General features: G+C 38.4%; 1 protein-coding gene across 1 annotated transcript; it reads right to left on the reverse strand.

Annotated features, from left to right (window-relative positions):
- Positions 1 to 2,988: 2,988 nt before the first annotated feature.
- ptprdb (protein tyrosine phosphatase receptor type Db) lies at positions 2,989 to 68,984 on the reverse strand. Its single transcript, XM_066649298.1, has 34 exons — positions 68,699 to 68,984; positions 50,192 to 50,335; positions 47,662 to 47,807; positions 46,962 to 47,103; positions 44,076 to 44,261; positions 40,573 to 40,683; positions 39,098 to 39,367; positions 38,275 to 38,856; positions 37,377 to 37,519; positions 35,591 to 35,732; positions 33,300 to 33,605; positions 32,685 to 32,878; positions 31,904 to 31,927; positions 31,429 to 31,546; positions 28,516 to 29,145; positions 27,762 to 27,859; positions 27,311 to 27,567; positions 26,803 to 26,896; positions 26,353 to 26,562; positions 25,970 to 26,130; positions 25,521 to 25,532; positions 25,286 to 25,401; positions 23,943 to 24,040; positions 17,543 to 17,666; positions 16,562 to 16,737; positions 14,277 to 14,396; positions 13,012 to 13,166; positions 11,220 to 11,505; positions 9,542 to 9,720; positions 9,219 to 9,345; positions 8,969 to 9,094; positions 8,391 to 8,545; positions 7,560 to 7,695; positions 2,989 to 6,027 (listed from the first exon to the last, which is right to left on the reverse strand). The coding sequence occupies exons 2-34, from the start codon at positions 50,277 to 50,279 to the stop codon at positions 5,959 to 5,961; spliced, it is 5,781 nt and encodes a 1,926-aa protein (XP_066505395.1). The 5' UTR covers positions 50,280 to 50,335; positions 68,699 to 68,984; the 3' UTR covers positions 2,989 to 5,958.
- Between the last annotated feature and the right edge of the window lie 75,195 nt (positions 68,985 to 144,179).

Consider the following 144,179-nt stretch of genomic DNA (forward strand, 5'->3'; position numbering starts at 1 on the left):
GCGGGAATCGAACCCATAACCTCCAGGCCCCTGGAGCTGTGTGACTGCGAAACTACCTGCTGACGACAGGCATGTGAATATAAAATGTATTAAAGGAGCATCCACCCAAGGCAGAACCTCGCCAGCACAGGCCATAGCTCTTTGTGCTAAACTTCATCACAGAATTGTCCCACACTTTAAGAACATTTAACAATTCAATGTTACAAAAATGTAGGTCTTTCTCCATCAAAAACATGTAAAACTTATGAAAGGTTCAAGAAATCTCTAGAGCACAGTTGAAGAAAACTGTGTGTCAAGGCTGGATACTACTGTTGAATGAGTGACCTTCAAGTATTCAGACTGCACTGTATTAAAAAGCATCATACTACAGTACTTCAGAAATCTGTTGGTAACAAATGTAAACTTAAACTACTGCAAAAGGAGAATGCTATATTTTATTTCTAAGCAGAAATGGTGTTTCATTTTCTTGGACACAGGCTTCACATATTTGAGGGTCCAAAATACAGTGGAAATTTGTGCTGTGTTCAGATGTGTTCATGTTTAGCTTGTTTTGGGGAAAAACTGAACCAGTTTTCTGTGCCAGAACTTAAAGGGCCACACTTGAATCAGGGAACGGTGTTAAAGACTGTACATCAGGGTGCAAAACATGGTTAGCTTGCGAAGACAATGCTAGGCCTAATTCTGCACAGATCTGTTTCCATCAGAAGAAATACCACACAAAATCAACCAGTCTTGAGCAGCTGAAATCTTTTATCAATCAAGTATGGTCAAACATTCCACTAATAAAACTGCAACAATTAATATCCCCAGATCCCAAATGATTAAAAATTTTAACTGAAGATAAACAGTGGGGAAACTTGCCTGTCACAACTGCTTTTGAATGTGTCGCAGGCATCAAACTGCTTTTGAATGTGTCGCAGGCATCAAACTGTCACGCCCTCGTCCTGTCTTGTCTGTTTTCCCTGCCATGTGCTCTTGCACATGGCTGTTTGTTATTGTTCATGTCTCTGCCCTAGTCCCACCTTTGTTCTTCCTCCTCTCAGTGTCTCATTTGTAATCCTGCCCCCTCATTATGTTTCAGATGTCCCTTGTCTGTGTTGTGCGACTCCTTCTGGGACATTCCACCTTCGTTTGGTGATCTCTGTCTTGTCTTGTTTTTCATGCCCTCCAAGTCTGTCTTTGTATCTCGTCTCACGTTTGTCTGTGTCCAAGTTTAGTCTGTTTAGCTGTCCATGTTCAAGTTCTTCTGTTTAGCTTTCTTTGTCTGTTTAGTTTTCCGCCTCTGTCAGTCCACTCAGTCCAGACACAAACGTTAATTTGTTTATGTTTAAAAAGTGTTGTCAAGTTGGTTAATGAAAACATTGGAACTATTTCATTTGTACTTCAATCAGTAAAAATAATATTATTAATAGTATTATTAATTTGAACTTGGTCACTTTTGGTCTGTGGGATAGTGTTACTCTTATTGAAACCCCTAGCTCTTTGGCCAAAAAAAATATAAATTAAAATATTTCTCTAAGTACTTGCTTTGAGTTGCCTCTGCTGTGTTCTATTTAGGTAGTATTCTCAACTATTTATCTATTTTAATTAAGCCATGTAAATATCCATATTATTCAGTGAAATATCAACCATCTTATCTTAAACCTGAGCAACAATGCTTGATTGAGAAATTATTCATTCATTCACTGTCTGTAACCACTTATCCAGTTTAAGGTCATGGTAGGTTTTGAGCCTACCTGGAATCACTGGACACAAGGCAGGAAATCCTGTCCAAACACACACACACCTACCAATGTGCACACCCAGGTAAAGCACACCAAACTCCTCAGTCACCTGAGGAGATATTTGAACTCTCTACCACTGTTCCAGGGTCCTGTAGACGTGACTCTCTAGGTTGTGGCATGGTGCTGTCCTATAGTGAAGTTAATTAAAATAGTGTCACATATTTAAAGCAGCAATCTGTAAGATATTTACTGTACTAAGTCATAAAATGTCCAGGGTGTGATCATAGATTAAGGAATAGTCTAAACTGTCATATCAACAAGGTGGAGCTTTGCGTCTGGAGAGTAGAGGGAGGAGGCAGACAGACCTATCCATTGTTGTAAAAATCTATTGTAGTTATTTGTCATGTATGTCATATGTATGTCATTTTAAATGCTTGGTGTCAGTATTACTGATTGCTCCTTTAAAATTTTTTTTTTTCATGTTCCATACTCTAACAAGTTTAGGTGTGCAGTTTTATAAACTTTTGACCATATATTTAATCATCTATTGCTTGTGCTTTACCCATTCCTGATCACATTTATAGTGTTTTTGATAGATGGATTCCACAAAGACAAAGAAAGACCCACACAAAGTAATTTTTGCTGTGAGAACACTTTGCATTACAGTTAACTAAAGGAAACAACAGTCAATTTTCTACCATTTTACTTGCAATTACTGTACCTTGCAGTGTTTCTGCCTTGCACTGAAGTGTCCACACACAGACCCTATCACTGTCAGCATTATTCATTCTTTTTCTGTAACTGCGTTATCCTGTTCAGGGTCATTGTTGGTCCAAAGCCTAGCCAAAATTACTGGATGCAAGGTGGAAACGCAACCTGGAGAGGGTGCCAGTCCATCACGGGGCATGTGCTATTCCTGTAATGAAAGCATTTCATTCAGCACTTGCATAAATATTTTCATAATTTTACACTGGACTCACTTGTAATGCTTCATTCACCAGAAAATGTTAACATCCGTTGAAAAAGCACCTCTTTGAAGCGATCTAAGCAAAATAACTAGGAAAAAAGAGTAAGTTATTTAAACATGTAACAGTAACTGCTCTCAACTCATTCAGAGATAATGACATATCTAAAGATATATTAGGACAATAACTATTAGTTTTAACTTCATTACAAATTAATTAACAATATTTTATATTTTTTTGAACAGCTATGTGATAAGAGCACCCTCCAAAATGAAGAACAAACTAATTTCTTACACATTTCTTACCAGTTTATTTGTAACAAATAAAAGAGTTCCACGAATACCCCTGTATTCTCACACAACTCTGTCCTCACAACAAAAGTAGGAAAATAAAAAAAGCATAAGATTAATTCTCTAATATATATTTACATTTACTACAAAATCAGAGGTAAATGATCATTGACAGGCCTCACTTTTTGTTCACATTAACAGACAAGTAAGACTGCAGAAACTCTCACAACATTTAACATGAAAAATGGCAATTAAATGAATATTTGGTCATTATCACATGATGAAACATACTTCCATGATGATTCTACATAAAGCATCATAATTTCACACACTGATGTGTATACAGATTTGTTGAAGAATATAAATTTCAAACAAATAATCAATAAACAAAAGTAGTATATTAAAAGTCAATGGGAAAATAAAAAACTGAAAGTTGTATAATGAAGCCAGGTGAATTACTACTCCTTGATATTTGCATGATTTTAAATACACATTGTAAGAGTTTTTGCAGTTCTTAACTTGAATCATGAAAAACTTATTTCAACTGCAGATAACGAAAAACACAACAAATGCAGAAAGAACAAAGCGCAAGGGAGGACACTGATGTCACATTTTGCAGGGGAGCCGAACAGAACTTTTAAATTAAATCAACTGAACATTTGGCTCCTGGTAAAAGGCTGTTTCCTTGAGAATCTCAGCATGTCCTCTCTTTCAGTTTACCACACTCCTGACAGAGGACTAAAAAAGAGAACTACGATCACGCCATCTTGTCTTCTTTAAAACATTTAATGCTAACACTACAAGTGTATATTCTCTTTAATCTTTGACACCAAAAAGATATTAATTTATATCTTAACATGCACACACTGTGAGCAATACAGTGATATTCTTCTCAGACGGCATCAGTAACATTCCGTGTTGAAGAATTAATAAGGGTTAGTGCATAGAACAAGAGTGCAGTCATTTTCAAAACGCCAAGAGGCTGTTCCTTAGTGTAGATAACACCACGGCTGCTGTCGAGAACAGAGACACTAAGAGCAATTTCACATTTCTTTAACTGAACAGGTTCCTGGGGTGCTTGGTGCCCTAAATTGTAACCACCTGTGTGAAACTGGGTCACAACCTGATCTCTGTGGCCTGGTCACAGATTACTGATTTAGATTTGTATTTCCATGGCATTACTTAAAATGTTTAAACACTCAAGTGTATGACTTGTCCAGGGAGAAGGGTCATAAATATGTATCATACAAAACATTTTTGTACGTGGACTATCAATCAAACTTGCAAGTGTTCCATTTTAAACAACTTATGTTTTTGCATTTGTGTAGTGCAAAGTACATACAACACTTACATAAGCCCCAGGAACCAATTTAAACCATCCAACTTCTTATGTGAAAATGCCCAAAGAAATGTCCAAAACAAAAGAATAAAGCAGCACCTTGCTGTTTTCAGACACTGCACTCTCCCCAAAAGGCAAAAATATAGGACAATTTCAATTTTCAGAAAAAAGATGACAAGACAATGTACTAATCTGACGTAACTGCTTCTGATTAATCATTGTGTTGTTGTACGTTTTTAGGAACCGGAAAAAATATATTACATGTTGCAACATGAAATAGAAATGATTTCTTTTAAATTTATGGATAGGGGCGAATATGAAATTTTTCCAAAAAATGCATGCATATACTGTTAATAGTAAGAATTCCTAAAGACCTTGGCAGCATAAATTTACGTTGATCAATATGGCTTTGTAAAAAAAAATATTCATTATAGTGTGTGTCAAGGAGAGACATAATGCTAAACTTATCAAAGCAATATTAAAACTTCCTGTGGCACATGTAATTATATTTTATCAAAGTTGAAGTGTTGTTTGGAAATTAATATGTAGATAAACATACAAAGAAGTGAATCAACACTTGAATCATTTCAAAGGTTTAAAACTATGATAAGGCACTACTACAATTGAACGATCATTTTGTGTTATAGTATTGAACATGTCACCATTATAGGTTTTGATAAGGTGAACTTCAAAACTTAGTGTCTCTGTTTGGTAAAGTGTAGTGAAAAATCTTTCTTTTTTTCCCGTCAATGCTTCTCTTTGATATTTGTGCACAAAATCAGTGCCTCACTTAACATTTCAGTTAAACACCACCCAAAACAATACATTTTCATGTGATAATATATGAATAAAGTTTATATAGTTATATTAATTATTATAATTCTGTATAATATAAGATTCAACAGACAATATAATTACACTGTGGATTAACCTATCTGGGTGCTTTCCATTATAATTCAAGGTGCACTCCTTCAGTATTGCACATCATTTCAGATAACTAATGACTGCCAATCCGCTCCTTTTTTATCTACACATCTGTGTGTATTGTGCTATCCACAGGCTGAAACAGAAGCTGCATGAATCACAAAACTTTAATAATTAGGTATTAGCCCTAATCTCTTTGCAGTCACAGACACAAGTGACTTAGTGTTGCCCACTTTACAATTGGTGACATAAATCAGTGGCAAAATTAATTAAAAAATATTTAGCCTTGTTAATCAAAACTGTTTTTAAATTGTAATGTAAAAACTTTCCTAATTATTTGACCACATGTCTCCCAGGTGCTTTGTCCACAGTGTCTGTAACCTACACAGAATATTTTCAAATTAACACTAGGACACTGTCTAATAAACTTTTATGCATTTTTATCCACTGTAATTGCTCTCTGAACTCAAAGACTTGCTCCAAAGCTGGTGCCATTGGTTACTTTATAGGTAAGTCTAAGGCAGTCCTAAGTTTGATATTTGGTTTAACTTACTGCAGCCTTAACTTAATCCAGTATGGTTACTAACCCAAGAATACAGCTTTATTGCCCAGGTATCACTGCCCAGACAGTGTAAAGACAGTGGCATTGGGAGACAGTGTTTTAATACTGATTAGAAGAGAGGAAATGGCCTGTTGGTCCAAAAGAACTGGAGAGCTTATGTTGCATAGTGATCAAAACTGCCCAGGTACTCTAGGGCTGCACGGTAGCAAAACTGGTACTGCTCCTATAGAAAAGAAAAAGAACAAAGATGGATGAACAACCCAATATACAGTGAGAAGACATGTTGTACACTGAATCTGTTAACATCCACTACATCTAAAATGTTTGGAAATCTGGTTTATTAGATTTAGATGTATTGTAAATTTTAAAATGTAATTATCTATTTTTGTCAGTCTTTGTTTGTCAAGTTATCTGCCTTAAATTTGGATTTTAAAATATCATTAATCATGAAGCATTATTATCAGTAAATAACAGGAATGCAACAATTTTTTTCGGCTGATACCATAACCGATAATTAGCACATAGGAGTAGCCAATACAGATACAAATAACCGATATGTTTTTTCTTTATGTAATTAAAGTAAATTCACTTTGCATTAAAGAAAAATTCTCTTTTATCGTGGGTTGTCAAAGCACATGCCTTTACTTCAATGTTTGTACATGTCTGTGCTTTTTAATGCTATCTTTTAAGTATATTAGTTGTAGTTCATTTTTGTGTGAGGGGGAGACTAACTCACTCACTCTATATCTATTTTCATGTGTTTTTTAAGGGCTCCTGCACTGTGGTGGTTGTGAGTGTCTTTCTGTCATTTAACCTGTCTGTGTGTTTACATCGCTTTCTGTGTGTGCGTGTACTGGGCATCGCTAATACTTTAAATTTAATATCACCATGGAAAAATTTAATCCCAGAAACTGTGAAAACCTTCCACACAGCAGACATAACTGTGTATTTATAGGTGTCAGTGCATATGCTCAAGCACAAAATTGGGGCCAATTTATCGGGTGTAATATTGGCTAAATATCCAAAATCAGACAGATAGTAACAAAACAAAAAATCCACATATCTGTAAATAATATATGGGACGCTGATATATCGTGCATCACTAGTAATTAAGCATTAGTATAACCTCATCCTTATTACAGCTTCCTAGACTTTTGCAAATTATATAAAAACTATGAAATTGCCCAAGATTATTTCTCATGCAGTGGCATCTGAGGTCTCAAACCTCATTAAACAGCACTATTATTTTTCCAGTGTCATAATTTTTTGGAGTGTGTTGCAGGAAATCAAACTGTCAGTGAAAAAAACTGGAAATCTATTCTTTGCACTTTATTCAGTTAAATAAAAATTAAGAATTTGGTTTGTAAAATGCGGTGGCGCAGCAGGTAGTGTCGCAGTCACACGGCTCCAGGGACCTGGAGGTTGTGGGTTCGATTCCCGCTCCGGGTGACTGTCTGTGAGGAGTTGGTGTGTTCTCCCCGTGTCTGCGTGGGTTTCCTCCGGGTGCTCCGGTTTCCTCCCACAGTCCAAAAACACATGTTGCAGGTGGATTGGCGACTCGAAAGTGTCCGTAGGTGTGAGTGAATGTGTGTGTGTGTGTGTTGCCCTGTGAAGGACTGGCGTCCCCTCCAGGGTGTATTCCCGCCTTGCGCCTGATGATTCCAGGTAGGCTCTGGACCCCCCGCGACCCTAAATTGGATAAGCGGTTACAGATAATGGATGGATGGATGGTTTGTGAAATGGAAGTGTGTTTACCTCTGTCTGAACCATGGCTGGTCTTTGTGTTCGCAGCATTTTGACAGTTTGGAAAATGTCAACAACTCCTTCATAACGCATCCTCTCCAATACTATACTCAAAGTGATGAACACACCTGTCCTCCCAACACCAGCACTGTCATGTACACAAACACAAAGACAAACACACAATTTCTCAATCAGTTAACCATGTTTAATCTGCACTAATTAATAATCCATACAGCACATTATTAAAGTACATAGAAGAAGTAAACCTTTAGTTAATTTGAAAATGAAATTATAAATTATTTCTTAATTTTATATATTCATTACTTTTATGCCAAACTTTTAGATGCTAAGGGGGACAGAAAAACAAGAAAAACTGACCACTCTTGCACCTATTGTTGACATCATCATCATCATCATCACTATTTGTATTATTGTTAATTTATTATTAAAACCTCCAACAAACCTGTAAGCATAGGACCAGTGCACATTAATCAAACTTATTGAAACACTTAGCAATATAATTTAAGCTTTTTTAAACTGTCCACAAAGAGACAATTCCAGTGAAGGAGACTGAAATGGGAGAGAACCTTCAAACAACAACAATCACACGAGATTGGGAGTGTATTTGTCATATGACCCAGCAACATTATGAATGTCAGAATTCTCAAAAATATCCAAACATACATCTACTTTATGGTTCTAATTGTTACAAGTATACAATGGCACCATTTGCAGATCGGAATTTGAAGTGTATATTACCTGGCTCAGCTGCCTAAAATTAAAAACTATTTCAATAACTTGCTATAACTATAAAAGGTCAATTCAAGCAGGATAGCCTTTTACCTGCAATGTACTGTGATGGGTCCATCTTGACCAAATTGTTCTTTTGTTTTATGTACTTGACCAATAAAATCAATGAAGCCTTCTCCAGATTTTGGCACACCCTGCTCTGGCCAATCCGTGAACTGGAACTGCCGAACAGTTCGAGACTGGCCGTCCTGAGAAGAGAAACATAGACTGAGGCTTTTGCAAAATATATTTCAGCGTGTTTGTGTAAGTGAGGAAATAGCCAGACTGTTCCAAGAAAAGAGGTCAGTACATACTGAGTTAGAGCTGTGTGACTCAGAGAGTGTGTGTGTGATAGAAATAGAATAGGATAGAAATAAATGGTAATGTTTTCCTATCTGGAACTTAACTTGTCCTGGTAAATTAGATTAATGCACAAAGTACTTTACATAACCTTTACATCACAGGAAATCTTCATTGTCTGAATCAGGAAAATTCAGCTTGCACCATATTTTGGTTACTAAATGAACATTGGGTTTGGAATTGTGTGTCATCACTGCAGTATTTTGGCCACTGTTCCACAAACCCTTATAACAAATGTAATGTGTATGTGTGTGTGTCACTTAATAACTTACTCTGGCATCAGTCACTTTAAACTCTCTCAGAATGTACTGGGGCATGTTGTACTCCGCCATGGGATCCACCACAAAGTACTGATAGCGTGCTGACCTCTCTGATGGCCAGTATTGGTGGCACTTTTCCTAGAAAAACAAACAAACAAAAAACATTTAGTTTTTAACTGAAAATTAAATGAACATAGGGTGGTGTGTCATTTCCACATTTTATTTTAAAGAAAGCAAGAGAGTATGATTTCATGTAACTAACCCTTCCCATCTCTCTGAGTTTAGTGAGCATGACTACAATAGTGGAGTTGTGTTCCCAGAGCATCCTCCAGTAATCTTCAGCAGTCTCAGCTAGAGGACCCTGTGTTGCTATATATGCCCTCTGCTGCCTGCAGGGGGCAGAAGCATAACAGGAATATAGAAAGAAATTCTGCATGATAAAACTGGCAACAATGAACATCCATTGAGCATTAATTTCTTTGTTTGAGTAGGAAATATAAACAATATAAATTGTAAATTATACACTTTTCAAACAACTGTTGTTGATTAATTATATATATATATATATATATATAAAAAACATACCTATATCCATCTATAAAGCTGGCGTTGACATAGTCTGAGCCTTCAACTCCTCGAATCGGCTGCAGACTCACCCGTGTTGTCTCATAGGGCATGATATTGACCAGTCTGTTTTTGAATTTATTGCAGGGCAGGTTGGCACTCACAAATCGAGAGTTGTGTGCCCTCGCATTGGCTAATCTCTGAACCAGATCAAAATAGAAGCAGGAAAATGTTAACTCCTGAGAGTTAAGGTTCGATTTTTATGCATGAACAAAACGCACATCGAGTTTTGAACACAAACATGTGTATTAATGGTATCCTTCACACTAAGTCGGAAAAACTGACTGACTGCAACGCTGTGTCAGATTTTTGCATTAAAAATCCGGCCGAACAATCAGAGTGCCGTTACAGACAAATCATGTTTACAGACAAAAAATAATATAGAACAACAATGCAAAAAAGAGAAAAATCTAAGCTTTAATTCAAGTGCCTTTATTTGGTGGGAAAAAACTCACACATTAAGAAATAAATTTTTGAATGAAATCATGTATGCCACAATTATTGGCACCCCTGGAAGTAGTACTTTGTACAACCTCCTTTTGCCAACAAGACAGCACTTAATCTTCTCCTATAACTCTTCAGAAGATGGGAGAATACAAAAAGAAGGATATTCGAACATTCCTCTTTGCACAACCTCTCTAAATCATCCAGAGTCCTGGGTCTACACCTATGCACTCTCTTCTTCAGCTTACCCCACAGGTTTACTATTGGGCTGAGGTCTGGGGACTGAGATGGCCATGAGAGGAGCTTGATTTTGTGCCTTGTGAACCATTTTTGAGTAGATTTGGCCACATTTTTAGGATCATTATCTTGCTGAAAGACCCAGTGACGACATATCTTCAGCTTTCGGGCAGAGGCCACTAGATTCTGACTCAAAATGTCCTGGTAGTTCAAAAAGTTCATGATTCCATGTATCCTTACAAGGTTTCCAGGTCCTTTGGAGAAGAAACAGGCCCACAGCATCACCGATCCTCCCCCATACTTAACAGTGGGTATGAGGTGTTTTTCTGCGTACTCATCCTTGGTGTTATGCTAGACCCACTTAGAGTATTTGTTGCCAAAAAGCTCTATCTTGGGCTCATCTGACCAAAGCACACGGTCCCCGTTAGTATCCAAGTACCGCTTGGCAAATTTCACCTGATTTATGAAGGTCGACACACATCTGCTTTAATTGAATGGTGTGTTCTCTTGTCTTTCCCATGTTTAAGAATGAGTAAGAGAAATAGACCTCAATGTAATGCTATATTTATACTCCAGGGAAACAGGAAGTGCTGAATTACTAATTAAAGGTTCCTAGATACTTTGATCCACTTTATACACTGCATTAGAAATGACATAAATTGTTCAAATACATTTATTTCCAGGAAATTGTTAAGGGGTGTCAATAATTGTGGAACAGGTCATTTTATTGGAAATTATTTTTTAGTCAGGATTCTTTCTTTATTTTTTCTTTTTCACTTGAGTTTAAGGTTGCTTTTTTCTAAATTTTTTCAAAGTGAGATTATGCTTCTGCAATAAAAAAAGTAATTTTTAACACATTTTAACTAGGGATGCCAATAATTATGGAATCCAATTATAGGATAAATGGATTCTAAAGCTCTAAGATCAAGACCATAAAGCACTGAGATACATCACTCACCTTAAACTCCTGTTCCATGCCACTGATGTTGTCAGGAGGTTCAGCTTGTGTGAGCCTCTGGATGTAGGCATATAGATTCCGTGCAGGAACCTCTGTGTTGCCACAGGTGACTGCCTCCAGCAGTGCATCGTAAATGAATATGTATTGCTCCTCTGTCTGAACCATGTAATTCCGCTGCGAGCGCATCAGGGTAACATGGCCATAGACATCAATCGCCTTCTCTTGCTTTACTCGTTCCAACATAGCATCAATCACAATGAAACAGCCTGTACGGCCTACTCCAGCACTGAGAAAACAAGGAAAATGAGCATTTTTAAATATATAACAAGCACTAAATCTGGGGTGTTGGACTTGGACCACATTTATCCCACCCTGCAGTAACTTGTAATCAATTCTGACAAGGCCAATCACACTAATTTGTATCCAATACCTATTGACACAGGGAATGACCTTTGAACAGTTTCAATTACCCAGAGGAGAATAATAATAATCAACTGTATCTCTTAGATGACATTAGATACTTAACTGGTGATTCTTTTAAAAAATACAGGACATACAGGATAGACAAAGGACCAAACTCATCTTGGAAAAGATCTTATCTTGGCAAATCTCAGTGCAATATATTACTCACAGGAAGCAAAAGTCAAGTGTCTCTTGTGGCTGAAATATTTTTTGCTATTTCTCTCCTATGTGTAGAAAATGTAGATAAAATGTTGATGAAATATTCTCCATTTCTCCTCCTATGACCAGTACACACATAAATAAGTCTGCAATTATATTTTCCCTCAACCGCCCATGTATAAAAATAAAAAAAGCTATAAAGTAATCTGAATATGGCTGCTTTAAATGCCAAAAAATTTGCACGTGTTTTGTTTTTTGTCTGAAAAGCAATACATATAAATAACTCTGAATAAGAAAATACTGGGATAACATCGCTGTTACAGTTCATCGCAGCAAAGTTTTATAATACAAAAACCATAGTGTAAAAATGTCACTTAATAACATCATCCCACACTTTACACCCACTCTTCAGCCTCCTGGCTTCAGGAAGAAGGTATCAGAGCCTCCAAGCCCATTCCACAAGACTGCTGAACACTTTCATCCATCAGGCTGTCAGGAAGCTGAGCTCTGTCCACTATGCACCCCCTCTGCCCCCTACCACTAAACATTGAAAAACATTCATGTTCACATACCAACTCTAACTCAAGCTCTTTTTGCACACAAGACTCAAAACTATGCTTCTTTTACATCTGCTCTAACTGCTTATTTACAGCTATTGCACTACACTGCTACTATATGCACCACTGTTGTAATCTGCTGCTGTTAAGTGATTTGCACTGTTGCACTACCTATGTTTTGGTCAGAATGTATGGATGAGTATATGTTGCATGTATAGAAGTACATGTATCTATAAGTCACGTATGGATGTGTGTGGGTATATGTATATACACATATAAATATCTATTATTCACCTTGTTTGTATATTAGTGTATTTTTCATTAATTTAATATATTTACCTTTTTCTTTTCTATATATTTTTTGTTTATATATTTTTGTTTTTCTGGTGAGAGAGAAACAATATCTTGATTCTTCTATGTTCTAGACATAAAATTGACAATAAAGTATCCATGAAATTTGAAGAATGTTACTAATATAATGATTAAACAAATATTTAACCCCTGAAACCTAGAGTGTACGTTGTCCAGTCAATCTGTTTAAGACTAGGAAGAAGGATTTTCATCATAACTCACAAAAGCAACTGTTTTTTTCTAGGTTAGATTTACAGATTTACCTGCAGTGGACCACAATGGGTCCAGCATCAGGAGGGTTGCAAGCTTTGATCCTGCGGAGGAAGGCCAGGAAAGGGGTGGGATGCTCAGGTACGCCATGGTCTGGCCAAGCTGTAAACTGAAACTGACGAACCTCACGCCTTTCACTGCTGCCACTCTGCTTAGCACACATAGAAAATATACTGAAACACTGGCTTTATATATATGAGATTACAAAAGTTAATATTCTTTGTGTGTAAGAGAATACAATGAACAAAAAGAAAAAATAAAAGAAAGGTGAAAAAAAGGGTGGGGGTGAAAGAGTGAGAGAAGGCAAAAATAACAGAGAAATGTGGAAGCATGAAATGAAGGTGAAAGTGAGAGAGGATGTGAGAGAATGTGAGAGAAGTGAGAGTAAGAGGGAGAGATAGAGAGTCAAAAAAGTGCAAAAAACTGAGACTGTGAGATTGTATTGTGACATGTCACACCTTAGTGCAGAGCAAGTGAAGAATCTGTTCTGCAAGTGCTTCAGGAGGGAATAATACATTTTGGGTAGTCATAGTCAAAGCAAGATTTTACCTGCCTGTCATGCTTGAGCATGGCCAAATATAGTTAAAAATCGGGGCATATGTAAAGCACTGTGCAGAAGTCAGGGGCCATATTTCATTTATTTAATTTACAGTCAAAACCAGACATTATTTATTTTTTAGCATCAGGATAAAATCAGTCCATACAAGCATGTTTCCATGCTTGTGAGATGATTTTTTTTTTTCTACTGACAATCTCAGTAATCCTTCAGACTACTATAACCCATAATCCATATAACTTACTCTCAGACATCCAGTTTGGTGTTCTATTGCATTTTTTAAGGCATCACTGGGGATCAAACTAGTGATCTCTCAATTATATGTTCAAAGTTCTACCCATCTCTGTGTGTCTATGCAGTTGTGCTGTTAGACAATTCACTATATATGGATGTAGTTTAATTTGTAACACAGATTTAAATGTCTGTTCCATCATACAGATGACTAAAAAATGCTTCAGAAATACTTTTGGTGCAAACTGGCCTTGAAAAAAGAGGCACAGGATGATGGTGTGAGTGAGAGACAAAAGTGTGTGAGCGTGAATGTAACGGAGGAATCTAGCGAGCAAGGGCATGCTGTTAGAAAAAGACGAGAGAGAAAAATAAAAGAAAACCAGAGATCAAGATAGAGAAGGCAGTTAGAGAAAGAGAAAATGGAGGGAGAGTAGAGAGTGTGGGTGTATGTATGTGTGTGTGTGTGTTCACCTTAAACAGAGCAAAAGTCCTGACGCAATATGTGGCGAGCTCCACAGTGTCCAGCACAGAAACCTGCATGAGGCCATACGTCTCTGAGCCTCTGCTGGGCCAGTATTGATCGCACTTGTTCTGCACACAGAGCAGCACATAGTCACTAAACTGCTGCAACACACACAGCACTGCAGCAGCAAAACTTCACTAACCCATAAAGCAGCTTTACATCAACACTGCAAGAAACAGCACCTCGGCATCACCTTACTGCTTTATAATAGGGATGCCAGATTCGATTCACTTTTTGGCTCCCATTTACAATCCATGAAAAATTAAGAAAGCATCTGATCGTATAGTTGTGTAGAGATTTCATGTAAGCTAACAAAAGATTCAGAATGCTATTTTAAACTGTGCATAATGTTTTTATACACTGCTTTTTAGAAATCACCATCATGAATATGCCGCTTTTTCAATTCACTCTACCATGCATAAAGTTGCCTATAAAATTAGACAAACACTATTGTAGCTTAACTGCACATTCATATTTTACACAAAAATATTGGATTCTACTGTAAGTAGGAAATACGGGAGTAAAAAATGAATAAGCTTAATAATTTGACTGTATTCCATTACGTCCTTTAAATATCTTGATAGGTACTGATGCCAGTGGGAATCTGGACATCCCAACTATAAATAGCAGATCAGAAGTGAATACCTTACTATAAGATGGCTCTGTAAGGCCTGTATTTAGTCACAGTTTAACACTTAATACCATTCGGCATGTAGAATAATAACTACTGGGTGAGAGTTTCAGTCCTGATCCTTAAACAAAGAAAGTAAAATTTTATGCCAGTTACATGCAGTGATCAGATGACTAGCTGTTTGAAATGACTACATATTAACCTTAGATTTATGGGTGTGCAGAAAGAGAGACAGAAGGAGACATTAGATAGTGAAGAAGTGAAGGGTGAAGAGGCAAACATGTAGGAGAGCTAGTGGTAAGGAAAGAGTGAGAGTGAAAGAGCAACAAAGGAATCTGAAGGAGACATCTTGCCTTGGAGAAGAAATAGGAAGGCATCTGGAGAACAACAGACAAACACATCAAGCTTTGATCTACTTAGCGACATGGTACAAATGTCTAATTGCTAGAGGAAGAATTACTAATGAGACTGTATATTTCATTAGTGACCATATATTAGTAAAGAGGGGCATAAATGTGTATACTAGAGTATTTGGGGATTATCTGTTACTAGAGGTGGGGAAATATGATCATGAATTATGAAGATTTTTTAAAATTAATTAATTAATTAATTAATTATTTTTTCCCCCTCAAATTAAGAGAATCAAAAGCACTTCTAGAATATTAAACAGCTGCATAAACATAAAAATTTTTCATCAATTACAAGGTCTGTAAATATTACCAAACATTAATTATAACTGCTAAATGTCAGTCCATTGTGCAATTCATAAATATTATTTTATGCCTAAATCTTTATATTTAATTAGTTATTTAAATATTTAAATTAACATTTTAAATGTAATAACCTGGTTCCAGTCTCTGTTCCAGGAACCACACATACAATATTGCATTCTTCAAGGAATGTCGCACTTTTGATAATTATTTTCATCCCACAAAACCTTTGAGTACTTAACAATCACATTTCCACATGCCTGTTTTATCTGCTTTTTAAAAAGCCGTTAAAACATTTCCAGTGCCTCTGAAGATAGATAGCAGGGCAAGTAGAAATGAAATATAAGAAACCAAATATTCTTGGGATCTTTTTGGAGCAGTCTTAAGTTTTATTTATATTAAGTTAACAATTTTTATTAAACAAATGAGAGATCAAATCTATCAAATATGACATTGCTCTATGTTTCTTAGTTCTTGAGAGTGAGCGAGTTTCAAAATGTACTGAGAGATTAAAAATTCTGGCTATAAAGGAGGCTTTAGTTTGTAAATTTTTATCATTTCCATCTATCGCCATTTTAGCAGTAGTGTGGGGAATGCTCTCTTACAACCTCCAATGCAGATAAAATTAAATATTTATGTTTTTAACATGTACATTTCACATGCTACACAATGTAGTGCTTAACTTTATATAAGGTACATAAATAGCATTTGCTTGGTTAATAATTAACTGATTAGTTTCATGTGACACATGACAATGTAAATTTATTCTGCTAAATTCTTCAGCTAAAAACCACTGGTTAAAACACGTCAATAGGTTCATTTTTATGACCTTGTGCATGTGTGTGTGTGGGTGTGCATCTGTGGGTGGTGTGTGCATATGTATCATGCTCACCCTTGATTTTTCCTCTAGCTTCGTTATCATGATTATGTTTGCTGTGTGCTGTTCCCAGACCATCCTCCAGAAGTCACTGATCGTCTCGGGCATCGGCCCCTGTGTTGCTATATATGCACCCTGCCGGCGGTAACCATCAATAAAGTTGGCATTGATGTAGTCGCTGCCTGGCTGACCTGAACACCCAGAACAAAAGAGAGACATGGAAAGACAGGAGCTTTAGCTTTACAGACTTTTAAAGTCTAACGTTTATAAACAAAACAAAACAAAAAAGTGTATACACACATACAAATAAATACATAAAAGGACTCTTAAAATCTTCATGGCAAACAAGTACTGAATACATTAATACTGATCTCTGTTGAAATACATATATAGTCAGAAATAAGACAGTCTATATCATTAAAGAAACAATTTTGCCTCTCTCAAATGGAGCTGATAAACCAAATAAACTTAAACACTCAAGTCACACAAAGTTGTTGGGTTTACTTATCCCAGTTCAGGGATTGCAGTAGGTCCAAAGCCTACCTGTAATCACAGGGCCCAAGGCTGGATGAAGTGCCATTGAATCACAGGGCAACACACATTCATTCACATACTTGCACACTATGGACAATTTAGCTTGACCAATCACCCTACCAACACATGTATCCACGCAAATTCAGGAAGAACACATCAAGCTCCTTACAGACAGCCACCTGAAGCAGGGCTCAGAACCACAAACCCAGGACCCTGGAGCTGTGTGACAGAGACACTACTTGTTGCACTACTATGCCAGCCTGACATGAAGTTTGGTAGGCTATATATTTCCATTACTTGCTTGCTATATTAGCCTCAAAATTCTCATTAGGTATAAGATGAACCTCAACTCATTGTGAATTTTCACTGAACTCCTACCTGTCTCTCTATCAGACATACTGTACATTAAAAAAACAATTACTCGATGCTTGCAAACCCACAAATCTCCACACTGTCTCTTACCATCATTGTTGGAGAGCACCACTCTGGTGTGGTCGTAGGCGATGACATTAGCATAACGGTTCTTTGGTTTGTTAATCTCCAGGTTTGAGTGCTCCCATGAGAACTGCTGCCCGGGGTCAATAGACTGCATGGAGAGAAATGTCAGGTTTTACAATCATTATTCAACACTTACTGTGTAATTATACTCTCAGTGACAGCCTTCATATAGTACCTGATTTGCACTACTGTGTTTTTCAGTGTGCATATTTGTTGTTTACTAATTAACTACACCTACATATTTTGCTTCTACATTTCAACACGTACATCAATTATACAGATGCACTTCGTAGGTATACAGTTTGACTGTAGCTCATATTTTGCTGCACAAAGGGACCACAAGAGGACCATCAGTACACCAGATTTCCCAAAGCAGTACATGTGTGAAACCATACACACATTTTTATCAGTGAATTAAACGGTAGTCAACTTCATAACAACAACATGTATAATTTCGAGCGAAAACCGTTTATGATAGAACGACATACTCTGGTTCAGTTCCTCAGTTCCAAGGTTGCCATGCCCTAGGCCAAGCTTCAAATAGAGGGGTATAAATCCCCAGTACTTGACTGTCTTGCAGTGGAAAAGCACTTCTACAAATCACTCTGAATAAGAATGTATGTTAAAGCTATAAAAGCAAATGGAAATAGAAATCTGTGAAGGAAATTTTCTCCACCTCTTAAATTAGTACCTGACCTAAATAAAAAATCTCTTGTGGCAAAATACAACCAAATCTTCAAGCAAATATCCAATGACTTGCTGAAATATTAGAGGCTCATATATTGGACAGTAATGAAGTAAATGTAATTTGTTACTGTACTTAAGTAGTTTTTTGTGTATCTTAAACAAGTATTTCGATTTTGGGTGACTTTTTATTTTTACTCCACTACATTATGAAAATCTGCTGTTCCTTTTGGTTTATCCATCCATCCATTCCATCCATTATCCACCGCTTATCCGGGTCCGGGTCGCGGGGGAAGCAGTCGGAGCAAGGAAACCCAGACCTCCCTCTCCCCAGCCACCGACTCTAGCTCCTCCGGGGGTATACCGAGGCGTTCCCAGGCCAGTCGAGACATATAGTCTCTCCAGCGTGTTCTTGGTCTGCCCCGGGGCCTCCTCCCCGTTGGACATGCCCGGAACACCTCTCCAGGAAGGCGTCCAGGAGGCATCCGAACCAGATGCCCGAACCATCTCAGCTGGCTCCTCTCGACGTGGAGGAGCAGCGGCTCCACTCCGAGTCTCTCCCAGATGTCCGAGCTCCTAACCCTGTCTCTAAGGGAGAGTCCAGACATCCTGCGGAGAAAACTCATTTCAGCCGCTTGTACCCGCGATCTCGTTCTTTCGGTCACTACCCAAAGCTCGTGACCATAGGTGAGGGTTGGGACGTAGATTGAACGGTAAATCGAGAGCTTTGCTTTTCTGCTCAGCTCTCTCTTCACCACAACGGACCGGTACAGAGCCCGCATTACTGCTGACGCTGCACCGATCCGCCTGTCAATCTCACGCTCCATCTTTCCCTCACTCATGAACAAGACCCCGAGGTATTTAAACTCCTCCACTTGAGGCAGGATCTCACTTCCAACCTGGAGAGAGCACTCCACCCTTTTCCGGCTGAGTACCATGGACTCGGACTTGGAGGTGCTGATCCTCATCCCTACCGCTTCACACTCGGCTGCAAACTGGTCCAGCAAGAGCTGGAGGTCCCGGCTCGATGAAGCCAACAAGACCACATCATCTGCAAAAAGCAGACATGGAATCCTGAGACCACCAAACCGGACACCCTCCGCCACTTGGCTAGGCCGAGAAATTCTGTCCATAAAAATTATGAACAGAACCGGTGACAACGGGCAGCCCTGACGGAGTCCAACTCTGACTGGAAACCAGTCAGATTTACTGCCAGCCATACGAACCAGACTCCTGCTCTGTTTGTACAGGGACTGGATAGCTCGTAACAAAGAGCCCAGTACCCCATACTCCCTGAGCACCCCCCACAGAATACCCCGAGGGACACGGTCGAATGCCTTCTCCAGATCCACAAAACACATGTAGACTGGTTGAGCAAACTCCCATGCACCCTCCAGGATCCTAGCGAGGGTAAAGAGCTGGTCCTGTGTTCCACGACCGGAGCGGAATCCGCATTGTTCCTCCTGGATCCGAGGTTCAACTATCAGTCGGACTCTGTTCTCCAGTACCCCCGCATAGACCTTACCGGGGAGGCTGAGGAGTGTGATCCCCCTATAGTTGGAACACACCCTCCGATCCCCCTTTTTGAAAAGGGGAACCACCACCCCAGTCTGCCAGTCCAGAGGCACTGCCCCCGATGTCCACGCGATGTTGCAAAGACGTGTCAACCAGGACAGCCCCACAACATCCAGAGCCTTGAGGAACCCGGGGTGAACCTCATCCACCCCCGGGGCCCTACCGCCAAGGAGTTTCCCTACCACCTTGGCCACTTTAGCCCCAGTGATAGACGAGCCCCCCCCGGGGTCCCCAAGCTCTGCTTCCTCTGCGGAAGATGTGCTGGTGGGATTGAGAAGATCCTCGAAATATTCCTTCCACCGTCTGATGACGTCCCCAGTCGAGGTCAACAGTTCCCCACCCCCACCATATACAGTGTTGGTGGAAAACTGCTTTCCCCTCCTGAGTCGCCTGACGGTTTGCCAGAAACTTCTTGGAGCCGACCGAAAGTCGTTTTCCATGTTCTTACCGAGCTCCTCCCACACCCGAGTTTTTGCCTCAGCGACTGCCGAGGCCGCAAGCCGCTTGGCTCCCCGGTACCTGTCGGCTGCCTCCGGAGTCCCCTGAGCCAACCAGGCTTGATAGGACTCTTTCTTTAGCTTGATAGCCCCCCTCACCCGGGGTGTCCACCACCGAGTGCGGGGATTGCCACCCCGACAGGCACCGACAACCTTGCAGCCACAGCTCCGTTCAGCCGCCTCAACAATGGAGGTCCGGAACATGGCCCACTCGGACTCAATGTCACCAGCCTCCCCCGGGATGCAGTCGAAGCTCTGCCGGATGTGGGAGTTGAAGATCTTTCTGACAGGTTCCTCTGCCAAACGTTCCCAGCAAACCCTCAGCACACGTTTGGGCCTGCCAGGTCTGTCCGGCATCCTCCCCCGCCATCTGATCCAACTCACCACAAGGTGGTGATCAGTTGACAGCTCAGCGCCTCTCTTCACCCGAGTGTCCAGAACATATGGCCGCAGGTCAGATGATACGACTATAAAGTCGATCATCGAAATGCGGCCTAGGGTGTCCTGATGCCAGGTGTACTTGTGGACACCCTTATGTTCGAACATGGTGTTCGTAATGGACAAACTGTGACGAGCACAGAAATCCAATAACTGAACACCACTCGGGTTCAGATCAGCGGGGCCGTTCCTCCCAATCACGCCCCTCCAGGTCTCACTGTCATTACCCACGTGAGCGTTGAAGTCCCCCAGCAGAACAATGGAGTCCCCAGAATGAGTGTTCTTCAGCACTCCCTCTAGGGTCCCCAAGAAGGCATGGTACTCTGAACTGCTGTTCGGTGCATAAGCACAAACAACAGTCAGAGCCCTTTCCCCAACCCGAAGGCGCAGGGAAATTACCCTCTCGTCCACTGGGGTAAACCCCAACATACAGGCGCTAAGCTGGGGGGCTATGAGTAAGCCCACACCTGCCTTACGCCTCTCACCCTGGGCAACTCCAGAGTGAAAGAGCATCCAGCCCCTCTCAAGGAGATTGGTTCCAGAGCCCATACTGTGTGTCGAGGTGAGCCCAACTATATCTAGCCGGTACCTCTCAACCTCGCGCACCAGCTCAGGCTCTTTTCCCACCAGAGAGGTTACGTTCCATGTTCCAAAAGCCAGTTTCAGTAACCGAGGATCAGAACGCCAGGGCCCCCGACCCCGACCGCCACCCGATCCACAATGCACCAGACCCGGATTACTACCTCTCCCACAGGTGGTGGGCCCATGGGAGAGTGGACCCATGTATTTCCTTCGGGCTAAGCCCGGCCGGACCCCATAGGTGAAAGTCCGGCCACCAGGCGCTCGCCAAGGAGCCCCTCCCCCAGGCCTGGCTCCAGGGTGAGGCCCCGGTAACCCTGCTCCGGGCAAGGGAGGCTGTGTCCTCGTTGTTATCTTATTCATCCATGTCTTTATGGATCACTCTTTGTCTGGCCCATCACCTAGGACCAATTTGCCTTGGGAGACCCTACCAGGGGCTATTGCCCCCGACAACATAGCTCCTAGGCTCACGCAGGCACGCAAACCCCTCCACCACGTTAAGGTGGTGATCCAAGGAGGAGGTTTATATGTAAGTAAAATTTTTGGTTTATATGTAAGTAAAATCGTATCTAGTGATCGACCAATATATCGGCCGGCCGATGCATGCCGTCTCATCAGAGAAAACGGTATGAATTATTTTCTCTTCTTCAGCTCTCACTATTTGTTACTGGCTGCTCCTTGTACCATACACTCAATAACTCTCGCCTTTTAACACGCCAGTCATTTAAAGGAACACTGTACTTGGTGACAAACAAGTGTAAGTATCAAAAATAAACTTAGTACATCAGAATAAAACACACAATTACTAATGGTTTTTACTGTTTGGTGAGGGATAAGTGGCCACTTGGTGAGGGACAAGAGACGAGTTTCTCATAGAACATTAAGAAAAAAACTAAGATGTTGACATTAGGTCTAGACAAGATATATATCCTTATGGAGAGCTTGGGGTCTAAAGAGACACTTGGAGAGGCCATCTGTCCACTGTCTGCTCCAGCTTGAATAACTTCAAATAGGTATGAGATATCAACTCCAAATGTTACCTGATGAAAGTAGACCCCTGGAGACAAGTTTAAAAAGGAAAAAGTAATGGGATTCATGAACTCTTCAGTTTATAGTCACTAACATTTTCTTTTTCAAAATAAGATAAGCACCTTTTTGTGCTTGGTTTGTATGGTTTGTATGTACTGTTAAGTTAGAATCAGTGGTTAGGAGTGATTTATGACAACTACAGATCCGTAAACCATGTAATATGATTTACGGATCTGTCAATGTCCTTAATCACTCCTAACAGAGGATGTGAATCAGTTACATGTATATTTAACACGGTTTAACAATTAACAGTATAAATTAACACAAAACTTGAAGCAAGGTCAAAACCAGAAATATTCCAAAACCTGAAAATCGGTACAGCAAGATAAACAGTATCAGGCAAAAAGTCAGAAAAATTAAAAGGTATTTGAGAAACAGATGGCTCAGAATTGCAGAAATAGCTAAATAAATAGGCCTACTTTGCAACTATGAAGACAAAACGGAAAGCTTAAAATAACTCAAAATAAAAATTTTTTTACCTTAAATTTACAGCTTTAAAACTTTTGTGATGTTTTTCTGAGTTGTAATAGGGAGAATAGAGCGTGTGAATGCTAATATTGGCTCAGCACAGCAGGAACTGCTTTTTTGGAGGAGGGTAGGCACAATTTTTCGTTCCACGTGTTTCCAGTCCACGTTGCAAGCTTTTTTCCCCGAGATGTCTGCATTTTTCCTTTGTTTAATCTTATTCTACATTCTGTGACGTCTAAACCAATGTCTGAGGAAATAACCAGCAGTGCATTTGCTGCTGTCTGCAGTCCCTGTAATGTGGAGAAGTTCATATTTTTAGACTTCCTCAGTTCAACTTGACCCATGTTCGTCTGACTGTGGACTAATCACAGTCATTGCGGTCTGCGTCAATGCCCCAGGTAGTTAGTTATATTTCTGAAGACATGCGAGTCAGGCTACAGCGTAGGGTTTGGTTCGATGTGTGCCCTATGGCATAGGTTTCGATGTAGAATCATAAATTTGGCTTAATCCTCAGGAGACAACAACCTCTGTCGGCTTGGAGGGGAAATACCTTGGGTGTATGTGACAGTTAATATAACAACTTTGGCAATTTCTATCGTGTTCATCAATGTCAGACTAATTAATAACATTCTTTTAAAATACCAGTGAACCAAGAGTCATACAAGAGCCTTTTCACCTATAATGCATTGATTATGCATGTTTCAAAAATGGTAATAGGACATTAGAACCATATTAATTCATGGTACATTTACTTTGGATACTTAAATACATTTGAAGGTAAATACTTTTTTACTTTTACTCAAGTGGAGATCTAAATCGAGGACTTTTACTTGAGTAACATTTTACATTGAGTATCTGTACTTTTACATGTTTTGTATAATTTGTCCACCACTGCAAACAACAATATGATATTTCTGACTCCTGATGCTGGTGAAAACGATTTATTGGTGAAAATATTGCACCTGTTTGATAATAACATAACTGAGTTTCAAACTCACAAATACCCAATGACAGGGAAATTATCTTGTGCTTACCTCATATTCTTGAGAAAATCTTAAATTCTCATTAGCCTTCATCCTCTCGATGTAATTTGGCAGTTCTGAGATAGCAACTGGTGGATGACTGGCCATACCTGGCAATCAGACAATAAGAGTCAGACAATAAGAGGCTAAAACAGTCATGCAGAGGCCATGCAGTACCAGAAGAGGTTATGGCTTAATTCAGTGAGGAGTTCTAAGAAAAAAATAAAGATTACATTTTTATACTGAGAGCGAAAGCAAAAGCAAGCAGAGACTGTCTGGCAGGTTGTCAAGTCCTGTCAATGCTACCCTTTTCTTTGGTCTTGAGTTAATATTAGAATTCTTTCATTATTAGCATTTGAACAAAATTCTGCATTGAACAGAATGAATTAAGCCTCTTTCACACCAATACTGGAATTTGATGTAACTGACTATGAAGAGTTAGAACTGATCATGAGCTGGAGACAAAAGATTAATGTGTTGATCTTACTGCACAAAACAGTACAATTTTCACAAAATTGCTTAGAAAATACATGTGAACTGAAACCAATACCTTACTTTGTAGGTTGAATTATGTGTGAGCTTCATGTTTTTACAGTTGAGTTTTCAGTTTTTGCTTGTGGAAGTCATTTTGTGTATTTCGAAGTGTATTTCACATGATTATAGTCCTTTTAAAGACCTGCTCTCTGAGACAGGTCTTTAAAAACTGTTCATTTGTAAAACTTCTGCTCAAGAACTCCTGCATAGGAAGTCACACAAATTTAACAGGAGATTCATAGAATATGTGAACACATGGATCCTGGCAATTTTTTGTTTAAGGGCTGCAAGTGTGAATTGTGCAAAGCCCAGACATTAGAGATAAAATGTCATTTAGTTCCAAAGTTCTCAGTAAAAAACGGCCTTACATGACAGTAATTAATGATATTTATTTATGAAATGTTAGTGTGTATGAATGGGAATGTATATTTAAGACTAAAGTTATCATGATGGTTTAACTGAGGTTATGCTTAGTGGAAAGTTAGAAAGTAAATTTAGTCAGAATGTTAATATTCAGAGTAACAACCAAAACTAACTTGGTAACCGACGATAACCAGATGGACGCAAACCTATAAAGGAGAGAGCAAAAATGTAATGCTGTTTGTAAGTGGCTGTATATGTGGGTCTTTGAATTTGTGTCACAGAGCAAGAGCAAACGGACACAACAGAATTGGTCAGTTGCTTTGTGCACATTGACAGACTACTCAGCATCATACTGCATACCACTGTGTGTGTATGAGCTTGTGTTTTGTAATGTGTTTGTGCAATGTGTTTTCTAGTTTTGTTTTTGCTACCAGCTTAATGAAGTCTGAGAACATTACCAGGTGTTGGGAAGTTAATTCTGCGGAGCTCCACGGGGTCAGAGGGATGCTGGGAGCTCATAGCTTTACTGCTACTGGGGAAGCTGCACTTCCTGCCCTCTAAGTCTGCCCGCTTCCTGTGACATTGCAGATATACAACAACTATTTTATTCCAGAAATATTTAGTTCCATTCAAGACGATTCAATGCCATGATTTTAAAAGTATTTTTCTGTGACATTTAAAAATACAACCTACCTGTCTGGCTTGCTGTTTTACATCCATTAGAAAGCGGAAAAATAGAAAGATATAAATAAGGCATCAGAGACAGAATCAGTCATGCACTGTGTTCTTAGCACCTTCTTCACTTTTTTTCATAGTTATCTTCTTTTCTTTTCCTTCATAACCCATTTTTTTCTTTTCTGAACTTAATAGTTCTTACCCCCCCAACCCAAACAATAAAAATAAATAAATAAAATAAAGGTTCTGGTTCTGGTAACCAACTATTATTTTCAAATGTTTAGATTTTCAAACTGACATGAGTGAGTAGCTTTCCTGATTTCCGTTTAAGCATTTTGGTTTAAACCAAAGAGGTACAAAAATCTTCCATTGCAGTTCTATAGTATGCACATTGTTTCATTATATTTTTGTTTGAGCCACTTGTGTCTTTCTAATCAGGATATTTTTATTTTTCTTCTTCAAGTTACCTCTTAAAGAGGAGGATGAGGATGACAATGCTGATGATAAAGATGACTGCCAACACTGGTCCAACCACCCAAAGCAGACCTTCCTCCTCATCTACAATTGGCTGTGGCTCAACGTCCGAGAATACCACAGGGTCAGAGAATGGACTGGTTGAGCAGATGGTCTGTCAAACATTAACCAACCAATTGCAAATAAAAATCACAATAGAGTAAAAGACTAAAAGACTGTTGTGAAGGATGATTACAGCAAAACAATACATGTCCTTTTAAAGACGAAGCTGCTCACCTATCTAAATATTCATCAATCACAATAACCTAATCAAAATTACAGCTAAATCAAGGTGAGAGTGAGAGGGAGAGAGACAGAGACAGAGAAAGATACTCACATTCTGTCCTAGTTCCAAGATAGCCAGCACAAAGCAGACATACTCCTGTCCATTTAGCAGCTGTCGGTTCAGGAATGCTCCATACACACGTCCATCGCCCAGCTTAAACTCAGACGGAAGGTTTTGGAAGTGAGCTGTGATATATGGTTTCAGCTCAGCCTGCCTCCTCAGACGTACTGATCGGCCTGTACCATTAATCTCTTTCAACAGCTGATTGGGAGAATAAATTAAAAAGCAAATACATATTATACAGAATTTCTAAAGAAACTGAAGAAGACAAAGAATGAAATTAACAATAAATATGACATCAAATGATCAAACTGCTTTTATTTGAATTTTACTTGAAGATTTATACAAAATATAAAGTCATCATCAAAAGTCATTATTACAACTAACTGGTACTGACAATCAATTATTTGTATGTAGATTTAAAAAAGGAAAACAAAGTACCTCATCCATATTCATTTCATCTGGATCAGTCCAAGGATTCTGGAAGTTTCCTCCTCTTTGCCTTTTTAATGGGACAACAATAATATAGAAACCCCTAACAAATAAAAGAAATAAATTATTATATAAACTGACAGTCATTTTACTAACATCACTGTCCAAATTCTCACTTTAAGGTTTATACCATTAATTTGCTAGTACGGACCATGCCCATAGAGGCTTTTTTTTTTTTAAACAGGAGGCTCGGTGAGTTTGATAATGAAATTTGATATCAGTTTTGTATATAACATTCATATGTATAATAATTTTGACATGTCTACGGTTTAGAACCTCCATTAAACAATAGTGAGTTTCTTACTGAAATCTTCCATTCCACCTTAAATGCATCGGTTATGTTACATTCAGTGAAATTGTATGGTGTAATTTTTTTCTTTTTTTTTCTGGTAAGGGACAAATGGAGTGCTTGTAATAATGGAGTGTTAAAAATGGAGAGTTTCAGAATAAAACTGACCTGACACTAGCTTGGCCCTGTATACTTGGCAGTTGCAGCGTGGCTGTGCTCTGAGTGCTAGTCTTTTCCAGGAGCTGAGGCTTGGAGGGCAGCAAATTTGAAGCAGTCATAGCGTCTGCACGGTGCTGGAGGCCTCCAGTGCCATCAGCTTTGTTGGTTAAGAGGAAGGTGTATAGTGACTGGGGCTTCAGCTTAGGTACTAGCTTCTGTCCACTTCTACCGTCCACCTCTATGGTCTGGCCATCCCCATAAGTGATCTGAAAAGGCATACAGAGTTAATATGACTAAAACTGACAAATAAATCTAATTAAGAAATTTCAGAACTCTTTATCATTTTTTTCTCCTATGTTTAAGCCAAATCTTTACACATATTACAGATAATCTTAATGTAACCCCTATACATCTGAATGCATATATAAGCAAACACATCCATCCACTGTGTAAAACTTACAATAAAAGTTTGGGGTTTATTCTGGGATGTTCTTGGCTCCCAGGCTAGCAGGGCTGAACTCTTCATAGCGACTTTCACACGAAAGTTTACAGCAAACACTGAAACAAAATAATAAAAAAACAAAGCCCTTACACATGTCAACATTCTTCAGTCATATTTTTTTGGCTACAGGAGAAACTACATTATTAATGGCATTAAGAAATGCATTATATGTGGCATATTCACCACCAGCTAATTCTTTGAACATGTGACTGGAAGCTTTGTCCATAATATTCACAGTGTTTATGTTAATGCAGTGATCCAGTACTGTACACTATACAACCTATACTGAAGAGAATAATTTCGTAGTAAGTCATATTATACAGGTAACCATGTAGAAAGAATCTGTTATAAATTGTGAATAAAGCAGAATGGAGGCTTATTTATACTTAAGAAAAAAAAAAACAATAATGACTTTAGTGAGGTATAGTGACTCTATACCTCTATTTCCATAATTAGCTGATGCATATTATTTAGATTCCTCTACATTTCATTGCCTTCACTTTGAAATATGACTTTAGTGAACCTATCCAAACGCAAGTAAACAAATTAAAGAAATAATGAAATACAAAATCACAGAGATTAAAAAGATAAGAAACAGACACACAGACTGAGCAACAGACAGGGTGACAAGACATATAGACTGAACTCCAAAGACATGAAAGGGAAGAGTAAATGCTTTGTGTGTGTGTGTGTGTGTGTGTGTGTGTCCTACCTTCATCAAGTGGCTGTGTTCTAGTGTATAATGGGGGACTATAGGGCCCTGGGCCATCTTCATTTACCACACATACTCTGATCACATACTCAGTATCTGCTTTCAGCCCTGTCAGAACCACAGCTGGTTCCAGCACGTCAGTTTCCATGGCAAAGTCTGTCCCATTACTGTAAGTAAGTGCGTACCACACATGATAACCCTGAACTGGGCCAATATTTTTAGGCTCTTCCCAGCGTAGACTGAGGGACGTAGAGCCTACGGTGTCAGCTGTTATGTTAAGCACAAAACTAAAAGTGTTTGCTGATTCAGAGGTCATATCGAAAATCCCTGTGGTAGTGGACATGATCTCAGGGGTCATCAGAGTAACCTCAGAGGATGGGCCATAACCCCAGGCTCCACGAGCGAAGAGACGGAAAACATAGAGGAATCCAGCACTCAGAGATGTGGCTGTGTAGTTCTGTTCATCTGCCTCAAGTTCTACTGTTATGAAGTAGTCAGAAATGTTCTCAGCCTGCCCATAAGAGAGCTGGTATCCAAGGACTGGTGAGAGGCCAGGAGGGTGCCTTTGCCAACTTAAATGCACAGTGCTGTATGAAACGGCACTGACTGTCAACACCGGCGCATCTGGCACTGTGGAGAAAATACATGGGAAATACTTTAAGAACACTGATATAGTGACATTAGTGAAGTACCTGTATTAAAAAAGAAATACTGCTTTATTATGTTTTGTGTTACATTACACACTGTAAAAAGAAAATAGTTGATCCAACTTAATTGAATTGCTTCAATTGGTAACAAGTAATTCAATTAATTTTATCCAACTTAATTTTTTACGGTTTTTTAAGGTTAACCTTAAAAAATTAAGTTGGATAAACTTAATTGAATTACTTGTTACCAATTGAAGCAATTCAATTAAGTTGGATCAACTATTTTCTTTTTACAGTGAAGTATACCACCATGGGTAATCAAGAGTTTTGGATAACCATAAACATGGTGTTTCTTAACTTTAATCCTGGGGACCCACTGGCCGGTTTCATTACTACTTTTCTATGACTAAACAGCTTACTTTCTGATTATCAAGCGTTTAATAATCTAGATCAGGTGGGTTAGGCAAGTAGCAGGTCAAAATGCAGGTTAACGCTAAACCCCTCTCAAACATGCAAGGTAACCCAAAAGTTTTGTGGACATTACCTGGAAGAGCTGCATGTGTGAATGCAAATGTTTGAATCATTTGTACCAGACATTATCTGGACTTTATCCTGCCAACCCCCAGTATAAAGTTTGGATAACAGAGTGTGCCCATGTGTGAATAGATAATATTCAGAAAACTGGTAGTGAATTCATGTTGTTCCACCTGCACACACTACGCCGGCGCTGCCCCATGCCTAAACCATGCAGAAAATTTCCTGAGATGATACTGAACTGACATGAAATTTCTCAGGTTGTATGCTAGATGTTTGAAAGGTCAAAGAGTTGAAGAGGTTGCCCTTTCACACATCTATGTAGGTTTATATGTGAAAATGGCTTATTACAACACTGCATATGACGTCTTTACATTATAAATATAAAGTAATAACTAGGAACACTGACTTGGATGGCCATGAATCCTGCTCACCTGCATAGTGAGCAATTTATAAACCCATCTAAACAGGCCAACAAACCATTTGGATAATAACAAATTTACACATGCACTGCTCAAAACTACTTTATCCTCAATATGAAATAAAAATGCATTAAATCTGGATAATTATTTCCACTCCCAGGGTTGTTTAAAATCTTCTTTTACAAATACCTTCACTGCCATAAGAAATTTCATAAACATATTCAGTATCTTTATGCAAGGCATATTCACTATTACTGTTAATACAAAGGAGCATAATGTATTTACTGCAGTTTTTTTATTGTTATTTTTAATGCATTTTTTTATATTCATGGTGTAGAATTTCAGTGATCATTAGATTTAACAACTCTTTTATTGCCATTGCACAACGAGACCTTTTCTGTTAGTAGGTGCATATTAATGTTGTGGAAGTAGTTAATGAAGAACAACTTACAATGAAGTATTTATTAATGAATTTGCAAGACCATAACTAAAGTGCAACTTATTCACCTTTTATAAACACTGACATACCCTTAGGAAGTGCTTATTAAGGCTATAGTTCATAGCAAAAATACAATAATGCACCTGCATACCAACCTGGTCACTGTAAATTTATTGCTGGTTCAAAGTGATTTCTGATCAAGAGGACACCCGAATATGTAGTAATCAGACCAAGTCTGGATTTAAATATTTTTAACCAGTTTATATTCTAAGCTCAGCAATGACATGACATTTGAGTTCTACTTGCAACTTATTTTGGACAATAATAAATAAAGAGTTTATACATTTTGTAAAGAATCTTAAAAATACATTATATAAATACATTATATTTTATACATTTATACATGCTTACAACTGATATGCTACTGTAAGTAATTATTGCTTGTTAATAGTTATATTTATAAAGTTTAGTGAATGCTGTTGTAATTATTATTTTGCTATTTGTTTAATAGACACTATTGTCGTCATAATGTAGCATTACTCATATCTTTATTGTAATATTCAACATAGTTTCTAACATATTTTACAATTATGCTGTCCAGCCTTATGTAAATTTATGGTAATATAGGTGACAGTTAATATTAATGATTATAGTATGCAGGTTTGATATTATGTAATTAGGCACACAAGGAAATATAGAAGTACAAACAAATGAAAAAGTAAGGCATTGAACGAAATATGAACTAAAATATTAATTATATATATATATATATATATATATATATATATATATATATATATATATATATAATGAATATATATTGAATTATAGTGAATATGAACTATAAAATATGTATCTGTACTATACATACATGCTGGTTTTGTTCTGATGACAATGGCCTTGCTACGAGCTCCATCTCCTTTGGAGGTGAACGCAGCCACTGCCAAAGAGTACTCAGTGTTTGGCCACAGATCTGAGAGAATTAGTTCCTGAATGTGCACACACATAAAACACACAGATGCCCACAATTGTTTCTTTTGCATGATGTAATTAATAGCAACATTGCCATGAGAACTCCTGAGAACAGTCACAGTGCCTGTGTGCTGTTGTTGCATTTTAAAATTTTAATAATACATACTAGTACCATAAACATAATAAATAAATTGTTTTTATTTTTTGAGCTGGCATATAAATTTAAGCTGAATGAATGCACATTTCAGATTTTATCATAACAATGATAAGTAGGAGTATGGAACATAAGATTTGCAAAATATTTTAAAAAAAATTAATTAATAAATAAAGTATAATGGAGAATATGGTAGTATTAAAGAAGCAAATGTACTCACATACTGAGCTGAATCATTTTGCAGCTAGATTTAAAATAAAAAAGGAGAAATACTTAAGAACCAACCAGGCACCTTTAATTATATATTTGAATCTTGTTATGCAAAAGACTTTTGCTTTACTACTAATTACGCTTATTGTACGCTAATTGTAATTGTAAAAAAAGGCAAGATTTCATTGACATCTCTTTTTCCAAACCGTATTATCATTATCTCTATCACATAAGAAGGCAAATGGAGCAAGAAGAGGCTAATAAAGTTTAATGCTGATCTTATCCAAAAGTTCAAAGTACATTTAACAGCCATTAGCTGGGTAAAGACTCTCTCCAGTTGCAATCACAAATGAACATAAAAAGTGTTTTAAAATAAATATTATATTCACCATGTTTTTTATTGTACACATATTGGTTATAATAAATTTTGCTGTTTCTAAGAGCACTTTATTTAAGAGCTTGAAAAAATTTAGTAATTTCATTTTGCTACTGATTACGTACTGTCACTTTGCTATCTAATTTGATATTATAAGTATAATGTACTGTTTCTGTAATTTGTATCATCTACTTTAACATTTACAATATATGTTATACATGGTCATACACTTTTGAGGTTTTTGGTAATTCAGCTCTGTTCTTTTGATACGGGTGGATACAGAAGGTCAGCCCTATATATTTGAAATTGATTGATTTGTATACTTCAGGGCTGGGGTCAGCTGTGTCATCCTCAGTGTCACTCTATGTATTCTGATGTGTGAATGTTTGCTTGTGGAAAAAGTGTGTTTTTGTACCTGTGAATCTCTCAGCAGTAGCTCCTTGATTCTTGGAGAACCCATTCTCTCCCCAGATGCTCGTCTCATGTATATCACCTGGTATCCACGGATTTTTCCGTGCTGTCGCTCAGTAACGGGAGGTTTCCATGACACTCTAGCAGATGTGGAATTTTGGACCACCACATCAACACCTCTTGGTGGAGCACTGGGCACTGAGGGAGCAGTGTGGGGACACAGGTCATGAGGACATATCACACCTTCCAGGTGACCAAAGGGAAGGTTGAGGAAAGGCAGAGGTCTTGAAATGGGTTCAGGTTCAAAAAACATTTCGTCTTCTTTTTTTTTTTTTTTTACCCCAAAATGATGTAGGAGGATGGAAGAAAAAGGGAAATACAAGCGCATGTTTCTCTGTCTACATGACTTGTGGCAAAAGACAAAAAAAATTAAAAATTACAAAATTTCAGCAGGTTAAAAAAGAGAAATCCACAGAGTGGGGGAAAAACTGCTTCCATTAGAGTAGTATGTCATGCTGCATGTGAAACGTTTAAAGGGAAAACTTAGGATTCAGATGTGTGGTCAAAGGTGAAAGGTTGCTTTGTCACTCAAAGCTGGGGATTTCAGTCCTTGACATACCATCCTCCTGTGTACGGACCAATAAGGGCAGGCTCTCAGGTCCTTGGCCCGTCTCTGTGTGTGCAGCGATGGTCACTGTGTAGAGAGTCCACTTCCGTAAGCCTTCTATCCGATAGCGGAAGCAGTCTGGTGGGATGTTCGTTATGTGCTGCACCTGATGTTTGTCGCGTTCCGTGGCAGCGTATTGGATGGAATAACCTGTTATGATTCCATTACCCCCATCCACGGGGGGTGAGGACCAGGTTATCAACAAGCTGTTGGGGGAGGGGCTTGTGCATGTAACGTCCTGGGGAGGGGGTATGGGTTCTGATTGGACGGTTAGCAGGGTGGCAAGTTTTAATTGTGTTTTGAGGCATTAGTGGTTAGTTTTTTAAAAGTGAGAGCAGGATGATGTAAGGACATGAAATCGGATAAAAGAAAGACAAGAAAGACAAAACGAACAATGAAAAAAATCAGAACACAATGCTTCATGATGCTTGCACAGACATGTCAGTGTGCAATTCAAAAACAGATATTTAACACTGAACACTGAGTTTGTCAAGACTATCAATGGATACATGTCTGTGCATAGTAAACATAAATAGACAAACACATACATTTAACATTAAACTCACCTTTATCACTTTCTGCCTCTCTCCATCTCTTCCAATTGATCTATTCTGCATGTATCTATCAGAATCTCTTATTTCATATTGTAACTGACTTAATCAGCCCAACTTATCACAATCAGCTGCTCCATATATATGTACCATGTGCATTCTTTTTTTTCCTCTAACATGACAAAGCACACAGGAAAGGACATTGTTATGACAGATGCTGCAGAAGGCAAAAGAGGACCCAGAACACTCCCTGGCTACCTACTCTGGAAAACAATTCTGATTGGTTTTCTGTTCTCATCTGAGCCTTCACGCATAACCTTTGTGACTCACTAGCCCTGTGAGGATTTTGACATAAAACACTGATAAAAACGGATGAAAAACTTTCAAAAAGTCTGAATGTGTTCTTAACAAGGGTTATTACTCTGCACTGTTATTATACTGGGTTGTAAGTAAATCAGTTCAGTTAGCCTGTATGACCTAGGGTGATGTGAAAAAGTGAAAGGTTTTGTCTTTTTGACACTTCAGCTATATGGATATTTGATACATTTGGTACCTGTATTTTTTTTTTTTAAACACAAAATTGAGACAAAATTGTACCATTTTCACCTACATGGACCATAACAATTTATTTATACATCATTCCATCTGTTTTCCTGATCCTAAAAAGTGAACAGGACATTTTTCCCCGCACAGTGTTGTACTATGACATGAATAAATTGGTTCACATAACATTAAATGCATTTTCAGGTAGTTTAAAATATAATAAAGACATATCTTCACAACAACCCTATTAAAGGTTAATCACATTAGCCTTGAGGTTTCTCCCTATGTTACATTAGTTTTTGATGGTTTCAATCTTGAACTTTTCCAATTCATGTCATTACCAACAAGACAACTGGTTAATTTTACTGAAATGAGGAAAGTATACAATAAAGCTTCTACAAACCATAACATTTAATTTTCAATTAACGTTTAAATTGAACTACCTCCTGCTCTGCTGATGTCTCTGACAGACATGAGCAACTCTGTCTAGTTTGATTTTAACTTGGGCAGACAGCCAGATCAATATAGAGCTTGAAAGCCCCAAGGAGAGTGTGTCTGGGAATAGTTACAATGAAATTTCAACGATCTGTCTTCAAAGATTAATCTAGCAGGAAAAGACAATCCTCCTCCAAAATTTAGCTTATGCAGTGACCGAAAGACGCTCAAAGAAGTGTTTAAGAAAGCCAGGTGAGAGATTAATACATATATCTGTCTGCTATCAATGTCACTGTACATGTTTCAAGTTTCAAAAAATTCAGGAAGAAAGAGTCGCTCTGGCTCTCAGAAAAAAAAAACAAAGATGCAACAAAGGTTGAAGATGAGATGGCAGGAGAACAAGAGGGCCCTAACAATATACTATACTCATATTATAAGCAACACTATGGGATATTACAGTGAAAACTATATAATCTGCTAAGTGTAATGGTGCTGTTTTCAGATTAGGTTAATGTTCAAATATTCACATATCCAAATGTGTTCAAAAAGACAAATAAATTCATATGTGTACTAGCACTATTAGTTATGTACTGGATGTGGCTGCACACTGGCCACCTTTATTCGTTAGTTGAACAATGCACCACGTAGTTAGACTAAGAGCACATAGACAGTTTAATTTCATTCAAGTCAGGTGTAAAATAAACCTGTACATACGTGTTTGAGGAGTTTGTATGGTGATCTCGCCAGTGAAAGCCCCCACGCCATGTTTACTACGTGCTGCTAACTGGAAAGTGTATGAGGAGAAGGGCTTCAGATTCTTCAGTAGGTAACTGGAGCTTGGCTCAAACGAGATTTTCTGCAGAAGTAAGAGATCAAGGGGAAGATTTAATTAAATATGTGCTATTACTGATAGCTTACCAACACCTTGAACTTGTGGTAGGTTCAGTGTTTTTTTTGTGGAATTCTCTGTAAGTAAAAAACTTTTATTTTATTGCACTAGTATGCTTTTGAAACTAATACAATATTTTTCAGTGCTTTCTTCATATTGCCAGGTATATTGTTACCACATATATACACTGAAATATAGTGACTTTATTGCCCACCCCTAGTTCTGACATTAATACTTTTATACCCAAGGCTTTTGAAGAATTTTTTCCAAATCATTAGTTATTGCCAATTCCAGCCAATTAAATAGGAATAACTTAATCACACAAATTACCACCAACATGGGGGGTGAAGTAAAGCATGTGCTGACTCTTAGACTATGCCAGCCACAAATTCCTTTGAATGTGCTGCCAGTGCAATGCCACATGACAAAGCCCCATGTGCAAGAGAAAAGCGCTAAATGCCCTGATCTGTCACATCAGCTGAAAGACTCCAGTGATGGCTAGCAGAATGGATGAGCAGTATCCATATTGTTCATAACAACATACCAGGGGGGTGCATGTGCACTGTTGGGCTGCGGGCATATCTGTGAGTGTGTGTAGAGTAAAGGCTTGACCACAGCCCAACACTGCACAACAATACGTGTTGATGATAAACACCCGTTTCTAAGAGAGCAAATTTCAGAAATGTTCGAAATTAAGTGAAATTAGACAGACTCTACACAGTTTAGAAGCATAGCTCGCCAGCTAACAGGCACCTGAGGTTCAGCACACCACAGCAGATGGTTTTCCAGTGAACTCCAGCTCAAAACACACATTTAATCCAACTCCATGCTAAACTCACAACTGCAGTCGGCTACTGGGCTTGTTCCCCACCACCCTAGCTCTTTTCCGACTGTGACATCAGTCAGTGAGCTCCCCCAGCAGCCCATCCCTGTGGCTCTCTTAAATGCACATGAATGAACAGAATGAATGAGATACCATCCACATTTTTACATACTGTGTTATACGTTATTACCTTTATATCACCCAACCCTAGCTAGCAGGGCACACAATGTAATAAAAGAAAACGCTAACATCTTAACCACCTAAAGTGCAAAGTCAACTGTGCTCTCTTGCATTACTGACCTAGGATAGATGAGGTACCACAGGGGACTGAACTGAACTCCTTATGACCTTCGGGAATTCACTACAGTAGATATTTTGCAGCATCAAACCAACTAAGCTAGCTTTTGCTCCCCGGGTGTTTCACTGAACCTTGGGTGCCTACTTTTTTCTGGGGTTCACCTGCTGTCCTTCCTTAGACCACTTTTGCTAGGTACTGCCCATTGCATACAATAACTCCTAATAAGTCTAGCTGTTTTGGAAATGTTTTGACTTAGCTGTCTTAGCCATCACAACTGGTCTCTGTCAAAACTGCTCAGATCCTTATGCTTGCCTATTTATCCTCCTGCCAAAACATCAACTTCAAGAATTGTTTATTTACCGCCTAATATAGCTGAGGCCTTGACAGCCAACACAAGATAATCAATGTTTTTCACTTCACCTGTCAGTGCTTTTAGCATGCAGCTAATCTGTGAATATGCTGTATATAAATTAAGATATGTACAGTTTACCTGTTCTGGCTGATCTCCTAGTCTGTATATGAGTTCATATCCAGTGATAGCATCAGTGCCGCTGTGAGCTGGGGGCAACCAGGAGAGCAGAACACTCGTCTCTGACTTCACCTCCGCCTTCAGCTCAGTGGGTTGGGAAGGTACTGTGAAGAACAGAAGGGCAGAAAAATTATCCTACATGCTGAAGGAAAGGCACTGCCTACAATAGATACCACATAATCCATTTAATGTCTTCAGATAAAGCCTGTAACAGCTTAGTATATCCTCTCACAAACCCACACATTCCTCTCAGGCCAGCAGTTCTAACTAAAACAATTTATGTTTTGATGGTTTTGAATATATAAGCATTTTCTGAAACAATGTCAATGTACAATCCAAGACAGTATAAAAAATGTATCTGCTCAATTAAGTACGGAGTTGGAGGAATGATGAATGTAAATGGATTTTGATTTCTATAAATATATAGAATATAAATGTAATAACCACAAAATGTTATAAGCTGGATCCCATACTAAAAAGGTAATAAATTGACAATGTATTATATTTACATTTTTTTATTTTATAACGTAACGGTCTCAAACATACATGCTAAGTAATCTGACAGACAAGCACAAGACTTGTTGTAAAAATGTTTCTCTACAATATAATTAATTTTTTTATTTTGAAAAAAAAAAAAAAAAAAAAGAAAATAGAAAAATATTGCAACCCTTTATTTACAAATTGCACATCCAATGACTCTAAAAAGATTACATCTGGGAACTATTGCGCACAAACAAGATTTTTGTGATACAGGTCATGAGATTATGAGCACTGAAGTGCCACAACCGAGATGAAGAAAAATCTTGCAGGGGATTATCTTCATACCCACACAAACACACAGGCACACATACACACACACCTCCTGTTTTGGCAATGATGTGCAGGTCACTGGAGAGAGGCCCATCTCCTACAGCAGTAAAAGCAAGCACTCTGATGTAGTAGGTCTTGTTTGGCGTCAAATCTTGTACAGTTAAGAAATTCGCCCCACGGACCATCTCTTTCTCCCACTGGTTAACAGGCAACGATGAATCAGATGTGTAATACACCCTGTAGCCCACCACTTGCCCATTTGCCTCCTCTGGTTCCTCCCACTGCACCATTGCTGTGGACACACTTAGCATGCGACCTCTGACCCTGCGTGGTGGGGAGCTAGGAGCTTGCTCGGCTGTCCGAGCCTCCACCGTTGGGCTGGGAGGTCCACGCCCAATTGAATTCACCGCTATTACCCGGAACTGATAATGTGAATAAGGGCTGAGCCCACCAACACTGTAGCGAGTTGTAGCAACGGCATCAATCTCTTTAAATGGGTCACGGGAAGAGGCAGGCCGATGTTGAATTACGTAATACGAAACAGGAAGTGGATTTCCACTGTCCCACATCAGGGTTATACTGGTAGCTGAGCGCTCCATTACAACTGGAGCTCCTGGAGGGTTTGGTAGAGCTGGAGGGAATAGAAAGATATATTGTAACCAGAATGTTTGTGAAGATTTACACCAAGAACATTTTAAAATTGTATTTATTTATTTATTTATTACACATTTTATAATTCTGTTTTATATTTTTAAATGTTTTAAATTACTCTTAAAATAATAATAATAATCACATCAATATCAGACACCTTCCCAAAAAAAGAAAAAAGTGCCAGGTGGTATTCTCAAGATATGTCCAATTTGAACACTTGCCTTTTACAGTGATCTGTGCAACAGTTTCAATAACCCCAAGAGTAGACATGGCAACGCAGGTGTAGTTGGCTGACTGACGAACGTCTGTGAGCTCAAGAACATTTTTTCCTATGGGCATGTCATCCTCCGGGGTTAAATCTTCAGTTCCCAGCATCCACTTCACATAAGGCATGGGCACACCTACTGCCTGGCATGTGATATTCACGCCTCCACCTGGCATGATTTCATGATCCATAGGTGGAACAGAGAAGCGGGGAGGCACTCGCCTCACTGAGAAAACAAAAAAAAGATTCATTATTATCTCCACAACAGACATGCTCATTATTATACTAACATGGAATTACATCCAAGGTAAGTCACATCAGAAATGTAAACACATTCACACAAAGATACAACAGCTGATAAGAAGTAGGGCCAGGATTTGTAGGATTTGTGCTTGATTTAATATCAATAAGCATATTATTTATACATGAAATATGAAAACATTATATTATGCATTTATGGAAAATAAATAAATAAAAAAAAAATTGTACATTGACAAATGTCTTACACACACAGACACACACACCCTCAGACTTGCTGTTCTATGTGCAGTAGTAAATTTGGGCTATGACCCGATATGGGACTATATACTGTTATAAATGACTGGCATTAAATTGAAAAGAATAAAGTGCTAAGTGGAAGGAGCACTTACCATCTCTCAACTCTGATGAAAAGGAACAGAAGTGGAAGAAAGGGACATCAGAGATAAGATAACATCAAGAGGAAGAGAAAAAATAACTCAGATTAGAAAGCACAATCTACAGGTGAGAAGGGGGACACGATAGTAGGAACACTAAAAGGAAAAGTAAAGAAAGACTACTGTTGCTATTGTTCTGTATATCATAGAATCAGAGATTTCAACTATTCAATCTCTCATCAAAGTTCAAGAAATCTCATTTTAAACTAGATTTTTATATGCAAATGTGCTTGATTCCAACACTATTAATTCTAACAAAAGACCAAAATGTCTGCACTCCACCGGAGGGTCTATAATAGCCAACATCTTTTGTTTAGTCATGTTTTATTAATTGTATCATATTAATCTAAAGAAATAAGAACAGTAAAACTACTGCAGCTAGCTAAAAGCTACTGCTTCACTAGCAAAAGTCAAGTAGCAGACAAAGAGTACAAAAAACTACTCTACTTATTAAACTACCTGAATTGAACAGGTCAGATATTTAACTAAACATTTTCACTCTTAAATAGTTTAGGTGAAATCACAACGTTGCTAACAAACCAAGCTGAGTTGAAAATGAACAGACCTTTCATTGTAAAATCACTGGGACTGGTTTTGCATTTAATATAGTAAAATAACAGTAAAATGCCAACTCCCTAGTTGCTGTCTCTTAACATGTTGCACTTTTTTGAAAAATATTATGAAAAATCAAATATCACGTCAATGAAATCTCTGCACAGATTGTTCTTGAACACACCTCTGACATAGAGATTGGCAGGTGTTGAGTATCGCGTTCCATCGCTGTTTGTGGCAACACATTCATATTTCCCTTGGTCAGTTTCTTCACTTTGATCAATCTGTAGTGCACCTGAACGTGCGCACAAATACACACACACACACACACACACACACACACACACACACACACACACACACACACACACACACACACACACACACACACACACATACACACAGATACAAAAAAACATAGGAGAAACATTCTTTCAAAATACACTCAATGGTGTAATCAATAGCAATTCATCCTTGTCTATCAGGCATATGTGTTCTTGCCCTGTTCCTCACACCTCCTCTTGCTTCATACTGGCATGAATACAGGTAAGGGTGCTTTATCAGACTGACTGGCAGATCAATACAACATTAATGCTACAGAATGGGAAAATGTGTGTTCTGCAGTTCCATTAGAACTCTCTGAGGGATTTCATCTGAGGTGGACTTTCACAAATGACAACTCAGCAAGACAAATCCAACAAAAGCCTGGCCTTGCAAATTAAAAAAACAAGTGCCAAAGAAAAGAGCTGGCATTAAAAGAAGCATATTAAAAAGAAACCCTGTCAATTAGAGTCAGATATTTCCACAGATTTACTCAAAGAGGCCAGAACTTATGAAAATGCTAATAAAATGAAAATAATTGTCAGAAAAAGGCACAAACAGTGAGAGTGAGAAAAAACTTCCATGAAGATTCGCAGGCAACCAATATATATGCACACCTTCCTAAGTTAAAGATTCAAAAAAAGATACTTAATTAGACTGTCCAAGACGGAATTTGCTGAAAAATGAAATGTGATTTCATTAGAGAACATAAGAGATGGACAGATCCACGGAGGGATCAGGAGAGTGGCAAAAAAAACAGATAAAAAGAAGAAAACAGTCTTGTGATCTGAGATGTGAATTCATTTTTTAAAATATTAAACATTGTCATTTCATAATATCAAAACCAGACTAAGCTAAAAATTAAATTTCAATGCAGAATAAACTGTTTAAATTTAGATTTATTTTAATTGCTTTTTTGTTTTTGACTAACCTTGATATTCAGCTTCCAAAACATTCAAACAAACTTAATATATAAATAAAGAAGATAATTAATCAAATAAATGCCAAATTTAAATGTTTAAAAACAACATTTTCACACACAAAATCATTGTGTGAACATATCTTCAAGTATAAGAAGGAAGTAGATTTATCATGATGAGACAGCCATGGCTGGCATGATAAATATAATCCCTAGAAATGACAGGGTTAATCATTGGAAAATAAGTGTCATGAGCAGATGAGGAGGAGAGAACGAGGCAAAGAAAAGAGACAGAGGAGGAAAGAGAGAAGTTGTGTGTGCATGAATTGTGATGGGCAGGTTGAATGGCATGGTTAGCTTTAGACTCTTACCTCTGATTGGTGTACCCCCTGGATGGGTGAGAATGAAAGCAGATGAGAGATTAAAGAAAAGAGTTAGTGTAGCGAGAGAGAGTGAGAGAGAGAGAGAGAGAGAGAGAGAGAGAGAGAGAGAAAGAGGAAGACAGAGAGATATTGATAAATACAGAAGGCAAAGAGAGAGAAAGAAAGAGAAAAGGCATGTAATTCTTCATGTCTTAAGTGCTAAATGGTTCTGAGTTAAAACAAAAAGCCATATTAGGCTGCTCACCAGTATGACGAAATTAAAAATAATAAAGGAACCAAAAGAGCACCCCCTTAGGAATTCCAGCTTTATTAACACTCAAGACAGGTAGATTCACATTCATTGAGAGGAAGGGGAAACAAGGAAGCCACAGGTTTTGGGAGAGAATCCACTGGAAATTTCAGCGTTAGAAGAGCAGTAAAATATTGGCCAGGCTACATATAGAGAGCAAGGGAGAGAAAGTATAAAAATAATAGGAGAGAGAGCAAGAGAGAGAGCAGAGATGTAGGTACTCCGATGTCAAGGGGCACTGAGTGACTGAGATAGTGAGAGAGTGATATACTGAGTGAGGAAGTGAGGGGGAGTGAGTGAGATTGAGTGAAAGTGACACGGGTTAATTTCCACATGTTAACAGGGTGAAGATGACTGCGTCTACATGACTGGAGTATGTATTAAAAAGCTTGTGTGTGAGCACAGGGGAGGTGTATTTTGGTGGTATTTTGTCATATTGTTGTGTACCTTAAAAGCTACCGTTTTGTTAGGTAAAATAGAGTGTTCCATGCATTTCACTAAGCAATGCACTAAGCACACTAAGGCTGTACATGTGGCATAGGACTGTCAAAATAAATTTCATAATCAAAATTTAATCTAAAGTAAAAGTGTTAAATTAGAAAATGTACATTACAATATTTAAAGCTATTTTAAGCTGCAGCTCCTAATACAGGGGTATCAAACATATGGTCCATGGACTGGAATAGGTCTTTTCCAGCTGCCTCATCAATTTAGATTCCATTTATGTAAACATTTGTGTGTTTGATGCTGTTTGACCAACAGTAATCACTTCTTAGCAACAAATTACACTTATTTAACTAGTGAAGACAATAATGAGATACAACTCCTCAGAACACAAGTGAAGCAACACAACAGACTAAAAAATGTCACAGAAAATTGAATAATTCAACAAAAACAGATTTTTTTTCTTGCTCTGGTTAACTTGACACTGGCTTATTACTGACTTTGACACCCCTGTCCTAACAGGCTCCTGGCTTGTCAGCAGCCAAGCAACTAAAAAAATGTGGCGCCATTGCTGATGATTAATTAATTACGGTTGTAAATGGAATTTTAAAAAGATTTTGGGATACTTGCAAACAATTGCCAGAATAACATGAACAACACTAACGGGCAGAAATATGTCTAGGGTAGATTGGTGCCTTGACAGACTTTTATTAATGAGCCAATTTTTCAACCATGAAAGCTCTTTGTCACAACATTTATAAGTTACTGAGCTAACGTGCTAGTTTAGCTTCACTGCTATAATCAGAGGAGCCCTACTCTTTAGCTTACAATGACCAAATATAAATGTTGTGGACATTTTTATAGGTAGGCGTATTTAAGAATAGGTCTATATAGCTGTTCTGACAACGTTTTAGGTATGCTTGAGTTTTATATATAAAACACTGACTTATATTTACTACGGTAATATACTGTTATTTCAAACAGCGCACTGAGCATTTGGATACATTCAAACATGGGGATATTTCTAATTTAATTTGAAATAACATTTAACAGTCCTATGTGTGATATAAGTGTGTGTGGCAGTGCTTGTGCTGTGCTGTTCATGTAAGTGTGCATGTGTGTTGTGCCTCAGTTTAAAAGACTTACCAAAAGACTCTGTAGATTAAAACACAGAAAAAGAGACAGCACATGGATCACTTATCATTCTTTCAAGTGAATGAGTCTGTGTTTGTTTGTGTGTTTGTCGACATTGTAAGATTTATATACAAGATTAAAATAAGAATATTTGTTCAGTCTTTTCTGAGCACATATCTTAATACACAGTGACATACCTGAGCGCAGTTGTTTGATACGCCCCTGTGTGTGTGTGTCGATTGGTAGGAAGTCTTTAAACCATGTGATCTCGGGGTCTGGAATGCCACTAGCTGCACACAGCATGGTAGCAGTGCGAGAGCGCTCCACCACCTTCAGCTGAGGACCCATGTCAATGGATGGGAACCCAGGGGGAAGCTGATCTTCTGTAAAGCAAACAACACACACACACAGAACATGTAATTCACATTTTTTTTCTTTGTTCTACATTTATCATTGTTTGAGAGCACAGTCACTCTGAGCATGAGAATTTACTTCAGTGGAAAAAGACACTTCTGGTACCCATCTATTTTGCTTTGCCCTTATATTAATATTTCCCAACCTCTGTTACACAGGCACACTGAAGGGACTACCCCCTATATAGTGCTATGACACTGTAAGTCAAAAACACAAATATCATGACATGTTGCACTAAGTAGGGAGAAGGGAGCCATTTGTGATACATCACTGTTTCCATGCTCAGTAAGAGTTAAGCTGATTAGTTAAATTGGGTAAAACTTGAACCTTGGGCACTGTCTTGTTTTCTGAAGGCCAACATTTTTTTAGTTCTTCAGAAAACAAGACATCAGAAAATCAGGAACTTCTACTCTGTCAAAATATATTGCTTGTCATTCACTGGCCTGTTCATCCTTGGTATTAAAAATAATCTGATCATAAGTGGACAGTAAAATATAAAATTATGGCATTTCTATATATCTTAAACATTTTTCCAGTGGGTGGTGCAGCAGGTAGTGTTGCAGTCACACATCTCCAGGGACCTGGAGGTTGTTGGTTTGAGTCCCGCTCCAAGTGACTGTCTGTGAGGAGTTTGGTGTGTTCTCCCTGTGTCCATGTGGGTTTCCTCCGGGTGCTCCGGTTTCCTCCCACAGTCCAAAAACACATGTAGGTAGGTGGATTGGCGACTCAAAAGTTTCCATAGGTGTGAATGTGTCAGTGTGTGTGTGTGTGTGTGTCGCCCTGTGAACGACTGGCACTCCCTCCAGGGTGTATCCCCGCCTTGTGCCCAGTGATTCCAGGTAGGCTCCAGACCCACCGCGACCTTGAATTGGATAAGCGGTTTCAGACAATGAATGAATGAATGAACTAATGAATTTTTCAAATGACAAAAATATTATAAAAATTTCATGACTAGTGGAAGAGTACCATGCATTTGTGTTTATAAATGCAACAAAGAACTAGAGAAAGATTTATATACTATTGCCCCTTTTACACATGCACTCTGGAGAAACTCTAGAGTATCAGAATGGTCGTTCATACATGCAGCTCACAGAGGGAGATTTTCGGCCTCAGGCACGCTCTCGCAGCGGGAGCTGAAACATGCAATTTAGGTGTGGTGCACAGCGCTTTTACAGTGCATACAGAAGAAACTCTTGAACATTTCCCACACCGTTCTCACATGCACTTATTCAGACTTTACCCTGAACATTTACTAGGCCTCAAGGAGAATAAAGTCTGGGTAAGGTCCGGGACAGTGGTCGCGTTCACACATACCTCTGGGTAAACACCGGAACGTCTTGAATTATTGTGCATGTGTTAAAGTTGCATGAATATTTGAGACAGCCATCAGATTTATATAAAATAATGAATATATCTGATGATTGCAGGGCTAAATAGAAATTGTGGCTCTCCTATTCCCATCTCAGCATCACATCTAAATAAAGAAAAAGGTCAGCTCTTTTACTGAAATGGCTAAACACTGAGTCCATAGCCCAGCAGCCCTTAGTGGCATGGTAATAAACAAGGCATTATTTAAAAATTTCAATATAGCAATGCAGCACTTTCATCAAATGCAGCAAACAGCATAATGAAAACAAGTAAGGATAATATATTTCCAAGGTGACCAATGAAAGTATTAATGATGGCACCATATTAATGACAACCACCATATGGTGATATGTTTTTATGCCTAGCTGACATGAAAAAGATTAAACTGAGAATGTTCCCCAGTGTATTTCTGCCTCACTACTCTGGCTGATTCGGCCTGTCCATGACATCTTCATCACACGGAGCTTCAGTCATGTTAAGGACTCAGATCAGTAGTTAGCTCAAACAAGTTGATCATTTCTGACAGGTGCAGCCTTGTGATATGGGGACACAAACACAAACTATCATACATTATAAAAGACTCTCCAAAAGCACATTAGCACTATGATTATATATAGCAGTAGATCTTCTGCTTTCAGCTAATGCTATTTCTTATGCTATCAGCTTATATGGTTGGTAATATTGCGTTTCATCTTCTGTTCTATTTGCAGACAATGATACATGTTTTAAAAAATGTAAATTTTACAATTTGGTTCAAAGTTTCATCAGTAATCCATGATTTGATGACAATGCCAATAGCTATTTCTCCTTGCAGCATGTATATATCAATAGCTTCATGGTTTTTCAGTGTTTAAGCAATAATACACAATAAGAAGTGCGGTAACATGAGATATTGGCACTGGTGTGTTGCAGTTTTAGGCACGAGGCTGCAAGCCTGATCCTGAAGATTAAAAAACCAGTGCCAATATCTCGTTATGCCACAAACCTCAAGTGTATTGTGATTAAACCTCAGTTTGAAGTTTGATATAATTTTTTGTCTAAATCTTTCTTTGTTTAGCAACCTTCCATTAGGTAAAATAGTTCCATTCCTTCACACAGTCCTTTTTTGCCTTTTTTCCATGAAAATCCATTAATTCAAATCAGATAGTAGATAATGCAATACAAGTGTGGCTCCATTCATAATAAAAACACAGCTGATGGGTCAGTGAACATTTGGTCCACAAATGGTTAAGTTCTCGTTCTCTACCACGGGTCCTGTTTTGTGAAATGTATCCTTAAATTAAGCAATGTGTGCTGCTCACCACGCAAGACAGTGAGGCGGGTAGAGGCACTGATCTCTCCAGCCTCATTAGACGCCACACATTCATAGACTGCCTCATCCCGAGGAGTTCGCAAGGGCTGTACCCGTAACACTGAGCCAGAGCCATCCTCAAAGTCAATGACCTACGTAGAGAGAGAGGAGAGGGAGAGAGCAAAAGACAGTGAGAGAGAATGTTAGGCATTAAAAGACACAATGTTTGTTAAAGAGAAAAGTGACAGAAATATATATATATATATAGAGAAATATATTTATATAGAGAGAGAAAGTAAGAAAGAACAAAAGTAATTGTGGTATAGATGTCAGCAGGTGTTTTACTGCAAATATAGAATAGTCAATATGTGTTCTACAAGAGAGTGCATGTTCAGGCCTAATGTGCAAGCCACTAATTTGTGCATATGCCTGTGTATGTTAGGAAAGCACCATAAAGAGTTTTTGCTATGACGGCAATCATATTCTTATACATTTGCTATAATCATTAACAATAATTATTCTGAATTAATAAAGTGTGGTCTGCATTATTTGCTCAAATGTTATTTAATAAAACGTGTGGCTGACCAAAACACTCACTGTATATGTTGGAACATAATGACTGGACAGAGCATTTGTGCAAACTTATGTGAAATCAGAATTGCAAACCCCAAGATGGCAAAACACTAAGCACCTCTAGTTTGTGTAGTTACCTCAAATCTCTGGTTTGTCACTTTTTTGCCTTTCCTGCTCCAGGAGATTCTGGGCTGTGGGTCTCCTGTTGCCTGGCACACAAAGGAAGCCACACCCCCCTGCACACCTGTTTGATCAGTGGGTGTTCGAGTGAAAACTGGGGGAGCTGAGAGAGAGATTGAGAGAGAGGAGAATTAATCAATCTTGAATGTATTCTAAAATATACATCTGGACTTGGACCACTCAGCCTCCATCCTCCTCCACCTGCTCACATCCACACACCTGCAGTTATTCCTAGACTACTTTCTCAGTTCAACATACAACCCTCTTGTCTGTCCGTTTGCAAATTCAGTTTAAACTGCATTCTGCACCATGTCCTGTTCTCTTTTCTTTCATTATTTTGTTTCTATTTGTCTGCTGTTGCTGATGTTTGCTTTATTTTTAATAATCTAAGCTGTGCTTGCATCCTGCTACCTTGTTTTTATCCATACAATATCTTTAGTTTGCTTTATAATATGAATGTAAACATACTCATTTGTATGTAAAACACACTTTCACATTTTTAAATTTTCATTTACTTCATTAACATTTATTTATTCTTCAAATTAATCAGGCAGATTCCCACTTGGCAGCCATACTGGATAAGACAGAGAAAACCTGAAAAGTTCATGAAATTCCTAATAATTACTTATTACTTAATAAGTAAAATAAAATCATGTTTCCTAATCATCAGAAATAAATGTGACTACTAAGACTTAACATCTAAGAAACATTAAAGGGGACATATTACACCCCTTTTTGCCTTGCGCCCAATGATTCCAGGTAGGCTCTGGACCCACCGCGACCCTGAATTGGATAAGCGGTTACAGATAATGAATGAATGAATGAATGAATATTACACCCCTTTTTCAAAAGTTAAGGAAGTTTCCAGGAGTATTCATAATGATACTTCTACAAGGTTCAAATCTAGATCAAACTTTAAATTGTTGCCATTTTCACTTGGTTCTCCACTGTTCTTGTTTCCTCCATATTTAATCAGTACACTTACTTCTTTTCACTTGTTTTAGTTTCTTCTATACTTACTTGTCTTTACCCTCTTATATAAATACATGTCCAGGGAGGTGATTGGAGATACGCCAACTGGCAGACAATTCTAAACTCTCTGAACTCGACATAAGAAGCAGCACAATATCAGAAAGGCTAATTTTATCCTATATTTACTGACTTCAGCAGCCCACAAAAAACTGAATGGGTGGTTTTGTTTTAAAGTTTCCAGATAAACAAATGCACTAAAAAAGTGATTTTTTTTTCATAATAACATTTCCCCTTTGATGTTTCAAATAACTCCACATGCAGAGAAACCAAGATGACCACATTATCCAGTAAGTGGTTCTCAAGCGGATTCCCTCATCTCCACAGTGCATTAATCCAGTCAGTGGATCACGCCATGACGCTGTGGACACTCACACTAATCTGCTTTCTGTTCCAGTGACCAAGAACAAAAGTCAATGGTGTGTAGAAGCAATGAATTTTAACCTCAGCTCCTAGGGCATTATTTTGCAAGCATGGGTGCATGTGTGATCACCCCAGATGACTTAAGAAGAAATTACGATATCTTCTTTACATATTTTAATTTTGCCTATCTAACTTAATCCTGGAAAAAGCCCATACAGACATGAAAATACAAAATTGTGTGTGAGCAATATGAACAGAATGATTAAAGATAAAGAGTAGAAATCAGATGTATCTGACGAGAAAAATCAAATCCTCTGCTGAGCCTGTATATTCGCCCCACAACCACAGCTAAATTACACAAGCCACAACTCAAACACATCTTAGCTGTCTGCTTGCTAATTTCTTTCTCGGGTTCATCTAAATTGTCTGGAAGGGATCTAGAGTTCAAAAAGAATTATAAGATAACTGGAGAAAACAGGACTCCCAAAAGGGTTATAGATTTGACAGACTAGTAAAATCAATCTTTATTCTTATTTTAGATTTGATAAAACACAGGTATATTTCTTAATAAAGCAGCTAAGTATAAAAAATGTTTAGACAGTAAGTTACAAAATATGAAAAGATGGTCCTTGACTTTAGCACAGTATTGTAATAATTTTTTTTTTCACTGACAGTGCTAGCAACAGGCTAAAGAAAAGCCCCTGTCCTGAAATTGTGCCGTAGGGAGTGTAATAATAACATGCACCCGAGATTGCTTTGGTTCTGGTAGATACAATCGCAGCAGATGCTCAGTTGTAATCTTTTAAAGCTTTTTTCAGCCATTCACTGCACAACAGAGGAAGAACATACTGTGCTAAACAAAAAAGAGATTATTGTCATAAACTAGATTTAGTGTTCAACTGTTCGTTATCTTGAGTGTGCAATGTTTTCTGGGTGTTATACAAGAATCAAGCTTAGACTCTGTTAGTAATATCTGAACAGCCTACAATTATCTCTATGATACTTAAAATGTGTGTATGAGTATAGGTGTGGGTGTCTATGTGCATGAGTGAGAGAGAGAGAGAGAGAAGGAGAGAGAGAGAGAGAGACACTCACTCAGAGCGTGTGAGAGATGCAGCACACACGGTAGAATCAGCAGAACTAGCAGGATGGCAGCTTTGTAGATCATGTGACTTCTGGCCATCCTCTCATTGGCTTGTATGTGATTGCAAATCACCAAGCTCCAGGGGTGCTCATAACCTAATAAAGATAAAAAACATGTTCATATATTAAGCCATCTATAGAGCACATGATAATGGTCCTGCATTTTAATACCCTTCACTAAATATGCTGTCTTTCCATCTCTGAAATGTGCACATCAACCAAATTTTAAGCTTAAATTTGAAGCTACATACCTAACGATTTCTTTGAAACACATCATAGCCAACAACCACAATGTGTTAGAACAGCATGAATAAAATAAGCCACGTTTGCATATTAAAGCAAGGAGCACACTGGATTGTTATTGAACAGATGGTGTAATCCTTGTTATAAGCATGAATAATTAGCAAAATAAAGCTTCTCTTAGCATTAGACCCCAGGCACTGTTGTGTATTACATTACATCATTGTGTTATATTTTTCATTATTTATTAATGAAAATAAGCATGTGTTATATGCTCATACCCTCAGACAGGTCGATCCCCAACACAGTATACTCAAAAAACTGTGTGGGTATGTGTGTGTATATGCATCGTGTGGTGCAGGAAATTGGTCTCACTAGTGGGGGTGAATGCACATGCTGAGCATGAGCGTCAGCAAACATTTAAATTGAGTGTTAAAAGTCAGTGGTCTGAGGACTGTGTTGAACATTTTTACCCAAATAAGCCAACAACATTTTAACAATAAATTAAAACTAAAAGGGTGCAGATTTCATTCCAGAGATGCCCGTGCTAATTAGGGACATCATTATCAGAAACTGAGTAATCTACTTGTATATAAAATAAAGCCTGCACATGAATACTGACTTAAGAAAATAGACCAGGCATAGCTTTTCAGAGACATGAATGAATATATATATACATTTTTCTATAATGTTTCTATTAAAAAATTCCTCAGTATGTCAATATTACGAGATAAGAATCTTGTTATTTTGAGATATTATGATGTAAAAACGGCGTATCTCGTAATTATGTGATAAGTATCTTGAAAATTAAAGATAATATCTCGTAATTATGAGAATCTTGTTTTTATGAGATATGTCTGTCGGTAATACCAATACTGTTCTGACACAAGCCACTGAGCTGTATTTTCACTGGGTCACAACGCAGTGACCAGTGATGAACCATTGGTCCAATTGTGTCTAGTTCTACATCTGTTAATATTTCATGTGTTTGGGCTTATTTTCCTGTAAAGTGGCCTAATTGCCATGCCTCTTTCACATAATGATAATTAAACAGCGGCTCATTTGAGTGCAGTGAGCACCAGCTCTATGGCTGTGTTGGTTTCTCCTCTGCGCTCAAAAAAACTCTGAATATTTACAGTAGAATGCTGTTACTGACACATCATTTAGGCTCTTGTACAAAGCAAATGAGTTTGACTTTGACCATGAGCTGGCGTTCAGCAGCAGATTTATGGAATCATCATTGACAATCGAAGAGGAAGCATTTTCTTATCATGCCACAGACTCTGGAATAAACTTCCAAAATATCTAGAGCACTAAATGATTTAAACTTTTTAAAATTAGATTTAGCTTTTGCTAAAGTGGTGAAACCAACCCAACACATGGAGCTGGTGCTCACAGCACTCAAATGAGTGACTGTTTAGTTATCAGTGTGTGAAAGAGGTGCATCAATTAGGCCACAGGAACATAAGCCCAAACATAAAACATTAATGGACATCGAACTAGACACAAGTGGACTAACGGATCATCGCTGGTCACTGCGGCGTGACCCAGTGAAAACACGGCTTAGTGGCTCTTTTGTCGGAACAATATTGGTATTACCGACAGAATGGAGACAGACATATCTCATAAAAACGAGATACGTATCTCATAATTATTAGACTGAATTGATTTTTTATTAATTAGAAAATTATTATTTAAATGGATTTTATAATTACACAATTATAAAATGACAATGGACCAGCCTTTAATTTCTTCGGACTGAGATACTGACTGGAATATTTTGATGGCATTTCCAAGGAAAATTAGTTTTTGTGGTACTCTGATCAATATGAGAAACGTTATGCCAAATATTGACCAAAATAATCATGATCTTGTCCTTTCTGTATTGTTGCAGCCCAAACTTGTTGGGCTCTTCGGTTTTACCCACTATACTAGACCAATCTATCTTTTACTTTTCATCTAGTTAGCTTTTTTGCCAGATGACTATATGAACAAACATGCAAATAATCAAGTGTGTGAGAATGAATACTTGAATACTCATTCTAAAACAGGAATCAGTATAAAAACCTTATTAAATGTGATTCAGGCCAGCCCTGTGTCAGGAGCGAGGGGCGGATTGAGGGAGGCGGACGCACTCGCTAAAACACAGCTTTTTAATAAATGAAAACAACAAAACAGAGACCTTAACAAAACGAAAACAAACAGGGAGCTAACCAGGCTAAACTAAACAAGGGGAGCTAAACAGGGCAAACGGGACTGACAGACTAAAGAGAAAACGAAGGAACGAGAGAGGAAAAGAAACGACGACACGAAACAACGACTAGGGAAACAAACACGGAGAAACTGTGGAGACAGACTCGAAAACACGACCGACTAGACATGAGAAAAGTGAAATGAGAAATGAGAAATGTACGACAAACAGGACGTGACACAAGAGGGCTTAAATACAGACACAAACGAGACACACCTGGACAGATAACGAGGACGGGCTAACACATGACAGACGAGGAGGCGGGACAAAGGCGGAGACTAGAATATAAACAAAACATAGCCATGTGCGAATAAAGCACATGGCGGGGACAACAGACTGACAGGACGAAGGCGTGACACCCTGTAAATTATCTGGAAAAAAAACAATAAACAAAGCAATTTGGATAAATATATAATTTTCTCTACAGGGTTACAAATTCAGTAAAAAGAATAAAATACAGATAATTTAGCAAAGTAGCCCTGTACTGCAGTGTAATTAGCACAACATAAAATACTGGCTTGAAATAACAAATAAAATGATGCTAGGATCCAGATATCACACTGCATTCCTAATAATACCTCCAACTGTGCCAGCTCTGGTAAATGCCATTTGAGAATGCAGAGCTGAGTACGTGCAGAGTATCATTCAGGGAATTATACAGCGCCATGACTAATTATGACTCTCATGATTGAGTGATGTGGACAAACACATTTATTTCCTTTGGGAAAATTAGCAAAACCCCACAACTCTATTACCCTAGAGGTACCCTCATTTCTCCTCTACAGACGATCTGACCTTGACACAATTGGTCCTAACAAACAATTCTTAAAAATTATTATAAGTCAAATTTAAGCAAAGAAGTCAACATCTGGGGCAGAACAGTTGGCAGTCTTGGTTTCAGATAGTATTGATTCAAAACCCCTAATTGATAGGAAACTGGGCTGCATTTAATATCCGGGAACTACTGAAATGGAGGCAACGAAGCTTTCAGCAACTAAGTCGTGAAGATGTCCAATCTGACAGCTTTATATGAGCTTTATAAATCCTGCTGAGTTCACTGGACCAAGCCGCTTTGTAAAGCTCCCTTGTTCTTGACACATGGAAGCTTCCTGATTTTGTATTATTTCTAAATACACTGTCAGATCAGAGATCAGTTCTGATAAAACAGATCCTGTAGCAGATACAATCTTGCATCTTAAAAATGAATCTTAGCTAAAATAAAACTGATTTGTTCTTTTTAGACTTTTGATTAATTATTTATTCATTGTTACTAATTATTATATTAGACATGCTGAAATAAAATACAATGCATATACATGTGTAACCTGGCTCTGTTTCTTATTATAAAGGAGAGGAGAGCAGATTACTTTCAAATATTACTTATCATCATGCAGTTTGCCAAAACATCATTACCTATTCATGTAAACTTAATTTTATTGATTTTGAGTCGCACTCACACGACTCCAGGGACCTGGAGGTTGTGGGTTCGATTCCTGCTCCAGGTGACTGTCTGTGAGGAGTTGGTGTGTTCTCCCCGTGTCCGTGTGGGTTTCCTCCGGGTGCTCCGGTTTCCTCCCACGGTCCAAAAACACATGTTGGTAAGTGGATTGGCGACTCAAAAGTGTGTGAGTGAATGTGTGTGTGTGTGTGCACCCTGGCGCCCCCTCCAGGGTGTATTCCCGCCATGCGCCCAATGATTCCAGGTAGGACCCACCGCGACACTGAATTGGATAAGCGGTTACAGAGTCTTTATGCTATGATTAATGTCTGCATCTCAATATATGAAACTCATGTGGCATGGAAAAAGCAGTAAAATCAAACATATCTGCAGAATGTCCAAAATCTTTACTGTATGTGACAGACAACCAACTTCTGCTCCCATACCTTAAAATACAATTACATTTTTGAAAATTTTAGCTTACACTCAAATACAACTTTGTAACAAATCTATGCATTAATTAGGGCAAGTATTAACTCAGCAAAAATGCTATTTCAATTGGATTCTGTAAGGCACATCCTCATAACATGGATAAGCAGTGTGAAGGAGGGTAAGGATACATTTATATGTATTCAATGTCATTCTGGACAAATGTAAATGTATGGTCAGGGTTTGCTGGAAAGATTTTGGTTTGATGAAGGGTTCATTTCTGAGGTGGAACCTAAATAAGCTTTTGGAAAAAGAAGGATGGTCTCTGCACTAGACTTTTTGAATTACACACTGCCTTTATCCTACTCCAGTTCTTGTGCCCTTTGGCTCCACATTTTTCACTCAGTTTAGTTTGTGACAAATGTGCTATATCAGCATCGCTGACCTGATGATGACAGCACATGGCTCATCAGGCTTGAGGTGAAGCCTTCTTGACCATCTAGGGGAGAAAAAGCTCTTGTACGCAATAGTGCAGACAGTAAGTTGGTTTATTTTCTGTTGGGTTGATCGTGAATAACAAGGAGATTTTCTGAAGAATGCTAGAAAACCTAGGATCTGAGCTATGGTACTGCTGCCACTACAATTTTGTTCTAAGCATTAACTCTAGACCTTTTTAATCAAACTTTTTTTTCTATTTAACTGATTCACAACACAAAACAGCATTCATAAAAACTGTAATGGGAAAAACACATTCAAGGTCTAGCAGAGCAAACAGCATACTGCTCAAAAAGATATAGGTAATGTAAGGAAAATATATTCACCACAGCTGCTAAAAGCCTCACATACTTTTACAGCAAACTCAATAATTAAGATATCCAGCCCATAAATGTGTAATCAGAATTCTTCCAGAAATCAGAGAGAGGGGGGGGGGGGGGGGGCTGAATCGCACTAAGTGAAGTTGCATTAAATATGGATTGTGTGCATGGGAGATTGCCATGGACAGGGTATGTTGGGAATTGCCATGGTAACTCTGCTCCCATGGGTATCGCACTTGTCACGTCCCATCACATCAGCGGAATACACAGAGTGGCTCGCGACTCTCTCATGCGTGCTGCCTCCCCCTCCTTCTATCCATTTTTTATTCCTCCTCTGCACTCAGAGGCTTCCCTTGCTTTTACCGTGCTGAGAGAGGCAAGACTACATGTGTCACTTCCTGTAGGGATTCACACAGGAGGAGCTTGGGAGTGAAGAGGGTGGGGGCACTAATAAACACACACACACACACACGATCTAGCTGTCATCGTGTGTGTGCAAGGATGCGCCTGGTAGAACTAGGTCAATCTGATCCCTGACTCATGTCATACCGGAGACCTTCAAAACACATATGCCCACACACACACACACGCACTCACACACACACAATCTGCTTCGTTTGGACAACATATCACATCAGCTTAACGCAATCCCCAACATACACGTGCACACCCACACACAATGATAAAAATGAAGGGACCCGACCATTTGATTTCACTTTAAGATGCAATATGATTGACGGATTTAAGAATGGATAGATAGATGAGTAGTAAATGGACAGAAGGACAAATGGATAGACTGACAGATAACTTTATATATCCCAGAGGGACAATCAAGATTTACAGCAGCGTAGTAAAGTATTTAAAAGAACAAAGAAATCAACATCAATACAGATGTATAAGTGTGGTAGGATATAATAAAATACAAGGCTACATATGCATATTGATGCATCTACTGCTTTTATGTTTTATGTTTATGCCATTTAACTTAATTTAAATAACATTTATGTGTGACTTCACCCACGGCTGCATTAGTGCATTTATATTGTCTCTTGGTGAGTCTTTAACAAAATCGATCCTGAATCTTTTATGAGAGAACTGCCATGCCTATAAGATTCTTTCATTATTTTTACAACCCTAATAAACACCATAGGTAATGTGTAATATCCACCATTATTCACCTATGATGTGCATGAATGTGTGTCCAGGTTTGTGCCTGGATTATGCTCGTCTTACTGTGCTGTGTTTAGGCCATATGTTAAACTGCCCAATCTGAACAGCACAAAGATCACAATGATAATCTGATATTTCCCTTCCATCCCATTGTGCAAAAGACATAAGCTGATGAATGTGACAGAATAAAACAAGATAGCCTGGTCTGCTGACTCATCAAACCCTCAACTCTGTTGCAATTCCAAACAGGTAGAAGAGAATAATGAGAGAATTAATCAATACTAATTATCTTTACAACCAATCTCATTATCTAATTTTCCTGCACTAACACAATTAGCCTTTCATTACATGCTACTGAATTACATCTATAGGCCTAACAAGTGCATTCAACAAGGTGAACAATAGCTCACACTCATGAATATACAATCCACTACACAGATTCTAAAGGGCAGCTTCTCAGACACATACAGTTTAGACTAAAATACTACCGGGTTATGATTATTTTTACATTTGGAGATGGGATAACCCTAAATTGCCACAGGCTATATTTAATATTTAGGAGCAGTTCACACAGAACACGAAATCTCTGTACGAATTACAAATCTGAGCTTTCTACCCAATTTTTGCATTGCTGCCTAAGAAGTCCCTAATGCAATACATTTGGAATGGGGAGTAGTGCTACTCCATCTGATCCAATCCCACAGAAGTATTACTGTAGCACAAATGGCAATGGACTGTGTGTTCTCAAAATGTTGATCATAGCCAGGTTTAACATTTTCAGCAGTTTCTGCTCCAATAGCTTTTCTAGAGGATAGGATCAGACGGGCTAGTCTTTGCTTCTCTTGTGAATCGGTGAGTCTAGGGTGCCTACGACTCTGTCAGTAGTTCAGCAGCTGTCCCTTCTTGGACCAGTTTTGGTAGGTACAAACCACTGCACACCAGGAATACCCCGCAAGGCCTGTCATTCTGGAGATGCTGTGATGAAAACATTATGACCATCACAGTTTGGCCCTTGTCAGAGTCACTCAGATCCTTTCGTTGTCCAATTTTTCTGCTTCCAGCACATCAACTTCAGGAACCTTTATATATATTAAACCCCTTGACAGATGCCACTGTAACTAGATAATCAATGTTTTTACTTTACCTGTCAGTTACCATCGTTGGCTGATTGTTAACTAGTATTGTAATGAATGTAAGGGCATTATTACAATAACAGATATACAGTATTATATGGTATTAATGGTAAATGTAAGGTGGCTTATTACATCACTGTATTAATATATTTTATATTTAAACCTAATATATGTTGATATAATATTTTAAAAATGTTTTTAGGTGAAGGAGAATTACACAATGAGATTATTTACAGGGCACATGTCAAGGGGTATCTCTCTATGCAAAAAGAGACATCTTGAATAGAAGGATTATGAATTGTTTGTGTGTAGTTTTGTGCATGTGAGATAAGTTGTATGTGAATTTGTGTGCGTGTCATTGTGTAGTGCTATATGTGAGTAAACATCCATCACTGTATATGGTACATAGGCCTATCACTGACTCTGGTTATATGTATTACTAAGAGTGTGCATCTGTGTGTGTTTCAGTAAAGGCTGTGTGCTCACTAGCCCAATGGTTACATAAACGGATTTTCAGTATTATGAGGGTAGACGCTTACCCAGCAGTGCATGATGCTAAGAACTGGGGGAAACACAAATGATTGTATTCCTGCATTTCCTTTAAACATGCAACATGTTCTGCTACCACAACAACATAAAACCAATCAGATTAGGATTTTAGGGGTTGGATTTCTTATATTTCAGGGTATAATTTTTCTGGTGTCCTGAGGTCAAATGGCATTCAATGCATGGCATTTAAACACTTAAAATGAGTTTTGTTCTGACTGGCTCTACTGTATTTGCCCTTATATCAAAAGAGTGAAGAAAAAAACTACGAAACAGGGACTTTATTCTGTATTGCCCTCTAGAAATATGTACAAACCAATCTAAACTAATCCCTCTTTAAATATGATCAAGCTCTTTTGGTAGGTACAAACTATTTTGTATTCACATTAGGGTTTGGCAATGTAACAATGATACCATATAATGATATTCATTCACTTCACTCGACTTTATGCTCATAGGTATGAGGCTTTATCCTCTGAATGTGTGTGTTTTGCGCCTCAGTTCACAAAATCTTCAACTATGGGTTTCTAAACCACAAGTGCCTGTTAGCTGGTCATCTATGCTTCTAAACAATATAGAGCCTGTCTTATTTCATTTATTTTTTAACTTTTCTTTTTCTCCAGCACCAGTTGCTGAAATTTGCTCTCTCAGGAACTGATTTTTTATCATGAACACATGTCGGTGTGCACTGTCGGGCTGTGCTGAACTGAACTAAACTGTCCAGTGGTGAAAACTCTTTATTCGACCCACACTCACAGATAGGAGGCTCACACAGCCTGAGAGTGCACCCCCACGCCATGGTAATACTGTATACCGTGTTACTATATTGAGACGGGATCATGGTATATGGATACCGCCCATCCATATTTCTCACTGGAAATAACTGTACCTCAGACTCCTATAAAAATATTCTTTCATCTTAATTCAAAGATGTCGTTTCACTGACAGGTCTAGGCAAACACAAACAAATCTCAAAACTAAACAGAGGAACCAAATTGCATAAATTTTATAGTATTAACCCTAGAAACTAGATTAGGAGAATTATTCATTCTTAAATATATAAAGTCTTTCAATAAAAAATATTATTATTATGCCTTATAAACTAAAAGAACCCAGTGGAAAATACTAGTTTAAAGAACTTAAAACATTTATTCATTGTCTGTAACTGCTTATCCAGTTCAGGGTCGCAGTGGGTCTGGAGCCTACCCGGAATCACTGGGCGCAATGCAGGAACACACCCTGGAGGGGGCTCCAGAAATACACATACCCACTCACTTTGAGTAGCCAATCCACCTACCAACATGTTTTTGAACTGAAGCACCCAGAGGAAACGCCCGCAGACACAGAGAGAACACACCAAACTCCTCACAGATGGTCAGGAATGGTGCTCAAACCTGTTGTGCCACCGTCCTGCCTTTAAATAAAACTCTGATAGAAATAAATAATAAGTTGATAGCAATTATTTTCCACAGTGGATGCCTTTCAGGATAATGTTTTTGCATTAAAACAATGTGATTTTTCACCTGTAGGTTTATGTGAATAAACACTATGCTATGAAACTTTTGGAGGTCTACAGTAAAAGTATTGTTGGACAATTGTTTAATGTATTACTATTTATATACATTCATTCATTCTCTGTAACCGCTTATCCAATTCAGGGTCACAGTGGGTCCACAGCCTACCTGGAATCATTGGGCGCAAGGCAGGAATACACCCTGGAGGGGGCGCCAGTCCTTCACAGGGCCACACACACACATTCACTCACACCTACGGACACTTTGGAGTCGCCAATCCACCTACTAACGTGTGTTTTGGGACTGTGGGAGGAAACCGGAGCACCCGGAGGAAACCCACGCGGACACGGGGAGAACACACCACCTCCTCACAGACAGTCACCCGGAGCGGGAATCGAACCCACAACCTCCAGGCCCCTGGAGCTGTGTGACTGCGACACAACCTGCTGCGCCGCTGCGCCACCGTGCCGCCCTATTTATATACATTCTTGTTAAAAACTAAATATAAATTGTGGTATAAATTATGTCAGAGTTGAAGGGCTGATTTCTCATTCCAATTATTTTCACTGTCTTTTCAGAGCAAGTATGTACTATCTCAAACTCATCATCACAGCTGGTATAGATATTTGGCTAAAAAGCCCTTTTCTCTTCACACCACCACCTCCTCTGTTTTCTGAAAAAAATGTGTGAACTGCGGTGCCCCTTAAATAAGCTGATGCTGATGCTGATGCCATGGATCCTTACAACGTGTAACAGTTTTGACCTGAATTTAAGAAGTAAATGTGTGTTCTTCTGCACCTGTGGGTTTTCACACATTTTGGGCCTTTTTCACTCCCTTTCAATGGCTGCCTACATTCAAACATCTATTAGAAATAAGACTGCTGGAAGTACCGCTTCTAGTAATACTTTACAACATTTAAACTTTGCTTCCCTTCTGCTTTGATATACATAAATGTACAATATACATAATCCCATCTGACCTATATTATGATTTCTGAAAGATGATTCAGAAGTAGGCCATTGTAAGTTTCTTAATTAATTAGTCATGCAAGTGCATACTCTTCATTCAAAGTGTATACTGTTACATATTTTTCTTTGCAGAAAGAGGATAATAACTGTACATGCCAATATGCTGACTTGATACTGCATAGTGTGCCTTTCCTGTCACAAGACAGCCATACAAGATTGGTCTTGGGTAGTGAAAGAAATCCGCCAAGTTTCATGGTGACTTTGTGCAGTTGTTGAGAAGACAATACAGTTGCAAGCAATGTTTTCTCAAAGATTAAAAAGGCTTCAGATCCTGAAATTCTTCACCAAACTTTAATAATCACACATTACACAAACCCAATTTTCAGAAAAGGTGGCAATTTTTGTAAAATGCAGTGAAACGCAGAATCTCAAATTTGTTCATTCTCTAAAAGTTGAGTTTATTTTTTTTCTTTCAGATATAAACACATTTAAATTTGGTACAAAGGACATCTTATATCACATTTTAAATTACATTGTTTAATCATTTGGGATTAAGGATACGAATTGTTAAAGCTTTTCAACTTGTAACAAGACTTGCTTCAACTGCTAAAAAGACCACAAACAGTTGGTGTTGCCTGATTCTCCTTTTTATGATGTGCCACAGGCGACAGATCTGGACTCCAGACAAGTCAGTCAAGCACATACACGCTTTAGAGGTTTTTTTGCAAATTATGATCATATGCATTCAAATAAACCTGAATGGAAAAAGCTCAAAATTTGTAAAAACACCCAATTCGCAAAAAAAAAAAAAAAAAAAAAAAAACACCTCGCCTTCCTTTTCTCTCCTCTGTACACGTTAGGACCACACTGTTTTCATACAAGCACCACCCGAGTTTCGTATTTTTGCGCATACATACGATATTGTATACATATACAGCACTGTGCAAAAGTCAGAGAACCCAAGAGCATTTCATTTTCCTCTCAAAACATAAAGAACCAATATTATACCACAGAAGCGACCCAGACAACCCAACAAATAATAAATATTAAATCAAACTGTTTGATATAAAGTGTGTTTTTGATATAAAAAACTGTAAAAAGTATTCTGATCAAAGTAAAAAAAACACTCAGATCTCTCAATCGCACTCGTTTTGATGCCACACCCGATCACAGGAGCCTAAATCCTCTGAAGTTATTTTGTAAAAGTGTAGTTTATTTATTTATTGCGCCTAATATTGGCAAAACTTTTGCATGGAAACCCAGCTTGTGTCTATGAAGCCTTGTTGTTGTAGCCTGTACAGAATAAGGCCTAGCATTTTCGTAATAAAATAACAACAGATGCGCCCCGTGACGGACTGGTGCACTAAACAGTGTTTCATGAATTTTCTGTAAACTCTTTTAGTTTTGCAGCAGATACAAAATATGTTTATATATAGAAAACACATTCATATTAGTCATTGAAAATCTTTGTTGTACACTTGTCAATTAACAAAATCAACAAGACAGTAAACAAATCCAATATTCTTATTGTTACTGGATTTTACAAAATGTCCCAAATCTTCTGGAAATGGGGTTTGTACATTTACCTAATTGTTTAGTACAAGTTTTGTTAAAGTATGCTAGACACATCTTTTAAACAACACCAGCAGATAATATAATTGCTTTGGCACAATCCAAACTACTCAGTGGGTTTAAGCAGTTGCCAGTCAATTTCTGAAGCCATGACTGCTTAATTAAGACTTATGTAAGCTTGATCAGTGTCCTCAAATAAACACAGTCAGTGTCCTCAAATAAACTGCACACTTTTACCACATAATTTGCCAGTCATTATGGTTATCAATTATTATGAAATGATTTGCAGTGCACAAATACATATGTTAAAGCTTTTATGCTTTTAACCTTTAAAACAATGACAGAATGGTAATTGAAGGGATAACAAGAACCATGTTCAGTCAAGACACTACATAATCTTGGAAACAGCTTTTCAAAGTGAAAGATGACACAGTAATGGATTATTCATAATCATAGAGTCAACATTCATCAGCACAATTGCAGCAAGTTTTCTAATTGCAGCTTAACAGGGAGCCAGTGATAAATCACCATGATAATGCTCCAGGAAAAATTAGCCCTTTCATGCTGATCTAAGACCAGCTTTGCCCGTGCAAAATCCTGACCTTAAGCATTACAAGACGAACACTAAAAAGCTTCTCAGATCAGCAATTGAGATTAATACCCCTGATAATACCGAACACGATGCAGCATTGCTGTTGCTTTGGTTGCAATATTCTTATAATAAGACAATTCTATGAACGCTTTATGTGACAATGGAACTATTAAGTATGAAGATTAGAAAAGCACACCATTAACAAAACCAAAGCCTAAAAAGCCTATATGTATTTCGGTTTGAACAATCAAAAGTAATAAAAAAAAAAACAGAACCAGGAGAGATAGAATAAAAAAACTATAAAAAAAAAATGCCAATGCAATAAAGGAATAAGCCATAAGAGGCCATGCATTACAGTAAAAGGGCCTACAACCTCCTTCAACATGATATGATCACTGTAATGAATGTTTTGAGTGGCTTACTACGTTTCTAGTCAATATAATATTTTGCAAAATACATCTATGTTCAATACATAGATGCATTTTATACAAAAAAAAATTCACAACAAACTATACTTCCCCTGCACAATGTAGTCTTTAACTGTGAGCAATACTGCTAGGCAACATGAGTGTAAATGCTGAACAATATTAATGCAGCACAGCCACTCCATGAAACAAAATCTGTTCATGTGTATTCAAGGATTTTCGGTTGAGAAGAGAAGCATAGATTTCAGTCCTCTTTCTGAAGGGACTCTTACTCTAAGGGAGAAGTTGCATGAAGTCGAAATGGATTAACAGAGCAATTTATAACACTATTTCTGTCCTGATATTACATTCTTTAGGGAGAACTGAATAAAAGTGACTAGGTTTAATACAGTGGTGCATTATTATGGAATTCAGATGTGGTGACGTGGACATAAGTCTGTGCACATTGTGTATTATTCAACAGCTTGGAACGTGGCTCAGCCAATCAGATTTTAGGATAGAAACTAATAAAACTAAATTTTTGAAGATTTTTATTTGACGTTTACATTTGGCACAGCATTGACACCCACTGAACAGTATCAATTATACTCTGATTGCAAGGAAACATGCAGTTGTTCAGTGTTTCTTATTAATGATATCCATAATGTGTTTAGAAAAGCATACCATGAGACAATTATTAATATTACAGCATTTTGTCATCATCATCAGTGATTTAATATATTGTCCACTCCTAACCTGAAACCCCTCAATTTTCAGTCTCTTCTAAATGTTCTATACATGCACGAGAGCAGGGGTGGATTAAACTCACAGAAAAATCCATCATTTGTTAGGAATTTAATCCTACACAGGTAAGCAAAGCCAGGAAATGCTTCTTGAAGAGACCAATGTAATTTTTGCAAATGATAAATAATGGCCCCCTTAAATATATATATATATAACTGAAAATTATGTTGCATTATCAGTCTATTTTAAAATACAATATTTTATAGATGTTAATCACTTAGTGCAGCATGCATTCTTAATTCCAGTCCTCAGGGAACACTGTATAGCAGTGTTGTGTTTTTCCTGCTCTGCCACACTTGGTTCAACTCATGATGAGCTTAATAATTGCTTGATGATGTGTTAAATCAGGTGTTTCAGTAGGGAAAGATATCATACAGCGAAGGGGCACCCCATTGCTCAGTCTGACAATCACTGCTGTAGGGTAGCACAAAAATGTGGCATATGAAGAACACCAGTAGGAACATTTAAAAACTTACACCTAAGCTAAGAACTCTGATAATGCCAATATACTTCCATATGAACAACAAATTAAGACTCCTGTATATTTAGCAGCCCAGATTCTGCAGATGGTTTTGTTATTAGCTGTCCAATGTAAACAAAAAATACCATTCTCAATTGTAAGCAGTAAAACTATGAGTAATGCATAAAACTAAATATATAATAATAACTATATTTATATCCCATGAGTTCTGTTCACATTAAAGTATATGTGCATATTATTTAGAAAATTCTCAAGGGCTTCAAAAGTAGAATGCCACATGCAGGACCCACAGTGAAAAAATGCAGTGTACATCACTGTAATACTGTAAAACTCTAAAAGGTTACAGGGCTTGAATTTAGCTCAGGTAGTCAATATAACATTTTGAACATAAAAATGGTCAGTTTATGGTACTACCCATCCATATGTATTTTACCTTGTATTTTTTTAGGTAAAAATCATTTTGTATAGGATTAGCTTCTCCTCTGGTTTGTGGTAGCCTTAAGCTGTCTGCAAAAATGCAAGACACAGTCTACACTGCTCTGTGGTGGTGTCTGGAATTCAGACATCTCATAGTTCATATGAGAATGTATAATAATACAGACAAGCCAATTTGCATATCAAAGGCATGCCTCTTTTCAAATTCAAACATTCTCCCTCATCCCTTAATGCTCTCCATATTTTTTGTTATTCATTAACAACCAACCTGTACTAGAAGTGTGCAGGATCATATGGTGACTGCTAGTTGAGGCCTTATCTAGAGAAACTGGTCTAAGATCATGAAATTTGAGGTGATAGTTTTTTCTCACAATAAAGTAATCTTTTCTGCTGCCATATTAAATAGTGCTGCCCTGTTCACATGATTTTACCAATAATGCTAAATGTATCCCAGTATTGTGATTAGGCTCCAAGCGGTGCCAGTAGTTCAGAAAAAAAAGGGCATCTGGCTGTGCACTCAGTGGGCAGGGAAAGATGCAAGCCAGTGGAGGACAACTTAAAATCAGGGATAAATAGAGAAGCACTGCTGAGAATGCCACAACAGCTGGCCAGTGGACAACCTACATTCAAGGCTGACAGATTGAAACTCTGATGCCAAAGCTGTTATTTGCACCAATACACTCCTAAAACCAAACAAGAACTGCTGCAACTGGCAAGTTTGTTTTATACACTGCAACAACAAAAAAATAGTCAATATGAAAATGTACACGTTATGGATGGGTAATAAAATATTGCTTGCATTTAGAAGATTCATTCATTCATTCTTTCACTCATTGTCAGTAACCGCTTATCCAGTTCAATCCAGGTCACAATAAATCTGGAGCCTACCTGGAATCACTGAGGCAGGAACACACCCTGGACCAGGCACCAATCCATCACAGGGCACTACATACTCATACATTCACCCTAGTGTGTTTGTGTACTGTGGGGGAAAACCCACACAGACATGGGGAGAGCACACCAATCTCCTCTATTTAGCAGATAGCATTCACAAAACAGACAAATCTGACTTTTAAGGGCTGATTAAATTTGCAAATTAATGTAAATAAATAAATCTATAGAGCTACATAGAGTTAAATAGCACTCATTACTTAGTACCTATAAAAAGACAAGAACATGTACAAATGCACCGTAAGCACAAAGACACTACTGTAATATCTACATTATTCATACCAAACTGTATGCCACAGAAGCTCCACCTATGTCATAAATGTGCAACCATGTGTGTTCAAAATGTGCCAAGACTTTGCAGAAAGTATGCAGAAGAAGTTAATTATTCAAAATGTCTTTTTTACCCTCATTCTGTCTTGTCTGCCTCTTGCAAAACTTACCACCCCAACCAACGAGATTTAAGTGAAATAGTGGTCATTTGGTCATTTGGCAAATAGTTAATGTTACCTAAGGCTATCTGGCTTTTGTGACCTTATGTACAACATAGGGGCAGAAAAAGGATAGTCTGAAGATTTTTATTATTATTTTTTTTCTGAAAGAAGTACACAGCTTCCTTTTTATATTCTTCATGCTCGCACTTCCAAAATTCACACATTCGTACAGCTAAAGTTCACCTAGATGAACTTAGTGCAAAGCAAAAATACTCACTACCAGAAGCCAATTTCTTTTTCACATTCCTGTATCCTATTCATTCCATTTAACATTTTCCCACAAGGCAGATTTTACCTGCATTTGGTGTGACTGTAGCTTAAGACTTGGGCAGGCATGTCAAGAATACTCAAGAATACTGATGGCAACCTGACCTTGATCAAGACAAAGCAGTTATAGAAGATGAATGAATGACTTTTCAATATTATGTGTACACTCGACAACTACAGACATCTTTATATACCTGACACTGACTTATATATAAAATGGGATGCTATATAGAGATACAAAAGTGCTCCAGGTCACAGCTGCCACTGTCCAAAATGACATTTAGAAATGGCAGTATAGGGAAACTATGTTAAAAATCTGGAACTGGAGCAAAAATATAACTCAAATAGAACTGTGTGTATGTTGGCCATAAGGCAAATCAAAACTCCAGTATGACAGCAGAGGACCTGCAGGAAAGTTTAGCTGTCAAAAATGTGATGGTACACTCTTCTACTTTGAAAAGTGGCTTAAACAAATATGATCTGTATGTATCAGTTAACAGAAGTAAACATTACCGGCAACCTAATCACAAAAATAAGTGACTGAAATGTTTAGGTAAACCCAAGTGTCTGATGATACAACTCATGGACTGAAGAGATTTAAAGGGGATGAATTGGCCACTATCACCATAGGCAAGTTTGGAGAATAAAAGAGCCACATATGATTGAAATAGCCCATTACTAACTGTATAAATGGTGGTGCATAGTGTGTGAAAGGAAATGCTTTATGTATAGATGGAAGATAAGATTTCACAAAAAACATCAGCAAAACATGGAAATAAATGTGGCACAATCTGTCAAGAAACAAAAGATGAAAAGCAAATGGCTTCTACAATGATCCAAAGCATACCCCAAAATTAAGATTTTGCAATGGCCGTTAAAAATCCCCTGTCTTGAACATCAGTAAATGTATATATGTGGCTTTTAAACAAACTGTCCATGCAAGATAGCCATCAACAAATCATTTCCTTTTTTTTTTGTTGGTTTAGGAACATTCACCCATTCCCATGCTGAATACTTTTATTATGATATATACCTGGGTTACAACAAAAGCGTTTGCAAGCAACGATATCTTCCAAAGAATATTAGCAGGTTTTGCTGATCTAATATTCTTGTAATACGTATGGTGGGTTTGTCCTTTTGTCATTGTATGAATTTCTAAATTCTACAAAATAAATAAATAAAAATAAATAAAAAATACTAGGAGGTTGCTGAAACCTATGCCCAGGCATTACAGGTGTATACACTAAATATAGCCTATGTAATCAAATGCATAAAGTTGTATTATATTTTAAAATGAACAAAAAATTGTTGGGAACAGAGAATTTCTGTTTAATTTTCACATCACAGAAGCTCATATATACTTCCCCAAAATAATTCTTGCACGTTGAAAATCTCTGAGCACTTTTGTTTAGTGCAGCCTAACGAGAACAGTTCAGCTTTACTTCAGTCACCCACATGAAAAAAACTCTTCAAGCCAAGCAGGTCAGTGACTTTTCTTAGGAGAAACGCCCATAGTGTCTCTAAGCGTTGGTTAATGCTGAGCCACCAACACCTCGCCGTTTATCGTGTGCATTCGGTTTTACATATATAACTAAAATAACCTCCGATGAGATATATAGCCTACAGTGCGCGAAAAATGCCCCTTCAGCACATTTTCCCTGAGGTGAGCTCTAGTGTTTAAAGCTGGGGGAATGACTGTGCGACTGTGGATGTAAAAGGCTGAGGAAAATGTGGCTGAACAAAACCTGTGCCAGTTAACGTTTCAGTGCCTCGTGTTCGCCAGCTAAATAAAAAACGACTCAAAGAAACTGAAAAGGCTTTGAAAACCCCTGAAAAGAGGAACCTAGCTATATCGACAGTATATATTAAAAGCCCTCAGGTGCTGGTCTAGTAGTCTATTCATACGGGTATTATCGTTGTTTCTGGGCAAAAAAAGCGAAGGATTTTTGTCGCCTACCTGAGTGAACATCTCTCTTCAGGCCAGTTTGGTCGCACGGTATGAGAAAGGTAAACGGTAGCGTTAAACGTTTGGACACCGCCGTTAAACTCGACTAGGTCTGCATTACCGACACTGACGCCGTCCACCAACGGCTCACGGGCAGATGCTGAGAATAACGGCTCCTCCGCGCGACCGTTAGAAACGAAAAACTCGCTTATATTTTAGAGAAGAGAAAGAACACGAAAATCAAATAAAAAAAACAGCTGTGAATACGTTCAGCTCTCCAGCTCACAGCTCCCTCCCTCCCTCCGTCTATCTTTCTCTCTTTCTTGCTTTGTATCCCTCTATCTTCCTCTCTCAAAGATGAACGCGCAAGCGCGCACACGCCAAGCTAAAAAAATGGTGACGTCAGGGAGGCGCGAAAACGCGTCTGAGACTGGTTGGGATGAATTATTTGGATCCACGCAGAAACTCTGGACAGTTTTCTATTATGGCCTTCTTATGGTCTTCTTTATGTAGGTTACAGTGAATTCAGGACAGTGAACAAAAGGCTGTTTCAAGAGCTGAAGGTTCCTGTGTATTTTTATGTAAATAGAGGCCCAGTTCCAGAGCAAAATTTCCAAGGGTCAGTGTCAAACTGTGACCTTCGGCCATAGAGTTGTAAGTTTCAAAAGACAGATAACAAAAATACCTCAGCACCATAAGAATTGTCAAGCCACCTCACTCTCAACAAACATACGTCTTTCACTTGCATCCTCTGAAATTTATTTTAAAGACTAATTTATTCCAAGCTGCAACTTCTTATTGAACAAATGACAAATCACATTTACAGATACCACTGTACTAAATCTTAATCAGTAAAACTTCTCATTCAGAATCACATTCATTTATTTGAATTCATCCATTGTCTGTAACTGCATATTCAGTTCAGGGTTGCAGTGGGTGCAAAGCCTACCCAGAATCCTTGGGTGGAACACAGGAACACACCTTGGAGGGGGTGCCAGTCCTCAGAGACATGGGGAGAACACAACAAACTCCACACAGACCCGGAGCGGGGCTCAACCCCAAGACCCCAGGACCCTGGAGCTGTTATACACTATACTACATTTAACTATGCATTACTTCAGAACATAAACGTGAGAAGTCATGTCAGCATTAAGATGACCATCAAAAGTAAACATTTGTCATTGACTGTCATTGCTCTTGCATTTAAGCTAAACATGATGGGTGACTTGTGCACTTATGTATTAGCAGTGGGGAACCCTAAAGGTCTTGCGCTTTTTCAAACATGTTTCAAATTTATTTATTGCAATACTTCATACTCAGTATTGATTTGAGTTTTCCATATATGTACAGAGACAGTTTCTTCCTTTCGTATTTCAGCCAAACTGAACTGAAGGCCAAACAATTTCAGTGTGTTTAGTGTGTAAGTAGGTAAGTCCTGTAGGTAAGTGTGTAAGTCCTGTTCTATATATATATATTCATTCATTCATTATCTGTAACCGCTTATCCAGTTCAGGGTCGCGGTGGGTCTAGAGCCTACCCGGAATCATTGGGCGCAAGGCGGGAATACACCCTGGAGGGAGCGCCAATCCTTCACAGGGTAACACAGACACACACACACACATTCACTCACACACTCGCACACTTTTGGGTTGCCAATCCACCTACCAACGTGTTTTCTTGGACTGTGGGAAGAAACCGGAGCACCCGGAGGAAACCCACGCAGACACAAGGAGAACACACCAACTCCTCACAGACAGTCACCTGGAGTGGGAAACAAACCCAAAATCTCCAGGTCCCTGAAGCTGTGAGACTGCGACACTACCTGCTGCACCACCGTGCCACCATATATATATATGTATCAAATATTTCTTATTTATTTTATATTATTATTTTTATTTACTGTAATTATATATAACTTTATTATATATACACACACATACAAACAGAGACACACGGTATCAACTTTTATCAACTTTTTGTTTACTACATCATTTGAACACCGTAGCTGTTATTGTGTGAAAATCTTATGATGAGTGGACCAATAGATATGCTCCAAAATTTCTTGGAATAAAATCTTTTTACATTTACTTGCACTGAAAGTTAAGAAGGTTTTTTCCTTCTCTTGTAAAGTGATAATTTTTGAGACTTTCATTGAACAGTGATGATATGTGATACACCTTAAATGGAGGATATCAATGCAATGTTGGAGTGAGAGGCAATGCAAACATAACGCATTCAAGGAAGATTCTCACCACTCAATTTCATATCTGCATACCTCCCCTACGCTAGCCTTGCCCGAAACAAGACAAGACTCTAAGACAATATGACCCAATCAGATAAGGGGATCATTGAGCATATAGGTCAGCTGGTTATTTACTGTCTAGTTTGACAGGACAAGAGATGAGTTTAAAATGACAATGCACATCTGGGAACAACTTAAAATTTTAAAAATCCACCACTACAGGGGTTGGCCGCCTCTTTAAAAATTTCACACTCAGTTTGTTTCCACCCTAATAAGTCCAACATTTCCACACACGGATTGCCTGATATTGCTTCTGCTTTTCCCCAGACATCCATGTTATGAAGTCAAGTCAGGCCCTTTTAAAACTACTCTGGTCTGAGATTTCTTTGAACTGAACAAATGGAGTCTCAGGACCAGGCGTATGTCCACATAACATCACATATTTTCACGTTTATTTGAACTTGGGGATGTCTGGACCTCAGAGACAGACACACTCAAACACATAACAAATTTGTATTTATGTCTTTGTAAGTCTTAATGCTTTCTGGGTTAATAGGTATATTTCACTAAAGCTGTCTTAAGAATATATCTTTTTTTTATTTTCATATATAAGCTGGATTAAATAAATAAATAAATAAATAAACAAGTTCATGGAGCCAATCAAATCATATCTAAGTATATTTGTCACATATAGAGTTCTACACTGTGCAACTAGTAGGGAAATATATAGATGGCTGCCCTCTCACATCAGGAAGAAGCAAAAAAGAGATAGAAACCATAAGAAAAGGATATTTAAACAGGTTTAAAAGGGCTAAAATAAAATTTAAAAAAATAAAACAACCATAAAATAAGATGAGATGTATACTGAGATAATAATATCATATAACTAAGCTTAATATACAATGAATGATACGGCATACAGTGGATGATCAATGCTGAGATAACTTGTAACGTACAGTGCAAGACCTTACTTATTCATCTTTGCCGATCAGTTAGGGGACATATGATCCTTCAAAATAGACTAAATACTTTTGCTCTCTCTCTCTCTCTCTCCCTCCCTCACACACACACACACACACACACACTTAATTCAGTAGCCTAGTTCCCAGAGCGATATGTTAATGAGGCCGCATTAAGCTGCTTCAGTTGCAGAAAGTCACTCAAGTAACAACAAAGGCGGCAGCCAGCACGCGCACAGACACACACACACACACGCACACACACACACTCACACACACACACACAAAGGGGAGCTATTTCCTGGATGAATTTTAATTGAATGTAAGTATGAAAGATTATAAGCATTTTGATTGAGGTTAGCCTCTGTACAAACAACAGTGAAAAACTGTTTAAAACAAGAACACAGACACACACACAATCTTCGGTATGGACGTGCAAGATGCTCTTAAATAGAATGTCAGTGTAAATGGTTCAGACACTCGACATTTCACACCAAATTAACACACAACTGGAAGGCAGTTATACACACACTCTCACACATTCACACATGCACACACACACACAGACCCCGACAACATAAAAGAGTTGACATTTAATTAATCTAACTAAATCTAGCCTTTAGAGAGAGAGAGAGAGAGAGAGAGAGAAAGAGAGAGAGAGAGTGTGTACAATATGCAAACAGACCACCTATTTATATCATCTGCATTATTTTATCACAGGTTAACTTGTCACTATTGCTTGTAAATGCTTATTTGATGTTCAAGGAGAAATTGAGTGCATATATAATGTTTCAGTGTTGCAGTATATCATTTCTGTCTTTAACAGGTCTTACAACAAAATAAATCAGAGAGCACATTTATTGTCCCACCCCATATGTCATGAAAAAACAACAACAGTTGTAACTTCGGGTGCTTGAAAGATTTTGAGAAGTTAACAGTGAGTAATGTTTGTTTCTCTCCTCATTAAAGAAAGAGCCTGTCATGAGCTCAGTCCCAAATCGAGCCCTAATCGCAGTCCAATATTATCTGAAGTTATCATCCAAGGGCACCATTTGGACTGGGCTATGGTGTCTCAACTCTGGGAAGCCCGGACCTCCACTGGAAAATAGACTGGCCCAGCTCTAGCACTGTCTTTGTTCCACTTTCCAACAACTAAACTGCTGATACAGATACAGATTATCATTGAGACAGAACAGTGCTAATGTAACCAGAGCTGTGAGGCTCAGTGTGGCAGATGCCTTTTCTAAAAGCTCTGTTATGCCCATAAACACAACCACATTGACAGCAGTTTACAAAAATCTCCACCTTGCAGCTTTTTCGAAAACCTCCATTTTCGGTGACCTACAACACTGTTTTCATGTGAGGAGGCCAATACACAGACAAGTAGACCTCAAAGTTACAGACTGAAGTTGCCACAGCCTCATGGTAAGATGTGGAGTGGAATGTGGATCAGTGACGTGTTTTGTTACGTTACGGCTGGTTCATGGTCCAGCTCACAATGCGGACTGGAATATGGATCAGTTAGTGGATCGGCCCTGTCAAGCCGATATCCAATAAGGGAATGATGTCAGCATCGGACCCAACACCAAAATAAGTTTGACTCCAGTACCATTCAGATTCTATTCTGTGTTGCAAAGTCTCTGTTGATGAAGTATTTAGCTTAGTTTTCACTTATTATGCCTTGCCTTATCATTCTGGTCTTGTATTCATTCTTTGCCAACCATTGTTTTGTTTCCTAGATACTGTGCCTAGTGTGTATTTGCCAAACTGTGTGTATTTCCCCTGCCTGTTCTGATTGGGAGTGGTTCTCAGGCTCAAATTAATGCATTCAACCCATTCGTTCTGCCAAACACGCTGCCTTAATTACAGTAACAAGACAGGTAATCAGCAGGTTTGGCTGTGTTTGCCTTTTGTGTTCATACTGTTGAATTGCCTTTCAGTAACAGTGCATTTAATATTAGTACATGGGATGTGGAATGTAATTTTCTATAGGCTGAGGCATAATTAAAGAAATCAATTCCAAAAACAAAGGTTTACTTTATATTTATTGTGAAGAAACCACTTAGGTTATGGTAATGTATTTCATACAGTGATTTTTTTTTTGGAACAAATAGAGGCAAACACATTCAGTTAACAAATGCATCCCTGCCAAAATATCTGACTTTAAAAAATGGATTCAGCTGTTGCAAGAAGCTGACCAAATCAATGGAAGAAGAAACAATTGGTGCTTTTTCACTTCATGGTACCTAATCCAATTGACTCGGCTTTTGTGCTTTCTCATTAGGAAAATTTGGCACCTGGTACCTGGAATTGGGTACATTTCTTTTGTAACTGCTCATTAGTTGTTCTAAGTGAGGAGAGTAGGAACTAAACCGTGATGTGTTAAATGTGCAGAGCTCTGATTGGACACTTGAGAGAGTGCTTGCTAATCATGATGAAATGCAGACATCCAGCACAAACTAACTGTTTCACATTTGTTTATATCTGACTCACAATGGCTCAGAGATTCAAAAGTTCCTTGGTGGCTGATGAAAGAAAAACCAGTGAGAGCTGGATGAGAGTCTGAAAAAATATCAACAACACAGGAATAAATAATGAATAAATAACATTTAATGTTACCACCACTGTTGTGGTTTCTAAAGCCAGCTGTTCACATTAAAGACAGTGTTTTGCGAAGTCACCAGCTGTGATATGGGTGGGGAGCTGTGGAAATGGAAAAACAACCTAGGACTAGGAACCAAACAGTGAGAAGAACCAAGCTGAGCAGTGTAAGTAAAATGTAGTGAAAGAGCATCAAATGTTACAAACACCCAAACCTTAGTCCCAATTTTATTAAACTAAGTTAAATTCAGTATGAAAATAATAAGCTTGAACTTGAACTTCATTATGTAAATAGCTGCTAACCAAATAAAAAATTCTCTCTCTCATTATATTTTACTTTCCACCTCCCCCTTTTTGTATGAAACGGTTATTCACAATAATCCTCAGATTAATTTGGTTTCTTGTTTAAGGCTGTGCATGTGAGAGACAAAAAGAGAAGCTAAATTTATAAACCCACTCTTAACTACCCACCTCCCCACTACACACATAGAGACTTGCTGTTGTCATGTTCAAGATTAGTCTATGAGAATGCCTCTAGCATTTAAAACAGCTCCACTGAAGAAACCCTTTGAGAAGCCCACAACGCACAACACACACACACACACATACACAAGGGCTTTAGTTACAACTTTTTGTGTATATAGTGTGTTGTTGTTTCTGTTCTTTAAAGCAGCACTGCTGCCGTTGTAAAGCTCCAGGCTCTGACCCAAAATCACTCTGTTCAGCTGAACTAATCATAATCTGTTCTTTTAATTGCACATGCACCACCACACTCTCTCAAGATCCCCCCCCCCCAACCCCCATCCATTCCCCCTCTCTGATTACTTTTAGGGATAATGATACTGACCACAGTGAAACATATCCAGAGCCAGTGCTTGCCACAACAATTTTGTCATTAACAGAAACAGCAACATCTTTCCTTTATTTCCTGACTCAACCTTAACTCAAATCTGAACATTTTTACATTATAGCTACAGGCTTTTCTTGTTTCTCCGCAGCCTTGCATCAGAATTTAATGCCTTTAACTTACTTCTTAAACATTTATTGAGTTTTGATTACATCACCGTAGACCAGCAGGAGGGGGAAAATAACATCAACCAATAATATGATGTTTCACCTAAACTTGAAAGAAACCTCCAGCAGCTAGAAGACTTCTTGATACTTGATACTCACGTCATGTTACTGCAGGGTTCATTCATTCATTCATTCATTCATTCATTTATCTTTTGTAGCTTCTTCGTTCTGTTCAGTGTTGCACTGGGTCCAGAGTAGAGCTGGACGATATGACCAAAACTTTTATCACTGTATATTTCCTCATTTGGGTTGATATGATATAATTACAGTATGGATATGAACAATATAAAACTATACTACTGAATAATTAATTTGGCAAATCGAATGAAACCTTCTTCTATAAAACCAATTTTATAGAAATAAATCCACCACCTTATCCTTCTTAAAATACTGCAGTTTATAACTCACTTTTAAATTTATATCTACTGCTTACAGTATGTACATGATTTCACACTTCATTTTGCAAAGTAATCATCTTTGCAAAGATGATAAATAAATAAATACATTTAATACAAAAAAAACTCAATCGATTTTTAACTGAGAGAATTGTTATGAAATGCCACTGCTGCTTTAAAATGTTATGAAATATCTGGCAGAGGAGGTTTATTTTGAAATGACTGGCTCTTACCACTTATAATGATAAACTTTATCTTTATAGTGATAAATAATCCAGAGCAGGAGTGTGCAATATGGCCCTAAAATAATGACGATATTTCAGGGTATTTTGGTGACAACAATATTATTGGCAATATGAAAACACACTGAAAAATAATTTTATTAATTTCTAGAACACACTATTGCAGCAATATATGTGTTATATTAATATTATTCATTCATTATCTGTAACCCTTATCCAATTCAGGGTCGCGGTGGGTCCAAAGCCTACCTGGAATCATTGGGCGCAAGGCAGGAATACACCCTGGAGGGGGCGCCAGTCCTTCACAGGGAAACAGACACATACATACACATTCACACCTACGGACACTTTTGAGTCGCCAATCCACCTACTAACGTGTGTTTTTGGACTGTGGGAAACCGGAGCACCCAGAGGAAACCCACGCGGACATGGGGAGAACACATCAACTCCTCACAGACAGTCACCCGGAGCAGGAATCGAACCCACAACCTCCAGGTCCCTGGAGCTGTGTGACTGCGACACTACCTGCTGTGCCACAGTGCCGCCCTATATTAATATTAATCATATTATATTAATAATATATTCGATTTCCTATGTAAATTATATTTTTAATATATTTAATTTTTTTTAGTACAAATATTTTCAAATTTCGAGCGTGGAGCAAATTTCCACCGTACCTGTAGCTGTGCCTACATCACTCACGTAATGAATGTACGCCATATTATATGTAACTGCATGATGTCATTACATAAACAAGTCAGAATATCACCATTATCACGATATAGATTTTTTTTATCATTTGAAAAAGATTTGCAATATTACGACAATACAATATTATTGCACACATTACGACATGGCACAGCCCTAATCCAGAGCTTATGCAGAATCATTGGACACAAAGCAGGAACATAACCTAGAGAGGTCACCTGTCCATCGCAGGGCATCACACACCCAAATAATCACTCACGTACTGGAGAAATCCCACTCAGCCACAGGGAGAGCACACCCAACTCTAAACGTAATGTACCTTTAGGGATGTGAATGAATGTACCTTTGTACTGTTATTTATTTCTGCATAATTTATATCAGTATCAAAGAGCACTCCTCAAAGAGCAACTACTTGAGCAATTGGATTGATGACCCATGATGAAGTCTGGGTGACACCACAGGGGAAGTAAAACCTCACAGTTTTGGTTAATATTATTTTTCCATGTCTGACAGTACACAATGATGTAATCAAAATGTTGAAAAGGATTTTGATCAAAGCCTTGAGGAAAATGTTTTGTGCTTTAAATGGTAGAATATGATCAAATGTGTTTACAATAAACAGGGGCATGGAAACAAAAAAAAATTATATTTTGGAATTTAGGTTTAATATGCACAGCACACCACTGTCTGACATTTGTTTCAGTAGTGCAGTGTTTTGACCCATGTTCTTTAGCTTGTAGGTACTTCATCGGTATATTAGGACACTTTAAATTAATTCTAACCTATTTCTTATGCATGACACTGCAGTTTTTTGTTTTTACACTGCACAATGTGGAATTGCTACATCTTTTTCAAGACATCTGAATTCTTTAATTATTAATCACCAGCTTTAAGACACTGTAAGACTTTTAAGATCCAAAGTCACCCAGGACTTCAATACTGAAGTAAAAAAAGGTACAAGAAAGTTTGTAGAGCTGACCATAGGCCTTTTTCCTCCAACTGGCAACATGAAGAACAGATAAGCAGAAAAATAAAGCTGGAAAAGGACTAAACAACATTTTATTAGATGGGTCCATAAAGAAATGGGATAGATCCGATCAACAATAACATTATGACCTCCTCCTTGTTCCTACACTCACCGTCCACTCTCTCAGCTCCACTTAACAGACAGGAGCACTTTGTTGTTCTGCAGATACAAACTGAAATCCCTCTGCTGCTCTGCATACTTTTTGGGCCCTTTTCACCCTGTTCTTCAATGGTCAGGACCACCACAGGGCAGGCATGAGGGCTTCTGTGACACTGACACTGTGGTGGTGTGTTAGTGTGTGTTGCACTGAGTGGATCAGACACAGTAGATCTGCTGGAGTTTTTAAACACTGTGTCCACTCATTATCCACTCTGTTAGACACACCTACCTCATTGGTTCACCTTGTAGAAGTCTGTGACAGTAGCTCATCTGTTGCTGAACAGTTTGTGTTGCTCGTTCTCTAGTTCTTCATCAGTTGGCACCGGACACAACCCACAGGACACTGTTGTTTAGATGTTTTTGCTTGGTGGACTGTTCTCAGTCTAGCAGTGATATTAAGGGGTTCGAAAAACTCCAGCAGCCCTACTGTGTCTGATCCACTTGTACCAGCACAACACAACTAACACACCACCACCAAAATTACACCTGCCCTGTGGTGGTCCTCTGGGGGTCCTGACTAAGAATAGCGGGGCTAAACATATGCAGAGGAAAAGATGGACTATAGTTTCTAATTGTAAAACTACAAAGTGCTCCTGTGTTCAGTGGACTTGAGAGAATGGACGTTTAATATGGAAACAAGGATGCAGTCATAATGTTATGGTTGATCGGTGTATATATATTTATGGGTTTCCTGCTAATTAAGCTCAAACAGAAGTACACTACATATAGTGAACAACTGCTAATTATATATATCTTGTAAACTGATTGGTATAAACAGGGACTTTGTTCCCCTTTGCTACAGTAACAGGTGCTACTATTCTGGTTAAAGCTTAACACTGCATACAGCAACACTGCTGTGAGGAATTCTATGCAGCCTCATAAAAATTTGTGGTGTCCAGTACTGCTACTATGTCTATATTGTTTAATCTGTACCAAAAAAATACTCTTTGATATCCTGAAATTAGATATATTGTATTGGACATAAGAAAATCAATGTAAAGTATTAAACAAAAGCCACTCCAGGTCTCAGAAGTAGTAAATAATGCTCAATCACTTCAGAGAACACAGTTCAATTGCTCCACAACCCGGTGCTGGAGGGCTTTATGTCCCTCTAGCCTATTCTTGGCACTGAGCATGGTGATCTTAAGTTGATGTGCAGCTTCTCCAAAACATCCCATTTCATTTCACGCTTTGCAATTTATGGGTTGCAGCTGATGTCACAGTAGCATGTAGCCACCATACTGAGGACCTACTCATTACTCAAACACACAATCCAAATAAAAACTGTGATATTTGAAGAGTTTAATTGTTTCTGTCATATGTCCTCATTTAGACTTTAAAATGAAATATATAGTATATATACTCTCCCTACATAGTGAACATCAAAGATAATAATTAAAAAGGGATACTTTAACCTAATATCTTACATATAATTATTGTCGACATACAATGCACTACGTGAGTGCACAGACCGTTGCTTTATTAGTGACTGTGCCCTACAGAGGGTGTAGGGAGACATTTGGGATTCGGCCTGGGCTTCGCTGCAGTGTGGATCTTCCACTGATCACTCACACTTTCAGACAAGGAGGACTACTTTAATAAACTTTAAGCCAAATCAGAGGAATAATTTATGCAGACAGTCATAATAAAACATTATCCTCCAAATATCTTTTCCATTCTCCGATTATTTACCCTGGGGATTATTTAACAGGGGGAAAGACTGAGACAAAATAATATGTGGCTTGTGTCTGTAGTCTCTTACATGCTACAACTAAACACGAGTGGAATAAGACGATTAATGAAGCTTGTATATGATCTGTGACAGACAGAATAGCAGAGTAACTCATTAGAGTCTGATGTGCTAACAGTTTTCTTTTACATCCTATAAAAAAAAAACACTGTAACTTTATGTGGTCTGCCACTTTGTAGCTAAGTTGCTGTGGTTCCTAAATGCTTCCTATCCCCCTTCAATCCATCATTTGCAGTGTAGTCTCTGTCCTTCAAATACCACTTTTAAATGACTTTTATTACAGGGATTAACAGTAGAACAATAAGTCCAAAATCAGTAAACTAACAAAAAGCAACAGCAAAATGAAAAGCTATGATTCCCCTCTTGTGTAACAATTACTGCACGTATATTTAATGTCACCTGGCATATACCACACTGGCTAGCATTGTGCTTGAAATGAGAGAACAGGGAGGGTCATTCTTGCCACCCAGAAGGTCTTTGAAACTTTACATCTGTTTAACTGGAAAATACTACTAAACAGGCAAATAGCAGGAGATATGCATTTACCAGTGCTAGATTCACAGAATCTGGCAACCAATATGCAACAATGTACAACAAAGTGTATACCTTAGTTTTATGCCTCTAACACACATACCCTGGCTGCAACATGTCCATGTCTAAATGGGTCGTCATTACAAAGTAAAAGAGCCATAAACTGCCAGAAAATAGAACAGTTCTGTGGTGGCTGTGCATGTCCGTTGCATTACCTGTGAACGTTATTTTAACAAGACTTTTTTTTTGTAAATCACATAATACTTGTCCATTTTGATTGTGCCTTCTTAGTTGTAAAGGCTGAAGTGGACCCTGACTCTCAGCTTTAAAGAGGACTGTGCCTACCTGAGATATATTTTTTATACAGTTGTAACTGTGGAGTGTCTAATCATGTAAGATTCTGGGAAACAAGCTCAGACACCAAAGTGGAATTAAGAACAACCGCACTAAACATGTTTGAAAGCTGTAAGTGAGTTAGGTTGCTATGATCAGCTTTTGTTTCTTACCTTTTGATGTGGCACATGTTGCCTCGCTGAGTTACAGGAGCTGAGAGAGCACAAAAGAGCGTTATTAGAAACCATTAAAAAATAATAAAATGGGCAACACCTACAAGACCATTTCAAAAGTCAAATATGTTCTATTTTATACCCCAGTTTTATGTTACAAAATTTGTTTACTCAATCATTTATAAAAATGCAAGGTATTTGGAAGCATGAGATTATTCTAGTAATTCTAAATTGTAACCAAACACTGATGAGTAGTAGTTGGTTAGTGATGGTTGGTGTCTCTGTCACACAGATCCAGGGTCCTGGGCCTTAGGTCACTGACTGTGAGGAACTTAGAGTGTTTTTTCCTGTGTCTGCATAGGTTTCCTCCAGGTGATCTGGTTACATCCCACAGTCCTAAACACATGTTGGTAGATGGACTTGCTATTTAAAAGTGCCCATAGTTATGACAGTGAGAGTCACTCCATGAGTTTGTAATGCCATGATCTGTTTCCAAGTCTGGGGTGTGTTCCTGCATTGCACCCAATGCTTCCGGGTAGGCTCTAGGCTCACTGCAATCCTGAATAAGACGAAATTATTACAGAAAATGGTTTAAATGATTTAATGATTAATAAATTACTGACCACTCCTGATGATTGTAGAGTAAAATGCAATGCTTGTGGTGGACAAATGGACCAAAACAAAACATAAATAAAGAAGACAGTTAGGTTTAAAATCAAGTTATAAAAATGTATTTGATAAAATTACAGTATATTTTGTTACTTAAAAAATCTATATAAAATACAAAAGGAAAATAGAGAATGTTTTATTTTTTATAGTATTAAAATATTTATTTTCTGATTGGATGAGGGATGAGTTTGGGCTAAGTTCCTGGTGGGCCAACTGAAGTGTTCTAAAGGGACAAATTTGAAGAGAGATTATAGGCCTCGAACGGCCTGGGAATGCCTCGATATCCCCCCGGAAGAAGTGGCTAGGGAGAAGGAGGTCTGGGTTTCTTTTTTTTACTCTGACTGCTTCCCCCACGACCCGGACCCAGATAAGTGTTGAACAACTTTGGACACCCACGGGCCACAATTATGGCAGCCTTGGACACATCTGAGAACATCTGGCCTTGCTCTGGCTGGGTAGGATGAAATAGTGCAAAAATGAGAACCAAAGAACAGAATCCATAACTGAGAAATAAAGTTTTGAGAACCAAAAAGGAAAAACCACAACAGAGAAATAAAATTTTAAAAAGGAGAGAACTTTTATTAATATTGAGTCTCAAAAACAGGTTTGTAAACATAGTATTTCTGTATTTAACTGTTTATTTTGTACTTGCACTTTTCATTGCCCTTTTTCTCTGTTATGTTTCGCATTCAGTTCAAAAACCTTATCGCTTTTGAGTTCCACAGTCTTGCTTTCAGTTCAAAAAGCTTCTCACTTCTGACCTCTGGCTCTGTTTTGATAGAAGGGTGGGATCTGGTAAGCCATTGGCTGCCCACAGAGTACAATGTACACACCCTGTTATGTCAGCAGAGGCTTGTGAGTTTTATCTCTCCCTACACACACACTGTTGAACTGCAGGGTAATTGCCTGACACTGAACTGCAGACAAAGATTCAATTAAAAGAATTACATAATCCTACCATAATCCAAAATATAATTTCAGTTTGCACAGGTTTAGTTATGGCACTCTTAGATATGATGGCCTCAAATTCTCTAGTCCTGTCATATGAGCATGAACAGGGCTCAAAACAATGATCCAGTTAAAGGCATTAGTCGGCTGGATCCCAGGTAAGCGTTGGAACTGAAGCCTCTGCAAGAGCAATGTTAATAACCACTAGACTAGTACAGTGTGTTTCTCAAAACTGAGAATATGAAAATAGTATTTGCATCTTGTAAGAATAAATTGACACTAAATTAACTTGTAAGAACAAACCTTCTTGTCAAATGATGTTACAGCACAAGAAAACAGGTCCAGAGAAGGTACCAGTAACAGCAAGAACCTCCTGAGGAAAATTATTACAGACTTTAATATAAAACTTATATCTTTAATATAGAAACATAATATGGCTTGAACCACATGAATGAGACTTTAGAAATATATCAGCATTTTTCTCAGCTCTCCAGTGTTTCATAACAGGTTTAAGGGCAGAAAAAAAAACTTGAGTTATGAATTATGAAACAATAAACACTAGGATTTGTTCTCTTAGCTCAGTCACTAACCTACTCCTGCATGCTTGGTATTTGAGTGGGATCACAAGAATATTTTAGATATTATTGCCATAATTGACAATTCTCAACTACTTTTTTCAAACAACTAGCATTTCACCCTATCAGGATGGGCTTAAATGTCCATGGGGTCCTGGGGAAATTCTCTTACAAGGGGTTGTTTCTCTCGAAAATGTCTGTGTTTTCCCCTGACATTCTTGCAGAAAATAACACGGTTTTTGGACCGTCGGAGGAAAACTGAACACCTGGAGGAAACCCCTGCGGACACAGGGAGAACACACCAAACTCCTCAGAGTGTGACTCGAACCCACAATCCCAGGACCCTGGAGCTGTGTGACTGTGTGAAATCAACAATTCTGGAGAACAACTATAAGGACTCAGCAGCAGGTAGAATGCTTCTCAATCAACCAGACTATGCCACTGGAACTACTGTTATATGATATGTTGTATAAAAAGAGTATTCCATTTTGTTTTTTGTTCCTTGGGCATGTTTTAAGCTGTGTGTGCACCATGGAACCTCTGTGTCTGCAATGAGTGCACTTCACAGAAGCTGATTTGACAACTGGACATATAATGTGAGATGTGCTTTTAATTGACTGGAATGAGAACATTTATCCATACCAGGCTTTTGAGTATAAGACTGTGGAGGAATGTGAAGCAATGAATTAGAACTAATAAGCCTGATCAGAGAAGCTGTGTTTGGATTTGGTGCTGAAATATTTATGAGCAGTAGAGGGCAGCAGCACTCTCAGTAAATTTAACAAATTCTATATAATGGCATGGTACTATATGTGTATAAAAACAGGATCCTCAGTTGACAGGGCCACCATGAATATGAACATCATTTGTACCATCACTGCATTGGGTTTGGGAAGCACCTTCTGAGCAGGACTGCTCTCCTAAGTGACTCCAACAGTCTTCCAATGTCAGCCAAACACAGTATGCTGGAACAGGGGCTCTATCTACAGTTTTCTTATATAAACTCTTGAGGGCTTAAGAGCACTTAGTTTTTCACAGAAGGGACAGGCATGGAGGAGCAAAGACAGAGAAGGCAAGAGACAGATATAAAAGAGAGGTGGACAGACAAACGGACATGGAGAACAGAGAGAGAGAAACAGATGAGGCAAATGTATATTTTTAGCTTATTACATCTTCAGAGTGCCAGAAAGAGCAGGATGCGTCTCTGAGTAGCTCTCAATAATGCAACAGCCTATGCTCTATAAAACACACACATACAGAGACACTCTCTCTCTCTCTCTCTCTATCTTTCTCTATCTATCACTCTCTCTCTAGAACACACACAGACAAATTCATGGGTGTACACACACACAGGCATGCATACCCTGAGAGATTCAGTGGCATATACAGTATTCATGTGTATGGGCTCTGTAAGGCTCAGGATAGAGACACATTTCTGTTCTCTGAAAGTGCGTGACAGAAAGTTTCTGAGAGTTTATTGCGGACATGGCCACATATGGCCAGCTGAAGTTGGTGGGAGGGGTGTTGGGGTAGTCTGGATATTCATCACGTTTTGGGGACCAAAATCTGTTCACATACTCACGTTGTGGGGCCTGATTGTCCCTACGGCAGTGTTTCTCAAAGTGTGGGGTTCGCCCCACTAGTGAGGTGTGTAAGTGTTGCAAGTGGGGCACAAGGAATCTAAAGAATCTAAAGAAAAGTCTTTATTAATGCCTTTATGTTTTACCTATAAAGCTTACTCAGTAAAAAGCACCCACTTTGGATTCATTAATAGCCCTTAAACATAATGAAAGAACATTAGATAGGAGACCACAAAAATGTAGCTTGCCTGGAACCAAAATATGCTTTTATATGCAAACTTTTATTTTGAAAATGCGCCACTGAGATTAATGCGATTTGGCAGTGAATCAGACAGCGTGGGTCTTCTTTCAGCCTTCGTTAAAGCATCTGTTCAAATATAAAGCTTCTCCAATCATTAGCTTCACTGGCCACAGATTCACCGTCAGAGTCTGGTTTATAAAGTTAGTGTTTACCAGCTCTGGGCTTGAGGTCAGTAACGAGAGCACTACAGATAACAACTAATTTATTTAGTTGTACAGATAACAGCTAATTTACAGTTATAAAAGCAGCTTGTGTATAACTTTTAGGGAAACAGAGGAGGATCTGAGAGTTAGTTAACGTTAATATGAGCTGTGTTCAGGTTGTGAGAAAGCACTCTAAACATGCAGCAACATTAGTCTCTAGCCTTGCCCCAGACTGCACACTGCTGCACTGAATAGCATATGTATATATATATATATAAATCATCCTTAGCAGTGCTTTCTGTAGTGTAGCATGTAAAGTTCCATAGTGTGTTGCTTGGGACACAGTCTCACTCTCTAATATTAATGTTAATTAAATGCTGTTCCACATCATTTTACTGTCTTATCTACAGGAATCAGTTTATAGCTATCTAATATTTTGGGAATGGGGTGGGCTTTGACTCAGCAAATATGTCCCCCCAATATCAAACTCACTCCTACACCCTTGTACCTGCCTTTGCTCATTTCTGTACAGATTGAAATTTGAGAAACTGAAGCACAGTTTAATTAGTGGCCAATTGTCTGTATTCTTGAATGTTTGAACAGTGATCTTAATGTATCTAGTGTTATAATGTTAAGCTACTGATTTAGAGATAGAAGTTGATGTTACTATAATAAACTAGAAAATTGTAAACTTGCATGTCTGTTTTATTACCATTTTTGGGGGCCTTTGTCTGAGGTGGGGAATGATAGAACAAGCTCATGCCCTCATTGCATAAATGATTACTTTTTAAGGTAAAGATGTGTTAAGGATAGGGTTACGACAGTATTAGTTGTGGTTAAAGTAGGACTGGATGATATGGCTAAAATTTATATCACAATATATTCCTTAATTTTGAAAATTAAGAAATGTATTGTGACATCACCATCAATCATAAACCAGTTGTAAATATTCATATACAAAATTTTGAATTGAGTGTGCTGAATTGACGACAGTACCCTAATGTATATTGAAAACGTGTTTAGAAACCATATCATTGTTATTAAAACTTTTTATATTGCGATACATGTTGATATTGAATTATTGTCCAGCCCTAGGTAAGTCTCCATTAAATAAATGGTAGTCTTTGGGATGCCCCCTTAAAGCACATCTAAGCTAAATGGCTCCTGTGGCTAGGAGTGCTATGCGTACTGAAAGGAGAGAACTGATAATCAAAGAAACAAAACAAAACATGGACAGGACCTTCTTCCTGTGTTTACTTTCTTGCTCCTGTCTCAGTCAGGTCTGACCAATCGGTGGTGAGAACATGGTTTACGGTGACATGCTTTTTTTCCTAGATAATGAACTTCTTAATTGATTCAGACCGGAGCAGACGAGATCCAGTTTGTTTGGTGAGACCATAATTGCTTTGTTTGCATAGCCACATACAGTAGTTTGTCATTAAAACAATGTGTCAAGAAGTGTTGTGACATGGGCGACCAATATACCACATGATATCTAATCTGAATGTAGTTGTAGGTTCAGAAAATCAACTCGAATCAGATTAGAAAGCACTGTATTTCTCAGTAGAAAATTGCAAATGGTATTCAGTGTGTTTGTGAACCATCTGTGGATTTGTAAAACTTTAGCCTGGTAATGTGAATTGTGTTTGGAAGGGGGTGGGGTTGGGGGTGAGTCTATGTGGGCTTACCTGTGTCAAAATGCAGGTACACATGTGCAGCCTCATGCTGGGTGAATGAAAGGCAGACTCCACAGGATTCTCCTGAAAGATAAACAGCATTTTTTACACAAACATAATCACTTCCTCTTATGCAGTTCCAATCATCAGTGTGAATATTTGATTAGTTAAACCAAAGGGTAAAGGAAGGAAAATGTCTCTCTCATTCTACCACAGTATTAACCAAGCTGTGCCAAGCAGTTTGTCCCTGCCTAGGTTTTGCTCTGTACAGTTCTACCTCTTTTAGCGAGATTTCAGCATGGTGTGAAATGGCCCAGAATGTTTTCATAGACTCTCACATTAAGGCTCTTTTTTTCGAGTTGAAGAACCTTTAATTAATTCTCAGTGGAGGGCTCGCCTCAACGTGCATTCATCATACATAACCTGAGGCATGTTCCAAATGGCCCCTTACACTATTCCCTAAATTCTTCAATATGTAGTGCACTATATAGTGCTGTATAGCAGTGTTGGGCAAACTATGGCCCACGGTTAGGCAGTTTTAGCCGGTCCTCTGAGTATTTACAAAATTGTCCTAAAACCGCATTAATTTCACCTTTTTCCTGCAATATCCTGCATTAGATGTCCACTAGATGGCTCGCGCCAAACACTACTGACCTCTGCTAAAGCTGAGTCTATTAGGTCTACAGACCATTTACCATTAAGTTGAGTGCTACTACCCCTCTGAGGTCAGCTATCATGCCTTTGTGATCTAACAACTTGGCTGGTTTAAGACGTCACACATAAACCATTACATTTTGTTAAAAGTGCTGCTTTAAACGCTGTATTGGTTTTGTTTATATGGTGACACACCAAGCAGAAACAAAGATAAAATTTAAAAAATACATTGCGTATCACATTCACGTATAAACGTTTGCATGATTAAATTATTTAATAAAAAAATCGAATAATTAAATGAATTAAACCTCTTGGCACATCTGTCAATTTTTAAATCCCATTGTGTCCCTTGAGCTGAAAAGTTTGCCCATCCCTGCTGTAGAGGCTTAGTAACTTTATTAAAAAATACTCCTGGGTCTAGCTATCCACAAAGACTATTATGTAAGTTAAGTGAAAGTTTATGTTGCCTTCAAGTGGTTAAGGGTGGTATTGCTACATGAGGTGACCAGAGAAACACTCATTAGATTACAGTGTCAAGTTAGTTTCCTGATTAATTGTGCAATGCAATGTACTAAAGGGTTAGTTCTTAATTTACCCATTAAAGAAACTGTCCCTGCAACCATTACCCAACTGAGAGAGAGAGATTGTGTTTTTACTCAAAAGCATAAGTGAGAAAAGTAATATTTTTTTTACTCCCCTACATATTATGCATTCAAATATAGTTACTAATTCCTTTGCGCTTATTTTACTTTGGGCTCCAATTTCATGGCTGCATTCAGACGATTAAGCCACCTTACAGCATTTGGCAATTTTGGAGGACGCTAATTTTGTAGGACATGGTTGTCATTTGTTAATTTGGTGGACAGAAATAAAGCCACCAGTAATGATGAGGAATGGCACAGCAGGGTGTGTGACATATAAAGGACATCAGAGGAACATTCATTTTGCACCCATTCTGGCTCAAAACACATTGTGCTAATTCCTCCTCAGGTTTGGTCTTATCACAAAGCCAAGTTCAACACAGAATTCTCCTGGCTTAAAGCAGGCATGAAAAGACATCCAATTTCTCACAATAGGGTACGGAGCATGAATATTACAACCATTAAAACCATATCTTCCAATTAGTAACTAAATGCAGCAGGATGCATTGAGTTATGACATGTTCATCCAGTAACAATCAGTGAACTATTCTGTGAGCCACAGTCATACATAGGTTGGTTTGGTCGAGACAAAAAAGCCCTTGGTGCCATCATATATCAATGGGACTAGGACGTACAAAACACCCTGCTCCAAGTTTGTATTGTCCTTTCTCAACTCACATGTGATAGGAACTGAGTAACACTCTCAAAAAAGCTGTGACTGTGGTTGCCAACAATACATGCCATAAAATTTGTATACAGTAATCCCTCGCTACTTCGCGGTTCATCTTTCGCAGATTCGCTACTTCGTGGGTTTTTACAAGGGGGCTTTTTTATTATTTACATGTATTAGACTAGGCCTGTAGGTGACAAAATATATCATTTACAAGTATTTCTTACATACTGTACATGTATTGTTCACGTCCACATCTACTTATGCTAAAACACAGCTTAGGAATGACTCTATTAAAGAAACTGGTAGGATATCACATGTAGTTCCAGCTGAAGAACATTATAGAATGACTGTTTAATGCAAAGTGTGGGTTGTTAACAGTACAAGGAGGGTTTTAAAATCCAAATACTCATTAAATACATAAAACAATATCTTTCCTTTGTGGAAATTCATTTTTCGCTGGTGGTCTTGGAACGCAACCCCCTTGAAAAACGAGGGATTACTGTATTTTAAAAATTGAGATTTTCCTCTCTCCATTTTTGAAAATATCCCCATCCAAACTAATACGAAAACAGCTGCATTATCATGCCTGCCCAATAGGGGGCAAAACACCACGACAATTGAGAGAAATAGAGGTTTAATCCCAAATCTCTCCATACTCCCTAAGTAGTACACTACACAAGTAATGAAATTTTGTTCTGTATTTCTGAGGTTAAACCTTAAGATATTTGAGACAGAAGCTCGGCACCTCTCTCTCAGCCGGAGGGATAAGCAGCTATACACATGGCTTCTAAAGAGAAAACGTGCTTTTCATTGGTTGTCAAACATTACACACCCAGTATATGATGTCAATCACTTTTATTTAGCCAATCAGCAGAGTTTGCTGTTAATCATTCATTGCTACAGCTAATAGAGTCACAGCCCCTCCTACAGGGGTTTGTTTTGCAGCAGCACTAAGAGAAACAGGTCAGTGCTGGGGAACATTTAGATAGTAACTAATGTTAGCACCATGCCTTGGAGAAACTACGTTTTATTCTCCCTCAGCACCTCTGCAATGACAATAAAGCTGACTGACTTTAAGTATCAAAGTAATATTTAATACATAAAGATCTGATAATTAGATCATTTCATATATAATTAACAATAACATTAGCAATATTCTTAGAGTGTAAGACAAATATAGGAGTCCTGAATAAGCAGCTTTCTATGTGTTAAACATAGAAAATAACAACAACAGTGTTTTAACATAATCAACTACAATATCATTTGATATATACATTAAATATTGTAATGTAATAAGGATGAGATTGTCTTTTAGACCTATAAGATGCTTTCATTCAAGATCTCATAATGAATAAATAATTTAATATTGTACAGCAGTTTTTTTTAACTGGTAATACAGTATTTGCAAAATAGATGGACAGACTCTGCTTTGCTGTTCTTCAGAAACGCTACTGGATTTTCAAGTTAGTCCTAATGATGACTGGCTTAATAAATGACTAATAACAAAAAATGTAGTATCTGACTGACTGCAGTTGAAAAGGATTGGCAGGTATATACTTTTTCCTGGTTCCTACCTTGGGGTATCAGCCACTCTCTATGTAAGATACACAACTTGTTTTAAGAACAGCTATTTTATGTCTAATATTTTCATATCGGTAGGAGCACAAAATCATTTCTGAGTGGTTTTGCTTGTTTTTGGGTTGGTACACTTTTAGAAAAAAATGGTACAGTGGAGGTACCTTACTGGTCACTAAAGGTACAAACAGTGTACAACAGTGGTTTTAAAGTCCAGTGGTGTTCCCTAAAGCTACATTACGTTCTCTTCTCCAGAAGGAGAGGTGAATGTTTTGTAATCTTTCATTATAGACCTGTGTAAAATATGAGAAAATAATGTAAGTCCTGGAGATGAAACGGGGCGTATGAATTCATCACAATTTTTAAATCTACAATTTTAATAGAATAAGGTACAATCATGTTCTGTAATTAAAGTTACAGAAATAGTACCCTTGAGGATACTGCCAATATTTCTGAAAGTGTAGGAGCTCCAGATCCCTGAATGAAAGCGTGAATGCACTCAAAAAGTGATTGTTTTCATAATGTCTCTTTTTTAAGACCACTACTGCACCTTTTAAAGATACATTTATAATGTCTGTAATTGTATGAGCATGGAAGCAACCCAGAAGCCTTGTTTACTGCCAGTTTTAATGACCAAAACAATTCGGCTTTTGTTAAAGTATTTCAGGTATCCATCCAACATGTCAGCTATAACTCCTCACCTATCATCTGATATATTCCAGACCATAATTTTAACAGTTGTTATAAGAAAAACAAAGTTTTTTATCTGCTATGTTTTAGTTCATCAATATTAATTCATTCATTATCTGTAACCGCTTATACCATTCAGGGTTGCAGTGGGTCCAGAGCCTACCTGGAATCATTGGGTGCAAGGCAGGAATACACCCTGGAGGGGGCGCCAGTCCTTCACAGGGCAACACACACACTCACACCTATGGACACTTTTGAGTCACCAATCCACCTACCAACATGTGTTTTTTGGACTGTGGGAGGAAACCGGAGCACCCGGAGGAAACCCACACAGACACGGGGAGAACACACCAACTCCTCACAGACAGTCACCCGGAGCAGGAATCAAACCCACAACCTCCAGGTCCCTGAAGCTGTGTGACTGCAACACTACCTGCTGTGCCACCGTGCCACCCTAGTTCATCAATATCTATTTCTAAATTCACCTGAGCAATAGCAGTTGCAGGTTTCCAGGTATACTGGTAAACTGTAGGTTGGTAAATATAATAATACATATAGCCACAAGTGGCAATTTATAGGGTCAACACCCATCACGTCAGCTTATGACCTTCCCTGAGACAGAAGTCACACTTTAGGGTAGTTTTTGTAGTGTCTTTAAAGGTTTAGCAACTGTCCAGTGGCTTCTCTCATACTTTAAATAACTTTTTTATAAATTATGGTTTATTGGTTGTTTTCTAAGCAAGAGATTAAGTTGAAAAACATTTCAGTTCCAGTGCTTCTGACACTATTACCATCTTTTCATCCATTTCCAATAATGTTCATTTCAAATTTCATCACCAGTACCTCAGGACAAGCTGACAAGATATCATTTTTCCAAGTGGGGGAAAAAACATTTAAAAAGCAGTGCACATAAATGGCCTGCTATTAGATTAATCCCAGACAGAATCTGTGAAGAAAAACAGAGGGAAGTCTCCTGAGACTGATTTAGCAGACAAGTGTACTTAAGCCTTCAGAGGGAATTTCCCAAACTAGGATTCCTCACTGAGCTGGGTAATGTGAACTGAAGGTTCAAACGTTAAAATTACCCATCACTAATGTTCCTTAAGTTATACTCTTCAGATTATTTATCTAGTCACCTTAGGAATTTCGTTTGGTGTAATGCACTACTTAAAAAATATCTCCAGAGCATCTCCCTGTCAAAGACACTAGACACTGCCAAAAAGTAGCAAATTGTTATTCCATCATCACAGCTGATTTAGTCGTTGGAACACAGCCACAGTAAAACAGCATAGACTTCAGCATGATATTGCTTTTATACAATAGTTTTACCAGTGCCATTTTTAGTTAACAGTGTGTTTTAAAAAACAAATTAATTGCATATTAGTGATTATTTTCAAGGTCCCTTTTTAAGACTGAACCATTTCATTGCAGATATCAGAATGTAAAATAATAGTATCAATTTAAATGTTTTTTTTATATTTGGTGTGTTTTCGATTAAAAATGTAATCACAACAATAAAGTTAAAAAGCTAATACCTCCTTGTATTTTTGGGAGCTAGAGAAAGTGAGTGACGGAAACAGTCCTTTTTTCACTTCCAGGTTTCCAAAACCTCTGACAATAGTTTGTAATCGCTGTAGAACCCAGGCATTTAATATTTAATTCTGGAAAAGATTTTAAATGTAACATTTTTCCATTGTCATCTCTGGTTGCCATGGATATGTCTGGCACAGAAGATCTGGTTGTGGGATAAAAATCTGCAAACTCTTGAGGTATAAATATTAACTAAAAGCATTAGCATTAGAAAAGTAGATTTACTTAAACCGAAGTAACAGTAGTATTTCTTAAGTGTGGAATTAGGCCTCTGGCTGTGCACATGTAAGACAAACATGTGGTGAATACAGTGCTACTCTATGTATGACCAGCTCTGATCTTTACCCACATCAGTGTTTCTGGATTTGTGTTTTTGTTGTTGTAGTATTTAAGCCTGAATCATATCAGCCCTGTTATCCTGCCTGTTTGTTTTTGTTCAATCTCTGGAGGTTTGGCTTTTATATGTGCTCTGTTTTCTGGGGCAATGATTGATGCTGGTCACATCTGAGTATCTCTAATTCTGGGAAGATGAAAATTGCGCGCGCGCGTGTGTGTGTGTGTATAAGAGAACGAGCGATTTGAAGAGGATTTACATTAGAACAGATGCTGGGGAAAATGCAATGACCTTGGTCAGCCACTAGTGTGTGCTGTTTAGTTAAATGCTTCACTTCATTTGCTTTCAGTCTTATGCCAACAACAGCGAGCCCTAGTGAAAGTACATATATATTTTTACACACACACACACATCAAACTGATCAAATGATTAGGAACGCCTACCTTGTATCCACACATGTATTCAGAGCATTATTTAATTCTATAATTACAGAATGTAGTCCATCTGTTTCTCTGTATACATTTTTATCCCCATTTCATCCAGCTTCTCAATGGTCAACTCCAACAGCAATGCTATGGCTGATCCACTCGTACACATTAACACACCACTATATCAGTGTCACTGCAGTGTGGAGCTAACAGGTTGACTTGTAACTGTAAAACAACAAAGTGCTCCTATGGACAGTGGAGCTTATAAAATGGACAATGTGTGTAGAAAGATGTTCCTAATCCAGTGATCATTCAGTGTATAATCATATATTTCTAAAAAATATAAACGTTTTTTATTTGGACAGAAATTACTTTTTTTAACAGAAAAGAACAGACATTTTCCAAACAAGTTAAACCAAGATATAAATGCTCACAAATGCAGGAAAACACCACATTTTATCTCCACAGATGTATTTAACTTAGTTTCACTTAAAAAAAACATAACGAAACACCTCCTTTCCCATGGTGTGTCTCGACTCCTGCATATGAAACACATCTAAATTTATTGGAATCCAACTGAATGACTCACTTTCTATACAGATATATCAATTCTTACTTTCTCCAATTAGCGATAAGCAGCTTTTCACATGTTTCACTTTCTAGGTGCCACTGACTCACAGTCATGATGTCTCATTATTGCAAATCCTGAATATCGCACACAAGGCAAATCATGAAGTTTGATGCTTAGGGATTCACTCCACTTGTTTTAAAGGAATACACCATATATGTCCAAATGTTTGTCCATCCATCCATTATCTGTAACCGCTTATCCAATTTAGGGTCGCGGTGGGTCCAGAGCCTACCTGGAATCATCGCGCGCAAGGCGGGAATACACCCTGGAGGGGACGCCAGTCCTTCACAGACACACACATTCACTCACACACTCACACCTACGGACACTTTTGAGCCAATCCACCTGCAACGTGTGTTTTTGGACTGTGGGAGGAAACCGGAGCACCCGGAGGAAACCCACGCGGACACGGGGAGAACACCCAAATGTTTGTACATGACATATTTTCTGAAATGAGTGGTATTCATTTATGTTTGTCCCACTCCAACTCACCCCAAAGGTGCTCCATCAGTCCATAGAAGGGGAGGAACTGAATTCTCTGGACTGATGAGATGGAGAGGTGTTTGTGTTCCAGAACTAAGCATCAGTAATGTACTGGATGGAGCCCAAAGTCAAGTGTAGGTTATATTAGCTTTATTGGAGATTACACAAGCTGTGTGAGCACAACTGAATTATGAGATGTCTATAAGATTTGGACATAGAGGACATTTTGGACATGGATATGATCCACTAATCCTGTAGGTATACTGCAGATTTTATAATGGTTCTTGGATGTGACACTGTGTGAGAGTATATAAAGAAAACACCAGCTTGTTTCCATCATTAGTTTTGTTCATAAACATTTAGTTCTCTGCGAAAACTAAATTATTATCCGTAAAACCAATATGATGACAAAAATTAAACGTCACTCTGTGTGAGTGTGGATTCAAGGACAATAGTTCTCGAAGTTGAAGTTGTTCTTTCCTGGAGACATCTGTGTGTGGTGGCTCCACGCCTGCCTCGGTCCACTCTTTGTGAAGCTCTCCCACGTCCTTGAGTCAGCTTTTATCCTCTATACTGTGTTTAACATGCATTTATTAACATGCAATTATTTTGGACTTCTTTGAACCCAGTTCCACCAACATTTTGATCTAGCAAAAGCTGTAGATTTACACAGCGTTCCCCAATTGTGAGCATGTCATTTAGTGTTTTTTCTTTTTACCTAAATCTCTTCCCAAATTTCCAACCACTTTGTTGGTCTCCCCATGGCACAACTCTACTAGCAGAAATAGCAGCTGCTGCATCTTTTCCAAATTGCTGCTAACTAATCTTAAATGTGACAAATTGTATCCCTTTTCCTTTTAACACACTTCCCCTGGGGCGGCACGGTGGTGCAGCAGGTAGTGTCGCAGTCACACAGCTCCAGGGGCCTGGAGGTTATGGGTTCGATTCCCGCTCCGGGTGACTGTCTGTGAGGAGTTGGTGTGTGTTCTCCCTGTGTCCGCGTGGGTTTCCTCCGGGTGCTCTGGTTTCCTCCCACAGTCCAAAAACACACGTTGGTAGGTGGATTGGTGACTCAAAAGTGTGTGAGAAGGACTGGCGCCCCCTCCAGGGTGTATTCCTGCCTAGCGCCCAATGATTCCAGGTAGGCTCTGGACCCACTGTGACCCTGAACCAGATAAGCAGTTACAGATAATGAATGAATGAATGACTGACACTTCTCCCAGGTCTTAATGAGTCTGTGATATGCTTTGGTCAAAATACCAGAAAGAACAAGCACACCCTGTTTACACAACTGCCAGAACCTGCCTGTTCATTTTAAAGAGGATAAGTAACACACAGCTCATCACAGACTTTAACAAGCAGCAGCAATACGTGAAGCACAGAAGCCCCCCCCCCCCCTTTTTTTTTTTGTGCTCAGTCCTCTATATTCTCCAAACTGTTTTTTAACATTTTTGTACGGTTCTCTTACTTATCTTTGGCTCTCACATAAAGGTAGGTCTGTTGCTGTGATTGAAGTCTTGTGATTTCTTTACTTCTTAAGAAGGGGAACCGAAACAGAACAGTTAATTGTTTTCTGCATTAAGACCCAGTCACACTGGGTTTATCTCTGCTAATTCTATTCAGTGAGATTCACAGCAACAGGTAAAGTTGTGTACATGACTTCTGGGCAAATTAATTTCGCCTGTGAATTTTTGACACATGAATACTTATCCCTGACAAACAGAGCCACTGCTCTGGCCTTGTGCCCTCTGGCGTGCTCTGTACTGTCTCTGCCCGGTCAATGCAGAGGAACTTCTATAGTTTCTAAACTGGAGATATCATACGACGCTTTTCTCATGCGGATTACAAAATACAACAAAAGCAAGCAGCGGCATGGTACACCTTCAGTCGGGAGGTGGGATTACATGGTAATTATCTTTTCTTCTGGGGTGTTTTTAGTAGTTTTCATACAAAAAGTTATCATGAACCAAAATGGAAGACTGTATTAGCTGCTGATTATCATCCCTACTCGCTGCCACACTTATTTCACAAGATGACATGAGATACAAAAACTGGGTTGTCATATTTCAGTGGATTAGGAGGCTCACAAGATTAATGGGCAAATACACGTTAACGCAACATCATTGGACAGTTCAGCATTGTTTTGGTCATATTTGTTTAATCAACTAACAGACACTAATAGCTAATGGTGATGGTGGGTGAAGTGGGTCAGCCTTCTCGCCCAATGAAAGCAAGGTCAATCAGGCTCTCATGGCCATGGAAAGAAGTGGCATTTCCAAAGATCCCGATGACAGGGTCAAGGCTTAGACAGTTTAGCCACTCAGGAGCATCATTATGTTTTAATGTACTTCTAATACATGATCATTGATCATTCTTAAGCACACTATGTTAATTTTTTGGTATTTGATTTTTTGATATTTTGATATATGACTCAGCCTACATAGTATATTGAAGTACTCTATGTCGATTTTGATATTTGTTTTAGGTTATAAAGTATTTTTAACATTTAGTGTTTTAGTATCATGTTCTATCTTCTACTGTCTCTTATGTACAGTGGAATTTTTTTCTTTATATTAGTCCATTGCTGTTAGTGATTGTTGTATGTGATGTCTGTAAGCTACTGAGACCTTGAATTTCCCCTGGGGATCAATAAAGTAAGTAAGTAAGCGAGCAAGCGAGCGAGCAAGCAAGCAAGCATCTATCTATCTATCTATCTATCTATCTATCTATCTAATATTGGTATGAAAATTAGTTCTACCACGGTAGCAATGTTAATTTCTATTAGCACCCTTACAGGATTTACAGGATTGTGTTAGTCTTATAGTTGGTGCAAGCGGTACATACGCATTTTGAGCTTTAACATTGACACCTCAAATTTAAAGGAATGCTACGTTATATTTTTATCTTTAAAAATTAGCTTTAAAATCATTGCTACAATTCACTGACGTGTAATATGAAGAATAGAGCCTCTGTCTTGCCTCTCTGGGCAACACTGCAGGTATTGAACTATGTATGTATGTATGTATGTATGTAACTTTTGTATCCTGCAGCAGTTTTTGGTGATTGTGTTTGTGTGAAACATAAAAAGCAGTTAACATATAGTTCAACACAATGAGTAAAAAGTGTAATTTGCTTTCTAGCTGTCACAGTTCTGTTATTCTATTTCGTTTTTTATACTTTTTTTCCTTCTGGGGCTCCCCCTATTCTAATTCATTTCTACAGCACTGGAATAAAATCAATAGTGAAGGGGAAGGGAGGGTGGTCTCCTAACCTGCCCCAAAAGTTACATAGTGCAGTTTCTGCAGTGCTGAGCCAGATTAGCAAATACAGAGGCTCTTTTAGTAATAGAGTTCTCACTATTTTAGGTCAGTGCAGCATCACAATTTTTTTTTTTTTGATGAATATTGAAGCAAAACAATTTTATTTTAGGTAAAAATTACTACCTAGTATTTTCTTCTAAGTTTTTGCTTTCTTTATTCCTATTATGTATGTTTACATGTGTTTTTTTTTTTTACCTGTGCCACTATTTGATTGTAAAGCTACACTAAGCTTGGAAAAGGTCTATAGAAATAAAATATATATCTTTTTTTTGCCTAGAAGAGGCATTTTAACTTACTAACAGACTGACTGACTGAGTGACTGACTAGGAACCGTTATTAAATTTGGAACCTTTTGGCACATTTCCACCAAAATAAAGTGGTTCGCGAACCAGAAATATTAGTTCCAAGCTGGATCCAAAGTACAGTAGGTTCTTCAGTGCAAACTGTAACTGAATAATAGAAAATAATACAGGAACAGTTTGTGTATTTCTGGGACTGTGTTTGGTGCGACACCCTGCGTGTTGGCCAGAGCCTTGGCTCGGCATTGGTTAGTTCACAAGCTCAGCAGGACGGCTCAGAACTCGGCAACATAAACACACGTTTTATATCTCACAGAGAGAGGAGGACTGCTGAATTTGTCTTATTTCTAATGAATTTGTGAGAAACATTTTGTGGCATTAGTGTGTTTCTAATCTCCATATAGCTGTGCACAGCCACATTAAACTCCACGTGTTTTACTCTAACCAGTGACATTGAATAAATAAGTCATTCATTCATTCATTCATTATCTGTAACCGCTTATCCAGTTCAGAGCCTACCTGGAATCATTGGGTGCAAGGCTGGAATACACCCTGGAGGTGGCGCCAGTCCTTCACAGGGCAACACACACATTCACACCTACGGACACTTTTGAGTCGCCAATCCACCTACCAACGTGTGTTTCTGGATCGTGGGAGGAAACCGGAGCACCTGGAGGAAACCCACGCGGACACGGGGAGAACACCCCAGACTCCTCACAGACAGTCACCCAGAGCGGGACTTGAACCTACAACCTCCAGGTCCCTGGCGCTGTGTGACTGCAACACTACCTGTTGCGCCACCGTGCCACCCTATAGTAATAGTAATTCTTAAAATAAACAAAATGTTCTTGAACATTTTGAAATGCCAGAAACACCTCTGTGACAATTTAAACATGGCTAATGGCAGTCCAGCAAAACTAGGCTTCTATGTCTATGTCTGTGTGTGTGATCTTTGTAGCTGGAGTGGCATTTGTGGTCCTGAACTAATCATTTGGATATCTAGTGTAAAAAAAATGTAATTAATCAATTAATTAATTTAAAAAGCTGTAACAGACCCTGTTAGATAGATAAATTCCCTTTCACTACCTCTGACTTCAGAAACAATATTGTATAAGAAGGCGTCCACAAACATCTGGTCACATAGTGTAGATCCTTCAAAGGCTTTAAGGCTCTGCAGACTGCCACATCCTCATCAAATTCCAAACATCCATTAAGTCATATTCTTTTTTTAATATGCCTTTAATTTTTAATAGGAGATCCCAGCTGCTTCTTTAAATTTCCTTTATGCAAATGATGTGCCTGCCTGCTTTTGAGATAGGAAGAGACAGAGAGATACAAGAGAACGAAAAACAGTCAGGCATCTGTGTGTGTGTGTGTGTGTGAGTGTGGGTGACTAAGATTTCATTGAATGGAGGGCTTTATTGATCTCAGTGGACATCAGCCCCCTCCAGCTTTAGCTCAGTCTGAGAGATATATTAAAACATCTAAACAGAGCGAGACCACTCCACAAGCCCATTAGACAGGGCCAAGACAAACTGAGAGAGAAAGAGAGGGAGATAAAGAAAACCTTCTACTATAAATGTCTTCATATGAGGAAGGAATATCATCTTTCGGGTTCGTTCAAAAAGCAACATCCACAGATTGGACTCGCCCGCTCGGCTTCAGCGGAGATGAAACAAACAGATTGATTTATCACCTCTGCGTGTGTCAAGCTTTGCTTATCACCTTCCATTTTCACACCCGCTCCCGCTCCTTGTTAATCTTCTCTCTCACACAACTCTCACTCACCTCTACGTTCTTCTGCAGAGTCAGTCTGAAACAGAAAAAGACAAGAGGAGAAAAGACAGGCAGTTAGCATCTTTTTTTTAGTTTTACGAATGGAGTGTTTTGATCACTGTGTATCAAAGCCACATCATTCCAATGCAGACATTTTTGTTTTTTAGTTGAAAACGCCAGTCACTTTTTATACTTTGTAGACCAGAGTGTGGAGTGTCTCTGGAGTGCGTGAGTGTGAGCTGAGGCCTGGTATTAGCTGTAGGCGTTGCACTGTACGAAAGTGAACCTATCAGACTCAACACAGCTTCAAATGATAAGCCTTTCATTACAGAAAATCGTCAGAGTTAGGGACAGATCTAAAATGATACACACTTTTAATTCCCTAATAAATCACACATTAGGCGGCATTTAATTGTGATTGTTCACTTTGTCCCTTTTTAAGACTGAAGCTTTTAAAAACCAGATATTTAAATATCAAATAAAACAATCATTTATTTATTCATTGACACGATGGGTCCGGAGCCTACATGGAATCACTGGGTGCAAGATGGGAACAATCCATCACAATCCATTGAGTAGTGCTGAGCGATAAAACATTATTGATATATTTCGTGATTAATTTTCGCTCGATATAGATGATAAGCTTTGAGTTATAGAGCTTGATAAACCTTCATTTCTATTCTCGGTTAGCACAGCCAGCTGCACGCTATCTGGCGCGTATACTCCTGCGGTAAAAGAACATGAACGTGAGAAGGTAAACAAGAACATTCATTCATTCATTCATTATCTGTAACCGATTATCCAGTTCAGGGTCGCGGTGGGTCCAGAGCCTACCTGGAATCATTGGGTGCAAGGCAGGAACACGCCCTGGAGGAGGTGCCAGTCCTTCACAGGGCAACACAGACACACACACATTCATTCACACCTACGGACACTTTTGAGTCACCAATCCACCTACCAATGTGTGTTTTTGGACTGTGGGAGCAAACCCAGGCGGACACTGGGAGAACACACCAACTACTCACAGACAGTCACCCGGAGCGGGAATCGAACCCACAACCTCCAGGTCCCTGGAGCTGTGTGACACTACCTGCTGCACCATCATGCCGCCCTAAACAAGACCATAATAAGTTTAATTCAAGTGCTTGTGTGTATGTATTAAATATATATACATTTATATAAATATGTTATAGTCTCCTGTTCGCTATGTGTTTTGGGGTGCATTTTGTCTGGAATGGCAACCCCCTGTCAGAACACAAACGTAAAAAACTTTCCCTCGCGCGGTGGGAGAATCTGGTGGGTTTTTCTTCACTCAAAGTGTATTTTCCTCCCGGGAAATGTTTTCTGGTTTGCGGGAGCACTGTTCGTTGCCTGACGTGGCTTTCCTCAAACGAAATGATTTTCTCTGCTCGCGAATTTTTAATTGGCTCCGATGCCATAGATCAGGCTGCTTCTCTTAAATAAAAACCCCCAAGCGTGGAATTTTCCTGCCTGGGTATGCTCCGGACCCACCGCGTCCCTGAGCTGAATAAGCGATTAAAGGCAGTGAAGGAATGAACGTGCGAAACTGAAATCATTCTAGCTTTCCCACTGTTACAAGCATTGTTCTAAGCCTCTAATGGGTTAAGTGCAATATTATAGTTCAGCACTTGGGAGTCTTCATTTATTAATTATTTTAAATTCTTCTTAATATATCTTTTTAATCTTTCTGCTTCTTTAAACGCTTGAGGAGGCAATGCCCTAAGAATGTTTCCATAACACAAGACAAAGATATCATTACTTTTATGTGGTAAGGAAATGTTATTGTTCCAGTGAAATCTTTCCTTGTGAATTTGAGTAATGTGCATACTATATGTGCATATATATGTGTCGTATAGTAATGAACATTTGGTGTATTCAGTCTATATTTTTAGAAGGATGTCCTGTATTACAGTGTGACTATAAGTTAATATCACAATAAATATCGAGATTGATCAATATAGAAAACCTTATCGTAAAATTATTTTTGGCCATATCGCCCAGCTCTACTCTTGAGTCACCAATCCACCTGCCAACGTGTGTTTTTGGGCCTTGGGAGGAAACCAGAGCACCTGGAGGAAACCCATGCGGACACAGGGAGAACACACCACACTCCTCACAGACAGTCACCCGGAGCAGAGCTCAAACCCACAACCTCCCGGACGCTGGAACTGTGTGACTGTGACACTACCTGCTGTGGGGGTGAAGGAACAATGCTGCCTCTTCTCTAAGGCCCTGTTCACATGGATCCAGATACTTTTAAAAACAGAGGTTAATCATCTCTGTTTTTGAAAATATCACTGTCCAGACGAATACGGAAATGGCTGCATTATCATGCCAGTCCAGCAGGGGCCATAATACCTCATTAAGAGTGACATCAAAACACCAAGGAGCCTAAGAGGTTTGAGCCCAATTCACTCAATATTCCATTTGTAGTACAGCACACCAATCATAAATTACTAAGCGTAGATCTTAATAGTGCATTCATTCATTCATTCTTTGTCTGTAACCAGTTCTGGGTCGCGGTGGGTCCGAAGCCTACCTCAAATCATTGGGCGCATTAATAGTGCATTATATATTTCTAATACAACATCATTTATATTTATTCATATGTGGCAATCTGAAATCTAGTGCTATCTGCATGTATACTTCATAGTTGAATTACTTATTTAATTCAGTGAGTGAGTAGCTGTTTGAATTTCAGCTACAGACTGCCACGCAATGTGAAGCATATTCCTATTCATATGTTTGCAATATCTGAGGCAAACTGAAAAACAAATTTAGCTTGAACAAATCAAACGTCATCCAGTTCAGGGTCACGGTGGGTCCAAAACCTATGCAGCGTCATTGGGTTCAAGGCTGAGACACACCCTAGACAGGGCACTAGCCCACTACAGGGCACCACACACTCACACATTCGCTCAAACAATCACACCTAAGGACATTTTTGCACAGTCAATCCACCTACCAGCATGTGTTTCTGGACTGTGGGTGGAAATTATAGAACCTGGAGGAAACCCACAGAGACACAGTGAGAATACAACAAAATTCTCACAGTCAAGGTTTGAAGCCACAACCCCATGACTTCGGAGCTGTGTGACCATGACACTACCTCTAGCCTCACTGTATTGCCCTCAGCTTTGTTAGATTGTGTTTTTCACGTAATTACAAAATCACAAGAGATCACAAAGTTAAAAGACTAAAGCCGATTAAATGGTAAAGAAAATGGCAATTTTATGCATCCTTTTTTTCCCCCCATAAAATGACTGTTTTGGTAACACAAGGTTTTGTTAACAGCAACATACTCCACAAGATTTCACAGAGATTTTGAACTGAAAATTTAGCACATCAAATGTATGACAAATTTGGAGGGAAATGAAATATGTGCAAAGCCTCCCGAGATGTCTCACACCTGTGTTTCACAATCTAACTGTTATACAGTTCTAAATACTGCTGTTTACGTCAACCACCAAAATTACTGTATGCATTACATCTCAAAACAGCTATTTGAACAATCTGAAGTGTGAATGCAACAGATTCAGATTTAGCAGAGGAGACAGTGACACTTGATTTATCTGTTAAAAATCTGTCCCTTCCTAATCACTGTTTCCTATATTGGAGAACTTTATTGGGAACTGAAGGGTTAAGGTAAATGGTTGTGTGCTCATTTCTCTGAGACAGCAGTCACTTTCTGTAGCATATGTCACAGTGCATTATAGATGTTCCCTGCCTTCTATGATACACAGGTCTGTCACAATAATTACATTATCAACCAACCGTACAATATATGGACATTTCCTTAGCAATTTTTGCTGACCTCAATATCTCCTGCTGTGTTTACTTGCCTGTTTGCTTATAAAACAAACGTGAACATAGTGGTGTTCTGTTCTTAGGTTTTCTGTGGTCTATTATGAAGCCTTTATGTCAATTTGTTTGAAAATATTGTTTTTGTTTTATTTATGTTTTATGTTTTAGGATTTTTAAATATTTTTATATTCTAATTCTAGAGTCAGAATATTCTAAATAAATGCTTTTTTGCTACGAGTTCATATATATTTAAAATGGTGTAATTGTATTAATACGCTAAACTCTTAAAGGTTCTTTGAACAATGCCAAGGCAGAACCATTTTTGTTTAAGAGATGTGTGAGTGTGAAGAACCTTTTAAAGGTTAAAACGTCTTCAATTGATGTATAGGTTCTTTAATATGAGCACTTTAACTCTGCTGTATTTTATATTCTAATTTACTGCCCTTGTTTTATACATTATTGTTATTGTTTATATGTATTGTATTACACTGTACTATTTTATTAATTGTATCGGTTATTGTATTGCTATTGGTGCAAGATCTCAGGAATGTCCTAATGTTTTGATTTTTTTCAGTTTCCATTTAAGTTTAATTTGTCTTTTATGTATTTAACTCTTATTTGTATCACTTTTTAATTGTTTTAATCATCAGTTAAAATGTTAATATTTCTACAGTAATGTTTGTGTACTGTTATGTAAAGCATTTTGAACTGCCATTGTGTACAAAATGTGCTTTATGAATAAACTTGCCTTGAAAACAAAAAGGTTTCTTCAATAGCTTCACTCAAATAACCCTTTGCAGCACCTTTAATTTTAAGTGTATTAGATAATCATTAAATCAGTGGCATAAAATGGTCTTACAATGACAATAATATTGTTAATCTCAATCATTTTTGTGACAATATACCGACCACAAATAAAAGTAATGAAAATATCATGACAGGCCTACTTATATCCAACAGTTAAGATCTACTTTAAGGGGTACACAGTGTACACACTAATAGTGGTATTATCTCTGCACATAAGCACATGGTCACCATGCCCAATGCCAAGTGTGGACTGGACACATATAAAGAGCCTCTGCATTTGGCTGCGGGGCATTGGTTGTAGCACAATCCAATATCTTGGGATGAGTTGGGTAAGGGTGGCGCAGCAGGTAGTGTTGCAGTCACAGAGCTCCAGGGGCCTGGAGGTTGTGGGTTCGATTCCCCCTCCGGGTGACTGTCTGTGAGGAGTTGGTGTGTTCTTCCTGTGTCCGTGTGGGTTTCCTCCCAGTGCCCCGGTTTCCTCCCACAGTCCAAAAACACATGTTGGTAGGTGGACTGGCAACTCAAAAGTGTTTGTAAGTGTGAGTGCATGTGTTGCCCTGTGAAGGACTGGCTCCCCCTCCAGGGTGTATTCCCGCCTTGCGCCCAATGATTCCAGGTAGGCTCTGGACCCACTGTGAACCTGAATTGGATAAGCAGTTACAGATAATGAATGAATGAGAGTTGGGTAAGTTACACATTTATTTTGATAGTGTTAATCTTACCTCCTAGTGACAAAGAGAGTCTCGTAAATATTTTTAAATTTTTGTGTAATGCAAATTCCTAAATATTTAAATTTGTTATTATTTACTCTAAAGGGAAATTTGTTATAGATTGACATTTGTAAAGGTTGGCCTATAGGTATTAGCTCACGCTTCTCTAGATTGATTTTATATCCAGAAATATCACCAAAGGTATTCAATAGGTCAAGCAACTTTGGCAAACTATTCATTGGCTTGGCAATGTATAAAAGCATATCATCTGCATATAAGGATATCTTATGCTCCAAGCTTCCCCTTATTAGACCTTTGATGTTAAACTCATCTCTAATTGCTGTGGCCAAAGGTACTACTGCGAGAACAAATGGGAGTGGCATTTTTGATCCAGAACTAATCATCCAGAGTCAGTACCTGACCCCACTGATGTAGTTATATTATCACAACAAGATTCCAAAGCAGAGAGAAAAGACTTCTCAGAAATGTTACTGCAGCAAAGGGGGGAAAAATCCCTATAGAAACCTTTCATTAGACAAATGTTTTTACCTTATAGTATACGAGGGTATTCCTTCTCCATGAGGAAGCCCCATATTGATTATCCAATACCTGCTTCAGCAGACCAGTCCTTGATTAATCCCAATGTTAATGGTATTACAATATCTGTTTTTCCACTGAATAGACACTGTTTATAAATGTGCACAATTGAGTGAGTGTGTAGTGAGGGTGTGCTTGATACTCAGCAGATTTCAAACTGCAGGACAGTTCAAAGGTCATGTCTAGTCAATATGCTGACCTCTAAATTTCCTTTGTGTGTGTGTGTGTGTGTGTGTGTGTGTGTGCCCGCATGTGTAGGCCACCAGAGCAGGTCATAAAAGTGACCCAGCTGTGTCGATCACGGACATGGAGAGAAATCTTTAAGAGATCACATGACACACACACACACACACACAAACATCGATTCATTGTCAGGATGAATATAAATATTTCATATATGCATATACATTTCCCTATATGAAAACATAGGTCCCATATGACAAATATAATTTATGCCCTTATGTATTATCATATGTAATATATAAAATCAGATTATTCCACTAGTCATAAAAGTGTAAAAGACCCAAATTATGTCACAAATATGAATATATATCAAATACACATTAAACAATCACTGAATTATAAACACCTACCTTGTATCTACACTCATTTTCTATTTTAGCAGCTCCACTGACCACACAGGAGCACTTTGTAGTTCTGCAATTATAGACTCTACATACTTTCTTATCCCTATTTCTCCCTGCTCCTCAATGGACAAGACCCCCACAGGACAATCACAGAGCAGGTATGTATGATTTGTGTGGTGTCTGATCCACTCATAATAGCACAACACCACTCACACATCACCATCACATTAGTGTCACTGCAGCGCTGAGAACGATCCACCACCCAAATCATACCTGCTCTATTGTGGTCCTGACCATTAAAGAGCAGGGTGAAATGGGGTTATGAAAGTATGCAGAGAAACAGGTGGACTACCGTCTGTAATTGTGGAACTTCAAAGTGCTCCTGTCTGGTCAGTGGAGCTGAGAAAATGAGCAATGAATGTAGATACAAGACAGGTGTTCCTAATCCAGTGATCGTTCAGCACGTATTTGATATATATTCAGATTTGTGTCATAATATGAGAATATCACCTGCCTTTTACACTTTCATAACTAGTGGAACATTTTGAATGGTCCCAAATACCTCCAAATAAAATAAAATAAAATAAAATATCATCTCTTTAACTGGAAATATGAGATTTGCTTTTACGTAATGAGAATTCTCTAAGCCTAAACCTAACCTATAGTTTAATAACATGAAAGAGGTGTGTCCTCACACAGGTCTTTCCTAGTTTTCATACAAATTGAGGACTTTTGTGACCTCCAAATGCACAAATACAAGCACACACATGCACACTCAAGAGATTCTGATACCTTCTTTTCTCGCTCTCGTTCTCACTTTCTCTTGCACACACTCTCTCTCACACCCTGCGTCTTGAGAAAGTTGTTTGACTCCGTGCCTAATGATAACAGATGAGGTGTCAATGTGAAGGTGAGAGAGACTAAGTCATCCTCACCGTGCAAGCGAGCGGGGTGCTACACCACTCGCTCGTCCCCCTCTCTTTTCCCCTGCTTTCAGAGCACAGAGCATGCACACGAGAGAGAGAGAGAGAGAGAGAGAGAGAGAGAGAGAGAGAAAGAGCACACAAGCCCAAGATTACTATGGATCAAATCATGTGATTTATACACTACATTTGCTCAAATGTTATTTTTTGGAATGACCTCTAATACCCACTACTCAATCCTGGGCACACTATTGGAGTTTTACAATAAAAAGCTCAAAAATTTGACTGACCCCACTTACAATGACTGATTCAAGGTTTGCTCAAAACAAAAATGCCTTAAACTATTACATTATTATATTAAATTGACTTTATCCCAATAATCAATAAGTCATATTTTCTACTCTTGTGGTAAGAATTTACATTAGATAGAGTGCAGTAAGTATTTGATGACTTTCATCCACAAGAACATTAGTGAAGTCAGACTGATCACAAACATCATTCTAACTCAACCGCTAGTGCATTTCTACCACACTGTGTTAGGGAAGTTTATACCCCTCTTGTATACCCCACAGATGGTATTTAGGTTTCTGATCCTAACATCAGAACTCATAAATCTGAAAGCATCTCCATGAACCATCCGTATACCATATACCCCAGAGTATACACACACCCCATGACAAGATACCACTAGAAATCTATTGGAGTGATGGAAGTTATCACAGTGTGGAGAAAATGTTTCCTTCCTTTAAATATGGCTGGTTTGTTTTATAGCTCAAAAGCATCATATTTATAGCATGGGATTCCTATAACCTGGTTGTTTTTTAAATATAGCATATTATAAATATAACCTGGTGTTTTGGTTTTATTATAGCACAATATTTATATAACCTAGTGTTTTGTTTTGTTTTTTTGTTCATGGTATCAATACAAATTAAATACAGGGTGGGCCATTTATATGGATACACCTAAATAAAATAGGAATGGTTGGTGATATTAACTTCCTGTTTTTTCAGGGGAAACAGGAAAAGGGGAAACTTTTCAAGATGGGTGGTGACCATGACGGCCATTTTGAAGTTGGCCATTTTGGATCCAACTTTTGTTTTTTCAATGGGAAGAGGGTCATGTGACACATCAAACGTATTGAGAATTTCACAAGAAAAACAATGCTGCGAATGTAACTTTATTCTTTCAAGTTATTTACAAGTTTCTGATCACTTATAAAATGTGCTCAAAGTTCTGCTTATCATGTTGGATTGTCAATGCAACCCTCTTCTCCCACTCTTCACTCAATGATAGCAACTCCGCAGGAGAAATGCTAGCACAGGCTTCCAGTATTCATGTGTTTCATAGTTTTTATATGTACACCATTGTTTTTCTTGTGAAATTCCCAATACGTTTGATGTGTCACATGACCCTCTTCCCATTGAAAAAACAAAAGTTGGATCCAACATGGCCGACTTCAAAATGGCCACCATGGTCACCACCCATCTTGAAAAGTCCCCCCCTCCCATATACTAATGTGCCACAAACAGGAAGATAATATCACCAACCATTCCCATTTTATTAAGGTGTATCCATATAAATTACCCACCCTGTATTTATTATCCTTAGCTGATATAATTTTATATGGTATTTGATTTTATATGGATTCCAACAGTTACACAATGCTTTACTCACTGATACCAACGGCAGTTGTCAGCTGTATTTTGAGACCTTACCATCAATTCCAAGTGTTATACGAACATTAAATTATTCACATTTTGAAAAATGAGCATTGTCTTCTCTATACAAAATTATGTTATGGGTATTTTGTGATATATAATTGCAATAGCCGCATCAGTGATACCAGAGATGATACATTTGTAGAGCCTAAATATTGAATGATTTCACCAGTCAACCAATTTATCAGTCGAAACCTAGTCCACATCCTAAGTTTTAATAAAGTGTAATAAACAAAGCAAAGCACTCGTTATTATTAGGTATTAGGTATCAAAGTAATCTATAAAATTCAGGAATCACTGGAAGATCTGAGAGTTTGAAATAATTAAATGATCTAAAAGAAACTGATTTGGTTACTCTCAGACCTCAGTCCACAGGCAGACAGGTGTATTGTTCATTTCTTTCCTAACATCACCCCACAAGTAAGTTCAGGGATTTAAATCTGGTGATTTTCCACACTTGAAATCCTCCTCGCTTTGCTCCTTCTCTTGACAAGCTGTGTGGCATTTTGCATTGTCTTATAGGAACACCCATCATTTTTCTTTTTCTGAGTGAATACAAGGGATTCATTTTTTAATACACATCAACAACAGTTGCTAAGCATCAGTGTTTAACAGATGTGCATCTTTCTCTATTGAGAAGAGGTCAATATCATGGTGCATATTCAATCATTGACCATTTAATATCATAAATCACTTTATTTATAAGACTCACCAGGAATACATTTTCAATGCATGCTGAGGGTGGTAAGTCATGTGGTACACTCCCCGAATAAACATCAAAACATTTTATTATTATAAATATATTTATTTGAAATTATAACCCATATTCAATATTGAGGACAAAACTTACAGAACTGTCACACAGATTTATCCATTCATTCATTCATTGTCTGTAACCGCTTCAGTTCACGGTCACGGTGGGTTCGGAGCCTACCTGGAATCACTGGGCGGTGAAAGTGAGAACACACTCTGGAGGGGGCGCCAGTCCATTGCAAGACGACACACAGCAAAAGACACTTTTGAGCAGCCAAACCACCTACCAACGTGTGTTTTTGGACCACAGGATGAAACCAGAGCGCCCGGAAGAAACCCACATGGACAAGGGGAGAACACACCAAACTCCTTACACACAGTCACCCAGGACCCTGGAGCTGTGTGACAGCGACACTACCTGTCGCGCCACCCTGCTGCCCACCAACTAGTCCATATTAATGTTTATATTGCCGCTTCCAAGCAACACACCTTATTATGAGTTTGCATAACAAATGAGTTTGAATTCCCAAGCAGTAGCTCCCTCTCAGTGTCAGTGCTAGACTGAGAGTAGTTCACCAACCAAAAATATCCAGCCAATAGCATCCTGTGTCCACTGATAAAGGACTAAAATATGACCAACACAAACTGTGCATCAATAGCTAAGCTACTGTCTCTGACTTTACATCTATAAGGTGGACCAATGAGGAAGGTGTGTCTAACATAGTTAGTGCACACAGTGTTTTTAAAACTCCAGCAGCAACTGCTGTGTCTAATCCAGTGCGATCGTACCAGTGCGACACACAGTAGCACACCACCACCACACAAATCATACCTGCTTTAAGGTGGTCCCGTGAGGGTCCTGACCTTTGAAGAGCAGGGAGAAAGGGAGCAAACACTGTAGGCAGAGAAACACAAAGACTACAGTCTGTAATTGTAGAACTAGAAAGTGCTCCTGAATGGACAGTCAAGGATTGAGAGTGAGTGTAGAGACAAGCAAGTGGGCTTCGTTCTATGCCTGATCTGTGTGTGTGTTAATATTTACATACATGCATGTGGATTGGGGTGTTTTACAGCCTGTAGTTCAGCACTTCTGAAAAGTCTTGTCGCATATCAAAATATGACTGGACTAAACGTATATGAAAACTGCTTATGTGCATTTCTTGGCTGTCAGAAGAAGCAGCTGAATGAGATGACCTCTGGCTCTTAGGAGGGTTGGTTTGTTCACATACATACACCCCCACACAGACACACACACACAGAATGAGACACAGGGCCTTCCCTTTACGTGTCAAAATGCTCCATTGGAGCTGACAACATCCTGAACATTAGCTTTGACTGAACCTGTGCTAGAGTTGTGTACAAAATATGTGCGCCCCTGGTTAAATGACATTGGTTCTGATGATATTTGAAGGCAAAATAAGTGGACATCCTTGACAGAGAACACACTTTTGCACATATTAACGCAGAATTACTAAGAATCTATCCCTAAATATCCCTATAAAGAAACAATGAGGGAGTCTGTCAGGTATCGATAGGTGAGGTCAGGTATCGATACTGGATGATTAATCCTGGATCACAAATCGCAACTCGCCTCAAAGTTATAAGACAAGTTGCCATCTCTCCAGAGAACACACAGCATTACAGCACAACTGTCAATGCCTGGCTTTGAACACTGTGACTTTAAGCTCATGCATGGCTGCTCCTGACCATCACATTTGAAGATGGAGTTAATGGAACGTAGCAGAATTCCATAATAATAAGGAATTGCTGCAAAATAGCGAACCTATCATGCACTAGAATACGAATGCCATGTTAACATTCCCTATAGAGGATATGTTTACTTACCTCCGTTTAGCTATAATTGGACCAGGCCTGTCCAAACTTTTACATAAGACCATACAGGTGTGCTACAATTAGAACTGTTTTTGCTGCATGGAATGATAGGCCATATTATATAATACTTCCCCATTTGCCACATCCTGGGCTCTGAATCTCTGATTTTTACCAGCAATGAGGTCTGTTCTATTGTTCTTAGATCCTCCCCCAATACTCCCCCCAGAAGAGCACACATGCAGGTGAATGTATTTAATCATCAGCACTGTTTTAGGTCAGTGCTTCTCAGGCAGACTTGTAGTGAAGGATTACATTGTCTAGACTATTTCAAGCACACAGAGGTGTAATATACAAAAATAGCAATAACAAGTGCCATATAATCAATCTATATGAGCAATCGCAAGTGAAACAATAATATTGAATGTGCTTTATACACTCAGACCTTATCAATATAACTGGAGCAAGAATAGTAAAACTAGCCTGAGCTAAAACAAAACTATACACAGCAATTTATCAAGAGCAATTAAGCCAACGTGGCAATAAAAGAGCATGATGTATAACTAAACTGCACACGAATGGCTATTTTAGCCACAGTGGTACAGATTAATTAATCACACCATTTATTAAAACTTACACAACTAAAGACTAAATACTACTAACATATGCTACATACTCAAACTAAATCAAACAGCTATTCAAGAAGTGTGCTCTATCTGTGCTAAAAGAAACAATTATATAGGCCTGTGATAATGTAAACAGTGTCATATTATCATATGCTAATGAATCAAACTATATAAAATTAACCCTTTCATTCATTGATCCATATATTCTTTTATAAAATGCCCAAAAATGCTGTAATTAAAGCAAAATTATAACCATTTTTATAGCTAACCCTTTGGCTGAACATCTAACAGCATATATTTGTCATTTCAGTATCCTCATACTTTTTTATTTCAACATGAAATCTGACTTATTTATACCTCCTGTTGTTCCATATGCACAAGAGACAATACAAACAAAGCTTTAAATAGTCACTTTTAGACAAATTTAAGTGCTCGAGCAAGCCTAGAGTATGTAGACAAGAGTTAAAAAGCTCTTAATTGTAGACATTAATGAAACAAAGAAAAGCAACTGCAGCACATGATGTTCAAGAAAATAATGGAGGCAAGTTTTGTAAGTGTTACAATATAATATAATAAGTGTATCCACATATCCATGAGTCTTTTATCCAATGCTGTGTTTTATATATGTGCTAGCCTAAAGATTATTTCATAATTATAAATACAATCCTATTTTTTTGTGTGTTGTATGAAAAAACGTTAACTGCCGTATGCAAATTACTCACAGATTGGTTTCAAAAGTATAGCTACAAATGAAGCTGTTGAAAAAAAATATCCAAGAAAATGAAATCACTTTCTTTGGTGCTGTGCGCAAACTCATTAATGGCCATGGGGTTTTTGTTGTTTATTTGTTTATTTATGCTATTGTAAATCATTATCTCGACACACTGACGTTTGTCAGACATTCAATACAAAATAATACCCATAAAAAATAAAGGCACGTAAAATCCTGAGGCATAAAGTAAGAGGCCACAGAAAAGCAATGGAAGGTCATTCTATAAACGCACGGTGTAAACAGTGGCAGTAAAGAGATGCAGTTTAAACAGACTATAGTTAAACGACTACATGATTAAACTGCTTTTATGGAATATATTCTCTATTTCGCAAAACTAGTAAACTTTACGAAGTCGTGAGCGGCGGGAGACCGTTTTCAGTTCAATAGTCGCGTCCATGGCCCCTAGGGGCCTCGGTAAGGTTTCCCTCCACACTTTTCGTCTCCCGTGTGTGTGAAGGCAAGTCTGAGAGCTGAGAACAGTGATGAAAGCACCGTGTGGTGAACGGAGAGCTGTTCTTACCGGATAGTCCTGTTATCGGCGGCGGAGGAGGAGGAGAACACGGCGGAGTCTGAGCCTTCTTCACCGAGCACCGGAGCACGCCGAGACCCGGGAACACAACTCCCATTAACTTCAGCTACACACACTACACAGCTCTCTATAACGAGTGAACGTACCTCCGTACACAGAGAGAGAGAGAGAGAGAGTTGGGGCTAGGCTACCTCAGGGAGGTGAGGGAGAGACGTTAACTCAGAGAGAGTGGGAGGTTACCTCAGAGAGAGAACGAGCGCACGAGAGGCAGTGAGGGAGCGTAAGCGACAAAGTGTGTATGTGTTTGAGAGATGGAGAGAGAGAGCGAGAAAGAGAGAGAGAGAGAGAGAGAGAGAGAGAAAGAAAGAGAGAGAGAGAGAGAGGATGAAGAACAAAGAGAAGTTCTTGCTGGACAACGAGCGAGAATAGAAACCGGCTCTCGAGCGCATACACAGCATTGGAAAACATCCCTTGATGCTGGCCTGATGATGCTTTAATAAAGTATAGACTTACAAATATTATCCAAAATCTCTTTAAACGAATATCCATAAATGTAAGTTTATTTTGCCATCTCCTATAAAGTTACCATTACTGGGATTCAAGAATTTGAAATCTAAGAAATTGTCCAATCAGGATTTTTTTTTTGGTGGGGTCTAGGCAGATTAAAAGAATTGAGCAATCTCATTGGTTAGGAGTTCAGGCCGACGTGAACGCCTGAAGGTAGAATAGGTCCCATTCTCCATTTGGAGTGGAAATTCGGGTGGATAATTAAAAACAAATATCAAATTATATGTCATTGGTAGTGTCCCTGTCACACTTCCTGTTGGTTGTGGGTTCGAGCCCCGCTCCAGGTGACTTTCTGTGAGGTGTTTGGTGTGTTCTCCCTGTGTCCGCATGTGTTTCCTCTGGGTGCTCCGGTTTCCTCCCATGGTCCAAAAACCTTGGTAGGTGGATTGGCTACACAAAATTGTGCGAGTGACCCCCTGTCCTATTTGTAGCAATGGTGAGCAAAAGGGGTGCGAGGGGTCGGGGCAGTAAGAGTAGAATGGGACACTCCCGCCCGGCATTTATCGCTACATCTCTACGGCTTAAACACAAAACACAGCAGCTTAAAACCAAACTGGACTCAAATGTACAGTGTTATATTAAATGTTTAAACATAAGCATGTTTAAAATTGTTGTGAAACTTTATTATAATGTCTTATGAATATTTGGAGGCTGTGACCCACAAGCTTTTAACTTTCCGCTCTTTTAGAAAAAAGATCATCTCATCTCTCCCAATAACCATCACTGGACACACCTGTTAATGCCTTACTTGCGAGTTCACTCCAGCTTTTCTGCAATTTTTTTTTACACTTAATCTCCATATTATTAAAGCCAGAACACCAGAGAGTGAGTTGCCCAGTGCGTTTATTAAGGGCCTGTGACCTCCACAGAGCTTCATTTTCTGATCAGAGTTCTACACAGAAATGTAAATATTTGTGCATAAATGTCGTTTCCAGCAATGTCCTGTTTCTTTGTCAAGTATATATTACTTCTGTTTGATAAAATATAAAGGAACTTGTGTTTAGTAACACCTAATACGAACTGAACTGCCTGATGTTTATGTTTACATCACTACAGTGAAACAGGATTTTTCCCTTAACTTCAGCAGTTTTAATACATGAATGAAACCACACAGGTCTTAATAAAGATAAAAAGCGATAGTTAGTCTGTTAATGGTTTAATGTTTCTCAATTTTCCACTGCGTCTTGTTATTGGAGGAATATTCTTTGAGGAATTTCACAGGCTTCCAGTGGAACATTGGTAATCCCCTTCACGAAAATGTCTTCTGCAGTGGACTTACAAGAGGGGCGCAAACTGCGTATAGGGGGCGCTTGTGAGCACACTTGTTAAGGAAAATAGAAGAACTGGGACACACAAAATCCTTGCACACTTAGGCCAGCACGCCCAAACGAGGGCGCAAGTGTGAGTTTTGGGACAGGGAGTGAATGTGTGAGTGTGTGTTGCTCTGCGAAGGAATGGCACCCTCTTCAGGGTGTGTTCCCGCTTGCACCCGCTGATAGTGGGTAAGCTCCAGACTCACCACGACCCTGAATAAGCAGTTACAGACAATGAATGAATGAATGAGTTAATACATTCAATTATATGTCTCAAAACCAAACAGCCTTTAGTAACAAACAGGTTCATTAACAACTCCAGTTATTAAATATGCCAAATAACACCAGTGATAATTTCACTCAATAAAAGTCAGTAAAAATAGTAAAAACATGAGAACATAAATAATGTTAAGTGCATATTACTGTATATTATGCACTTTATATTTTATCATTGTGCACTAGAAACATTTACACACAAAGTCCGGTTGTAATAAGAATTTGAAGAAGAATTAACACTATAACCAAACACTGCCATACACTACATAGTCTTGAAACTAGCAGAGATAATTAGGCAGTAACATTCTGAAGGCCCTAGACATGACAATCACTGGCTGTGATTACATGCAGCCTGATAATCCACTAATGATCCAAATAATAGTTCAGTGGGAATCGAATGTATGGCTATTCATAATACAATTTCTATCTAGTTGAACAAGGTGGAAAAACCTGTAAAATAATCCATTAAATACAAAAAAAAATAATAATAATAAAATAACGGTCATGTAAATGTTTGTATTGCCTGACCTTAAATTCCATTTTAAATTCCATTTGCACCCAGTGCAAGAGCCTACAAGGCATTCTCAGCCTATTTTATTACTGAGATAATCATGTGGTATGTTAAGTTGGTGCCAGATAATCTTTTATTAATTTAAGATCAATAAAACGCTTAAAAACGCATGTATGTTCATCCAAATTACATATTCCCCTAATCCTTTAAAAGTGGCTTAACACTTCTCCTTAAATGTTGAAAGCCCCTCCCTCAGAGTTGACAGGATTGGTTCAATATGTTTATGAGCTATGAAACCCTAACCTTGCAGTTGCACAGCAGAAATGTTCATCCATTAGTTGGCTCATGATATGCCTACTAGTGTAACCACACCACACCGGCATTTTAACAATAATTGATGTTCTCCGGAGGTTATCTTTATGTCACATAAAAACATAAATTAGCATTGGTTCATATGGAAGTTTCCACTCAATATCTGTGAATTCCACTGTTTCCCCTCAGTTTTTACTATACACTTCCATCCGAAAATTTCATGTCATCAGGTCTGGCACTGAGCAGAAATGTCACAGAATTTTGCAAGAAAGAGATGTTCTGAAGTATGTTTTCCTGAGTCTGCCCTAATTCTAAAGTAATGTAAAACACTAGCACGCCGACTGGAAACCCAGAGGACATTGCTGCTCACCTCACTCTGACCAGACTTACATGGTGCTTATTGTCATGTTAAATTCCACACCGAGGGGTGCTGTATGAATGTAAACAATTATGGAACTGATTACTTGCATTAGGCCTTAATATAGAGATTTGTATCAGAGTGTTAATTAGAATATGCATATCTGCATCTGTCAGTATCTATAACTGGAACTAATTTAATCAAATTAGCAAAAATACTCACATGTAAATATAGTGGTGGGAGTCATTAGAAATAGAAAACATACACAAATACTGCTATGATTATGACGTCAACCATAATTAGAAAAAAAACACCTGTTACAAAATATTTTGACAAATGTCAAAAATGCTATTCCCAAGCTTAAAATATCAGTGTTTAATAAATAACTGACAAAAAATTTTAACTGAACTGATGTTAACTTGGCCTCCTCCAGGGTGAGTTCCCGCCTTGTTCCCAGTGATTCCGGGGTAGGCTCCAGACCCACCGCAACCCTGAACTGGATAAGCGCTTACAGGCAATGAAGGAATGATGCTGACTTGAATTGCTAACACAGTTCTATGTTAAAATATAATAACATTATTGTTTATTTCTTCTTTTGATAGATATTTAATGTTCCTTCTATGCTCTTTTTATTATTGAAAAAACATAAATGCTAATATTTGCTAGCATAGTACTGTGTTTGCAAATGTTAGCATTATTGGTCATTTGCTAGACATTATATATATGTACTCCAGAGGGGACAGCAAAGGATGGTGAAACCCAGGGGAGCCTGAGGCGACTCATGAACTCTGTTCCTGGGTCAAGACTGAGCTTTGTCTCGCTGAAAGAAATCTGGTATTATGGTCAAATAAAACACAGTAATTATACACAATGACCAAAAGGGCATCAGGGCACAGGCTCATGGTTCTTCTTGGGGTCTATTTCTACCTGGATGTCGAGGTGCTACAGCTCCATTTAGAGACAAAAATACACCAAAACAGTCCTTACAAAGACACAAATACAAACCCATGTGTATGTCTAATATGTGAGACCCTAATGAAATTCAATACTGACTCTCTGGGGCAAAGGGCAAATGAGTTAAACACACAAGCTGGTGCATTTCTTCATTTTTTCAATCAATATTCCCATCTTTTCACCTCTTTCCCTGTCCCTCTTGATTGGTGTCTTTATTTTCTATTTTTGTCCCCTTCATGTCCCAAAGTTTGTAGACATGCTTTATTGTTAGTGAATTTGGGTACTTCAAGGTTCATGTATTGAGGAAACACAATTTATATAATCTCAGTGTATCAGTCTATCATCGGTCTATCTATGCTCATTTATAACATTATGACCACCTCATTGTTACTACATTCACAGTCAATTCTCTCGGTTCCGCTGACCTTTCAGGTGCACTTTGTAATTATAGAGTTAGAGGGTGTAGTCTATATGTTGTTTGCACCCTTTTACTCTTTTTCTATTGTCAGGGTCAGCACTGCAGTGACACTAATGTGGTGGTGGTGGTGTGTTGTACTAATACAAGTAGATCAGATACAACAGTGCTTCTGGAAATTTTAGAATGATCCACCACCCACAACATCATACCTGCTCTGTGGTGGTCTGGTGGAGGTCCTGACTATTTGACCATTGAAGAACACACACACACACACACACACACACAGAGAGAGAGAGAGAGAGAGAGAGAGAGAGTGTGTTTTTCAATGGTAGATATCTTTCATATATATATATATATATATATATATATATATATATATATATATATATATATAGAGAGAGAGAGAGAGAGAGAGAGAGAGAGAGAGAGAGATAATATGTACACATGTCAGCCATCATAATATTTCTATCGCTTTCTCATTACAAATCTATTCATTCTAAAGGGGAAGCTGTGTGAGTGTGATTGTGTGAAATATGCAAAGAGCAGATCTAAAACAAGTTAATGCTAATAAAACCCAAGGGGAGTACGGCCCAGAGCAACACAAACCTCATCATCACTCATCAAAGGACAGTGTGTGCCAAGACACACACACATATTGCAGGCCAACCCAAGGCAATGTTATAAGTGATGAGTGTGATCTCATTACTAACAGTCGCTCTACAACACAATGCTTTTACAACATACATATTCATGTCGACACATTCATGAAAATGTGTGTGTGTGTAAAGGCACATGCATGCATGCATGTGTGTGTGTTCGTTTCAGAGAAATAGTGTTTATGTGGGAGACATAGAGAGAAAGGGAAAGTAAAAACTAGGTCGTAGAGCCCACCCAGGGGTTCCACTACTTTGGGGTGGGGTGGGGGGGGACAGAATGAGAGAAACCTGCATGTACACACACACACACACACACACAAAATTAATGCAAATTATTCAAAAGCATCAAAATCAGCAGAGCATCAAAAGCCTTATCTGCACTGCATGGTCAAAGATATGCGGACACCTGCTCATCCAACATTTCCTCTTAATTAAAAGGTATCCATAAGGTGTTTGCCTTGTTTACAGCTTCTCAAAGCTTTATTCTAAATTCTGGAACATTGCTATGAGGATTTGTTTGTACTCTTCGCTGTAACAGAGCTCCAGGGGTTGTTATGGGTTCAATCCCCACTCTGGGTGACCATCCATTCATTGTCTGTAACCACTTATCCAGTTCAGGGTTATGGTGGATCCGGAGCCTCCCCGGAATCACTGGGTGCAAAGCGGGAACACACCCTGGAGGGGGCGGTAGTCCTTAGCAGGGCAACATACTCACACGTATGGACACTTTTGAGTAGCAAATTTTATGTAAGACAACAAATATGACATACACGTTTTTTCATACCCATAGTATTGCCCTTTGGTAATGGAAAAAGGACAAGAAACAACTGTTTTGGGGTTGGGGGGGGGGGGGGGGGGGATTTTGTCCTCTATTGTGTTATCTGATAAAGCTCTACCAGGTCTGGTATGGTTCCCACTCTAACCAGCCATAACATCAACGCCATGGTCCATATAGTTGCAATTACGACTGTAGTCCATCTGTTGCACTGCATACTTTGCTAGCCCCCGTTCACAGTGTTCTTCACTAGTCCCCACATGATCATTCTCAGCACTGCAGTGACACTGACATGTTGGTGGTGTGTTAGTGTTTGTTGAGCTGCTATGAGTGGATCAGATACAGCAATATCAGTGTGTCTGCTCAATCTCTCCTCTTTTAAACACACATATATTATCAAATATATACACAGAACAACCAGAATAGTGTTTGTTCACTGGAAGGTAAGTTTAAAAAATATGTTTGCATAATTGTTATGAAGAGTATTCCAAAAAATAGTGGAATACACTTTTAAGCCACTGTTTACGTTGCGTATTGCAATCAACATATCTTTTAATAACCTTAAGTACTAAAATCAGATTCACCCAGCCAAGCTATAGCTATTTTATTTTCTTTTGTCTTTGAGGCGACCACCCAAAGGTTGCCATGAAGTCACACACTTCGGTGTTTTGCTGTTATTCTGGGGACTTTTAATATTAAGTCTTCACAAAGAGCTAAAGAAATTCTCTGTCTGTCTCTCTCTCTCTCTCTCTCTCTCTCTCTCTCTCTCACACACACACACACACACTTAAACAAAACCACTACTCAGCATCTTGTTTCCTCTCAGAGGTGAGAGGTCAAAGTATATCACAGCACAGCATCCATTACCTTCAACATCTTACTCAATTAACCAGTCCACTGGGAAAGTGTGCTTTACATATCTCTCTCTGTATGTGTGTGTGTGTGTGTGTGTGTGTGTGTGTGTGCCTGCGATGGTAACAGAATCCTTGAATTGAAATATCAGTGCAGGAAAAAACACAATGCTCACCCAAGCTGGGTTTCCTTTGCTTTATCTTTAATTTACTTAATGTTCAAAGCACACACTCACAAGCTATTAGTGCTAATACTATATTGTCAAATGTTTGTGGACAACATTGCTTCAGAAAAGAAGAGTACTAATAGGTGCTCTTCTGTGAAGGATAGATATAGAACTAGACACTGGAAAGTTTCTTTGAAATTTTGATAGCATTCATGCTCATGACGATTATGTTGTGGAACAAATTTGCCGGCTCCAGCTCCTCTCAAAGGTAGTGGATGGAGCTCCATCACAGAGAACACAGTTCTACTTGTAATATGGGGCTTTATACATCTCTAGCCAATGCTGGGCACTGAGCAAAGATGACCCCGGAGCCTCCTTTTCTATTTTAAGTGTTCTCTTCTATGGCGTTTACACAGTGTGTGTTAGGCACTCACTGAACATCACTAACTGATGTTCTCTTGGGGGTTGATAATTTTTCGCTCTTGTTTGGGGATTTTAACATGCGTGTATATACACCGAATGATCACAGGATTAGGAATACCTACCATGTATCTACACTCATTGTCCAGTTCAGTCAGCTCCACTGACCACACAGGAGCATTTTGTACTGGACTCACTGCTTCACTCAGAATAGTCCAACCAAAAATATCCAGCCAACAGCATCTTGTGGGCGGCATCCTGTGGGCACTGATGAAGGTGCAGCAGCCATGAGCTACTGTCTCTAACTTTACATCTACAAAGTACACCAAAGTTGTAGGTATGTCTAAAAGAGTGGACAGTGTGTGGACACAATGTTTTAAAATTTGAGCTGCTCTGCTGTGTCTGATTCACACGTACCAGTGCATCAAACACTAACACAACGCTAAACAACAGAGTCACTGCAGCGCTGAGAATGACCCACCCCCTAAATCATAACTACTCTGTGGGGGTCCTGACCTTTGACGAGCAGGGTGAAATGGGAATAAAAGAGTATGCAGAGCAACAGGTGGACTATGGTGTGTAATTGTAGAACTACAAAGTACTCACGTGGAGTCAGTGGAGCTGATAAAATGGAAAATGAATGTAGAGATAAAGTAGTGTTCCTAATCCAGTGATCATTCAGTCTGTGTGTGTGCGTGTGTTTTCACACTGTCAAACTTGGCACTATGTGAACAGGCACCATACACACAAATCTAATTTTAGCGAAGTTAGGAAGAATTCTCATAGTTACCACCTCTCTCTTTTCCCCCCACACACTCCACCCTCTCTGTATCTTTCTTTAATCAGCATTCCTGGGAAGAAATGAGTGAGTTTTGTGTGTGTGTGTGTGTGTGTGTGTCTGATCATCATACAGCTGAGGCTGCAGGTGTCGGCCTGCTCCCGCTGCCAGAAAACACACACAGAGGCCTCTGTTCACACTTACACACAGAAGGAGCACAAATCAGCCCCTATTCAGCATAAAACAGTGAAATCGTCGTTAAGTGAAATTTCACGATCATTTACGTTCAGCTGAAAGACCACCCACGTACCAGTGCTGTATTAACGTATGTGCAAATGACTCAGGATCATACACCTACACACACACACACACACACATACTTTTTAAAACCCCTCATGCTGCATCCTCAAACCTGAAATCTTTTATTTTACTCCATTTTTGTTCTTTGGGAAATCAATGCTGATACAATAGAGGCACGGATTCACAGAAATAACTTCCTTATACTGCTCTTTGTAATTAGACCACAGGGGAATATATCAGATATAGAGAATGAGCGAGAGAGCGAGGGGGAGAGAGAGAAGGGGATTGGTAAGGGGAAAGCGACAGAAATTGAAAAAAAATATGTGTGTTTATGGGAGAAATAAAGGGTGAATGATAGGGAGAGAGAAATAAGATCAAATGAGACTGTGAGAGATAATGGGAAATGAATGGTAGAAAGTGGTGGACAAAAGAGTGAAAGAGAGAGAGAAAGAGAGAATCTGTAAAGTAATTTGATCATGTTTTCCCATTAATTACACTAAAATCATTCTCACACACACACACACACACACACACACAGAGAGAGAGAGAGAGAGAGAGAGAGAGAGAAATGTGTGTGTGTGTGTGTTCTTTTGACTAGTAGGTAGATGCTATTAAGCCCTGGAGGCAGTCTGACCCAATTCTGCCTCAGAGAAAATACTTAAAGGAATCTCTTTCTCTCCTTCTCTCTCTGTGTCTCTTTTTCCTAAGAACATGAAGCATCTCTCTCACCATGTGGTATTTACGTTGTATTATAAAGCACACTGAGCTGGAATATAATGGATGAAATGTGCTAGAAAATATAGTCTATTATTATTTTTAATTATTATTATTACTATTATTATAATGATCTATTTTCTACCCAACATCTAATTCTCCCATTATCTCTCTCTTTGCGTGTTTTGGATGTTATTCCACTGAAAAACAGTGTGTGATTGTGTATGTGTCTGTGTCAGTGGTTGACAAGGACCCAAGCCAGTAAATACACTCATATTATTGGGACATTCTTCCTTATCGTTAACATTTAGGGTTAGGGTAAGGGCCAGGGTAGGGGTCAGGGTTATGTTTAGTAGTAGGTATTGGTTAAGTTTAAGGAAATGTAAAATATCCAGGCAAAGCCTCCACAACACCCTCTACTGGACCAAACTGAAATTTCACACACTCTGATTTCACACCTACTATTAATCTTTGTCATCTTCCTGCACCCAGTCACCTCTCCTTTTTTTTTTTTTACTCCTACAAGGTCGGAGCAATGAGTCCTTTTTGACTTCCATCCCCCTCTTCCCCCTTCTCTCACAATCTCCTTCTTAAACACACACTCTCACACTGGGGTATGAAACCCACAACATCCTTGCGGACCCCCACCGTACACACATAGCGCTGTAGTAGCTTACATCAAACACAGAAGCACTGAAATATTGATAAAACCAACCCCCCCTCTCTCTTACATAATGCACAATGCTTATGTAAGCGCTCCATTTTAATTCGAAGGCGCATGCACCGTATTGTCTCTCTGTCACGCTAACGTTGGGGAACCACGTCTGTCAATTCCACTGATTACTCCCTTACTGCACACAACTCTTCTCAGCTCGCCACTTTCATGGCCCAAATGCACATGGAAGAGGCCCATTCTGGCCAAAAAGGACAAATTTCTGCGTTGACACATCACAGAGCCTATGCCGTAGCCTGTTCAAGTTCTCTGTGCTAGAGGCATAGCTACAGCTAATTTCCCCATGTGTGAGTAAATGTTTGTGGGTACTCATATTATCATGACGTTATTTGTGTGCCACAATTGTGCGCACGTGGATTTTTTGAGCACACGCGCGGACATTTTGAGCGAGCACACTGTAATCACGTAAAACCATTTGGTGTGAGGAATAATCACTGCTCAAGAGGAAAAAAATCAATCACGAGTAATTAAAACCACCTCATGCAATGTAAATTACTCTTGCACAAGGAAATTATACTTGTACTCGCGCGCCAAACTAAATTCACTTAGCTCCTCTCCGCGCGAGTCAAGCAGGAAGTGATTTCACAGTCCGGGGGTGGGGTCAGCGCCGTTTCTGTCAGGGAATGCTATTGGCTGATGTTTTGTTAGTGCCCGCCTCCGAGAAGCCTTCTACTAGAACGGAGATCTTAGTGTCGTTGGCCGTTCAGTTTAATTTTGAAATGGGGGAATTGGAAAACAGGTGTTTACCTGTTATCCGCTTTCTGATTTGAAAAGTAAATTAAACAGGACAATGCCATGACTGAGTTTTCTGGGCGGTGCTCTGGCTGACTGGAGGCACTTTTTAACAAAGAAATATTTTGCAGACCCACTTTATGCACAGTCTCACCCAAACGGCTGGTTCTGGCTACGCCACTGCTGTGCGCGGTTCTACGTGTGTGTTGGTGTCGCTGCGTCGCCCTGCACTTACCCCGTTAAACCACTAGGGCTGAAACTCAAACCTCTTCCTCAACCCTATTTAGTACACAATTTAGCATTATTATGGTGCTTTTCCACTACAAGGCATTGGCTCAGCTTGGCAGGGCTTGACATGTTTTTCCTTGGTCACTTTTCCACAACCACAGCTCCCTGGTGAAATGTAACAGGTGACATTGCAAAACCCTGTCTCTAATGGGAACAGCAGGCTTTGAAATTCACAACATCAGCGTTAACCTTCGGTGATGATTACTGTCCTGTATTTGCATGTTGTTTTGATTATCTTTTATTTATTTATTTTTTGGACTGAACGTGACTCCACACCCCGGATTTCACAGATCTGCAAAGCTTTTGTTGTCGCATGTCTGGATCAACCTAGAGTTTTTTTGTCTGCCACCAATCCAAGGAGCATTTGAACCTCTTTAAAAGACCACGGGTAAACTTATGAGTTGCCGTTTGAGTTGGATAAAAACCAATGTGATGCTGTAGCTTGGAGATTTTACAAGTGGCTAGTCTGTGTTGGAGTTCTATATTTTGCTGTGTAGACTAGTCTTTTTGGCCAATCAGCATATATATATATATATATATATATATATATATATATATTAGTGATATCAACAGACAACAGGGTTAAAATAGCTGGTATATTTTGCTGTGTAGACTAGTCTTTTTGGCCAATCAGCATATATATATATATATATATATATATATATATATATATATATATATATATATATATATATATTAGTGATATCAACAGACAACAGGGTTAAAATAGCTGGTATATATTTTAATATTTTTTAAGTGGATGCCTTAATATTAGAGAAGTATGTGGTCTCTTATAGCCACATAGTCTTAATTAAAAAAATGTCACTGATGCAAATATGGTGAGTTTATACTTTGATTTAGCCTATACTAACAAAGCACTTTAATACACTGCAAGCGATCAGCTCATAGAAAAGATGTTGTCTAAAACTCAAGCATTCATATGAACTAACTTAAAATTATAATAGTAATGCCTTTGTGAGATTGCACAAAATCAACGTACAAGTCTCTAATCATTGTGCAAAAAAAAAAAAATTAAAAATCAGAGTTGCATCTACAGATAGATCCTTAAATACAAGATTACATTGTGCATTTCTGGTGGCATAGCCACCTGCAGGCCTAGTATGGTACCTACACAAATGTAATATTAGATTTTTCTCCCCAAGGACTCTTATTGGTGTACTTTACCTAAGCAGGCAACTGTACCCCATCCTTAGGAGGTAACAGTGTTACCCACTCCATGACACTACATCCACCACACTAAACAGATATTCAAATTCTGTGTCTGCAATAATTATCATAAAAAAGGGATTTCTTTTTTAAAATCTGAATGAAAATATTCAAACATTTGAATAATGTATTTAAAGACTTCCACTTAATATTATATATTTTATGAGGTTTAACATCTCCATACAACCAATAGAAGAAGAAAGCTATTTCCCTAGTATGATTTTTTTCTTTAGCATGAGGTTAAATGATAGAGTGACTTAGAGATAACAGCAATTCTTTTGTGAGAAGATTGATTCTCAAAATATATGGACATACAATATTGAAATTTCAGAATCAATCCTCACATCCATTAATTAAAGCACACTGTTGAGGTGTTATCTTAAATAGGGTTCCACTTTAAAATATATGTAAAAAAAAATAAATAAATAAATGAAACAATATAACATTTTATAAAATCTAAAATTTTAGAGTTATATAAAATATATTATTGATATGTTATATATTTTTAAATTAATTCAGTTGTAAACACATTGAAAGTCATTAATAATTGGTAGCACATATACACATATATACAAGGGCACCATATGTTTGCTGAATTGTGAAAGTTTCAGATAACTAACTAAAAATATCAAAGCAAAGAGTAAGCTGAGATCTGAGAATGTGAAATTTATTTGTTAAGGTGCACCACATTATCATTCATTCATTGTCTGTAACCGCTTATCCAGTTTAGGGAGGCAGTGGGTCCAGAGCCTACCCAGAATCACTGGGAGCAAGGCAGGAACACACCCTGGAGGGGGTGCCAGTCCCCCACAAGGCGGCACACACATTCACTCACACATATGGACACTTTTGAGTCACCAATCCACCTACCAACGTGTGTTTTTGGACTGTGGGAGGAAATACTTTCTCAGCACGCTTTCACCCTGCTATTTAATGATCAGGACCCTCATAGAGCAGGTATGATTTGGATGGTGAATCATTCTGAGTATTACAGTGACACTGACGTGGTGGTGGTGGGTTAGTGTGTGTTGCGCTGGTATGAGTGGATCAGACACAGCAGTGCTGCTGGAGTTAGGGTGGACTTTCTGTGGTTGATGCACCCTATTCAAGATGAACAAAACAACAAAATATTAAATATCAAAAAACAAAATGTGCCATCCTTTGTACTTATACCTCCATTTTTTAAAAACCATGTGACTTCCTCTCAAAACATCATTTACATCCATGATTCCCAAAGTGGGGGGCAGCAGGGCTATTGCAACACTGCTAGCATAAAATGGACAAATGTACAAGAGTGCTTCTAGCTAAATATTCAGCAGAGGAAGATTCTACACCAACACATAGGTATTGAATGATTAAAAAAAAAAAAAAAAAAAAAAGCATTTCTGCTCCTCACTCCTCACTCCTGGGCTCTCACGCTAAAATGAGCTGTGACTCATTTTCATGAACAGGCGCTGGTACTCTAACAGGACTGTTTAGACAGTGGGATATGATGTTGTGGAGTTTGATCCTTGTGGTATTTTGATCAAAGCATGTCACACGTATAAATTCCACACAAATCTAAGTTCATTTGTGAAGAACATGTGTAATGGTGTCCCTTTTAAGAATAACAATTTGTATTTGCTGAATACTAAGCTTGAATAACAAATATGAGTGTATCTCATGTGATACCTACTTTTAGTTGCTGAAATCGAAAGGGTAAAATGTACTGCTAACAAGAGCAGGGACTAACAGAAAACATGTAACAGCATTAAATATTTAGAATACAAAATATAATTAAGTGTGTTTGGTTACAGACAAACACATTTTTCAGGATACAGTTACACTGGGGAAATTAATGGATTACACTGAAGTATTTGACTACTGAACACACAGATTAAAGTTAACATGAATAATCTCAATAATTTAGGGATCTGAAGTTATTAAAAGGACAATTCTGGGAAAAGTCATAAAAGATGTTCTGGAACTCAATCCAATGCAAAGGATCAATTGATCAATCTATCTATCTTTTTATTTATCTATCAATGTATCAGTGCTTCTTGGCACGGTGCTTCTTGTGAGAAATTTGGAACTCCAGCGGATCGTTTTTTTCCTAATTCAAAGGATTGATTGATCAATCTGTCTAACTTTTTACCTATCTATCTATCTATCTATCTATCTATCTATCTATCTATCTATCTATCTATCTATCTATCTATCTATCTATCTGTGCTTCTTAGCACAGCACTTCTAGTGAGAAATCACAGCCTTTTGCTCCAGCCTTTCTCCTCATCTTCCACTCATAGTTTGAGTCATTGTTTATTTACAAGTCACTTTTATTTCATAGATTGAAAACAATATTAAATCCCAAATTGAAATTGTGAAAGTGAAAGGCTCTTTTAAAGCATATTCTTCCATTAAAACACTATTGGTAGCATCTGGAATTATTATTATTATTATTATGATTATTGTTGGTCTGGCTTAAGTCGGAATGTAGACTAAGCTTTTGTAAACTCACTGTTTAGTGTGGTTGTTTGACAATTTTAATAATAAACAAGATGCCAAGTACAGAAAAAAATGTGCTCTAGCCAGAGTTCCAAACTCCCCACTCAGTTCTGCATTAAATTCTGTAACAGTTTGCATTTCAGCCCTCAGATCCACCTAAAATGTTGTTGTAAATGTACTCAGCAAATTCGATTAAAAAAAAAATAAAAAATACAAATATTTTGTCTAGAGTTTCACTCCTAAGACTTATGTAAACAGTCAAGGGAATATTGTGTTTTTTCCGTTCTATTTTTTTTACCAGGTAAATCATTGAATATCTTTTGTGTTTATATATTCTTATAGTGTTTATTCCTTTACAGCTAATGTTATATTCATCTAGGAAATCTCTCATACATTCAGCTATTCGCTACAGTAGAACTCAACAGAATATTATTTTGAGTTATGTAACTGAATATGTTACAAAATACATTTTAGGGCATGTGATTTATATTGTGTAACAAAATACATTTTAAAAGTAACCCTCCCAAAACTGCTGCTAAGTTTTGCCTTCAGAGTTTTTGTAACATACGGCTTATGCTGAGTTCCTTTTACCTTGAAAGTCAAATGTTGGAGCCAGCAATAACGTCACACCTGAGTTGACAGTGTTCCAATTAAAATTCAGAAAACCCTATGTTCCAGGATATAATTCATAGCTTTTCACCGGTTAGCATTCCAAACACAATGGAAATACCTCCATATTATGGCTGGACAATATGGCCAAAATTTACATCACAATATATGTATTTATTTCAATCAATACATTATAATTCTGATATCAATATGGACTATACAAAAGGCACAGAAAACTGCCAAGAAATAAAAAAGAAAACAAACAAACAAAGAAAAACATTACATCACCATTGCCTTTGTCAATATTCATTCATACCTGGAATCATTGGGCTCAAGGCAGGAATACATTCTGGAGGGGGTGCCAGTCCTTCACAGGGCAACACACACACACACACACATACATTCACACTTTTGAGTCACCAATCCACCTAGCAACATGAGTTTTTGGACTGTGGGAGGAAACCGGAGCACCAGGAGGAAACCCACACAGTGTGTAATTATAGTATATTGAAATATTGAAAATGTGTTTAAAATGTGTTTACGGTTATTCATACATTTTATATTGCGATATTGATGGAGAATTATTGTCCAGGTCTAGTCCACATAGAGCACAATACTGTGTACGACTAATTTAATGAGACACAAATAAATAAAATTGCTCATAATGTAATGTATGACACTACTACTTTTCCACGCTGTTTGTTTGCGGGCAGCCATCTTGAATTCAGAATTCTGAGGCTCTCCCAACATTTTAGCATTTGAGGCAACATTCCACCAAATGCTTGGGACTCAATTATTAATGCGAAAATAATTACACTGAAGTTTTATATGTAAAAAAATAAAAAGATAGTAGAATGGTAGGATTTTTTTCTTTTTTTTTGTGGGGAATAACTAAGGGTGGCGGTGTTTTTAGCACCGTGGTGGCTTCACGTCCTCTTAATTACTGAATAAAGCGTGGCACAGAAAGAGATATTGAGGGAACACGTTCTCCCAAAAAAAGCCGCCATGTTACAAAGACTCAGAGACTGCAGATCAGAGAGGCGAGCTAATGGCTGCGCTATCGTCGCCGTCTCTGCTCTTTGATAAGTTCTTTTTAACGAAGGCTGCATAAATTAGAACTTTTTTCTCCTGCTTGAATATTTATGACCAGCAGATCGTTTTTCTGATGTTGTTGCTGTTGTTTCTCAACGATTTACATACGGGGAGGACGGCTTGGAACACGCTTGGAGAAAAAAAAAAGCGGGGGGATTTTTGAAGTTTGTGACCCAAAAAGATGTCCTAGATACCTCGACATCTACATCAAACATCCTGCTCTCTTTCTCTCTCTCTAACACATGCACACACAAGCACTCAGACACACACAGTCGGGCGAGGAAACAAGCAAACCCCTATTTTTAGACATCATGACTTCATCTTTATCAAATGATTATTCGAAATAATTGGGGTTGGAAAGTGGAGCCTTGATGCAGCTCAGGAAAATAAGGCATTCTCAAATACGCCAACAAGCTTCTACTATTCCATGCTACACATACACATACCAGACCATAAACGCCTGCATTTTCTACAAGGTAAACAAATGCAGCTAATGGGGGGTTATTTGACACAGTTGTCACTTCACAGCTTCCCTCACTAAAAACTGAATGACTTCAGAACGTAAACATTACGTCTCAATTACCTGCTGTTTCTGTCGTTCTCTCTGCCTGTCTTCCTTTCTTTCTGTTTCTTTTTCCATGTGTCTCACTGATTCTAGTCCTTCTCCAACTCTCTATCTCTCTCCCCAGATTTTATTGTCATGCCAATACTGAATTTTATTGTTAAAGCTTTGAAAAAAAAAAAAATTAAAACACAGACCTCCTCTCTCTTTCAACCTGTCTCTCTTACTCAACCTGTCTGTCTCACTGTCTCTCTCTTTAGAATTCCAGCATAAACCTGTGAATTACATTAGGACCCGATCTCCTGACTAGAGGTGAATATGACAGTCCACTACTAAAACTCACACTAGTTTCTGTGAAAAGTCTACACATTAAGAACATGAACTACACTTAAATACTAAACTTTTCAATCCAATGTTGCCTATTCCACCACTTAGTTGAAGTTCCCCGGAAAGACTGACAGTGCCACTAACTTGGGAGAGGGAGGGCAAGCACATGTTTCCTCAGAAACATCTGAAGCCAACTACTGTTTCTTTTCAAACTGCCTTTAACACAGGGCTACAGCACAGATGAATATGCTTGGAGGAGTACAGCAGCTGCCCAGATCCATTATTCCAGCTAACAGACATCTGTGATGGCTAGCATTGTGCTTGTGATGAGAGGAGGGAGGGCTAAATTTGGCTCAAAAAGTGCCTCCTCACCTAAAAAATGAGCAAGGCCAAATTTGCTTACTTGAACACCCAGCCTTGGGCGACTGAGGCATGATGTCAGAAGATATTCATTTTTGCACCAGGAAAACAAGCAGAAAATATTTATCTGAAGGATATTTAGAAGCTCCATATATTAAATATATGGTCAATGTTTGCAACATTCTGTGCGCCCAGCTTTTGTATTCATTACAGCTTTTCTTTCAGGAGAAAAAAAAGCCTGCTGAATATGAAAAGGTACACAATTCCAAATATTTGACATACAAAACAACGAAAGGCTGCTTGTATAGTTTCCTTGACTTCAAGACATTTTCCAGGAAGCAAGGGTTGATTACATTAAGATCCCATTTGGAACATGGTCTGCCAGACACTATGGAATGTATGAAAGTGGCAAAGCGTTTATAGCTTTGAAATCTAATAAAAACTTTTAAATCAATTCTAGAGACAAACACTGTGGAAGGAAACAGACAAATCTAGTCTAATAATAACTTCAGGCCACTTGGGGAGCTCTTCTGTCACCTGCCCACACCAACGTCAACAAGAAAATGTGAACTGGTAACAGAATGTTGATAGACACTCATTATAATCAGTAAATTCATCTACATTAAGGTGCTCCATACAGTATGGACATAATTAATTAGATTTCTCACTGACATTTTATCTACACTCACTGTCTATTTATCAGCTCCACTGACCAGACAGGGGCATTTGAAGTTCTACAATTACACAATGTAGTTCATCTGTTTCTCTTTATACTTTCTTATCCCCATTTTCCCTGCTCTTCCATGGTCAGGACCCTTATAGAGTAGGTATGATTTGGGTGGTGACTCATTCTCAGTGCTGCTGCAGTAGTGGTGGTATTTTAGTGTGTGGTGTGCTGATACAAGTCAATAAGACACAGCTTCAGAGATGTCAGGGTAGTTGAATGACTAATTTTGGCCTTTATTTTCTGGTCCTGTATATGCCACCTCTGAACATTGGCTAGAAAAATATGAAGCGCCCAGCAATGGGCTGTGGACCAATGGAACAGAGTCCCCTGTGATTAGACAAGATTTTTCATCCAAAATCAAAACCTGACACTTAAGTTCTTGTAGCCAAACACAAATCCTTTCAGCATTGTCTCAAATTCTGTGGTTAAACCTTCCCAGAGAAGCAGAAGCTGTAACTGCAGCAAAGGTGGAAGAAGCTACTTATTAATACCCTTGATCTCAGAAGAACAATACAATTAGGCGGTGTCCATTAAATTTACAGTACGTTGTGTTTTGGAGGTTGTAAATTCTGTGTCATTTTAAGGGTAGGTTTTTCTTCAGATCTCCAATATAGATCTGAATATTAGTTAGTGTGGATCCTGCCCACTGTGCTTGGCTCTTTTCATATCTTAAACTGCATGGTTCAATAGTCCTTGAGCAGTCACAAGCTGAAATGGCTTCTCCCCAGCGGGGACTTAGCAAACACAATGTGAGTGACATGTGACTGCATTAGCATAGCTCACTGGGAGACTTCCCAGGCCTAATCCCATCCCCAGTCACCAGCAGAGCCAAAAACACAAAACAGAGGAATGGTACAGTAAAATTTCCACTGTAAAAATGACTGATTTTATTCAGCTGCCCTGATTTTGGAGCCTAGTAATATATATATATATATATATATATATATATATATATATATATATATATATATATATATATATATATATATATATATATATATATACCATATTATAGTATTTACTCGTTTCTGACTTTTTCTATCCATTTTATATGTTCCACTTTTTATATGCACCAGACAGGTGCTCTTTGAGGACTTAAAAGTATGCAGGGCAAGAGATGGATGTATTTTTAGTACAACATTCACCCTGATTTCAGTGGTCAGGTCCCCTTAGTACCACCACAGATCATGTATAATTTGGGAGGTGGATCACTGATGTGGTGGTGATGTGTTAAGCAGATACAAGTGGATCCGACACAGTAGTACTGTTGGAGTTTTTAAATATATGATGAACTGGGAATAATCCATCAATCAAAAATATCCACCCCCCAGTCATATCAGCTCTGCTGTGGTCCTGTGAGGCTCCTGACCAAAGAAGAACAGGGTGAAAAGGGGCTAACAAAGTATAACAAGTGTAAGTATAACAGCCGTCTTGTATTTGTGGAAAAACAAAGTGCACCTTTATGGGTAATGGGGCTGATAAGTATATTTTACTATTGAATACATTTTTCCTTATTTTCAGTAATACTAATTTACTCCAAAACTCTTCTAAATGAACTCTTGTTTCGTTGTACTATTTCCTAAAGAACATTTGTATCAAGTCATTGTGAGAGATTAGTTTTTAAATACAGGGCTCTGTATTTTGCTGGCCTGAAGGCTACCACATTTTTTCCATGACACCATTATGTTTTCTGTTCCTTTTTTTACTTTTTTAATCATGTGAAAGAAGACGCCAGAACACACAAACAGAGAGATGAAGAAAAGCACTGTTGCAGCTCAGAGGTACACACAGGATTCCGAGCAATAAGACTGTCTCTTACAATCTGGGCACTTCATATGAGGAGAAAAGTTATAACACTATGGGGACTGACTCAGAATAGAACACAATTGCAGAGAACAAGAGAAGGTGGACAACATACCAGTTTTGTGATTGTAGTCCTCTATGCTAGAATTGCAGTATGCCTTGCAATATGAATAAAACACCTAAGTGCAATGTTGTATTATTTGGACCAAAATAATATTTGGTTATATGTATATTTCAGCTGACCAAACATTTTAATAAACTCTTGTGAGCATCATGACTACTCACAGCCCAGAGAAGTTCACACAGGGTAACAATGGGCTCATTTGCATTTTATACATGGAAGCTCTTTAAAGTTGAATTAAATGATTCTAACGGGAAACGTGTTAATTTTTCAGCAGTGTCCCCGCATATGTATGACACTTCAAACTGCATTTTTAAAAATTGTTAAAAATTGCTGCAATTGCACTGTTTGGTTAAAAATGTTCTAACACTGATACATTGTGTTTTGTTTACAGTAATCCCTTGAATATTACAGGATTTTCAAAATTATGAAATGGGTAAACAGTCAGATAGTCCCTTATAAGGCCACGATGGCAGATTACCCATAATATTGTAACCACCTCTTTGTTTCTAAATTCAGTTTCCATCAGCTCCTCTGACAGTACAGGTGCACCTTTAAGTTTTACAATTACAGTCTGTAGTCCATCTGTTGCTCTGCATACTTTGTCAGTTTTTTAGCCTGTTCTTCAGGCCCAGAAAAAACGCTATGAATTACCTGATGGATCATTCTCAGCATCACAGTGACACTGACGCGGTGGTGCTGTGTTAGTGTGATTTTCTGGTACGAGGGGATCAGACACAGCAGTGCTGCCAGAATTTAAACCTCTCAGAATTTAAAGTGTCACTGCTGGACTGAGCAAAACTAAATCTTGCCTGCCAACATCATCCAGTGAACACAGATAATGGACTAGATTATGAACATCAAAAAACTGCAGCAACAACAGTGAAGATACTGTCTCTGTCTTTACAGACTCTGTAAGGTGGACCAATATGGTCCCATTTTGAATTTGATGCTAGCAACACTTTCAAAAGAGTTTGGAATGGAGAGATGTTTACCATATTTGCATCCAGATTCTTTTACTTAGGAGCCATTTTATTGTAATCCATACACAATGTAGACAGGGTTTGTCTTATTGGAATAAGCAAGACCTTCCCAGATGTTGACTGAATGGTAGCATGTTGTTCCAAATATATAATGTTTAGCATTAACTGTGTCGTCATAAATATGCAAGTCACCCATGCCATGTGCACTAATGTAACCCCTCCTGAATGCTGGCTTTTGAAGTGTGCACTTATAAGAAGCCGGATGGAGACATTAGCCCAGAGCTTGCTGCATCATTAATTCTAAAAAAGTTAGATTTGTCCGACCAAAAGACACTTTTCCTCATCACATCAGTCTGTTATTCTTGAATTGTTTCACCATTTGCCAGCTCAGTCTTTCACAGAGTAGTGAACCCCTTCCTATTGTTCCTCCTGAAAGAATCACTTTCTCTTTGAGGTTTTCTTCTTAAACATGTCACTGACGTTGCCAATTCACTTTTTTTTCTTTTAGATTACACATAATTACTAGTCTTTGGTTGCCCTGTCCCAAAGTTTTAGGAATGGTTTGGTATTCAGAAATTCAAAATGGGATAATATTTAAAAAAAAAAAAAATAATAGTCTTTTATTTGTAACATTGTTTTTGAGCTGTTATCAATGTAATACATAGTTTAAATGAATGCATGTCATTGCATTCTGTTTTTATTTACAATGTTCATAGTGTCCCAACTTTTCTGGTAATGGGGTTTGTACAATACATAACTATTCTTCTATGAGCTACAGAGCTTTATATTTGCTATGACAAGACGCAAACACAGCAGGCAGCTCATAAGGCGTAAGGTGTACACCACCTAGTAATTTAATCACTATTGAAATATTATGGAAGTACAGTACTGGACATTATAGTTAGCTCTGTCTCTTATATTGCCTTAATGGTGAAAGTATGAGTGTAATATAGTGTGCAGTTCAGAAAAAAATCTGCTCTGGATCTCGGTTTCAACTAAACAAAAAAGTTACATATTCTCTGTGTTGATTCATTCATGTCTACATATATTAAATAGTCAAAGTGCAAATATAACAGTTATAAAGGCTTCACTTGAACTGTACAGCTCTGCTCTTGAGCAGTCCTCCTGGAGCACTGCAACTATTATTCTTCTGCTAGAATGGCCTCATTCCAGGAAGCCCAGAGGACATAAGTCAATGTTCTAAAAATGAAATAAATAAGAAATAAATGCACAAATATTTTTCACATTAATAGCAGGATCTGTTGGATTCAATTTCCAAAAAACACTGATTTAAATGCTGGATTCTTCCCAGTGCAACTAGACAGAAATATGCCACTCCTAGGATGTCAGACTCCAAGCTGCTGGCACTCAGAACCCAAGTGGAAGGTAGAGTGTGGAATTTTTTTTCTTTTTGTTCTTTTTGTATTCAGGAACTTAGACTTGTCACTCCAATCTTTTAACAAGTCTGGATGAACCTGAATGGCCCTCACAAAACCACATTTAAATCCTCACCTTTCCCGAGCAGATATACAACACTGGAGCTGCACTTCCATTACACCACTGAGAGCACTGAGAGTGTTTTAATATGTCACATATATAGGACAAATGGAGGGTAGGAAAACCACCACAGCCAAGAGAGAAAAGCACCGCAGAGAGTCTGTTTGTGATAAAGATCATTAAGGACCATTTCAGAAAGGCTCTTCATGGACCACCCCCTCTAACAGACCCCATATAAAAGGTCACTAGCTGTCAATTATGTCTGTCCAGACAACATACATGGTCGGCTCGCTCAGTTTTTCCTCTACAATCTAGGGGAGTAATAGGTAGCTTGTCCATATCTGCTGCAGTACATGCTTCTTCTCTCTTGTTGAAAGGCTTTACAGTAGATTTCAGAACATTAAAGAGCATTTGATTTCTTTCAGCCACCTAAATATTAGTGAGGTCAGATCACAAATGCAATTCCAACTCATCCCAACGATACAAAATGGGGCCCCATTGCTTCTACCATGCCGCAGTCCAGTGTTTGGCTTATTAATAATAATCATCAGCTCCAGGGACCTGGAGGTTGTGGGTTCAAGTCCTGCTCCGGGTGACTGTCTGTGAGGAGTTTGGTGTATTCTCCCTGTGTCTACGTGGGTTTCCTCCGGATGCTCCAGTTTCTTCCCATGGTACAAAAACACACGTTGGTATGTGGATTTGCGACTCAGAAATGTGAATGAATGTGTGAGTGTGTGTCACACTGTGGAGGATTGGCGACCCCTCTGGGGTGTGTACCCATCTTGTGCCCAGTGATTCTCGGCTTCAGACCCACTGCAACCCTGAACTGGATAAGCAGTTTCAGACAATAAATGAATGTACAGCAGATTTCATATATTTCAAAAGCACCCTTTTCAATGGTCAATGCTTTTCTGCGGAGATTCCACCAATATGCTAGGTGTATGTGGACAGCTGGGTGCACCTTAAAGCAGTTGGATACATTCATTAGAAGACGTGTCTGCAAACTTTTGGAAGTTTAGTGTAAATTTAAAGCTTTCCCCAAGCAAGCAGTGCTCATTATTAACAGGGTGTCAATGCAGAAATGCTGAGCTGTCACTGAGCCTACCTAGCTGTCATGGACGCTGTCTTAAAGGGGACAGTCATCCATTTTTTTTAATCTTTCTGCATAAAATGAAGTACATCAAGTCATTCACACTTTATAGTGGTGGTGATGATGGGAACCATGGGTTATAATGTCTAAAACACAAACATGGCTATTTTATTTACTTAAAGATTCAATTAACTCAATGTTTTTGAGTTGAGAAATGAAAAGATGGTAATAAAATAGAGGTAAATCAGAAGAGAAAAAAGTTGAAGCCTTTTATGGGCTAATTTGGTGCAAAGCTCTCTGAATGTATTTTAAGAAACCCGTTCAGCCTCCAAACCTCATCTTAAAATGATTTGCAGTGAATTTGTAAGCATTTCCTGTAAAAGCTGCCTGAGAGGTATTTTTACAGCCATGAAAGTCTTCAGATGTCTGGTTCCTATCATTACTACTGTATACAATTATCTGTAAGTTTCTTGAGTGGCTTATTTCCCATCCTTTTTAGTAAAAAATTGCAGAAGTACAGTGGAAATATGTGAAACGTGCAAGGATGGCCTATGGTTTGGTGATATTTAAGGCTAGAGTTGTTACAGGACTATTTTGGATTGTTTTATTATTGTTATTTTATAGGCCCTTCTCACATAATAAATTCAGCAGACAAAGGGTTATAAAATGATCATAAATTGCATTTGTAATATGCTTTTACAGTGGCACCAGCAGGTGTAATCCTGAAAGCACTGTGTGTACATTTTAAAAATGTTTTTGTCCATTATTTTAAACATACTTTTTGTCACAAACATAATTGTGACAACAACAAATCAATTGGATTTTTTATGCAATAATTTGCTTGAGAATGAGATGCAATTTTGCCTGCATCTACTGTGTCTACTCCCAACGCGAACCTACCCACCCACAAACTGTAATGCCCAAACCAGTGAGTTGTTTGTGTTTAACCAGAAAACATGGGACAATTTGGTGCAATGGATTTTGTGTTGCTTCTTGAATCTCCAATATGTTTTGTTCTAACTCTGATATTTAGCCTTGACACCAGAATTTACTAGCCACAACTTTTGATTCTGCACAGTACTTTTAAGTTTTGTATATTTACCTACCAGTATTTATTAAATGACAAACCATCTGCTAAGACCTCATTTTCAGGTTCCAGCCCAGAAAAAAAGAAAGCCCAGCAACGCCTCTACTTCCTGCGAAGGCTGAAGAAGGCTCATCTCCCCCCTCCAATTCTCACCACTTTCTACAGAGGAGTCATCGAGCGCATCATGACCAGCTGCATCTCTGTCTGGTTTGGAAACTGCACTGGGGCAGATCGCAAGTCCCTCCAGCGGATCGTGAGGACAGCTGAGAAGATTATCGGTGTGTCTCTTCCCTCCATTACAGACATCTACACCACTCGCTGCACCCGCAAAGCACTCAGCATTGTGGGAGATCTCACACACCCTTCACACACACTCTTCAACCTACTGCCGTCTGGAAAAAGGTATCGAAGCATTCAAGCCCTCACATCCAGACTCAGTAACAGCTTCTTCCCACATGCTATCAGACTCCTGAACACCTAGAGACTGAGACTGGACTGAAGAAGCACACACACACACTTCACACAAACACTGGTCTGTTGGACTGTAAATGAGTGTACTGTTTACACATATCCGGTTTACATCATGTTTACATCCAGTTACCGTTTACAGCACAAATACACTTTAATTGCAGTGTCTCTCTCTCTCACCCCCTCCGTACTTATGGTTTTTGCCTTGTCTTGTATTACATTGTATTGTATTGTACTGTAGGGACATTGTTTTGTATTTTTCTTAGCCATATCTTTTGCACTTTAATGTGTATGCACTGTTTTATGTTGCACTAGATTTGTACTAGTTGCACTTTAATGTTGTGTATTGTTTTGTGTTCTATGTCCTTTGCACTTTAATGCGTGTGCACTGTTTCATGTTGCACTAGCTTTACACTAGTCGCACTTTAATGTTGTGTATTGTCTTATGTAGCACCTTGGTCCTGGAGGAACGCTATTTCGTTTCACTGTGTACTGTAAACACTGTATACTGCTGAAATGACAATAAACTTCTTGAACTTGAACTTGAAAGACGTCCTTAAGATTACCTTGTTAGAAACAAAACATGTTTAAAGGCTGGATATGTATGTCACATCACAGCACAGAGAAACTTTAAGTAGACCTTTAAATTTTGTGCTGTTTTAGTAGTTGGAGAGTCAAAGTGAAGTGACAGAGATGTGGTATTTTCCCAGTGGACTTTGGTACTGTCACGTCCAATGCTTATTATAGATTGAAAATTTTCAATTTCTCTTGCCATTTAATCCATCCATGGCAGTAAACACACATTCACAAACACCCTTTTATCAGACAAGTTACTATTTCATCAAAAATTAATAATATTAATCAGCAGGGAAACTATGGAAACTCACCTATGGTTATTTTTGGTTAGAGATAAAACAGTTGAGTATGCTGCAAACGCTCTTGATGTTTTGGCAGAAGTGGATTTGGCAGAAAAGTCAAAAGAACTGTAAGAAAAGAGCCTTGAATCAAATACTTCCTGCTCATACCTGGTGCTGGTGTCTGAGCTGTATACCCATGGGTTGCAGCTGATATCACAGTGTAGAGTAGCTGCCATATTGGGGGCTTATTACTCAAACACGCACACACACGAAATAAAAACAGATTAACAACACTGACTGATGCTTCCAATCTGGTACACTATTATTATGCCCCCAGACTGATGTCACTCATTATAATTATTACTACTATTATTATCCTGTAGCATAAAGACACTTAACTGGTGATAATTTCAATTCCAATCTGTAGTTTGATCAGAGGTGGATGGATCCCGTTTGTGAGTCTTAGTTCCTCCCAAGGTTTCTTCCTCCAGCCTCAAGGGAGCTTTTCCTTGCCACAGTCGCCTTGGGCTTTGATTTAAATGTTCTGTTCTGATACTATGTGAATCTGCTTTGTGACATCAGTTGTAAAAGGTTGTAATAATGTGGGTGTGTAGGAGTAAGGGAAGGAGGTAAGTGCAGGAGGTTTTATTACAATAACTTAAAGGAAACTAGACAAAGGGACGCTAAACAAAAGGGCAAAACACAGAAGCTAAGGAACTAAACAGAAGGGCTAAATACAGAGGCTAAGGAGCTAAACACAAAAGACCAGGCTAAACTATAAACAGAGCTAAACAAGGAATCTAAACATAAAACACAAGCGCTAAACAAGTAGGCTAAACACAAAGCAAGACAAAACACAGAACAAGGCTAAGTACCATCAAGCAAACATACATACAATGACCCACAAACAGGAAACACTGACAAGAACTATATAAAGACAACACCAACAAGAAACACCTGGGTACTAATTAAGACACATGACACTAGAAACACGAGGGAAGGGTATCACATGACCAGGGAACAATCAGGAAGCAGACACAAGACAGGGGGAAACAGTCACACGACAAGGGGAGCACAGAACAGAAACAATACAAAACAGAACACAAAACGTTACAAAGGTGCCATATAAATTCATTTGATTTGATTTCATTTGATAGTTTTATTTTTTCTGTCAAAACTCTTCCTCATTTACATGTTAAAATGATAGAAATTAAAGTATGGATCCCTGACCCATTTATCATTTTTATAAAACTGAGCTCTGCTCGTCTGTGTCAGTCAGTAAAGGAGCTGGGGTGCATCCCAAAGTAGCTCCATACACCCATACTGCCCTACGGAGGGTGTAGGGAGACATTTGGGAATCCACCTCAGCTTGGCTGCGGTATGGAAACATCTCTCACTGATCACTCACTTTCTGATATGGAGAACTACTTTATTAAACTTTAAGCCAAAACAGATGAATAATTTAGGCAGAAAGTTGTGATAAATCATTATCCCTCATGAATCTGTTTCTCAGAGTGCAGGGACAACGGGATCAGATTATTTACCCAGTAAATGGGGAAAAACTTGAAACAGAGGAATACGTAGTTTGCATTAAGTCTCTAATACACTTAAACACATACAGAAGAGCAGAGAAACGCATTAGATACTTACATGCTAATAGTTTTTCATGAGATCCTATGACTATAATGCTAATGTGGCATTATATATAACAGATTTAAAGGGTCTTTTTCTCCTCATTATGCTAGACAGTATGCTTTACCCCCTGACAATAAGAGGCAGCAGACGTCTTCTTCTGAATGTAGTAAGACACTCTCTAGCGCTGGGAGAGGAACTGTGTATGAGAAAATTTCTCTCTCTTTCCCATCTGTATGTGCTGCACTCTAAAACCAGACAATCAGTTCCCAATATGGTACCCAAGCCAAAAAAGTCACATGATGGAAACACATGAACAGGCAAAGACCCATTAAAAACGCACATGATGTGCACATGATTTAGTCCTTGTATCAATGGCCCGTATCCTCTAAAAACAAAATTTTAATACATTTCCCTGGTATTTGAAATTTTATCTTAAAATTACTGCTTCAAAATCATTGTGATGTTTCTCTGTGGAGAATAGAGCCCTGTCATTACTACTCTGGGTTCAGCACTGCAGAAACCGCTCTATGTAGCTTTTAGAGGAGGGTAGGAAACCACACCCATCTCCCTCTGCAACTGTCAGTGAAACCCAAGATGAACAATACCAGACCTTACCTTTATAAGTTCCTTTAAATAGACCCAGGTCAGGTGAATGGACAGGATTAGGCCTGTTGACTGTTTGTGACGTGGCTTCATAAAAATCAGTATCCCATCCTGATTTTTAAAGTGTTAAACCAGCCCAAGTTATGTGAAATGACACAGCTTATAGAAGCTGAGACCTTTTCCTCACAGTTTACAACTACTCCCTCCTGCACCCTTGGGCTTGATAAAACACTGCATATTTCCACTGAGAGGTGTCCAAAAGTGATATTTTTAGAGCCAAAAGGTTTAACAAAGTTTGTCAGAAAATGTACTAGTAGCCCGAACATACATAAAACAAACTAATCCAGCATATATTGGGTGACCTGGGAGACACTTCAGTATTCCTATCCCTTTTTGCCACTGCTCGGTGTTTGAACCTAGCACGCTGCTCTGACAAGCTCACAGCCAGTATATAATTGCTATATTAAGTCTCACAGCCAAGGTGTGACATGCCGTTGCGGCCTAGTGTGACCACAGCCAGGTTTCTGTGAGGTATTCTACAGAGCCCTGTGACTTTTCCAGACAGAAGCAAAGCCTCATGATAACCACAAAGGTTCTCTCTCACTTATGCCCATTGAAACCACAATACAGCTTTACTTTAGCATCCAGCAGCAGAACCCTTCACTCAAACGCATATAAACACTCCCTTGGCAAACTAGAGGAACCCGCTGTAGACATCTGTGGCCCTTCACTATGGAAGCGTATCTTTATAAAGGATTGTTTGTGGTCTTGCTTCTTCATCTCTCCCAGGCTCAAGGTATAGTACATTCTCTATGAATGCGGGTATATATGTGTGCTATTCTGAAATGTTTTGTTCTGTATAACACTTAAAGCTGAGGACTCATATCCTGAGTTTCCAGGAAAGTGTTTGTTGTGCTAAAGCAGGCAAAGCTTTCACTGATTTCAATGCAATCGTTCTACCAATGCTTTCTCTACTTCACCCTCCTGAAAATTCCACTTAGTTTGCTATTGATCAAATAATCTCATATGATTATCTCATTTTGAAAGTGTCACCATAATGGAAAGGTTTAGCACTCATACAGACCTCACAAACAAAAGAAGCAGGTTTTATAAACTATAACAACAGAAACTTTTGGTACTTTGATATATTTCTGAGTATTAGACTGATGTTTGTAAAAGCAGTGTTTAGATAAAGTTTCAAATATTTCATTTTATTATTATTGTTATTTTATTACTGTTCTTTTACAACATACAGAAAAAAGTGTAAATATTTTGGATCATTACATCACAGTCAATTAAAAATTATCCATGGCGTTAACAACACCTGCTAAGGCACTGTCCATTTAAAAGCTCATCTTTACAAGCATATGTTATGTATAACTATATTCTAATGCATAATTATTAAGGAGGCATACTGGTTTATCATCCTGGAACCATGAATGCTTGGGTGTGTGGGGTGACATGTCGTAAAATCATCAACTTACTTAAGACATAACAATAGTGCCTCAGAACACGATGTTACATACTACTTCTATAGACTACTGTACACTCACTGTAATTCTATAATTCTTCAGTCATGCTGCTCTTTGTTAATATACTGCTTTTTCTTGTTTGGCTTTGGTGCTGAACAAAGGAGGCTGTGTTTTTTTTTTTTTTTTTTTTGTCTTGCCTCCTCTCAAGGTTTCTTCCTCATACTCTGAGGGAATTTTTCTTTACTCATGTTGACTTAGCTTGCTCACTCGGGGATAGGACTTCTATAAAGCTGCTATGTGATAATATCAGTTGTATAGAGTGCTCTATAAATTAATCAGAATTTAATTGAATAGAACAGTGCATAAACAAGGCAATTACACTGATTTTTAATTCATTAATATCAGTTTTGGTTTTGGTAGGCCAGAGGCCCAACTCTGCAGGGTATATACACAGCTCAACTCTATTTGCTTTTTGGTACCTGGTACCTGGTGTATTTGCATGTAGC

This window comes from Hoplias malabaricus, chromosome 2, assembly GCF_029633855.1.
Source record: "Hoplias malabaricus isolate fHopMal1 chromosome 2, fHopMal1.hap1, whole genome shotgun sequence".
Classification (NCBI taxonomy): Eukaryota; Metazoa; Chordata; class Actinopteri; order Characiformes; family Erythrinidae; genus Hoplias; species Hoplias malabaricus.

Bases quoted from the DNA above. Each gene is read 5' to 3' on its own strand.
- ptprdb (XM_066649298.1), bottom strand. From the start codon at position 50,279: ATGGCCAGAAGTCACATGATCTACAAAGCTGCCATCCTGCTAGTTCTG. The intron at 37,520-38,274 runs GTGTGTGTGTAT...TGTTCTTCACAG, and splicing joins CATCATTGCCAAAACAGGAG to TACCTTCCCAACCCACTGAG. The intron at 29,146-31,428 runs GTATGTATAGTA...TTTTCTCCACAG, and splicing joins CATCAGAACAAAACCAGCAT to TGCCAGATGCGCCGGTGTTG.